The following is a 144179-nucleotide window of genomic DNA, read 5'->3' as shown; positions in this document are numbered from 1 at the left end:
GAACACCTACATGAGAATGCTGTTCACTGACTACAGCGTAGTTCAACACCATAGTGCCCTCCAAGCTCATCGCTAAGCTAAGGACCCTGGGACTGAACACCTCCCTCTGCAACTGGATCCTGGACTTCCTGATGAGTAGGCAACGAGTAGACATGCTGGCGCCTCATTGGTGCATTTTCAGTCCCCTGCTGTACTTCCTGTTCACCCACGACCGTGTGGCCATGCACAACTCCAACACCATAATTAAGTTTGCCAACAAAACGACGGTGGTAGGCCTGATCATCGACCACGATGAGACAGCCTATAGGGAGGAGGTCAGATACCTAGCAGTGTGGTGCCAAAACAACAACCTCTCCCTCAAATTGGGAAGACTAAGGAGCTTATTGTGGTCTGCAGAAAATGGAGGGCCGAACACGCCCTCATTCACATCAACGGGGCTGTATTAGAGCGGACCAAGTGTTTCAAGGTCCTCTGTGTCCACATCACTAAGGACCTATCACAGTCCAAACACAGCAACACAGTTGTGAAGAGGGTACAACAATGCCTCTTCCCCCTCAGGAGGCTGAAAGGATTTGGCATGGGCCCTCAGATCCTCAAAAAAATCTACAGCTACACCATTGAGAGCATCTTGTCTGGCTGCATCACCGCTTGGTATGGCAACTGCTCGGCATCTGACCACAAGGCGCTACAGAGGGGAGTGCGTACGGCCCAGGCACCAGTGCTAAGCTACACTTCATCTCTTCTCCGGCCTGGGTCTGGCCACAATACTTTGTCCACATCACAAGATACGTTTTCTCTTGCCAAACATTGAGGGAAGTATCTCCTAGCTTGGCGTATCCAACCTTGGACCGAGGCAAACTCTATGTCCCCACATGCGTCCTCCATTGCCTGGAGAAACGGCATGCGGGCATAGGGTTGGCGATCATACACTTTCCAGCGCCAGGCTGAGAAGAATTCCTCTATGGGATTTAGAAAAGGTCAATATGGGGGTAGGTACAAAACTATAAATTGTGGATGGGTCGCAAACCAGTTTTGGACCAGAACAGCCCGGTGAAAACTAACATTGTCCCATAAAACCACAAATCTAGCAGGCTCCTGATCTGGATCAGGGACAAGCATTGTGTAAATTACATCCAGAAAAGTGAGCATATAGCCGGTGTTTTACGGACCCATTGTGATGGAGGACCCCGTAATTGCCCTCTGTCCTATTACATTTCTTACGCGGCGCCTGGTTTTGGTGAGGTTGAAGCCAACCTCATCCAAATAAATCAATTAATGGCGAATTGCATGGGCATCCAGCTCCAATACACTCTGTAACAGACAAAAGGATATACAGATGAGTAAATATGGTATGTCTGAAGTACTGGAAGTAGTGTTGCATACATACCTTTACAAAGTCATGTAGCATATTCTTGACTGTCAGAGTTTCTCTCAAATGGCACCTTGTAAAGTTGTTTCATCGTCACTCGGTGCCGTTGGGGGATGCGTTGTATGGTAGACAGGCTTACAGCATTGATGTAGTTAAATATGGTGTCATTATTCAAGATATGCTCTCTTATCTCACGAATCCTAATTGCATTGTTGGCCAAACCCATATGTATAATTGCAGTCTCTTGTACATCTGTAAACAAGCGTTCTCGTCCTCCAATATGTCTTTGCCTTTCCACTCTGTACATAGTTCAAACACAGTATGTGTTCAGCATAGGAACTGTAAACAATGTACAAAAAATGTAGTACAGCATGATAACCAACCTCATTCATTCAAAGCAGTGCAGTAAATGGATGGCTTAGAGTTACAAATGTTTATGCAATACTATGCAGTCATACGTATTTTACAGTACATTACTGTAATGCTAAAATAGTCATTAGATAGTTGCATACCTGTTCTCATTTCTGAAGGTTCAAATTATGGACGCCATTGTAAATCGACTCAAGTTGGGCTGGTCTCTCAGTCCAGCCTCTCTCATGGTCAAGCCGTGGTTTATCACATGATCAACAAGTGTTGCCCTAATCTCATCAGAGATGGCTCTCCTTCCTTCTCTTCTTTGCCCTCTTCTTCCTCTTCCTCTCCCTCCTACTCCTCTTGCTCTCTGTCCATTGTTGGCGTCCATTGTTCAAAACAGGTAATCTGACCTTTAACCTATTTATAGGCCTATACTACAGTAAAGCAGTGATTGGTTAGTGATCAGTTAAGCTATTAGTGTTTGCACATGTGAGGAGTGTGTGTGACCTGGTGAATAAGTGTAGCATTTTGATTGGTTGTGTTTGGAAAAGGAAAGCCACTTCCTGTTAGATTTGTGTGTTTTAGGTAGAGAATTTTGTGTAGTGTTTTGAAAAAAAGTGTTTCATGCAATTGACAACTGAGTCAAAGGCTGAGACATAGCTTATGGTTTTGGATATTTGGTGTGTCCTTTTGCACTTTGAGTGAGAGGTTTCAAAAATCGTGTGACATGAAAAGATTTTGTGTGTAAGCAGTTGGAAAAAACTGTAATGTGGATGCTACAATGATTACAGATCATCCTGAATGAATCGTGAATAAAGATTACAGTGGCATAAATATCATGCCCCACAAAAATGCTAACCTCCCCTGTTATTGTTATGGTGTCTTGGAGGTATGATATTTGTGCGTCTCTAACTTTCTCACTCATCACTCAACGGTATAATTTCAAAATGTCTCACCTGTCTGTACCTTAACCTCATAGTCATTATACCATTTCAAATCCAAAGTACAGAGCCAAAATAACAAACAATATGTCACTGTCCAAATACTTTTGGAGCTCACTGTATATTCTCTAATCCACCCTCTTGCTGTCTCTCTCTTCTTGTGCTCCCTTCCTCAATATCTCCTTCTTTATCATTCTCTTTGCCTCCCTTTGTCTCTTTCTCTGTACCTCCTCTTTATCCCCCTCCTCTTCTCTCTCTCCCCCTCCCCCTTCTTTCACCCCCTACACCTTCTCTCCCTCTCTCACCCTCCTTCTCTCTCTCTTTCTCTCTCTCTCCCTCTATTTTCTATCTTTCTCTTTCTCCCTCCTATCTCCCACCTCTCTCTCTCCCCTCTCCCTCCTCTGTCCAACCTCTGTCTGTTGACTCTCTCTCTCTCCTCCCTCCTCTCTCTCCCCTCCTTCGCCATCTCCTTTTCTCTCTCCCCCTCCCTCACTCTCCCCCTTCTCTATCTCTCTCACCGCCCTTCTTTCTACCTCCATTTGACACAATGGTCTTGCAGAGGGAGAGAGAGAGATGAGAGGAGGGGAGAGAGAATAGGGGTAACAGAGAGATGCAGAGAGGAGGAATTAGAGAATAGAAACAGAGCAGGAGAGACAGAGAGAGACATGTCTGTCTGTCTGTCTGTGAGTCTCATCTTTTCATATTTTCCCATTAACTGGAATGTATTGGCATAACCGTCAATTGATTGACACTCATCTTTTCCCATTGAATGGAAATCTATAGAGATAAACATCAACCCTGTGACACATTTTTTCCCATTGAATGCAATGCATTGACATAAGTATCAGTTGGATGACACTCATATTTTTCCATTGACAGCAATGTATTGACATAAGCATCAATTGGTTGACACATCTTTTCCTATTGAATGCAATGTATTGACATAAGCTTTTTTACAATTTTTTTACAATTGAGAAAGAGCAATGTGGTGTGCAATAGAGATTGCGTGATCTGTGGATCTGTTCGGGCAGTATGCAAATTGGAGTGGGTCCAGGGTGTCTAGGATGATGGTGTTGATGTTAGCCATGACTAGCATTTCAAAGCATTTCATAGCTACAGATGTGGGTGCTACGGGGCAATAGTCATTTAGACAGGTTACATTGGTGTTCTTGGGCACAAGGTCTATGGTGGTCTGCTTGAAACATGTACATATTACAGACTGAGTCAGGGAGAGGTTGAAAATGTCAGTGAAGATACTTACCAGCTGGTACATCTGGCCCTGCGGCCTTGTGAATGTTAACCTGTTTAAAGGTCTTACTCACATCGGCTATTGAGAACGTGATCATACAGTCGTCTAGAACAGCTGGGGCTCTCACTCATGTTTCAGTGTTGCTTGCCACAAAGCGAGCATAGAAGGAATTTAGCTCATCTGGTAGGCTTGCGTCACTGGGCAGCTTGCGGCTGGGTTACCCTATGCAATCCATGATAGTTGGCAAGCCCTGCCACATCCAACAAGCGTCAGAGCCGGGTGTAGTAGGATTCGGTTTTAGTCCTATACTGAAGCTTTGCCTGTTTGACGGTTCATATAAGTGTCACATAAGTGTCAACCTTGTGATGTTCTTCTTTTCCCATTGAATGCAATGTATTGACAAAAGCGTAAACCCCTGTGACACTCATCTTTTCCTATACATTGCATTCAATTGACATACAGTACCAGTCAAAAGTTAGGACACACCTACTCATTCAAGGGTTTTCCTTTTTTCCTTTTTTTTTTCTTTTTACTATTTTCTATTTTAGATTCTTCAAAGTAACCACCCTTTGCCTTGATGACAGCTTTGCACACTCTTGGCATTCTCTCAACCAGCATCAAGCATTTTATGCCACTCACATTAACATCTGATAACAATGTGTATGTGACCAATAAAATTTGATTTGATTTAATTTGATTGATGAGGTAGCCCCATCCAGGCTGTGTAAGGGCTATTTGACCAAGAAGGATAGTAATGGAGTGCTGCATCAGATGAACTGGCCTCCACAATCACCCAACCTCAACCCAATTGAGATGTTTGGGATGAGTTGGACCGCAGAGTGAAGGAAAAGCAGCCAACTCAGCATATGTGGGAAAGCCTTCAAGACTGTTAGAAAAGCATTCCAGGTGAAGCTGTTGAGAGTTTGCAAAGCTGTCATGAAGGCAAAGGGGGACTACTTTGAAGAATCTAAAATCTACAATATATTTTGATTTGTTTAACACTTTTCTGGTTACTACATGATTCCATATGTGTAATTTCATAGTTTTGATGTCTTCACTATTATTCTACAATTTAGAAAATAGTACAAAATAAAGAAAAACCCTGGGATGAGTAGATGTGTCCAAACTTTTGACTGGTACTGTACGCTTCAATTGGTTTACACATTTTCTGACTAAATGCAATGTATTGACATACAGTGTTAACCTTGTGACATTCATCTTTTACCATTGATGTCACGCCTTGGTCGTAGTATATTATGTTTGTCTTCATTTATTTGGTCAGGCCAGGGTGTGACATGGGTTTTTGTGGTGTGTTTTTGTCTTAGGGTTTTGTGGGGTGTCTAGCATAGTCTATGGCTGCCTGAGGCGGTTCTCAATCAGAGTCAGGTGATTCTCGTTGTCTCTGATTGGGAACCATATTTAGGTAGCCTGGGTTTCACTGTGTGTTTGTGGGTGATTGTTCCTGTCTCTGTGTTTGTTGTCACCAGATAGGCTCAGTCACTTTGGTTTTTCTTTTTTCCTTGTTTTGTAAGAGAAGAGAACGAGCGCCATTCTCCTTGCGGAGATGGTGCTAAATCCATCAACACGGTCGGTCCCTGGGATTGGGCTGGCCAACACGATTCGGTTTGCTTGGAAGGAAAAGGAGTTGGAGCCTTTAGGATGGGAAACTTTTGGAAGGATAATATTGATGGGGATTCTAAAGCTGACGGTGAAGGACGTGTTTTGTTTCCAAGGCAACTCGTTGGAGGGAGCATACGACGTGGCACTATATACAGAGGAGAAACACGATGACATCCTGAGAAGGGCAAGAGCAGTGGGAGGTGAGAGGCCGATGAGCCACTATGAAATAACAAGCCTGGCGAAGAACAACTTTAGGGTTGTAACTGTCAACATTTACAACCCATACGTTAAGGACGAAGAGGTGAGGGCCTTTCTGGGGAGATACATGGATAACGTCTCCTCAGCAAGGCACCTCAAAGACTCCCTTGGGTTTTGGAATGGGGGAGAGGCTTCCAGGCCCTCCTCAGGGAGGACCCAAAGGGACATGGTGGCTACCTCCATCCTCCTGCTATGTTCTCCCTAGGGGCTGACAGGGGACGTTGTTTTATGCACGTCAGCCCCCATTTTGCAGGCGCTGTATGGCCTACGGCCACATATTCGCCTCGTGCAGCACAAGAAAATGCCGATTTTGTGGATCTGAGGAACACGAGGCGAGGATTGTGACAAGCCTAAGGCGTGCCACGGGTGTGGCTCGTCTGCACACCTGTGGCGTGGGTGCCCGGCTCGTCAGAGGTCATATGCGTCTGCGGCTGGTGGGGAGCAGGAGCGGGGGATGGGGGAAGAAGAGAGCGGAAGCGGAAGGAAGCACGCCTCATGACCAGAGTACAGGTCCAGAGGGGAAGGCCGCAAGGAAGGAGGAGGAGCAAGAAGCGGCGGATGGAAGAGAGAAGGAAACGGAAGGCACGGGAGTAGGAGAACCAGGAAAAGCGGCGGAAGAAGGCAACCGAGTGGAGGAGCATGAGAGAGAAGAAAGCGAGGGAGGAGTGTTGGAGAAGAAGACGGTGGAAGAGCAAGTGGACTGGGGGGAAAGTGCCCTGGTGGAAGAGATGAGGGGTATGGTGGAGGAGCTGGCGGGGGGGGAGGGTGGTATCTCTCCTCTGCCGCCATCACCAAAGAAGAGAATGAAGAGGAGGGTGCGATTGGCCGACAGTGAGAGGGAGGGGATGGCCAAGAGAGTGATGGGGGTGGGAGAAACCTCTGGGTTGCTGCTGGTTTCCCCAGGCCCTCAACTTCTGTTGGGTGGGGACACACATAACAAGACTCAAGACTGGGTACAGGAGGAGGTGGGGAGTTTTTTGTTTGGGGACTCAGCCTCCCGATTTTTTTTCCAAACCAGCTGCAGCACTGGGGAGGGGAGGAGTGTGGGGATAGACCCAGGGTGCAGGGCACCCCGGAGCCAAACACTATTCCTGCATCCTGGGTTGATGAGATGGAGGAAGAGGGGGGGATGTCGGGAGTACAGATGGTGTTCTCACCGGTAGATATGGAGCAGGGGAGCATCGGGTGAGTCTCCTGTTTTTGTTTTTTTTCTGTCTGGGTTTAGAATTTGAGTGTATTACATGATTTTATTTTATTTTTTCATGGCATCTAATTTTACTTTTGTTAGTTTAAATGTAAGGGGTTTAAGGGATTTTGTTAAGAGGAGGGCGGTTTTTAGTTATTTGGAGGTTGTGGGGTTTGATTTTTGTTTTTTACAGGAGGTTCACCTGAGGGATGGAGGGGATGTTAGTAAGTTTAAGAGGGAGTGGGACAAGGGGGAGTCGGTTTGGGGTATTGGGGGGGTGCACTCATCGGGGTAGGGATTTTGTGTGGGCACAGGGAGGTAAAAGTGGAGGATTCTTTTGTGGTAATGCAGGGGAGGGTTATAGGGGTGGATGTCACAATAAGGGATTGTAAATTTAGATTAGTGGTGGTGTATGGGCCACAGGTGGTGGCAGACAGGAGGGAGATGGTGGACTGTCTGACGCCCCTGTGTGTCACAAATAGGAAATTAGTGATAGGGGGATTTTAATACAGATTTAGGAATAGGGGGATAGCAGTGCAGGCGCCATTACCAGGCTAATGGCTTGCCATGGTCTGGTTGATGGTGGTCTGCACACTACTCCGAAAATGGCCGGTCCTACATGGCGCAACTCCAGGGGGGTTGAGCGGAGGCTCGACTATATTTTTGTACCCAGGTCTTTGGGTAAGTTGTCTGGGCGGCTGTTGCCTGTTTTCTTTTCGGATCACGACGGGGTGCTCCTGCAGGTGGGGTCGCCAGTCTGCCTCTTTGGTAGGGGTACTGGAAGTTAGATCGGGATGTGCTGGAGGAGCAGGCTTTTGTTGACGGGTTTTATGGTTTCTTTTGGAGGCTTGAAGGCCTCCGGTCCATGTGCGAGGGGGTGTTAGAGTGGTGGGAATTAGTTAAGGTGAGGATTAGGGCTTTTATAATAGGGTATTGCAAGAGGAAAAAAAGGGAGGAGAGGAGGGAGGTGGATCGTATCCAAAAGTTAATTGAACTCGAGTACGAGGCAGGCAACCTCGGCGGGTCGTTTGACTGGGAGAGATCCGCAACCCTAAAGGCGCAGCTCAGGGAGTTGCAGGAGCGGAAGGCTCGAGCTTTCCTGGAGCGTGCGCATAGTGGCTTTCTAGAACACAATGAGACTTGTTCTGCTATGTTCTTTAAGTCGGTTAGGGCCAGACAGAGTAGGAAGGTAATGCATGGCGTTAGGGAAGAAAATGGTAGTATAGTTAGAGAACCAGAGGATATGGTCAGGGTGACAACTGATCATTTCCAAGGTTTATTTAAGGAAAGGGAAATAGATGTAGAGCAGGGAAATGTGTTTTTAGAACACTTGTCCAGGCGGTTGCCGGAGGACATTAGAGAAGTGATGGAGGCCCAGATTTCACTAGAAGAGGTTGAGAGCGCTCTTAGGAGGATGGGAAAAGGGAAGGTGCCTGGGATGGATGGGCTGCCGGCTGAGTTTTATCTCAAGTTTTGGGGTATACTTGGACCAGTGGTCCTCGAAGTCTTGAAGGCCATCCTTGAGACGGGGGTCCCGGGGGGATCAATGGCTGTTGGTGTGCTGTCACTTTTATATAAGAAGGGGGAAGTAACAGACCTTGGCAACTGGCGGCCGTTGACCATGCTGTGTGTAGATTACAAGCTACTTGCAAAGGTTTTAGCAGACCGGTTGCGCACAGCCCTTCCCTACGTCGTCCATGAGGATCAGACGTGCGGGGTAGAGGGCCGCTCTATTAGATGGAACCTACAGTTAATCAGGGACTCCATCGCTTGGGTTGAAGATAGAGGACTGCCTTTAATGGTAGCAGCGCTAGATCAGGCGAAAGCCTTTGACCGCGTGAATAGATCCTTTTTATTCAGAGTGTTAGGTCGATTAGGATTTGGGGAGAAGTTCATAGGATGGATTCGTACATTATATGTCGGAGCGGGGTGCCGAGTTAGTGTAAATAGTCACTTGGGTGACGTTTTTGACCTCTCGTCTGGGTTCAGGCAGGGGTGCCCACTCTCGGCTCTCCTCTTCGTTCTGTACATGGAGCCTCTGGGGGCTGCCATTAGGGCAGACACAGGGGTGGAAGGCTTGTTGATCCCTGGAAGTGGTGGGCTGCGTGTTAAGATGACGCAGTACGCCGACGACACTTCCTTGCTGCTGTGCAAGGACTCGTGCCTGACAAGGTCCCTTGCCATCTTTGGGGATTTCACCCGAGCGTCGGGAGCGGTTCTGAACCATGCAAAGTCTTCCGTCAAGTTTTTCGGTAGATGGCGCGGTAGAACGGATGTGCCTGGGGGGGTTATCTCTCTGTGAGGGGGCCCTGAGGATTCTCGGGGTCCATTTTGAGACCTCCGGCTCAGCGACGCTAAACTGGAACATGCGTATCGCAGTGGTACAGAGGAAGCTAGCAATGTGGAAGGCTAGGTATTTGTCTTTTATGGGCAAAGTCCTGGTCCTAAAGGTGGATGTGTTGCCGTCTCTTTTGTATTTGGCGTACATCTACCCATTGCCGGCTTGTCTGAGGAGGCCTCTAGTGAGGCTTGTGTTTCAGTTCATGTGGAGTGGCAGGTGCGAGTGGGTCGCCAGGGCACGCATGCTCTGTCCCATCGGGGAGGGAGGTAGGGGGGTACCACATTTCCCCCTCAAGCTGGACGCAATTTTTGTTTCTTACTTGTTAACGGAGCTTGCTCATCCAGTGATACACCTGTCCGGTTACCTCCTGCGGGTGTTCTTCTCGTATCAGGCGAGAAGCGTAATGGTGTGGTCTAACACGGGTCCTCGGGCGGAACAGCTGCCGTGGCACTTTGGTCATGCGGCCAAGTGGCTGCATGCACACCCTGAGGTTGAAGTTGCCCGAGTAGGTTTAGATCACAGGCACCTGTACGAGGAGGTCAGAAAGGCAGGGAGTCCGGCGCCTGTAGTGGGCATCTCGGAAGTGGTCTGGGAGGGAGTGCAGGCGCGGGGTCTGGACAACAGGCTCAAGGACCTGAATTGGTTGAGCCTCCATAAGTGCTTGCCGGTACGTTCCATCTTGTACCGGTATAGTTTGGTGCAATCCCCCACCTGTCCAAGATCCTCTTGTGGCAGGGAGGAGACTGTGCGCCATGTCTTTTGGGACTGTGCCTTTGCCGGAGTAGTATGGGCTAGGGCACGGGTGTTGTTAGGTTTGGTAAGGGGGATTTTGTATTGACGTGGGCCAGGTTAGAGAGAGGTGTAGGGAGAGCGAGAGGGACGGATAGGGACAGGTTTCTGCTCTGGCTTCTCATGAGTCTCTTTAAACGGGGGCTGTGGGAAGCCAGGCAGAACATGGTGAAGACAGGGAGAGATTGGGGGTGGAAGGGATAGTGAGGAGGGTGGAAGGAGATTTGAGGGGGAGGATGAAGAGGGAGGAGAGGAAGTGGGGGCAGCATGCTGCTCGGGAGAGGTGGAAGGGGGGGTTTAGGGCTGGGTGTCATTTAGATTTGTAAGGGGATAGATTAGGGACGGGGAGATAGGGAAAGGTAGTTTGTAGGGTGACGGGGAGGGACGATGCTCCCCTGAGGTTTTGTTTGGGGTTTTTGTTTTGTTTAGTTAAATTATAATACCATTGTTGGAGTATGTATGAAAATTATGAGTTGTAAAGAATGAATGGTATTGAAGGTAATAAATTATTTTTTTATTAAAAAAAAAAAAAAAGATAGGCTGTATAGGTTTTCGAGTTACGTTTGTTGTTTTGTATTTGTTCGTTTGTTCTTCTTTATTAAAGAACATGAGTAACCACCACGCTGCATTTTGGTCCGCTCCTCTTTCAACAGACGAACACCGTTACAGAATCACCCACCACACCAGGACCAAGCAGCATGGTGACAGGCAGCGACAGCAGAAGCAACAAAGAGAGGAACGGACATGGGAGGATGAATTGTTCGGAGAAGGACCCTGGGATCAGCCTAGAGAATATCGCCGCCCCAAAGAAGAACTGGAGGCGGCGAGAGCTGAGAGGCGCTGGTATGAGGAGAAGCAACAGCGGCAGCAGGAGCAACAATATCGGGACTACACTACTTGGGAGGAAATAGACAGGTGGGCGGGCGACCCAGGGAGAGTGCCGGAGCCCGCCTGGGATTCGCTGGAGCAGTGCGAAGAGGGTTATAGGAGAATGGAGTTGGAGAGACAAGCACAGCGGCGCGGAAGGAAGCCCGAGAGTCAGCCCCAAAAATGTATTGGGGGGGGGGGGCTCAGGCAGAGTGTGGCAGAGTCAGGAGTCAGACCTGAGCCAACTCTCCCTGTTTATCGTGAGGAGCCAGGGAGGAGACCAGAACCAGAGCCAGTGTTAGAGGTGAGCGAAGCAGAGACTGTGAATGAGTTAATGGGGAAATTGGAGGAGAGAGTAATGAGGGAGTTGCTAGTTTGGTGCTTTAGGTACGATATTCGTCCGACGGAGCGTGTCGGGGATTTGATGGCACCTGGGTCAGCGCTCCATACTCGTCCTGAGGTGCGTGTTAGTCGGCTGGTGAAGATTGTGCCAGCCTCACGCACCAGGCCTCCTGTGCACCTTCCTAGCATTGCACGTCCTGTGCCAGTCCTGCTCTCAGGCTCTCCAGTACGCCTTCACGGTCCGGTCCATCCTGTGCCACCTTCACACACCAGTCCTCCGGTGGCAGCTCCCCGCACCAGGCTTCCTGTGCGTGTCCTCGGCCCAGTACCACCAGTTCCAGCACCACGCACCAGGCCTTCAGTGCGCCTCGCCTGTTCAGAGCAGCCAGAGCCTTTCTCCTCTCCAGTGCTGTCGGAGTCTCCCGCCTGTTTAGCGCTGCCGGAGCCTCCCGCCTGTTCAGCGCAGCCAGAGCTTTCCTCCTCTCCTGCGCTGCCGGAGTCTCCCGCCTGTTCAGCGCAGCCAGAGCCTTCCTCCTCCACAGCGCTGCTGGAGTCTCCCGCCTGTTTAGCGCAGCCAGAGCCTTCCTCCTCTCCTGCGCTGCCGGAGTCTCCCGCATGTTCAGCGCTGCCAGAGCCTTCCTCCTCTACAGCGCTGCTGGAGTCTCCTGCCTGTTCAGCGCAGCCAGAGCTTCCAGCCTGCATGGAGCAGCCTGAGCTGCCAGCCTGCATGGAGCAGCCTGAGCTGCCAGCCTGCATGGAGCAGCCTGAGCTGCCAGCCTGCATGGAGCAGCCTGAGCTGCCAGTCTACATGGAGCAGCCTGAGCTGCCAGCCTGCATGGAGCAGCCTGAGCTGCCAGTCTGCATGGAGCAGCCTGAGCTGCCAGCCTGCATGGAGCAGCCAGAGCTGCCAGTCTGCATGGAGCAGCCTGAGCTGCCAGCCTGCATGGAGCAGCCAGAGCTGCCAGTCTGCATGGAGCAGCCTGAGCTGCCAGCCTGCATGGAGCAGCCTGAGCTGCCAGCCTGCATGGAGCAGCCAGAGCTGCCAGCCTGCATGGAGCAGCCAGAGCTGCCAGCCTGCATGGAGCAGCCAGAGCTGCCAGTCTGCATGGAGCAGCCAGAGCTGCCAGTCTGCATGGAGCAGCCAGAGCTGCCAGTCTGCATGGAGCAGCCAGAGCTGTCAGTCTGCATGGAGCAGCCAGAGCTGTCAGTCTGCATGGAGCAGCCAGAGCTGTCAGTCTGCATGGAGCAGCGAGAGCTGTCAGTCTACATGGAGCAGCCAGATCCGTCAGTCTGCCAGGATCCGCCAGACTCTTCCAGATCTGCCAGTCAGCCAGACTCTTCCAGATCTGCCAGCCAGCCAGACTCTTCCAGATCTGCCAGTCAACCAGACTCTTCCAGATCTGCCAGTCAGCCAGACTCTTCCAGATCTGCCAGTCAGCCAGACTCTTCCAGATCTGCCAGTCAGCCAGACTCTTCCAGATCTGCCAGTCAGCCAGACTCTTCCAGATCTGCCAGTCAACCAGACTCATCTAGATCCGCCAGTCAGCCAGTATCTGCCGGATCCAACTACCTGCCTGAGCTTCCCCTCAGTGCCGGGCTTCCCCTCAGTGCCGGGCTTCCCCTCAGTGCCGGGTTTCCCCTCAGTGCCGGGCTTCCCCTCAGTCCCGAGCTGCCCCTCAGTCCCGAGCTGCCCCTCAGTCCCGAGCTGCCCCTCAGTCCCGAGCTGCCCCTCAGTCCAGTGGGGTTCTGGGTGAGGACTACTAGGCCATGGTCGGCGGCGAGGGTAGACTATCCTAGGACGCGAGGGGGAGGAACTAAGACATTGATAGAGTGGGGTCCACGTCCCACGCCGGAGCTGCAACCATGGACAGACGCCTACCCGGACCCTCCCTATTGTTTTGACGTGCGTCTGGGAGTCCGCACCTTAGGGGGTTCTGTCACGCCTTTGTCGTAGTATATTACGTTTGTCTTCATTTATTTGGTCAGGCCAGGGTATGACATGGGTTTTTGTGGTGTGTTTTTGTCTTAGGGTTTTGTGGGGTGTCTAGCATAGTCTATGGCTGCCTGAGGCGGTTCTCAATCAGAGTCAGGTGATTCTCGTTGTCTCTGATTGGGAACCATATTTAGGTAGCCTGGGTTTCACTGTGTGTTTGTGGGTGATTGTTCCTGTCTCTGTGTTAGTTGTCACAAGATAGGCTGTATAGGTTTTCGAGTTACGTTTGTTGTTTTGTATTTGTTCGTTTGTTCTTCTTTATTAAAGAACATTAGTAACCACCACGCTGCATTTTGGTCCGCTCCTCTTTCAACAGACGAACGCCGTTACAATTGAATGCAATTTATTGACTTAAGCATCAATTGGTTGACACTCATATTTTCTCATTGACTACAAATGCATTGACAGAAGCATCAGCCTTGTGACACTCTTCTTTTCCCATTGAATGCAATGTATTGACATAAGCTTCAATTGGTTTTAAAAGATTTTCGGATTAAATGCAATATATTGACATACAGTGTCAACCCTGTGACATTCATATTTTACCATTGAATGCAATGTATTAATATAAGCATCAATCGGTAGACATCATCTTTTCCCACTGACTGTGATGCACTGACAAAAGCGTCAAATGGAGCCTGGCCAACTAACATAAGCTTCAAGTGGTTGAAACCTAACCTTTGCAAAAATGAAGTTTTTCTATGATATCATGTTGGCAGCCATGGCTCAAAGACTACCTGTAATCACAAGCACAATAAAGAGAAGAGAGAGAAGGGGGCAAAGACCACTGATATACAGCAGTCCTAAACCACCCCTACTCTGGGTGCAGTGTGTGTGTTTGCTAGGTTTCATACAGAAGCTGAACAAACTGCAACGCTTGCAGGATTGTGCAGATGACATACAATTTATGGTTCAAAGGTCACAAGCTAGCCCAAAAGGAATTGTAAGCACTTTTTATGAAGCTATCTAGCTAGTTCGTCTTGTACATTTTCAGTTGAACCTTTACAGGGTGAGGACAGGGTACTTTTCATTAAATATATATATTGATTTTCAGACAATGTACACTGTAAACCCCATTTGCATTTGTTTTTAAAATACTTCTAGTAAGTTGAGCTCGGTCAATGAAAAGTCATTATTATTTCAAATGTTTATGTGGTACTGACTCAACTTAATGAGAAGTCACATCAACTAAGATTTTGTAAAGTTATGATAACAAATGAACTATTTTTCCCAGCATGCTCCAGCATGCAGACAAAACAGGCTTTTCGGGAATATTTTCTAATACAATCATGGGATAACACAGGTTGGAAAGTGAATGGCTCCTGAAAAGAGAAGACTAATCTGTTTGCTGTAGGCTACCAAAAGTGTTTGATCAACTTCCAAATATTGTTTAACAAAGTAACACGGTTTTACAAAGCAGTGAGTGGCCTGCACATCATTGGGGGAGTCAGTGAAACTGGAAAGCATTTTTAGGACTATAATGTCCACCTCATATTGTAGCCTAAAATACATGTCTCCACACACCTAGGCCCAGGCTAATGATGGATTCAAGACAATGTCGTTTTTATTGATATCATATTCTCAGTTTGTCATTGTCAAAGTAGCCTGTCATTTTATCATTTGTACAGAATTAAGAAAGATTCTGCCAGTCTCACGTCAAGTTAAATGACATAGAATTGCATGAAATACGTTTATTAAAGGCCACATTTTACCCAGACCCTAGGCTATTGAAGATGCTCCCTATGTGTGTAACTCATGTTAGTCCCTCTACTCTACTGCTCTATGCCACTACACAAATGCAATGCGATATGCATGCAATACCTCTATAACATTTTCCCTGCTTCTCTACACTGTCTCCTACATGCTGCCCATATAAGAGCTTTGATAGAGAATGTGTGATCAACAAACAGTACCAGAGTAGATATGGATATTTTTTTTATACTGAGTTGGTCCCCGTTAAGATAACCTTGATATTTAAAAAAAGGTCACTGTTCATCTCCCCGTTATTCATGAGCTGATCTGCTATCTGTATAGCAAATTTGGTCATTTTACTTTTGTTAGACTGCCTTTACAAAGTTAGAATGATTGCACAACGCTAAACTCGGAGTGCTTCCTGTGCAATTTCCGTGTTGAGATAGCCTACTGCTGAAATGCGCTGGCAATCAAAGATCGTTACTCTATCATTAGTAAATATCAGTTTAATTTGCTCTGAATTATTATACATTTTTCTCCCCAATTGCGATCTTGTCTCATCGCTGCAACTCCCCAAACTGGCTACTTAACACCCACCGTTTGGGGCAACACCATAGAACTGAGGAGCAAGGTCAGCCTGCAGGCGCCTGGCGCGACATTAGGAGACACAATGGTTTTTAACGCTTTAAATGGGCACTTCGATTTTAGCACCAGTTAACTAGCTACCTAGCTATTTAAACCAACCCCCTTTGCGAACATGCCTTCTGCGATGTTGGTTACAAGGCGGGACTTATTTAAATTAGGTAAGAGAACTGTATTACTATTGAATATTTAATAGTCCCCCATTAGTTTATGTAAGAGTAAGGAACAAATCTACAGCAGAACCAGCAATACAAACATAATTGCAAACAAACACACACAACCGCATACATGTTTTATCAAATCCTTTATTATAGTCAAGTATATACAAAGACATGAAATGGAAAAGTATATCAAAGCTAGTGTCAATATTATAGTTGGTAGATTTTATGATAGATTTATCAAAATATCTCTACAGGATGTAACATGTCATGAGTGTTTATTTATTGTCAGTTAGACTAGTTGCAGTAAATTAGATGTCATACATTCAAAAGAAATAAAAAATTGACAACATTACAATTTTCATAAATGAGCAGCTCTGGCATCAAAATATTTAGCATATTACTTAGTACACGAATCATGATGACATTGTTATTGCTAAATTGCTAGTTAATAAATTATATCAGTCAAGATCATCTTGGATTCAGGTTGGCATCTCGGAGAGACTCAATGATGGCATATTGCACGTTCAACGTATCGGTTTGATGGATATTCTGTGGACCAAATAAATATATTTTTAGTGTGTGTGTGTGTGTGTGTGTGTGTGTGTGTGTGCATGTGTGTGTGTGCATGTGTGTGCGTGCGTGTGTCTGTGTGTGTGTGTGTGTCTGTGTGTGTGTGTCTGTAGCCTACCGTGTAGTCCTCGGCATAATAGCAGTGTCTTAGGTTCAAATGTCTGATGAAGTTCCTGCTGATTTGGTTTGGGTTACCGTGTGGTAGAGAGACACACACCGGACACACCTAGATGGCACCAGAGAGCAACAATCACTCAAACAAAGTTTCAGCTCAAGTGGCCAACAACCCTCTAGGACTAGAGACTAAGGATGAGGACACCCTGGAGGCAGTGACAATTGTTACTAAGTGGAATATCGTGGTTAAACAACACAAAATAACACAAAATATGATTTAAAACCCAGTGATTGAAAGCAACTGACGACTTATAACATATTTATCACTGACCACGGGCCCGTTGTTATAGTGATGGTTGTCATTGCAGTGACCCACCAGATCCTGCTCATTCAGACCACGCTCCTGGCAGATCGGACAGACAAACGTCCTCACTGCAGCACTGAGAGAGAAGTAGGGGGAGACAGATAGACAAGAATACGAATAAATGTAGTACTGTAGTTGTATATCTTGAAGACAAGGGTAAATATTCACTCTAAAGTAAACCAGTAGCTTTCTTACTTTGCTAACTGGCCTTGCAGGTTCATGCAAGTCATTAAGAAGTGACACACAATCATGTAAGATTTTTAATGATGAGTCAGCAGCAGAGGCGGCTGGCGGGACCAGCTATAGGAGGATGGGCTCATTGTAATGGCTGAAATGGAATTCATGGAGCGGTATCAAACACAAACATATGGAAACCACATGGTTGACTCCGTTCCATTGATTCCATTCCAGCCATTACAATGAGCCCATCCTCCTATAGCTCCTCCCACCAGCCTCCTCTGCTCTGCAGTAGTCTACAATGAGAAGCAAATGTATAAGAATCATACTTTAATCACTATAAGACAAGCACACTAATGAAAACACACATACCACTGGTGACTTATCCATCATAAGTGAAGGAGAGGGAAGGTGGATTGCAAAAATTCAGACGTGCAATAATGACTGTGAATCAGCCAGTACAGGGGTAGCTAATGTAGAGGGCATAGAGGTGGGTCTTTAAGTTGGGGAGGGTGTGTGCTGAGGAAGGGCCAATGGCTGTGGTCCTGGGGCACAGAAAGTCCTGGGGTGGGGTTAGGTGTGGTGATAGGTGCCGGTGCAGGGGCGGCAGCCACAGGGGTAAGAGAGGGGGCAGATGTTCGAGCCATAGTCATGCATGCACCATTGGTAGGGGCAGGAGGGGTGATGGTAGGCGTGGTGATTGGTGTTTGTGAAGTACGAACAGCAAGAGGAGTAACAGATGTGTGGGTCATAGACGTATATAAATCTTTGACTGGGGCAGGGGGAGTGATGGAGGAGGAAGGTTTGGGGAAGAATCTTGGGGTGGGAAGGGGACGGGCTGTAGTGACTCTGTAACTGAGCTTTGATTGACCATGCTCCTTCCTGTTGCATGAGTAGCTATTTTCAGTAGTCTGATTCGGCCCAAAAAAATGTGGAGGTATGCAATCAGTCAACCTTTAGGTCCTTATTGAAACTGTCAGTGCATTCATTGTAACCCTCGGTATATGACGCTTAGCTCACAGGAGGTTGGTGGCACCTTCATTGGGGAGGATGGGATTGTGGTAATGGCTGGAGCAGAATCAGTAGAATGATGTCAAATACATCAAACACATGGTTTCCATGCGTTTGATGTATTTGATGCCATTCTACTGGTGTCCATGTGTTTGATACCATTCCATTGGTTCCGTTCCAGCAATTATTATGAGCCTTCCTCTCCTCAGCAGCCTCCTGTGGTTTAGAAATGTAATGTACTCCCAGGGTCTCTACATGGTTTTGCTGTATTTGGCTCTGTGTGTTTGACTGTGTATAGACCAGTCCCTCACTCACCTCTGGATATCACCTGTCACAGGTCTAGTTGCTGGGGTGTAAATCCTCGTCAAGCCAGAGAGAGGTTGATCCAACCTGATGACTGTGGTCCTCGTCTGGACTGTGACACCAGTGGAACCAACAGGCATTATGTCATCAGCCTGTGCCTGAACTCTGCACAAAGGGCAGTGGGGTAACCACTTTAAAGAGCGCGAGAGACATAGTCGGCAGAACCTGCAACACACGCACACACATACAGCACACACACTTCATTCAATTAAATGCATAAGCAACATGCTTAACTGTGGTAATGGTCCACTGATAAAGTGGGCACATTCTTCAGTCATGAAGTATACACTTACAGAATCAAACCTGCAAGAACCTATTTCCCAACACTGCAGCTATGTCATAAATCCAGACAACATTGATCATAACATTGAAAGAAAAAGGTTAAAGTACTCTCATCCACATTTAGATAGGCTACCTTCTCTCAGAAGAGAAATTACCATATAAGTATAATATTTGGGAATATCAGGGGATTTTTTTGTGGTGTGAGGGGAAATTCCCCTCATGTAAAGACACGCTATCAAGTGTTATTGTTATTTACCAGCAGTGGACGGGGTGGAGGAAGTAAAGAACCTTTTTTATTACTTAGAGTCATTGGTAAAATCATATCATATGATCTTTGACAAGACATCCAAAAACTAAACTGTAGTCTACTTCACAAACAATTTGATGTCAATCTCATCTCAGTAGTTTATCATATTACTCAAGTGATGTTGAAAGCACTGTGAATGAGAAACATCAATGTACACATATACTGTTGCCTTTGCGCTGTGCTGATGGTCTTGATTGACAGAAATAGAGAATTCATAGAACACTTATTTGAGGGAGTTCAGACACTGAGTTAATTACATTAGGGAGAATGACCTATTTGGGATTAGAGACCGTTATAGCCATCAGCTCCGGGAAGTGAACCTAATTTACATTCACTCAATTTAAATAGAAAGACCAGGCTACACGTTAAGTTACAGATTAGGCTGGAAGCTGTGTTGTAACACTAGATAATATGCCAATAAAAAGAGGTTACTCACACATGAGAGCAGGCAGCAGGGTGATGTGGGTCCATCAGGGGGCTCATACAGATGGGACACTCATCCTCAGATGGGGTATGTAGGCCTGCTGCAGAGTGGGCCATACTTTGGCTGGGACAGATTCTCTCTCCAGGACAGAGTACACTACAGTCTCCCCTGGGGCCGGTGTGATGTGTGTGAAGCAGCGACTGTACTGCCTTGCTAAAAAAAATAGCTGGCTACCTACCTACCTACCTACCTACCTACCTACCTACCTACCTACCTACCTACCTCAGAGCACAGCCTCTCACCTACAGACCCAGCCCATAGGAGGGAAACTCCAATCACACAGCTGACCGAGTTCTTTAGTCCCAGCCCAGGGACTTTCTGGACTGTCTTTACTGAAAGCAAACTCACTTTCCGGGAGAGGGGTGTGTGGGTGTGTGTGTGTGTGTGTGTGTGTGTGTGTGTGTGTGTGTGTGTGTGTGTGTGTGTGTGTGTGTGTGTGTGTGTGTGTGTGTGTGTGTGTGTGTGTGTGTGTGTGTGTGTGTGTGTGTGTGCGTGTGGGTGTGTGTGCGTGTGTGTGACAACCAGGTTCTCAGGATAAGGCATAACAATGAAGACTTGAACTGGGTACTCGGGATCCAGGAAGGCACACCACACAGTAGTACAAAAAATATAACAGCTTTTATTAAAAAAGGGCAATGTGCAGTTGCTACATCCATTTTGTTGACTTAAATATTAATGATATGTACCAAAGGATTCTTCGAGAATATAACTGATAATTGCCTCATGAGCTTAGTTCAACTGTAGTACCGCATCTGAAACCAAAATATAAGCTTGTTTTAAATATAAACAGACACTGTGTAGCCTCAAAATGGTTAAAAAAAAATCCTTTTCATATCATGGATGGCCAGTCATTGCATCCATAGCACTGTCTATGAATTTGAGAATGGTTACATTTCTCCCTCAGATGTTTATCAGTAACAGTGGTGGGGACCACGTTTTGTTATTGTTTCAACTGCTGATTGGCAGTTGAAACAATGAATATTAAATGAATATTAAAATAGAATATTAAAATCGTACACAAGCTGACAAAACACAAACAGTACCTTGCTTGCTGTCTTTAAGGGCTCCTGAGTGTCGCAGCGGTCTAAGGCACTGCATCTCAGTGCTAGAGGCGTCACTACAGACCCTGGTTTGATTCCAGGCTGTATCACAACCGGCCGTGATTGGGAGTCCCATAGGGAGGCGCACAATTGGCCCAGCGTCGTCCGGGTTTGCCCGGGGTAGGCCATCATTGTAAATAAGAATTTGTTCTTAACTGACTTACCTAGTTAAATAAAGGTAAACTAAAAAATATAAATAAAAATGTCCAGACAGCCAAACACAAATTGTACTCATAGCAGGATACTTACAGCTAACACATTAACAGAAACTGGACAGAATAGGAGAATAGTGCTGTAACGGATAGCTCACGTTTTACAGGCTTCTGACCAATTCTGCAGTTTTGTGTGGTTTTTTTTGTACATAATGTTTCCGCCATTGTTTCCTATGACCAAAAAGAGCTTCTGGACATCAGAACAGCGATCACTAACCTCAAATTGGATGGACATTTCTACTTCAACGAGTCGGCGGTGCAGGACATACTGCTCACCCCGGACCAGGACCTAATCTCAGAGACTTGGAAAAGTAAGAGAGGCTGACATGTGGGCACCCAGACGAAATAACATTGGCGAATAAATCATCTGCCTTTACCCTCCATTCTATTGCTAAATATACAATCACTTGAGAACAAACTGGACAGGCGCCAGTCGAGACTAACCTATCAATGGGACCTGAAGAACAGTAATATCCTATGCTTCTCAGAGTCGTGGCTGAACAAGGACATGAGTGTACAAAACATTAAGAACAAGCTCTTTCCCTGACATAGACTGACCAGGTGAATACTGATGAAAGCTTTGATCCCTTGTTGATGTCACTTGTTTAAATCCACTTCAATCAGTGTAGAGGAAGGAGATGAGACAGGTTAAACAAGGGTTTTTAATCCTTGAGACAATTGAGACATGCATTGTGTATGTGTGCCATTCCGAGGGCGAATGTTCAAGACAAAAGATTGAAGTGCCTTTGTAGAGGGTATGGTAGTAGGATTCCAGGCACACCGGTTTGAGTGTGTTAAGAACTGCAATGTTGCTGGGTTTTTCATGCTCAACAGTTTCCTGTGTGTATCAACAACGGACACAATTGTGGGAAGCATTGGAGTCAACATGGGCCAGCATCCCTGTAGAATGCTTTTGATACCCTGTAGAGTCCACGACTCAATGAACTGAGGCTGTTCTGAGGGCAAAAAGGGGGGTTGCAACTCAATATTAAGAAGGTGTTCCTAATGTTTTGTACACTCAGTGTACATCTAGTTTATTTTTTCTATGCATCGGCAGGATTGAACAGCAGACCTGGGTAAGCTCAAGGGGGAGATGTTTGTCTCTTTCTTAACAACGGCTGGTGCGCAATCTCTAATATTAAGGAAGTCTCAAGGTTCTGCTCGCCTGAGTTAGAATACCTCATGATAAGCTGCAGACCAGTGCTCCCGCTGAGCTGTGCAGTAGCACCGAGTCTACCACGTAGCTCCCCAGGGACAGCAGCACAGAGCGCTGAAGAAATATCAGCCCAAGAATGAGATTGAACTTGAAGTTTTCCCTGTTAGTAGCACTATCAACGTCTCTCTTTACTGTGGCAATTGTGATCAAGTCAACGCAGTATTAGCCACTTTCAATGCAACATACCAAAACAAAACAAACTATGCAAGATAGGATTCTATGGTGCACCACTCAGCTCTTACTCTACACCAGGCCTGGGCAATTACTTTCCATGGAGGGCCACATTAGACTATATTTTTGCCACAGAATCATATTACAGGATTATACATTGTGTGTATGACTGTGTTGACAGATATATCTACTGTAAATCACATCGAGATAGGCTACTTATTTCACTTTTTTAACATGCACAGAAATAAACCACATCCATGTTCTCCTTTTGGTATGTATTTTCATTATTAAACATGCAATGAACTACACAGAGGGAAAAGTACACTGTGCATTCAGCACCACGGACAGAACTCTTGTTAACGGGTAAGCACAAAAACACAAGAAAGATAGAGAGCTCAACATTACATTTAAACTACTCAATCAGAGTTAGGAGTGAAAGTCTCTGATGGCTATTGACTAGAGTAGTGAAGTCAGGTATAGTTAGTAAGAGACGATCTGTGCCTTGTTATATTTCATCACTGAAAATGTCTGTTCACATACATAGGTTGACCCAAACAGTACAAACATCTTCTGAGCATGACTCCTAATCTTTATAAAGTTTTGTTAATCGAGAGATGCATAGAACCTCGTCAGTGACATTGTTTTGAATAGTTCTCCAATCACTACATCAGACTGAAGATTGATAAGCTCAAGTTGCAGGTCAGTTGGAGCGTTATCCACATTGAAGGTGAAAGGGGAGGAAAGCAACAGTATGTCATTTTCCAACACTTTGAAATCCTCAAAACGACGAACAAAACTCAACGCTCAAAGCAGCAGCAATGTATACTTCTCCCCCGGTCATCTGATAGGGAACAGACTAGTAGTGTCGGAAGGTCATCTGATAGGGAACAGACTAGTAGTGTCGGAAGGTCATCTGATAGGGAACAGACTAGTAGTGTCGGAAGGTCATATGATAGGGAACAGATTAGTAGTGTCGGAAGGTCATATGATAGGGAACAGACTAATAGTGTCGGCAGGTCATATGATAGGGAACAGACTAGTAGTGTCGGAAGGTCATATGATAGGGAACAGACTAGTAGTGTCGGAAGGTCATATGATAGGGAACAGACTAGTAGTGTCGGAAGGTCATCTGATAGGGAACAGACTAATAGTGTCGGAAGGTCATCTGATAGGGAACAGACTAGTAGTGTCGGAAGGTCATCTGATAGGGAACAGACTAGTAGTGTCGGAAGGTCATATGATAGGGAACAGACTAGTAGTGTCGGAAGGTCATATGATGAAGGTCATATGATAGGGAACAGACTATAGTGTCGGAAGGTCATCTGATAGGGAACAGACTAGTAGTGTCGGAAGGTCATCTGATAGGGAACAGACTAGTAGTGTCGGAAGGTCATATGATAGGGAACAGACTAGTAGTGTCGGAAGGTCATCTGATAGGAACAGAACGGAAGTCACTAGGGAACAGACTAGTAGTGTCGGAAGGTCATATGATAGGGAACAGACTAGTAGTGTCGGAAGGTCATATGATAGGGAACAGACTAATAGTGTCGGAAGGTCATCTGATAGGGAACAGACTAGTAGTGTCGGAAGGTCATCTGATAGGGAACAGACTAGTAGTGTCGGAAGGTCATATGATAGGGAACAGACTAATAGTGTCGGAAGGCCATCTGATAGGGAACAGACTAGTAGTGTCGGAAGGTCATCTGATAGGGAACAGACTAGTAGTGTCGGAAGGTCATATGATAGGGAACAGACTAGTAGTGTCGGAAGGTCATATGATAGGGAACAGACTAGTAGTGTCGGAAGGTCATCTGATAGGGAACAGACTAGTAGTGTCGGAAGGTCATCTGATAGGGAACAGACTAGTAGTGTCGGAAGGTCATCTGATAGGGAACAGACTAGTAGTGTCGGAAGGTGGGTGAAATTGTTAGCGAGATTGTTGGCTTCTACAGGAGGACCAATTTTCCCTTGAAGGATTTGACAAGGCTGTACATCTGATGTGAAAAAAGGCCCCTCCCTTGTAGTCTGGAATTCAGTTCATTCATGAGGGCCATGATGTCCACGGTGAAGGAAAAATCAACCAACCATTTATCTTGCAGCTGAGGGTAATCAACATATTTTCCTTTCATTTGCAAAAACTCAGCAATCTCAGACTTCAGGTCCCAAACCCTTCTAAGCACCTTCCCAAAACTCAGCCATCTCACGTTTGTGTGGTAGGGGAGATCTGCATGGCCCGACTCTGTCTCTTCCAACAGTGAGACAAACCGCCTGTGATTTAAAGATTTTGTTCTTATGAAGTTTACCACTTTAGGGACTGTATCCACCACATGGCTCATTTCCAGAACACATTTCCAGAGCACCTCCTAATGAATAAATCGACGCAGGAAAATAATTTTCTGATCTGGGTTCAGCTCAGCTACTTGATCTAGTATCCTTATCAAAAGGCCAACGTTTTTTTACTGTCAAGTTTGGGCACCCATCAGTGGTCACACTGGGTAACTTTTCAAAACTCAGTCCCAGCTTTGCCACACACTAATTAACCTCCTCCAATAAATATTTCCCTGTGGTGGTGCTCTTCATTGACTGCACTGAAGCAAGCGCCTCTGTAATTACAAAGTCTGGGTTTATGCCTCGTAAGAATATCAACAACTGCACTGTGTCACGTGCATCACTGATCTCATCCAGGGCCAAGGAGAAATAGGTACAATCTTTTACCTTGTCTTTCAACTGTTGTTCCACATTCTCTCCGATGTCTTCAACACGCCGTGTCACTGTTCATCTTGACAGGGAAACATTTTCAAACAGCTCTTTCTTGTTGGGGCAAAGTATTGCTGCAGAGTCAATTAAACATTCTTTAAAGCGAATGGCTTGCTATGTTTAGCAATTTTGTGGGACAGTACATAGCTAGCTCTCGCAATTCCGCTGTTTGGTGAATGCAGTTTTGTGAAAAGTCCTTGCTGCTTTTGCATCTGAGAAAGCAACTCTTTCGATGCACCTGTCCTCTGCTCAGAAGACATATTCCTATATTTCTCTGCATGCTTCGTCTGGAAGTGTCGGGACAAGTTGTAGTCTTTTCAAGACAGCGATGCTCTCGTTGCACACCAAGCACACAGCTTTCCCTGATACCTCAATAAATACATATTTCAATGTCCACTCTTGCTAGAACACCCTACATTCATTGTATACTTTGCTTTTCTTTGAAATCGTTGAAAATGTCATTTTTGTGCAATTTCTACCTAAATACTATTTGTAACTGTGACGTGTGTGTCAGCCTGTCAGTCACTGTCTGTCCTCGTGCAGTTGTTATTTATGCGTACCTTCAAAGTAAATGTCCGGCCTTTGCCGAGGCCTGCTCTACACAGACCTGTGCGGCATAGTCAATCAGAAATGCAGTAGGCCTATATGCAGTGGTGGAAAAAATACTCAATTGTCATATTTGAGTAAAAGTATAGATACCTTAATAGAAAGTTACTCGTGTAAAAGTGAAAGTGAGCCAGTAAAATACTGAGTAAAAGTCTTAAAATGATTTGGTTTTAAATATACTTAAGTCTCAAAAGTAAATGGAATTGCTAATTGAAAGTATAAATAATTTAAAATTCCTTATATTAATCAAATAAAATCAAAGTGTATGTCACATGCACCTAATAAAACAGGTGCAGCCCTTACGGTGTAATGCTTACTTACAAATCCTTAACCAACAATGCAGTTAAGAAAAATAGAGTTAAGAAAATGTTGACTAAATAAACTCAAGTTTAAAAAAGTAACACAATAAAATAACAATAACGAGGCTCCAGTACATACAGGGATATAGGTACAGAGTCAATGTGCTGGGGTACAGGTTAGTTGAGGTGATTTAGGTCATATGTACATGTAGGCAGGGGTAAAGGGGCAAAGGAGACGGTAACATTTTCTTGTATTTAAAATGTATGGATAGCCAGGGTCACACTCCAACACTCAGACAGTCCGACAGAGGCAGTAGAGATGACCACGTGATTTCTTGATAAGTGCATAAATTTGACCATTTTCTTGTCCTGCTAAGCATTTAAAATGTAATGAGTACTTTTGGATGTCAGGGAAAATGTATGGAGTAAATAGTAAAATATTTTCTTTAGGAATGTAGTGAAGTAAAAGTAAAAGTTGTCGAAAATATGAATAGTAAATGCTATAGTGGCCAGACGGAAGACACTCCTGGAGGAAACCTGGCACCATCCCTACGGTGAAGCATGGTGGTGGTAGCATCATGCTGTGGGGATGTTTTTCAGCGGCAGGGACTGGGAGGCGAGTCAGGATCGAGAGAAAGATGAACGGAGTAAAGGACAGAGAGAGATCCTTGATGAAAACCTTCTCTAGAGCGCTTAGGACCTGAGACTCAGGAAAAGGTTCACCTTCCAACAGGACAACGACCCTAAGCACACAGCCTAAACAACGCAGGAGTAGCTTTGGGACAAGTCTCTGAATGTCCTTGAGTGGCCCAGCCAGAGCCCGAACTTGAACCCGATCGAACTTCTCTGGAGAGACCGGAAAATAGCTGTGCAGCTACACTCCCCATCCAACCTGACAAAGCTTGAGAGGATCTGCAGAGAAGAATGGGAGAAACTCCCCAAATACAGGTGTCTTGAAGACTTGAGGCTGTAATCGCTGCCAAAGGTGCTTCAACAAAGTACTGAGTAAAGGGTCTGAATACTTATGTAAATGTAATCGTTTTTTAAATTTTTTATAAATATGCAACAAATTCTAAAAACCTGTTTTTGCTTTGTCATTTTGGGGTATTGTGTGTAAATGTAATCAATTCTAAATTCAGGCTATAACTTGAAAAAGGCTATAACTTGAAAAAGGCTATAACTTGAAAAAGTCAAGGGGTCTGAATACATTCCGAATGCGCTATACATATCTAGCCACTTTGCCACAGGGAGAATCTCAATTGTATACTCCTCACGTCCTTTCTCCATGCCTCCTCAAAACCCATAGGATGAGAAAGCCAGAGGTGCCTCCCCTCTGACCTTTTCCTCCAGTGGGTTTTGAGAAGGAGGGGGGAGCAGATAACCTAACATAGCAGGCATAAAATAAACACCTGAAACTAGATCCCCTACATAATGGTCTCGATGAGAAGAAACCAAACTGTTGGGGGAATTCAACCAATCCAATAAATGTGGAGGAGGACTTAAGATGTAGTGTCTTAAGGTCCAAAAGCAGCATTTGGGTCACAAGCGCTCTTTCCATTTCCCCTGAAAACCGGAACATCTGGTTGTTGGGGACTCAGCAGAGGCTAGGCAGCAGGTAGCCTAGAGGTTAGAGAGGCGAGTCAGCAACTGGAGGGTTGCCAGTTTGAATCCCAGGTCCGAGGGGACAAATCTGTCGGGAAGTGAGCTGGCAACAGGAGTGAGTTCACAAAAATTGTCTGAAAGGGACGAAGTGTGAAAACACCCAAAGAGATTAAGGGGGCTTTCACACCAAATTGGTTTGGTGTGGTTTTTACAAACTTTGTTCAATTTACCCCCGGGTTCGTTTGGACTGGTGTGAACTAGAGGTCGACCGATTAATCGGAATGGCCGATTAATTAGGGCCGATTTCAAGTTTTCATAACAATCGGAAAATTCAGTATTTTTGGATGCCGATTTTGCCGATTTTTTTACAACTTTATTTATCGAGGCAAGTCAGTTAAGAACACATTCTTATTTTCAATGACGGCCTAGGAACGGTGGGTTAACTGCCTTGTTCTGGGGCAGAACGACAGATTTTTACATTGTCAGCTCAGGGATTCAATCTTGCAACCTTATAGTTAACTAGTCCAACGCTCTAACCACCTGCCTCACGAGGAGCCTGCCTGTTATGTGAATACAGTAAGAAGCCAAGGTAAGTTGCTAACTAGCATTAAATTTATCTTATAAAAAACAATCAATCAATTATCATCACTAGTTAACTAAACATGGTTGATGATATTACTAGTTTATCTAGCGTGTCCTGCATTGCATATAAATGATGCGGTGTGCATTCGCATAAAAGCACTGTCGTTGCTCAAACGTTTACCTAACCATAAACATCAACGCCTTTCTTAAAATCAATACACAGAAGTATATATTTTTAAACCTGCATATTTAGCTAAAAGAAAGGTTAGCAGGCAATATTAACTAGGTGAAATTGTGTCACTTCTCTTGCGTTCATTGCACGCAGAGTCAGAGTATATGCAACAGTTTGGCTTGCCTGGCTCCTTTCGAACTAATTTACCAGAATTGTACGTAATTATAACATAATATTGAAGGTTGTGCAATGTAACAGCAATATTTAGACTTAGGGATGTCATCCGTTAGATAAAATACAGAACAGTTCCGTATTTCAGTGAAAGAATAAACGTTTTGTTTTCGAAATGATAGTTTCTGGATTCAACCATATTAATGACCTAAGGCTCATATTTCTGTGTGTTATTATGTCATAATAATATAATAATATGTCACAAGCATTGCGCTGTTTATGACTTCAAGCCTATCAACTCCCGAGATTAGGCTGGTGTAACCAATGTGAAATGGCTAGCTAGTTAGCGGGGTGCGTGCTAATAACGTTTCAAACATCACTCGCTCTGAGACTTGGAGTGGTTGTACCCTTGCTCTGCATGGGTAACGCTGCTTTGAGGGTGGCTGTTGTCGATGTGTTCCTGGTTCGAGCCCAGGTAGGAGCGAGAAGAGGGACGGAAGCTATACACTGGCAACACTAAAGTGCCTATAAGAACATCCAATAGTCAAAGGTATATGAAATTCAAATCGTCCAGAGAGAAATAGTCCTATAATAACTACAACCTAAAACGTCTTACCTGGGAATATTGAAGACTCATGTTAAAAGGAACCACCAGCTTTCATATGTTCTCATGTTCTGAGCAAGGAACTTAAACGTTAGCTTTCTTACATGGCACATATTGCACTTTTACTTTCTTCTCCAACACTTTGTTTTTGCATTATTTAAACCAAATTGAACATGTTTCATTATTTATTTGAGGCTAAATTGATTTTATTGATGTATTATATTAAGTTAAAATAAGTGTTCATTCAGTATTGTTGTAATTGTCATTATTACAAATAAATATAAAAAATCGTACGATAAGTCGGTATCGGCTTTTTTTGGTCCTCCAATAATCGGTATCGGCGTTGAAAAACCATATTCGGTCGACCTCTAGTGTGATCTGCACTCGGGAGCGCACTAAACAACTCACTGTGATTTGCTCAAAAAGGGTGGTCAAAAAGGGTGGTCTCGGGCTGATTCCATTTGTACCATGGTGCGGTTTGCTGCAGGTGAGTATGCAGTCCGAACCAAACCATAACTTGATATCTCTGAAACATTATGTGTATAGCAGTACAATTATGAACACATCTGATGTAGATTAGGGGAGATGGGGACTATTCGGGCAGGGATATATCAATGCTGTGTCATTGGGATATACATTGAGTGTACAAAACATTAGGAACACCTTCATATTATTGAATTGCACCCCATTTTGCCCCCAGAACAGCCTCAATTTGTTGGGGCATGGACTCAACAAGGCGTCGAAAATGTTCCACAGGGATTCTGGCCCATGTTGACTCCAATGCTTCCCACAGTTGTGTCTTGTTGGCTGGATGTCCTTTGGGTGGTGGACCATTCTTGATACACACAGGAAACTGTTGAGCGTGAAAAAACCAGCAGCGTTGCAGTTCTTGACCTACTCAAATCGGTACGCCTGGCACCTACTACCATACCCCGTTTAAAGGCACTTCAATTGTTTGTCTTGCCCATCCACCCTCTGAATGGTACACATTCACAATCCATGTCTCAATTGTCTCAAGGCTTAAAAATCCTTCTTTGACCTGTCTCCCCCCTTCATCTATACTAATTAACGGGGATTTAACAAGCGACATCAATAAGGGATTATAGCTTTCACCTGAATTCACCTGGTCAGTCTATGTTCCTAACATTTTGTTTACTCAGTGTACACACTACAGAATAGAGAGCAATAGTAATGGCTTCTTTTTGGAGGCACCAACTCCGCCATGGTTTGTTGAACAAAGTCTATGGGAAAGTGAATAGAGTTTTTGCAGGGGTTTATATCTTATACGTTTTGTTCTCACCTTCATCAGCTTATGCCACTTTTTGTGAATTTTGAAGCGTTTATGTAATGCACATCAACGCACATGTTAACTGACTAACATTATCTCATAGAACAAAACACATAAGATCTCATGAGCCTATTCGGAGTTTATTCCAAAACCCTATTCTTTCCCATTAATTTTGCTCATAGGAATGACTGAAGGAACCAGAGGTAAATCATTTCAGTTTTTTAGGACTACAAGTTGGTGAGCTCCATATACCCTATTCACATTTGTCCATGTATTTTTTGGCCAATGAATGTTTCCTATTAGATGACAAGCTAAAAAAAAAACGAGTAAAGAGTCATTCCTCTTTTATTTTATTTGAATCTGAAATCAAACAACATAAACTGTTTCGCTTTTTGTTTTTACTGTCTAAAGGAAATATGAAATCATGAAAAACAGAGTAATAATTTGATTATTCAAACGTTGCGTTTTTAATGATCGGTTCTGGTTCACATAACATGATAAATGGGTGTTTATGATGTTTTTGATCTTACAAATGATGTAATCGAATAAACATTTTGTAATCGAATAAACAGCTAAATGTTATTTATTGATTTGTTTGTTTCTCGTTCCATTGATTGATGATTCACAGTTACCGTAGTTAGTCATGTGCCCAGTCCAAAGTGGCCTAGGTCAGTGAGTAAGCCACTTTTACAACCTTAAGCACTTTAACCTGTAGTCTATATAATTGTGGATAGGCTCAATAACATGCAACTGATCCCCACAAGCTTCAGTGCCTAGGATCTCAGACAACATAACCACTCGATTTTTACAGGAAGGCATGATTGTTATTCGATATTACATTATAGAGGAATTGAATCATGTGCTGGTGGAAATCGCGCGTCATGACCAATGATCTTCACAGCAGTCATGACCCATTGAGAACTGTTTCTAGTTTTGCCTGTGTCAGGATCTGGGCACTTCTGATAAGCCTATAAACTACATCAATAATTAGGTATGATATAAAAACGGAGCTCTGTCCACGGATCTATGAGCATGATGTGTACTTTGAAACGCTCCAATGCGCTATCGAGCGTTTAAGACTTGACTCCTTCGGTCTGCTGTACTGCGTCACCTTCAGTGACTGTCCCAGAGAAAAGTGCTTCACAGTTCGACAACCAAGTTGGCTATTAGGCTATTAGCATATGGTTTACAATGTTTGTTCATCAAAATATGTAGGCTACTACGCCGTTACAATCCGTGCTTGATTGTAAATTAGGAGGTGCATTGCATTTGCGTAGTGGCAGAGGTGGAAAAAGTACCCAATTGTCATAGTTGAGTAAAAGTAAAGATACCTTAATAGAAAATGACTCAAGTAAAAGTGAAAGTCACCCAGTAAAATACTACTTGAGTAAAAGTATTTGGTATCAAATCCACTTAAGTATCAAAAGTAAAAGTAAAAATATGTTCTAATTACTTATATTAGACAAACCAAATGGCACAGTATTCTTTTTCTTTTTTTAAAATGTAAGGATAGTCAAGGGCACCCTCCAACACATAATTTTCAAATGAACAGCAACTGTGCATGGGTAAGATCACTGGGGAAGCCCCCCCCCCCATATTACAACATACCGTATGTATTGTGATAACTGTGTTGCTTGCTCTATAACCTGAAAATGTATATGCCTTGCGACCATGATATATAGGCCTAAAGGCCAAGACGATAAGAAGACACAGTGGCAGAATAAATTCAACCACAACTTTGTGGCAACCTCTGTCCAGTGAAGTCCACAAAGCATATTGCATGTACAGTAATAGAAAGTTACATGACCAACAGCATGGTCAAGCAAGTTAATGTTTCCGACATTTTCGGACCACTAAACAACTATTGATTTAGAACCACACAGAGTTACCGCAAGTCGCAAAGAAAACAGGAGCTGCCACTATTCTATTCCACTATTCTAGCACCATTTCAACTTCAACATTTCAGCATCATCAAATCACCTCTGCTTAGTCTAATACAGTGTCAAATAAAAGATACCAACAACAATTTAGTCCAATCAATGTAAGCTAAATATGTGGCTGTCTGTGGTTCTGATTTCTGTGTGTGTGTGTGTGTGTGTGTGTGTGTGTGTGTGTGTGCATGTGCGTTCGTTCAAGTAAAAAAACATGTTTACTCCCCTTACTTGTAGAGAAACGCCAATGCCATCCTCCTCTTTTTCATGTTGACGAAACGGTCTATCACTCTGTCATACAGTGCACACTTATATTTTTTGTTGTTCTAGGCTACCTGGCTAAAATGCTTGCTCACTAGCCTTACTTCCATTCATGAGCAACGTTAGCTAGTTAACATTAGCTTTCTACATCTAGCTACGTATTGAACTTCCATCCTCTCAGGCCACAGCAACAACAATGCATGAATTAATGGTTGGATCAGAATTGCCTTGATAATCATTGGCCAGTAGGAAGAATGAAGTAAAACCACAAGTCCAAATCCCTATCTCCATCCATGGCTAATTTAGGAAAGGGAGAACTTTAGCTAGCTGGCGACCGGAGGTCAACAACACAATGAGATGCAACAATTCAAGTTTTACTGTCAATTGCGTGTGCTCTCAATGGGATTTCTTAGGAGTGATGCAAAATCCAAGTTGTCTTCCCTTGTCGCCAGGACCATTCAAAGTTGAGCTCGCTCAGTTTAGCTCAATGCTGAATGGCAAAATTGTTATGCTTTTTTGTCTAAGGGAGGCCAGATGCTCGCTGGCTTCCCTCGCCTTCAATGCTACGTGCGGCAACAATGTCATACTCGTTTGGACCAGACAGCATCAGATAGATGACCTACACACAGAGAGACAGCGGGGCGCTGTTTCGCTTGCTTGGATGCTTTCTCTTGTGAGTTACATTGAGCCTCTTGCGAATTGAAGGAAAATTATGAAACACAGAGAGACGAAAGATACACTATTTTATGTTTTTTTATTGGTCAATGCTTTTGGGAAGCCTGGCTTCCCTTGGCAGCCATGAATACACACCACTGCAAATAAAGCATTTGTGTTTAGTGAGTCCGCCAGATCAGAGGCCGTAGGGATGACCAGGGATGTTCTCTAGATAAGTGTGTGAACTGGCCCCTTTTCCTGTAATTTTAAGCATGTAACAAGTACTTTTGGGTGTCAGGGAAAATATTTGGATAAAAAGTATATTATTTTCTTTGTGAATGTAGTGGAGTAAAAGTTAAAGTTGTCAAAAATATAAATAGTAAAGTACAGATACCAAAACAAATTGTACTTAAAAGTATTTTTGACTGAAGTACTTTATACCACTGCGTAGTGGCATAGAGCAGAAGAGTAGAGGCAGTTATAGAAGTTACACACATGGGGAACATTTTTAGTAGCCTTGTGTCTGGATAAAATGCGGCCTTTTATAAAAATGCATTTCATGCAATTCTATGTAATTTTACATGACTGGAGACTGGCAGAATCTATTTTAATACCACACATATGACAGGCTACTTTGACACTGACAAGATGAGAATGTGGACAGGTTTCCCTCAAGAATTTCCCTGTATTTAGCACCATCCATCTTTCCTTCAATTATGACCAGTTTCCCAGTCCCTGCCGATTAAAAACATCCCCACAGCATGATGCTGCCACCACCATGCTTCACTGTGGGGATGGTGTTCTCGGGGTGATGAGAGGTGTTGGGTTTGCGCCAGACATAGCGTTTTCCTTGATGGCCAAAAATATCAATTTTAGACTCATCTGACCAGACTACCTTCTTCCATATGTTTGGGGAGTCTCCCACATGCCTCTTGGCAAACACCAAACATGCTTATTTTTTTCTTTAAGCAATGGCTTTTTTCTGGCCACTCTTCCGTAAAGCCAAGCTCTGTGGAGTGTATGGCTTAAAGTGGTCCTATGGACAGATACTCCAATCTCCGCTGTGGAGCTTTGCAGCTCCTTTAGGGTTATCTTTGGTCTCTTTGTTGCCTCTCTGATTAATGCCCTCCTTGCCTGGTTCGTGAGTTTTGGTGGGCAGCCCTCTATTGGCAGGTTTGTTGTGGTGCCATATTCTTTAATTTTTTTATAATGGATTTAATGATGCTGCGTGGGATGTTCAAAGTTTCAGATATTTTTTTATAACCCAACCCTGATCTGTACTTCTCCACAACTTTGTCCCTGACCGGTTTGGAGAGCTCCTTGGTATTCATAGTGCTGCTTGCTTTGTTATGCCCCTTTCTTAGTGGTGTTGCAGACTTTGGGGCCTTTCAGAACAGGTGTATACTGAGATCATGTGACAGATCACGTGACACTTTTGCACACAGGTGGACTTTATGTGGTTGCACCAGATCTTATTTAGGGGCTTGATAGCAAAGGGGGTGAATACATATGCATGTACCACTTTTCCGTTTTTTATTTTTTAGAATTTTTTTGAAACAAATAATTTTTTACATGAAATCCTAATAAAAATCTATTTAAATTATAGGTTGTAATGCAACAAAATAGAAAAAATGCAAAGGGGGGTGAATGCTTTTGCAAGGCACTGTAGGTGTGTGGAGACATATTGTAGTCTACAATATGAGGACATTTTTGTCCTAAAAATGCTTTCCAGTTTCACGGACTCACCCAATAATGCGCAGCTTAGTCACTGATGATGGCTGATGCCCTTGTGCCAAAAGCCTTTCTCTCTCTTGTTTTACTTTGTAAAACCTTGTTACTTTGTAAAACAATATTTGGAATTTGATCAAATATTTTTGGTAGCCTACAGCAGACAGATTAGAGCAGGGGTACTCAAGTACTATTTGAGAAGGTCTGGTCACACAAATTTCCAAGGTGGCAAAGGTCCGGCGTAGTAACAAACCCCCACCTCCCAACCCTAAACTGTTCACACCCCTCTTGTTGGCAGAGAGAAAATGTTACAGTTTTAAAGCTAATTTCCCACAATTCTACACATTCTTCCATGTCTTATGTGGTTTATATGATACCGGGAGTTATTTTATTTTTGGGGCCTGCGGTCCATAGAACTCTGTTCTGGGTCCGGATCCAGTCTGCGGTCCGCCAGTTGAGTATGGAGGGACTAGAGTCTTCTCTTTTCAGCAGGACCCATTTGCTTTCCAACCTGTGTTTTCCCATGATTGTATTTGAAATATTAATGAATTAACGGAGGCAACTTGAATGAACTTTGAACGCTTTTATTCAAAAATGTTCCATTACAAAAAGTAACAATTATTTTTCATGCCAAGAGAGGTACCAGATCTGGCCAGGTAGGATCCGGCTCAAATTAATCACTGGTTATAATGCAGGGGCGCAGAGCAGCTGGCAATATAGCCGCATGAGGGACGTCAGATAATTAACTTTCCAGCGATTTCACAAGTTGCTATTTTTGCAGTAGCCTAGCCTTGATTGTCAGGGAAATGTTTAGTAGAAATATAGGCTACTTTGACTGGACAATTAGCCTAGGATATGAAAAAGCTACTATTGAATAGGCCAAAATCCTATCTATTTAGTGATATTAATAATTGAGGACAGGGTTTATAGAGTATTCCATGGTGTTCAGCTCTAAACCAGTGGTGTTGGTCAATAGGTAATGCGTCCATCTGGCGTGCTTGAGGCTTGATTTAAATACAACATTGATTTAGGGCCTATGCGCACCATAGACTATGTCTATGCTATGTCATTGTTGGATGGTCTAAATAATGTAAAGCTATTGTGTGACAATGTATTTTTGTGGTACATTTCCCACCTATAGCTACTTTAACAAAAGTACATGAAACAAATTCATAGATCCAATGATTTATCGTCTGTAAACTATAGAACGTGGTGCCGCTACATCGTTTGATGCGTATTCACAGGATTCGTGGGCTTCCCCACTGATAAATGGTAATCCCTTAACTCGGAACAGCCTAAGCTCATATATTTAGGCCTATAATAAGCTCCAATATGTCCGCTCATGATGACATTTAAGATGCTTATATGTTGAGGCGTTGCCTGAACAAAACGTGTGTGCTATACTGTAGGCTTGCTTATAAACTATTTGTTTATCATCTCAGGCACTGGCCTCTAATTGGCACTGAGCTGTTTTACCTGTATTCGGACAGGTTCAGGATCCCGGACAGCGTTGATAAAGGACGCAGGTGCTGATGAGAGACAACGGGCGAGATGAGAGGCAATGGGCGGGACTCATAGCCTCTATTATTGAGACGGGCCTTGCTTGACGCTGGGTGTGCTATTGTTTCGGAGAGCTTGTTCCCTCTGCAGGTCTCGACAAGGAAGTATTGTCAGCAGACCCCCACATGGCGTTTATACATTGGCTGGTTACCTGCATTAAAAGGCAACGTTTCGAAACGGAGGTGCGCAACTCCAGGGAGGAGATAAGCACTACTCCGAGCCCAGGACGAGATGGAAGGCTATAGGATACAAAGCACTCCAGCTCTGCTGTTGAGATATGGTCATTTCCAAACCCTTATATATTTTTTTAACCTTTATTTAACTTGGCAAGTCAGTTAAGAACAAATTCTTATTTACAATTATTTACAAACCCTAACCCAGACGACACTGGGCCAATTGTGTGCCGCCCTATGGGGACTCCCAATCACGGCTGGTTGTGATACAGCCTGGAATCGAACCAGGGTCTGTAGTGACACCTCTAGCACTGAGATGCAGTGTCTTAGACCGCTCGGGAGCCCACTAACACAGCGTGAGGTATTTTGTCAATGTCATCCTGTTTACATTTATACCCGACTTTTCACTGTTCCTCCAGCCTCTGCATTGTCGACTAGCCTACTGTTGAGGATGTTGACCTACGAACAGGCTGCCTCTCCAACACCCAGACACAGCTCTTTACCTCGAATCTCAGAATGCCACTACTACCCGCGACAGCAGCCTTTCAGATAACACACTCTAGCCCTGCTAAAAGGGACGATTTTCCAATTAGGCCTGTCTCAAACTCTGGCGTGAGTGAACTTAAGTGGCCTTTAAGTCCAGCGGGACAGATGCACACTGTCAATAGGCCTATGGATGCAATTAGGCCTACAGCTTGACCGACACTACTGGTAGGATATAGAGACGGACACCATGGAATACTGCAGAAATACATCCTCAATTATAGGCTATATGCTACCGTAGGTCTATTAATTTGTAGCTTAATCGAATCGTAGGCTATTGTCCAGATAGAAATATAGGCTACGATACATTTTCCCCACAATACTGCAAAAATACCCTAAGAAGTCATTTATCCAATCGCTGGAGATTTAGGAAGCGTGGAATTCTAGAAAACAGCTGCTGGTTGTCAGTGAAAGAGCAGCACAGAGAGATGTAGAGGAAAGTCTGTTTAAGTTGAAGTTATCCCCTTGTAGGCGTAGGATACTTTTTATCTGTCTTGTTTGGCGAGCCAACATGTGCCCCTGCAATGGCATAGTAGCCTACATACAGTGCATTCGTAAAGTATTCAGACCCCTTGACCTTTTCCACATTTTGTTATATTGCAGCATTATTCTAAAATGTATTAAAAAAAATTTTTACTCTCATCAATCTACACACAATACCCCATAATAACAAAGCTAAAACAGGTTTAGACATTTTTGAAAATGTATTAAAAATGTTTAAAAAAAAAAAATTATATTTGCATAAGTATTCAGACCCTTTACTCAATACTTCGTTGAAGCACCTTTGGCAGCGATTACAGCCTTGAGTCGTCTTTGGTATGACGCTATGAGCTTGGCACACCTGTATTTGGGGAGTTTCTGCCATTTTTATCTGCAGATCCTCTCAAACTCTGTCAGGTTCGATGGGGAGCATTGCTGCACAACTTTGTTCAGGTCTCTTCAGAGATGTTCGATCGGGTTCAAGTCCGGGCTCTGGATGGGAAATTCAAGGATATTCAGAGACTTGTCCTGAAGCAATTCCTGCATTGTCTTGGCTGTGTGCTTAGGGTCATTGACCTATTGGAATGTGAACCTTCACCCCAGTCTGAGGTCCTGAGCTCTCTGGATCATATATTCCATAAGGATCGCTCTGTACTTTGCTCCGTTCATCTTTCCCTCGATCCTGACTAGTCTCCCAGTCCCTGCTGCTGAAAAACATCCCCACAGCATGATGCTGCTACCCCCATGCTTCACTGTAGTGATGGTGCCAGGTTTCATATAGATGTGACAATTGGCATTCAGCCCAAAGAGTTCAATCTTGGTTTCACCAGACCAGAGAATCTTGTTAATCATGGTCAGAGTTTTTAGGTGCCTTATGGCAAACTCCAAGCGGGTTGTCATATGCCTTTTACTGAGGAGTGGCTTCCGTCTGTCCACTCTACCATAAAGGCCTGATTGGTGGAGTGCTGCAGAGATGGGTTGTACTTTTGGAAGGTTCTCCCATATCCACAGAGGAACTCTGGAGCTCTTTCAGAGTGACCATCGGGTTCTTGGTCACCTCCCAGACCAACGCCCTTCTCCCCCGATTGCTCCGTTTGGCCGGGCAGCCAGCTCTAGGAAGAGTCTTGGGAGTTCTAAACTTTTTCCATTTAAGAATGATGGTTGGCCATTGTGTTCTTGGGGAGCTTCAATACTGCTGAAATGTTTTAGTACCCATCCCCAGATCTGTGCCTCGACACAATCCTGTCATGGAGCTCTATGGACAATTTCTTCAAACTCATGGCTTGATTTTTGCTCTGACATGCACTGTCAACTGTGGGACCTTATATAGACAGGTGTGTGCCTTTCCAAATCATGTCCAATCAACTGAATTTACCACAGGTGGACTCCAAATCAAGTTGTAGAAACATCTCAAGGATGATCGATGGAAACAAGATGCACCTGAGCTCAATTTCGAGTGTGATAGCAAAGGGTCCGAATACTTATGTAAATAAGGTATCCGTGATTTATTTTTAGTATATTTGTAAAATTGTCTAAAAACCTGTTTTCACTTTGTAATTATGGGGTATTGTGTGTAGATTGATGAGGATTTTTTTTTATTTAATCAATTTTAGAGTAAGGCTGCAAGATTACAAAATGTGGAAAATGTCAAGTGGTCTGAATACTTCCTGAATGCACTGTAATTTGAAAAATAAACATTGTAAACCATAGCCTAGCATACCTCATTCGCAATTTGGTTTTTGATGTGTGAGGCACTTTCCCCCGGGACTGTCTGGAGGTGACAGTCCAGGAGAGACTGACAGATCAGGGCCTAGTTTCCCAGTTGAGATGTATTTTCTACATTGTAGAATAATAGTGAAGACAATCAAAACTATGAAATAACACATATGGAATTATGGAGTAACCAAAAAAGTGTTAAACAAATCAAAATATATATTATAATATATATTATATTTGAGATTCTTCAAAGTAGTCACCCTTTACCTTGAAGACAGCTTGAAGGCAAAATCCCTTGAATGAGTAGGTGTGCCCAAACTTTTGACTGGTAATGTAATTTAAAGGGGAAATCGGCAGTTACTACATCCATTTTTGGACTGATAAATGAATGATATGTACTCATTGATTCTTGAAGAATATAACTTATAAAGGCATCATGAGCTTAGTTCAACTGTCAAGCCCCATCAGAACCCAAAATGTAAGCTTGTTTTACTCCAACGTTTGTAAACAAGAACAAGCTTGTGTGCGCAGCGCTGACGTCACACACAGAGCCCAACAAAAACCAGTAGGAGATTCAACCAAAAACAAATGAAGAAAACTGTGATTGAGTGAATATTCATCAGTTTACTAACTCCTGTTACATTCACCCCTCCTGAATTTCACCAAAATACTAAAAAAATATATACGTTTAACCTTTAACAGCACAAATAGTTAATGAGACAAATGACCCTTGACTAGACTAGCTTCTCTAAAGATCTCATCTTCAGTTTAGTTAAGGAGTTTAAAAGGTTGATCAGGCCTCTAACCCTTCTAGTGCAATGTGGTGCAGCCTACACCACAGGACACTTGGTCTTTCAACTTGACATATACCTATTTTGTCTCATAAAACTAATCAATGCATGTTTGATAGAGAGACCTCAACATATTATATCCCTGGATTACCTTAGAACTTAAGCAACATGTCCTTAGGCCTGAGCTTTCCCTGACGACAACCCACAGCTCCATCTAAAAGGTCTGGACTCAATAAGGCAATTCACTGATCTAACCCCCTGATCTAACCCCCCTTCCGAGTTCTTGTTCTAACTGGACCCTGGGCAGCTACTGAGTCCAGTATGGGTAAGGGGGTCTAGACACTGTCATGACCAGTTGTCTGAGCTGTAAACAGGGAAAAAGTCAACATTGTCCAGGTCAATGACGGTGTCTGTCTCAGGCACAGGTGGAGAAGGATCTGTTTCAAGAGATGTGACTGACTCAGGGGCAATACTTGTCCTATCGAACAGAATATTCCCTTTCCAGGTTACTGACATCATCCATTTCCGAACTTCCACAGGTAAGATCACTTTCTCTTTCAGATCCATCATCCCGAGGCTCCTTGACAGGTAAGAAGTTGCCATCTAGCAGTAGATACCTTCTCGACCCCTGTGTACATCACAGGCTCCCACTTGTCTGCTAGTTTCTTCTTACCCCTTTTTCCCTTTGTTTGCCAGTAACACTCAATCTCCTTTGTGGAGCGAGACCCCTTTTACCATCTTGTTGTATTGTCTTGTCTGGTGTTGCTGTTCTTTGCAAATGTGTTGTGCAACTCCTGCTGCTTCGGGTCAAGGTCGAGAGGAGTCTTGGAGTAAGTACTGAATTCTACCACAACAAGATCTTGGAGGACTGCCTTAAACATGACGTCAACTGGAAGCCTGGGGACACGGCCGAACATAGGGCAAAAGGTTGCGTACCCTGTGGTCTTGTGGATGGTTGCATTGTATACCAAAGTCGGTGTTTGGACCTGCTGAGGCCATTCTCGCTTGGTCCTCAGTGGTAATGCTCTGAGCATGTTCCCTAACGTTCTATTGAAGATTTCAATCCCCACCGGCTAGGTACAATGTCGTCAAGGTTCTCATTAGCAGCTTTGAGAATTTCCTTGTAGATAATGCTCTCCCATCAGGGGGCTTTGGCTTTGTAGCAGGCAGGCTCACAATCTTGAGGGGGCGGTGCTGCTTTAGTAGGTCTCTGACCACATTCATCTTTCTGATTTGGCTGCATATAGACTACTTACAGTAGGCCCATAAAACAGATAAGGACTTCTCCTTAGTGTATGGGTCGCTCAGGTGGGTGTCTAGGGTATAGGGTTGTTGACCATTCCATCAGGATAGGACAGTTGATAAATAAACATGAATAATTTATTTTAAAACGTATATCTCTTATCTGCACAAAATTGAAAGCTCTCTCTCACAACCCCTGCTCACAAACACACACGGGCTCTGGGATTTGCAACCCCTATTCTATTTCACTCAATTAACTCCACACTTTTCCAAACACAAAAACACACACCCCACCTTCCATGACAATACATCCGCACATACCCACATAGTGTGCCTTCTATGTCTTCTGTGTTTTATCTCTACCATGTTGATTGAGTACTTTTTTTGTTCCAGTTCCTTATATTTGAAGCTGTACTATTCCACTAATTATCCTTTCTTCTAACGCCGTTTTATCAATTTATGAAATACTATAAATGGAAAGTAAAACTAATTATTTTCCAACATTCCCTATCTAGAATGGTATAGTGTAGTTTATTTCTTTAACAATTTTTGTATTTTATTTATTTTCTATATATTGTTTAATAACAATCCCTACCATGGCTAGTATTGGGTGTAGCATTATTCGACTCCTCTATGGGAACTTTGTAATATTTAGAATAGCCATGGGGTAGTGTTTGTGTCTCTGAACATTTGGTTATCGATATACAGTTTATCGACTACGAGAGCTACACGTTTAACTTTGAATCTATTTTCCTTGAAGATTGGGTACAGAACTTTGCTTTGTTCTGCAATTTCCCTTTGGGAACTGAACATTCATGCCCAATTTCGTGCCAGCGAGTCTTTTACCCAGCACATTTGGCAAAGATTGGGCAGTCATATCTCTGTCCTCTGTTGGATTTTGTTTGACAGCTTCGCATGGGATCTGAAACGCTGTAAGGAGGAACTCCCCAACTACACCCTCAGGAACATCTCCTTCGTTCTCCTGGAAACCAGTAAGTACCAGATTCTCTCTCATGGATCTAGTCTGTATGTCAAGTAAGGCTTCTCTCCTTTTTAAGTTCATTAACATTGGTTTCAATCTTATTGACTGTCCCTTTTAGGTTGTTTGTTTCTTTCTCCAATGTTGCAGTTTTTTCGCCACTCATCTCAAGGCTTGCCTTCAACTCCTTTATGTCCTTACTGACTAATTCAAGTACGCCCAGTTTGTCATTTAGCGATTTTAACAGATAGGTTTCCACCGTTACCATTCCCAGTAGTGAAAAGATTAAATTGTTTGTGTCTGTCGAAGAGTCTCGTTTTCTTTTCGGGATCACTCTCCGTCATGTTTGGGTGTTGCTTGTTTTAGTAATATTTGTTGATACATGTCTCTTGTCTTAAGATTTGTTTTGTGTTGTTATCCAGATTGAAGTTTATTACCCACCAGTTTGTGAAGTGCTAATAACTTACCGATATTGAGTATTACGTTTTTATCTTGAGGTGATCTACACTGCTGTGTTCAGTCCTGTGTTCAGTGGGACACGTTCTTAAGTACCCGTAGAGCCATATCTATTTCCTGCACCACCTTTGAGCCCTCGTCTGTCCACCACGGCACCAACCACAGTCTGCCTCCCTCCGAACACACTGCAACAGTCACATCTGCAGCTGATATAATTACAGACGTTACTGCCTCAGTGCACTCATCCACAGACCCCTCCATTGATAACATTTGTCCCGCCCGCTCACTTCCAGTAAGCTTTCTCAAAGCACAACCTCATGTACTTTGCCCTAATTCACTTCCATTTCTCCTCCTGTCTTCAGCTCACTTCGCTTACACTTTCTACCATTCGTCTTTAACAAACCATCTCCCTTTTTTCTGCAATTTTTAACTGACTCAAGCTTGTATGTTCCTTCCGCTCTCTCTTAGACCTCCTCTGCCTTCCTTTCCCCCCCCTTCATCCTCCATATTCCAAGTATACATCTCCTTATCATAATACTGCACTTCTCCTGACATATCTTGTTCTTGCTTTCTCAAGAGATGCCATTTAACTGGCTGTCACAATCTCCATACAATCAGCACAAACCCTTCCGGATGTAGTGCTCAACAGTGCATCCCACTTATAATGCAGCTGCTTTGTATTGATGTGACACTTTTCAATTTCAAACAAGCGTGCCCCCCAGGGGCTCTCTCCCGTCCCATGCAGTGTCGACCCCTAATCACACTCGCTTTCTAATGTCAAATATTATTACCAAGGAAGTGAGTTTGTGTTTATACAGGACCTCCCACCCGACCGACCGTCAACCAATCATGTCAATGCGGAACGATATGTACCCCTCCGCATTGTTACAACATTTCGGAGGCGCACAGCGAAGCTACGCTATTGGATCACTCCCTCTATATGGAGTCTCGGATCACATTTTCAGATCAAGTTTAAATTGGCTTAGTCGTTAAGGTTGTAAATGTTGTGGAAGTGACATTCTTAAAAACATAATATTTGAATAATCAAATAATTATCTAGTTTATCGTTATTTCCTTTAGAAAATAAAAACAAACCGGTTTATTTCAGATTCAAATCAAATAAACGAGGAACGACTCTTTACTCGTTTTGTATCTTGTCATCTAATATGACATATTAATTGGGCAAAAAGTACACGGACCTGTAACAAATAATCAAACTTTATTTTGATTCGAACTTTGGCTCAAACTGTGTGAAAACCGACCAACAGCTGGAGGCGTAGCAAGCCACACGACTGAGCTGCCACTGTCTGGTCTCCCTACACATGCTGCATTTAAAAGAACTGGGTACTCGGGAAAAAATACCATGTCAAATCATGACGTCAGTGATCTTCTGGTCGGAGATCTAGACAGAGGCCCGAGCTCCCGAGTTTGATGACTGTTCAAATCGATATTTCCCAGTCGGAGCTATTCTTTTCCCCCGAGTTCCCAGTTATTGTGAACGCTCCGAAGTCGGAGATTTCCTAGTTCCCCGTTGTTTTGAACGCGGCATTAACATGACCACCACTGTGCACAGCAAGCAACTGTAGAATTCAACATGGCTGCCTTTCACGGTCAGTAAGGGAGTTATTTTCAAGTCAGAAGCGGATAGTTAGTGAAACGCTATCTAAATCCAGAGAGAAATACATTTTCGTAGCCCGGGCCTCTCAAGCAGACCGCGATGGCTCAGTGCGTACAGTCGGTGCAGGAATTCATCCAGGACTCGTTTGTCCCGATGGTGGCGGTCCTGTGCAGCGAAGATGCGGAGAAAGTGACTCGTAAAAACAACCTGAATTTCTCGGAGCTGCTAAGGCCCTTCTGCCGGTTAACATCCGAAGGTAAGGGCTTTGACACACAACAACTAAACGTTTTTAGACCGACCCATTACACAGAGACATCTTAAACAAAGCTATGTTTGCGGCATTGTGTGTACAATTGTTAACTAGTTAGCTTTAGCATGATGTTGTCGTCCTAGCCAACTAAGCTAACGTTAGCCAATTGCATTTACCGCCGTCACTTAGCTGTGTCAAGTCAAGTGACACGAAGGACTAACCACCAGTAGCAGACGTGGTGTTGGAACAGGGGCCTTGTCTTGTTTCTTTAATGTGTCACACGATAGGGCCCACTGACACCCAAGATGTCTGCCAGTGTGCGGCTGCAACCGCCTTGGGTGCCTTTGTAACGTTTGTTAGTTAGAATTGCTTTCGTTTCAACGCAGCGGGGAAGAGGCCCACTTCCATTAGGGCCGGGGATGGGAGGGACGACTTGGGAGTTAACTAAGCTTCGCTTGTCATGCTAATTTAGCTAGCTAAATTGCTTAGACACCCTTCCTTGAAGTTGCAGCTATCTGCTTGCTAACTATATTAGCTTATATTAGCTGAGCAACGCCCAACAACATTTGACTTAACGTAGCTAGTAAACTGGCTAAGCAAGATGGATTCTGAGACAGAAATAGACATTCAGTTGAACTTGGATTAAGCAGCCACTAGCCAGAGTGTCTTTGGCTAGAGTAGATGACGGTTGTATTCGTAATTCGGTTTAATGCTGGTTTACCACTGGCATTTAAAACGCTAGATTACTCATGGTCAGACTGACAATCCAATGGCTTGATTCCACACTCATTATGTAATCTAGCTAGCTAGCTACCAACCCATATCCATCCCATAGGTACCATATAATATCTTTGCAAAGGGCAAGGCCTACCAATCACATCTAGTGTTTGTTTTTGCTTTGGCTCAAGTGAAATTGGAAAACTGCTGTGTTTTAAAAACAAGAAGGCTCTAGGTTTTGATTATTATCAGGCTGTGATAAACTCATAGCCATAAGTGTCATTGCCCTATCATAACCCTAGTTGTCTAATAATGAGTCCTCTCATAGACACAAGGCCCCAAGAGAAGAAGAGGAGCAGGAAACAAGGAGTGGCAATCTCACAAAACTCCAGAGAATAAGCGCTTGGTGTGTGTTTAACTTCCAGCACATTTAATCACATTTCTGGAGGAATGTGTCCAGATTGTTGATGGGGCTGAATTGGAGGACATCACTGTGAAGAAGTGCCAGAGTGTTTTCCTTAGAGCCTCAAAGTGGAGGCCGGTAGGAATATCCTTGTCTCATCGTGCACTAGCGACTCCTGTGGCGGGCCGGGCGCAGTGCACGCTGACAAGGTCGCTAGGGGCACGGTGTTTCCTCCGACACATTGGTGTCGGCTGGCTTCCGGGTTGGATGCGCACTGTGTTAAGAAGCAGTGCGGCTTGGTTGGGTTGTGTTTTGGAGGATGCAAGGCTTTCGACCTTCGTCTCTCCCGAGCCCGTACGGGAGTTGTAGCGATGAGACAAGATAGTAACTACTAACAATTGGATACCACGAAAAAGGGGGTAAAAATAAAATAAAAAATAAATAATAATATGCAAATTAGCATCAACATCATGCCAAACTACAAATTGCTGCGTGTCATCTCTAGCTGACACCTTGGCTAACGGCTATTTTGTCAAACAGTGGCAACTCGTCATTCAGTGCAGGTGGGGCAGAACCCCACTTGTTTTGAGCCCCACCTTTCTAGCCCCCAAAAAATAAATCATATTTTTTGCCATTAAGGGTCACACATCAGTTTGCAAACAATGTAAAACATATATTTTTTTGTGCAAAAATTGAGTTAATAAAGCCATATACAAACTTGGTCTCTTTTTTTGCTTAAGGCAGCTCCAAAATGCAGGTGTTTCAGCCTAGCCCAGTGCTTTCTGTAGTGGTGGGGTCGCCAGCGGAAGATACGGAGCCTAGGGGTTGGTACTTTCTCTAGTTGCACCGTGATTGGCTCAGTCTTCTGTCACTCATGGGGATACTATGTCACTGCCAAATCTAAAAGTAGCGCCCGAATATTCAAGCCCCTTGGGTGCTGCCATGGAGTTACATCAGAAGTGCCTTCAAGAAGGTGCACGGTCATTTGCCACATATAACGTGATTTGACGTAATTTTATATCTGTCATCCTTTAAAATCTTAGCTATCCGCTAGCTAGCAGTCATCATGAATCAAGTCAACAATCTACTGGCAAATCTTTTTAAATCCTTTTCATATGAATAGAAATAATAAATAAAACATCTGTGCTCATTGGCCATTGGACATAAAAATGACACAAGTTGGAAAATCAAATCAAAGTTGTTTTGTCACGTGCGTCGAATACAACAGGTGTAGTCCTTAGTGAAATGCTTACTTACAGGTCCTTAACCAACAGTGCAATTTTTAAGTAAAAAATGGGTGTTAGGTTAACAATATATAGGTAAAGAAATAAAAACAACAGTAAAAAGACAGTGAAAAATAACAGTAGCGAGGCTATATACAGGCACTGGTTAGTCAGGCTAGTTTAGGTAGTATGTACATGTAGGTATAGTTAAAGTGACTGCATATATGGTCAATCGAGAGTAGCTGTAGAGTAAAAGAGGGGTTGGTGGGTGGTGGGACACAATGCAGATAGTCCGGGTAGCCAAAGTGTCGGGGCACTGCTTAGTTGGGCTAATTGAGGTAGTATATACATGAATGTATGGTTAAAATGACTATGCATATATGATAAACAGAGAGCAGCAGCTTAAAAGAGCGGTTGGGGTGGGGGGGGCAGTGCAAATCGTCCGGTAGCCGTTTGATTACTTGTTAAGGAGTCTTACGGCTTGGGGGTAAAAGCAGTTGAGAAGCCTTTTGGTCCTAGACTTGGTGTTCCGGTACCGCTTGCCATGTGGTAGTAGAGAGAACAGGCTATGACCGGGGTGGCTGGGGTCTTTGACCATTTTTAGGGCGTTCCTCTGACACCGCCTGGTGTAGAGGTCCTGGATGGCAGGCAGTTTAGCCTCAGTGATGTCCTGGGCCGTACGCACTACCCTCTGTAGTGCCTTGCAGTCGGAGGCCGAGCAGTTGCCATACCAGGCAGTGATGCAACCAGTCAGGCAGGATGCTCTCTATGTTGCAGCTGTAGAACCTTTTGAGGATCTGAGGACTGGTTTGGCGCTTTGCCTGTTTGATGTTTTGTATGAGGGCTTAGTAGGATTTCCTATAAACCTTTGGGTTTGAGTCCCGCACCTTGAAAGTGGCAGCTCTACCCTTTAGCTCAGTGTGAATGTTGCCTGTAATCCATGGCTTCTGGTTGGGGTATGTATATAGTCACTGTGGGGAACGACGTTCTCGATGCACTTATTGATAAAGCTAGTGACTGATGTGGTGTACTTCTCAATGCCATCGGAAGTATCCCAGAACATGTTCCAGTCTGTGGTAGCAAAACAGTCATGTAGTTTAGCATCTGCTTCATCTGACCACTATAGACCCAGTCACTGGTGCTTTCTGCTTTAATGTTTGCTTGTAAGCAAGAATCAGGAGGATGGAATTGTGGTCAGATTTACCAAATGCAGTGCGAGGGAAAGCCTTGTATGTGTGTGTGGAGTACAGGTGATCAGGAATTTTTTTTCCCTCTGGTTGCGCATTTAACATGTTGATAGAAATGAGGTAAAACTGATTTAAGTTTCCCTGCATTAAAATCCCTGGCCACTAGGAGCGCCACGTCTGGGTGTGCGGTTTCCTGTTTGCTTATTTCCTCATACAGCTGACAGTGAATTCTGGCTGTAAATAAACAGCCACGAAAAGTATGGATAAACGCTCTTGGCAAATAGAATAAACTGTAGACCACACTAAGATACTCTTCTTCAGGCGAGCAATATCTAGAGACTTCCTTAGATTTCGTGCAGACCCCCCCATCTTACTGGAGTGAGTGTGCTGTTCTATCCTACTGGTGCAGCGAATATCCCGCTATCTGAATATCCATGTCATCGATCAGCCACTATTCAGTGAAACATAAGATGTTACAGTTTCTGATGTCCCGTTGGTAGGATATTCGCGATCGTACCTCATCTAATTTATTGCCCAGTGATTGCATGTTGCAAGTAATATTGACGGTAATGGCAGCTTTGCCGCTTGCTGTCTGTGGTTCCTTACGAGGCACCCCACTCTGTGTTCTCTGTACCTGTTTGTCTTTATCTTGGAAATGACGGGCATGTTGGCCTTGTCGGGTGTTCGGAGTAAATCCTGTGGGGCCTGCTTGTTGGAAAAGAAATATAATAATAATAATCTTAGTCTAATCTGAGGTGAGTGATCGCTGTCCTGATATCCAGAAGCTATTTTTTTTGCCGTAAAATACGGTTTCAGAAACATTATGTATAAAACAAGTTACAAATAACGCAACAAACCCACATAGTAGCACAATTGGTTAGGTGCCTGTAAAACTGCTGCCATTTCTTCCGGCGCCATTCTACTACTAAAAATGAGTGGTTTGGAAGGAATCAGTGGCTAACTGCTATGCAATTGCAAAGCAAACACTAGCCTTCTATTCATTAGAGTGGATGTGTGGTCCAAGTCTGGATTTAAGGGTCTCTCTCTTCTAAGCTTAAAAGGATTAACATTCAACATTGGCCATGGTGTCAATCAATTTTGCCGCGCTCAAAACAAATGAGAACTGATTTGAGTGAGTTCAAGACAACTGGAAACTTGGGGGGACTAATGTTTTGAACCGTCATCCAACTTGGAATTGCAAGTCGGGAACTCGGGCCTCTATCTAGAGCTCGGACCTGAAGCTTACTGACGTCATCATGATTTTACTTTGTTTTTTTCCGAGTTCCCAGTTGTCTTGAAAGCACCATAAATTCAGAGTATGCCAGAATTTGATGACAACGTTTGCCACGAAGGACCCTCGTGCCACATTCCACAACGTGAGTCCAAAAATGTCTTGTATGCTCCTGCATAAAATATGTATAATGCGAAGGAGATATGTATACTGTAGCTAAGAAAGTAATACTAACTGTATGTTGTGTAGTAAGTTGTTAGTATCCCATGTGCCTCACCCTAATAATTTGGTCCCGATTCCCTTCCTAATTTCACCTACAGTCGTGGCCAAAAGTTTTGAGAATGACACAAATATTAAGTTTCACAGTCTGCTGCCTCAGTTTGTATGATGGCAGTTTGCATATACTCCAGAATGTTATGAAGAGTGGTCAGATAAATTGCAATTATTTCCAAAGTCCCACGTTGCCATGCAAATTAACTGAATTCCCAAAAAACATTTCTGTTGCATTTCAGCCCTGCCACAAAATGACCAGCTGACATCATGTCAGTCATTCTCTCATTAACACAGGTGTGAGTGTTGACGAGGACAAGCCTGGAGAGGACTCTGACATGCTGATTGAGTTTGAATAACAGACTGGAAGTTTCAAAAGGAGGGCGGTGCTTGGAATCATTGTTCTTCCTCTGTCAAACATGGTTACCTGCAAGGAAACACGTGCCATCATCATTGCTTTGCACAAAAAGGGCTTCACAGGCAAGGATATTGCTGCCATTAAGATTGCACCTAAATCAACCATTTATCGTCTCTTCAAGAACTTCAAGGAGAGCGGTTCAATTGTTGTGAAGAAGGCTTCAGGACGCTGAAGAAAGTCCAGCAAGGGCCATGACCGTCTCCTAAAGTTGATTCAGCTGCGGGATCGGGGCACCACCAGTACAGAGCTTGTTCAGGAATGGCAGCAGGCAGGTGTGAGTGCATCTGCACGCACAGTGTGGCGAAGACTTTTGGAGGATGGCCTGGTGTCAAGAAGGGCAGCAAAGAAGCTACTTCTCTCCAGGAAAAACATCAGGGACAGACTGTTAAACTGCAAAAGGTACAGGGATTGGACTGCTGAGGACTGGGGCAAAGTCATTTTCTCTGATGAACCTTTCCGATTGTTTGTAGCATCCCGAAAAAAGCTTGTCCGGAGAAGACAAGGTGAGCGCTACCATCAGTCCTGTGTCATGCCAACAATAAAGCATCCTGAGACCATTCATGTGTGGGGATGCTTCTCAGCCAAGACCGTGGGCTCACTCACAATTTTGCCTAAGAACACAGCCATGAATAAAGAATGGTACCAACACATCTTCCGAGAGCAACTTCTCCCAACCATCCAGGAACAGTTTGGTGGCGAGCAATGCCTTTTCTAGCATGATGGAGCACCTTGCCATAAGGCAAAAGTGATAACTAAGTGGCTCGGGGAACAAAACATCGGTATTTTGGGTCCATGGCCAGGAAACTCCCCAGACTTGAATCCCATTGAGAACTTTTGGTCAATCCTCTAGAGGCGGGTGGACAAACAAAAACCCACAGATTCTGACAAACTCCAAGCATTGATTATGCAACAATGGGCTGCCATCAGTCAGGATGTGGCCCAGAAGTTAATTTGACAGCATGCCAGGGTGGATTGCAGAGGTCTTGAAAAAGAAGGGTCAACACTGCAAATATTGACTCTTTGCATCAACTTCATGTAATTGTCAATAAAAGCCTTTGACACTTATGACATGCTTGTAAGTATACTTCAGTATTCCATAGTAACATATGACAAAAATATCTGAAGACACTGAGGCAACAAACTTTGTGGAAATTAATATTTGTGTCATTCTCAACTTTTGGCCGTGACTGTACTGTTCTGACTTGGTGGTGCACATGTAGCCTGTTTTAGAGCTTTCGTTGTCTGCTTATATGCCCCCTTTATTTATCCTATGGTTCTGACTTAATGTACAGGGAGGATACTGTAAGAACGGCACATGTTTGGAATTCTGTCACTGTACATTTCAAAAGTGCTGAACAAATAGTTATATTCACTACGTCCATCCTAGCTCGCCCGTTAAGGTCTTAGACGAAATTTCGGATTGACTCTTATCCGCTCGTCGTCCTCTTATGCCGTAGTTTATACATCTCAAATGCCAGTAGAAACTAGAGGTCGCCCGATTAATCGGAATGGCGGAGTAATTAGGGACGATTTCAAGTTTTCATAACAATCGGTATCCGGCGTTTTTGGGCACCAATTATGGCCGACTTATATTGCAATCCACGAGGAGACTGTGTGGCAGGCTGACCACCTGTTACGCGAGTGCAGGCAGCAAGAAGCCGTGCTAAGTTGCTAGCTAGCATTAAACTTATCTTTAGAATACAAACAATTGATCTTAACATAATCACTAACTAGTTAACTACACATGGTTGATGATATTACTAGTTTAACTAGCTTGTCTTGCGTTGCATATAATCAATGCGGTGCCTGAAAAAGAGTCAGGGAATGTGCAGCAGTTTGGGTCGCCTGGCTCGTTGCGAACTGTGTGAAGACCATTTCTTCCTAACAAAGACCGTAATTAATTTGCCAGAATTGTACATAATTATGACATAACATTGAAGGTGTAACAGCAATATTTAGACTTAGGGTTGCCACCTGTTTCGTTATTTATTTGAGACTAAATTTGTTGTATGTATTATATTAAGGTAAAATAAGTGTTCATTCAGTATTGTTGTAATTGTCTTTTGCATATGTTTCTTATCGGTATCGGCTTTTTTTTGGTCTTCCAATAATCGTTATTGGTGTTGAAAAATCATCATCTGACCTCTAGAAACCACATTTGTTTAAGCAAGTCAGCAATATCAGCAATGTATTTTTTTTAAAGCCATTAAATGAGGCTGAATGAACTTTTTCACTTCCAGAAAGGCTCTGCTGATAGCCAGGTGTAGCAGTGGTAAGGTGTTGGAACTCTACTGTTGGGACAGCTTTATGTAGGCCCTAACAGTGTGTGGGTGCTGTTTGTCACCGTTATAGTGCAATTAATGTGTTGGTTCGTGTTGTGGTATGGGTTTACTGGCATGCATCTAAAACATTTTTTATTTAGTTTGCCCCACCAAGATTTACATGATAAAATCGCCACTGGTGTCAACTTAAAACACAGCCCTTATTTAAAGTGTTTCTGAAATCCCCTATGTAGTATAACAATTAGAACCATTTCCGTGTTTGACCCCTAGGTTGTATGGGTATTATGACTCATACTGTGGTACTCTATCTGCGCCGGCTGTCGGTTAAACTCCTTTTCAGCTACATTTCCCACTAAGCTACTTTTCAGTTTAGTTTCAATTCGCTAGTCCATTGTGCTCTCTCCTGCTAGAATGAATTATATGTATCTTCTAGCAATCCATTGATTGGATAGGTGCCTGTCAGTCACAAAGTGACCGATGACAGGGAAACACAGCAGAGAGGAAGAGTGAGGTTACACTTCTGCCAACTATCTGTCCAAAAATAAGCCCAATGCGTTTCTATGGGCTTATTTTAGTCTGTGTGTTCACAAATCCACCAATTTGTGTAGGCGTTTGTAATGATGATAAATGAAAGGCTTTCCTAAAAACCTTCTCAATGAAATGTTAACTACTAAGTAGCCCATGGCAGAATTACCTGGCAGAATGATATGATTGATGAAAATAATCTAGTGGGTATTTGCTTTGCAAACTCTACAATCACATGTGAGCTACAAAAATACTGCTTGACAGCTTCTTGCTAAGTGCACACTTGAATTAAAGGGTAACTACACGTAATAGATCTACATTACATTTGTCCCCCCAGACCTCAAAAGTGGTTTGATGTGATTTAAGCATTGTTTTGGACTTAGAACATCAATTTCTTTTTAATTAAATTTTCTATTAAAAAGTGTGATTTTGAGAGGGAAAACCTTTAAAAAAAAAAAAACGAAACCTTTCATTTATTTTTTAAGACAATGTCTTGAATGTCTATTTACTTCCTTTTTCTGTTTTAATAAAAGGCATCATTTGAAACATAAACGTTGTAGCAATTCATATTTTGCAGTAAATAAGACTAACTGATGAAAGAGGGGGGAAAAAACAACTGATATTTTGGTGTTCAAGTGTGGGTGGGGTTAAATGTGGAATACCTGGTCAAGTGCACAGCCAACACTTCATGTCCTTTCAAAGAGGTCACCCTTCTAACGCCATTCTATGAATCTATTAATTAATTTATTAATTGCTGCCCAAACCTTGCCACAGTGCCAAAGGTAAGATTTCTTAATTTCTGCATAATATTTAGTGTGTGTTGACTAATGAATGAACTCCTTTTACTGTAAATGTTTAGCTCACTGATAAATCTTAGCTAACAATTGTTAATCTTATTAAATTATGCTATACAGTGAAAACAACTATCTATTGCTAGACTAGAGATATGCCCTAGCTATAGTTAGTCATTGGTTGCACATCTAACTAGCTGGAATGAAGCAAGGGTATGAATAGTAGACATACAAGTGTATTCGTTCACTGTTCACAACAGGTTTTCAGCTACCCAGACCTGTCTGAGCAGCCTGATGGGGTGCCGTCGGTATGTCCAGTTTACACCTGTGCTAATCTGTGTGTGTATCGCAATGGAATTAAACATCCAACCAATGCATCAAGTGTTGTGCTGTAGGTCCACCACACACCCGAAGGGTTGTGGAGTCCTGTCCAGAAACAACCCCTAGACCTAGACACTTGTTGAGATCTGAGACAATTGGACAAGTGTAAACAAAATTCCACCAAGCCTGTCAGAGGGTAAGGTGGCACGCTCAGTGTCACCACCCATCAATCCCTCTCAGATCTTACAAGATTCTCGACTCTGGGCAGTAGGGGTTGTTTCTGGACAGGCCAAGGGTATTATGGTAGCTCAGTCAGTCTGGCACTGTCAAAAAACATGAATAGTTGTCATACTTGCTTCGTCTGTCCTTGGGAGAATCTCAATTGCAATTCCTTGTTTCATTGCATCCTCTCTCCTCGTCTCCTCCTCAAAACCCATTGAATGAGAAGTTCCCTCCCCTCTCACCTTCTTATCCAATGGGTTTTGAGAAGGAGAGAGGATGTGAGGAATGAAGGAAATGCAATTGAGATTCTCTCCCCTTGTTTCCACCATTCATCACCTCCTTCTCATAGCACATGGGAGAGGGAAGGTTCCTCCCCTTAGGCTCCAATGCACTTTCAAGTAGAGGCAAGTTGTGGAGGGACATGGACAAAGGAAGCAAGAATGTGATGTCTAGTTTTCTCACACACACGCACTGCTTGAAGAGTTTACTGATTTTTTGGATTTATTTAACTAGGCAAGTCAGTTAAGATCAAATTCTTATTTACAATGATGGCCAAACCCGGACGACTCTGGGTCAATTTTGCGCCGCCCTATGGGACTCCAAGTCAAGGCCGGATGTGATACAGCCTGGATTCGAACCAGGCACTAGTGATGCCTCTTGTACTGAGATGCAGTGCCTTAGGCTGCTGCGCCAAATTATAATTTAATTATTGGTTATTGTCAATTATTTTTTTTGGACAGAACCCATTGTATCATATGAACTATAGAAATGCTGTTTTTCTTTAGGATTCTTCTGGGAGGATTAGCATGGCTGTAAATGATAGAGAAGTTGACTAGTTGAAGCACAACTAGACTTGGCAACTAGGCATGACAAAAACAGTGTCCATGGAACATTTTGGAGTTTTGGCCTCATTGTGCCTATCGAGACTCTTATTCCGGTAACTACACATGTGAAGCTGCAAGAAAATCCTATTTAAATGTATGTCATACCTTTTTGAAATGTTCACTGTGATGTTACATGTTTTCCTATTTATGGATAGAAATACCTATTACAGATAGAATAAAGGCATTAGAATGAACCAGAGGCTGCCACAAGTAGAGCTCCTTCTGCAATAAACATCACACCGGTTGCAAGCCTCCCTGGACCACGCTGGGCTGGGGGCACTGGCTGGCTACTTTCTATTTGCTGGCTGCTCTGTTCTTGTGGAAAACACTACTACCATAAGTTACATGGCCATTTGCTACTACAACCTCACATGAACAAAGCTTTATTTAGCCAAATATCATATGCGAATGCCAATAAGTTTTTTTTGGGGGGGGGGGGGCATATGTGAGACTCGGTGCATGCTCAGTTGTCCGGTTGTACTCACCCTTGATAATGTTAGCGGTAGTCAAAAGTATGTAGCCATAGTCCCTAGATCTTGTTTAACACTTAATTTGATCTCTGTCCATAGGTTAGTTTATGTAAGGGACTCTTATGTTTCATATATAGGCCTAAACATCTTCACTGACATTAACCAAACTAACCACACTCCCTTCCTTTTTTTGTCTAGTGTTTCCAGATGTCTGAAATATATGCAATTATTTACAATATGAGTGAAATTGTTTTCCTTCCAAAAATGGGTAATTATGTTAAAAGGCAGCTTTTGTGTTGGAAAGGGTGTACCCCAACAACAGAATGGTGGTGCGTATACTGGTCATTAACAATATTCATGCATTTAGACCGCTGATTGGCCAGCTCATCCTTCTCTGGAGTATGACGTCATACTTCAAGGAAATGGCAAGCATTTTGAAATGTCTGTTTTGAGATACAAGTTTTAGGTGGGGCACTTTAAGTGTTTTGTTTGGGGGGGAGGGGTTCTCCAAATTATGCATTGGCCACATACGAGTATAAGACTAGTCAATAACTTTATTTGGGTTTGAGTTAACAGAATATTAACTTTTTTTAAGTGAGATTTTAACTGGACAGTTACTTTAAAATCTGACTGACTATATACAGTGGCAAGAGGAATTATGTGAACCTCTTGGAATTACAGTGAGGGGAAGAAAGTATTTGATCCCCTGCTGATTTTGTATGTTTGCCCACTGACAAAGAAATGATCAGTCTATAATTTTAATGGTAGGTATATTTGAACAGTGAGAGAGAATAAGAACAAAAAAATCCAGAAAAACACGTCAAAAATGTTATAAATTAATTTGCATTTTAATGAGGGAAATAAGTATTGCCTGATTCCTCGAACAAAAGATATCTCAGAAGACCGAATATTAAGAATTGTTTACTTGCATAAAGATTGGTATGTGTTACAAAATTATCCCAGAAAAGCCTTGATGTTCATCAGTCCATGGTAAGACAAAATTGTCAAAAATTGAGAAAGTGCTCAATGAGGATAAGAAGAATCCTAGAGTGTCAGCTGAAGACACACAAATCTCTGGAACACGCACACCTCTGTTGACGAGTCTACGATACGTAAACAAGAATGGTGTTCATGGGAGGACATGGAAGAAGCCACTGCTCTCCAAAAAAAAACATTGCTACACGTCTGAAGTTTGCAAAAGTGCACCTGAATGTTTCACAGTGCTACTGGCAAAATATTCTGTGGACCGATGATACTACAGTTATGTTGATGGGAAGGAACACACAACACTGTGGAGGGAAAAAGGCACAGCACACCAACATCAAAACCTCATTGTAACTCTGAAGCATGGCGGAGGGAGCATCATGGTTTGGGGCTGCTTTACTGCCTCGGGGCCTGGACCGCTTGCTATCAGCAACAGAAAAATGAATTCCCAAGTTTACCAAGACAGCCTTACATTCTCCTGCAAATATCTGTCCGCCAATTGAAGCTCAACAGAAGTTGGGTGATGCAACAGGACAACGACCCAAAACACAGAAGTTAATCAACAACCGAATGACTCCAACAGAAGAAAATACGCCTTCTGGAGTGGCCCAGTCAGATTCTTGTCCTCAACCCGATTGAGATGCTGTGATCAAGAGAGCAGTTCACACCAGACCTAAGAATATTGCTGAACTGAAAGTTTTGTAAAGAGGAATGGTCCAAAATTCCTCCTGACCATTGTGCAGGTCTGATCCAAAACTACAGAAAACATTTGGTTGAGGCTATTGCTGCCAAAGGAAGGTCAACCAGTTATTGATTCCAAGGGTTCACACACTTTTCCCACCCTGCACTGTGAATGTTTACATGGTGTGTTCAATAAAGACATGAAAACATATAATTGTTTATTAGTTTTTGCAGACTGTTTGTCTATTGTTGTGACCTAGATGAAGATCGGATCAAATTTATGCAGAAATTCAGGTATTTCCAAAGGGTTCACATGCTTTCTCTTGCCACTGTATGCGTTTCAGCATGTTCGATGGGATCAGTTTTAAACAATACGTTATTTTGAGATGCAAGATCACAGACTATATTGACTGTATAGAATCAATCTCAAACACACACTTTCTGTTTCTTAGGTCACATGAGGGACCCCAGCAACCAGCTGCAGGTGGTGAAGAACCTTCGCATCAGTGTCAACAACGTGGTGACACGCCCTACTGTCCCTTCCTCCGGCGTCCCTGGCCATGCCCACCGACGGCTGCTCAGCGAGGTGGTGTTGACATGCCAACCGGCTGAGGGTGGTGTTGCCAATGTCATTACTGCTGGTGACTATGATCTCAATATTAGTGGTGAGTATATCGAGAAGCGGGTACGAGGGTGGGTTTAGAAGCAAGAGAGAGGGCAAGAGATGGACTGAGCAACATGGAATGGCAAAAAAAAGAGGTGATGGAGAGAGTGAAAGTGAGAGAAGACATGGGGTACATTCGATTAGTTGCAGTGGTTTCAGAAAGTATTCGCAGCCCTTGACTTTTTCCACTTTTTGTTACAAGTTGGGATTTAATTGCCTTTTTGGTCAACGATCTACACAAATACTCTAATGTCAAGGTGGAAGAAAAATTATAACATTTGTAAAAAATAAAATCTTCATTACATAACTATTCAACACCCCTGAGTACACGTTAGAATCCCCTTTGGCAATGATAACAAACAAGTCTTTCTGGGTCTCTAAGAGCTTTTCACACCTGGATTGTGAAACATTTATTATTTTCTAAATTCATCAAGCTCTGTCAAATTGGTTGTTGACCACTCCTGGACAATCATTTTCAGGTTTTGTCATAGATTTTCAAGTAGATTCAAGTCAACTGTAACTCAAACTAAGGAACACTCACGGTCTTCTTGGTCAGCAACTCCAGTGTAGATTTGGCCTTGTGTTTTAGGTTATTGTCCTGCTGAAAATTGAATTCATCTCACAGTTTCTGGTGGAAAGCAGACTGAACCAGGTTTTCCTCTAGAATATATGCATGTGCTTAGCTTATTCCGTCTTTTTTTTAATCCTGAAAAACGACCTAGTCCTTAACAATTACAAGCATACCTGTAACATGATGCAGCCACCACTATGCTTGAAAATATGGAGAGTGGTACTCTGTATTATGTTGTATTGGATTTGCCCCAAACATAACACTTTGTATTCGGGTACAGGCTTCCTCCGTTTCACTGTCAATTAGGTTAGTGTTGTGGAGTAACTACAATGTTATTGATCCATCCTCAGTTTTCTCCTTTCAAATCCATTAAACTCTGTAAATGTTTTAAAGTCACTATTGCCCTCATGGTGAAATCCCTGAGTGGTTGTTTTCCTTCCACTCCAGCAACTGAGTTAGGAAGGACGCCTGGGTCTTTGTCGTGACTGGGTATATTTTAATTTTAATTAAAAAATAAATAAATTAGGGGGTGGATCAGCTTTAATATTGTGGACAGAAGATTGCTTCTGTCAATGTAATTGTTTGCATTACCAATCCCCCATATGAAATGCTTACTTATAAGCCCTTAACCAGCAGTGCAGTTCAAGAAGGGTTAAGAAAATATTTACCAAGTAGACTGAAATATATAAAAACTAACACTAAGAATAACAATGAGGTTATATACAGGGGGCACCAGTACTGAGTCAGTGTGCGGGGGTACAGGTTAGTTGAGGTAATTTGTACATGTAGGTGGGGGTGAAGTGACTATGCATAGATGATAAACAGAGAGTAGCAGCATTGTACAAAATGGGTGGGAGTCAATGTAAGTTGTCCGGTGTCGATTTTATAAGTTGTTCAGCAGTTTTATGGCTTGGGGTAGAAGCTGTTGAGGAGCCTCTTGGTCCTAGACCTAGCGCTCTGGTACCGCTTGCCGTGTGGTAGCAGAGAAAACAGTGTATAACTTGTGTGACTGGAGTCTGACTATTTTATGGGCTTTCCTCTGACACCGCCTATTATATAGGTCCTGGATGGCAGGAAGCTGGGCCCCAGTGATATACCCGGCCGTTCGCACTACTCTCTGTAGTGCCTTATGGTCAGATGCCGAGCAGCTGCCATACCAGGCTGTGATGTAACCGGTCACGATGCTCTCGATTGTGCAGCTGTAGAAACCTTTGTGGATCTGAGGACCCATGCCAAATCTTTTCAGTCTCCTGAGGGGGAAAAAGTTTTGTCGTGCTCTCTTCATGACTGTCTTGGTATGTTTGGACTAGAGGTCAACCGATTTATGATTTTTCAATACCGATTTATTAGAGGACCGAAAAAGCCGATGCCGATTTAATCGGCCGATTTAATAAAATAAAAAATGTATTTGTAATGACAATTACAACAACACTTAATGAACACTTATTTTAACTTAATATAATACATCAATAAAATCAATTTAGCCTCAAGTAGATAATGAAACATGTTCAATTTGGTTTAAATAATGCAAAAACAAAGTGTTTGGAGAGGAATGTAAATGTGCAATATGTGCTATGTAAGAAAGCTAACGTTTCAATTCCTTGCTCAGAACATGAGAACATATGAAAGCTGGTGGTTCCTTTTAACATGAGTCTTCAATATTCCCAGGTAAGAAGTTTTAGGTTGAAGTTATTATAGGACTAATTCCCTCTATACCATTTATTTAATTAACCTTTGACTATTGGATGTTCTTATAGGCACTTTAGTATTGCCAGTGTAACAGTATAGCTTCCGTCCCTCTCCTCGCTCCTCCCTGGGCTCGAACCAGCAACACAATGACAACAGCCACCACATCGAAGCGTTACCCATGCAGAGCAAGGGAAACAACCACCCCACAAGGCTCAGAGAGAGTGAAGTTTGAAATGCTGTTAGCGCGTACTAACTAGCCAGCCATTTCACTTCGGTCACACCAGCCTCATCTCGGGAGTTGATAGGTTTGAAGTGATAAACAGCGCAATGCTTGACGCACAATAAAGAGCTGCTGGCAAAACGCACGAAAGTGCTGTTTGAATGAATGTTTACGCGCCTGCTTCTGCCTACCACCGCTCAGTCAGATACGTAGATACTTGTATGCTTGTATGCTCAGTCAGATTATATGCAACACAGGAAAAGCTAGATAATATCTAGTAATATCATCAACCATGTGTAGTTAACTAGTGATTATGATTGTTTTTTATAAGATAAGTTTAATGCTAGCAACCAACTTACCTTTCCTTACTGCATTTGCGTAACAGGCAGTCTCCTTGTGGAGTGCAACGAGAGAGGCAGGTCGTTATTGCGTTGGACTAGTTAACTGTAAGGTTGCAAGGATGGATCCCCCGAGCTGACAAGGTGAAAATCTGTCTTTCTGCCCCTGAACGAGGCAGTTAACCCCCTAGGCCATCATCGTTCTTAACTGATAACTGATAAAGAAAAAAAATCGGCGCCCTAATTAATCGGCCATTCCAATTAATTGGTCTACCTCTAGTTTGGACCATGATAGTTTGTTGGTGATGTGGACACCAAGGAACTTGAAACTCTCGACCCGCTCCACTACAGCCCCGTCGATGAGATTAGGGGCCTGTTCGGCCCGACTTTTCCTGTAGTCCGCGATCAGCTCCTTCGTCTTGCTCACATTGAGGGAGAGGTTGTTGTCCTGGCACCACACTGCCAGTTCTCTGACCACTTCCCTGTAGGCCGTCTAATCGTTGTCGGTGATCCGGCCTACCACAGTTGTGTCGTCAGCAATCTTAATGATGATGTTGGAGTTGTTTGGCCACTCAGTCATGGGTGAACAGGGAATACAGGAGGACACTAAGTACACACCCCTGAGGGGCCCCAGTGTTAAGGATCAGCATGGCAGACATGTTGCCTACTCTAACCACCTGGGGGCGGCCCGTCAGGAAGTCCAGGATCCAGTTGCAGAGGGAGGTGTTTAGTCCCAGGTTCCTTAGCTTAGTGATGAGCTTTGTGGACACTGGTATTGAACGCTGAGCTGTAGTCAATGAACAGCATTCTCACATAGGTGTTCCTTTTGTCCAGGTGAGAAAGGGCAGTGTGGAGTGCAATAGAGATTGCATCATCTGTGGATCTGTTGGTGTGGTATGCGAATTGGAGTGGGTCTAGGGTGTCCGGGAGGATGCTGTTGATGTGAGTCATGACCAGCCTTTCAAAGCACTTCATGGCTACCGACGTGGTAATCATTTAGGGAGGTTACCTTCGCTTCCGTGTACACATCTATGGTGGTCTGCTTGAAACATGTTGGTATTACAGACTCGGCCAGGGAGAGGTTGAAAATGTCAGTGAAGACACTTGCCAGTTGGTCCGCGCATGCTTTGAGTACACGTCCTGGTAATCCGTCTGGCCCAGCGGCTTTGAATGTTGACCTGTTGAAAGGTTTTGTTCACATCGGCTGCCGAGAGGGTTATCACACACTCATCCAGAACAGCTGGTGCTCTCGTGCATACTTCATTGTTCCTTGCCTCGAAGCAAGCATAAAAGGCATTTCGCTCGTCTGGTAGGCTAACGTTACTGGGAAGCTCACGTCTGGGTTTGCCTTTGTAGTCCGTAATAGTTTTCAAGCCCTGCCACATCCAACGAGCGTCACAGCATGTGTCTAAATCCTGTATTGACCCTTTGCTTGTTTGATGGTTCTTCTGAGGGCATAGCGGGATATCTTATAAGCGCCTGGATTAGTCTCCCCCTCCTTGAAAGCGGAAGCTCTAGCCTTTAGCTCGATGCAGATGTTGCCTGTAATCAATGGCTTCCGGTTGGGATATGTATGTACAGTCACTGTGGAGACGATGTCATCGATGCACTTATTGATGAAGCCGATTACTGAGGTGGTGTATTCCTCAATGCCTTTGGATGAATCTCAGAACATATTCCAGTCTGTGCTAGCAAAACAGTCCTGTAGTGTAGCAGCTGCGTCATCTGACCACTTCCTTATTGAATGAGTCATTGGTACTTCCTGCTTTAGTTTTTGCTTGTAAGCAGGAATCAGGAGGATTTTATTGTGGTCAGATTTTCCAAATGGAGGGCAGGGGAGAGCTTTGTATGCATTTCTGTGTGTGGAGTAAAGGTGGTCCAGGATTTTTTTTCTCTGGTTGCACATGTGACATGCTGGTAAAAATGTGCTAAAACTGATTTAAGTTTGCCTGCATTAAAGTCACCGGCCGCTAGGAGCGCCACTTCTGGGTGAGCGTTTTCTTTGCTTATGGCCTTATAAGAGTTGGTTGAGAGTGTTCTTAGTGCCAGCATCCGTTCTGCGGTGTTAAATAGACTGCTATGAATAATATAGATGAGACCTCTCTTGGTAGATAGTGTGGTCTACAGCTTATCATAAGGTTCTCTACCTCAGGCGAGCAATACCTTGAGACTTCTTTAATATTAGACATCGCGCACCAGCTGTTATTGACAAATAGACACACCACCCCTTGTCTTACCAGATGTAGCGTCTCTGTTCTGCTGGTGCATGGAAAATCCCGCTAGCTCTGTATTGTCCATATCGTCGTTCAGCCACGTCTCTGTGAAATATAAGATGTTATCGTTTTTTATTTCCCATTGGTAATGTCATCTTAATCGTAGGTTATACATTTTATCATCCAATGATTGCACGTTAGCAAGAAGATCGATCTGCGGCCCCTTTTCCCTCGTCTTTTCTTCACACAATAGGCGGGGATCTGGGCCTGTTCAGGATATCCTTCTATGAAGGCTATTCCATGTGAGAAATTGCCAAGAACCTGAAGATCTCGTACAACGCTGTGTACTACTCCCTTCACAGAACAGCGTGTACTGGCTCTAACCAGAATAGAAAGAGTGGGAGGCACCGGTGCACAACTGAGCAAGAGGACAAGTATATTAGAGTGTCTAGTTTGAGAATCAGACACCTCAAGTCCTCAACTGGCAGCTTCATTAAATAATACCTGCAAAACACCAGTCTCAACGTCAACAGTGAAGAGGCGACTCCAGGATGCTGGCACTCCTCTTTCTATTCTGGTTGCGCTGTTCTGTGAAGGGAGTAGTATACACCGTTGTACGAGATCTTCAGTTTCTTGACAATTTCTCTCATGGAATAGCCTTCATTTCTCAAAAGAAGAATAGACTGACCAGTTTCAAAAGAAACACATTTTCTTCTGGCAATTTTGAGCCTGTAATCAAATCCACAAATGCTGATGCTCCAGATACTCAACTAGTCTGAAGAAGGCCAGTTTCATTGCTTCTTTAATCAGAACTACAGTTTTCAGCTGTGCTAACATAATTGCCAAAGGGTTTTCTAATTAGCCTTTTAAAATGATAAACTTGGATTAGCTAACAACGTGCCATTGGAACACAGGAGTGATGGTTGCTGATAATGGGCCTATGTAGATATTCCATAAAAAATCAGCCGACATTAACAATGTCTACACTGTATTTCTGATCAATTTTATGTTATTTTAATGGACAACAATTGCTTTTCAAAAACAAGGACATTTCAAAGTGACCTCAAACTTTAACGGTGTTTGTATACACACCACTCTTTTCCCCATTTTTTTTTCATATACCTTTATTATTCCCTTAATCACTACCACCCCTCCCCCAATTGGAGTAAACTAATAAACAATAACACTTAGCTTCTACTTCCAGCTTATACATACTATACACTTACAGACACAATCTATTTTACAATAGTTATATTTTGTTTTTAGGCCTGGCCTTCCTCTATTTCTGATGTCCATGCAGTTTGATTTCTATTTGCCATGCATTTGTAACTGCTATTTCACAAAAGTTCTGAACCTATATACATTTTACAGACCCCGTATGTTTTACGTTTTATCTTGTTATTATTAGTCCAACCCCACTCCATTCAACCCCTCCAATCTATCTCATCTCTTAACTTCTCGTAATTTTTCAACTCTGCTGTTATGCGTCACGGATGTACTGAACCTTTTTATTCTCATAGTTTCTACAGATTGCAATTTTTTATTTTTTTGCTGAAACAATTAGTATTTTATTTATCTATGACTTTTTAATCACCCAGTATTGCTATCTGCAGCGTAAGCTCTAGGTACATGTTGCAATTCTTCAGCCATTCCTGGAACTATGACCAAAAATGAGCTACTTATGGACAGTACCATAAATGATGTTATGACTGCAGAGCTGTGAAGATTATATCCCATATGTGTGTGTGTGTCAATTCATAAACCATGTGCCATGGAATCGGTACATCAATCTCTTTCCAACTATTTTGCAACTTATATGGCACAGCTGTCAATTTATTTTTGGTCCTTAAATGAAACTGGGAAATATTTTTATTTACGATAATTTCTTTAACCAATTTTGGTCACTTTTTCCCCCTTCCACTTGCCTTTTCCATTTTTGTGGCAATGGTGCAATTAGTTCATTAATTTTGGGTAGAGCAGACATTTCCATATGTCTGTGTTAGCTGCATGTGTGACAACTCCACCAGGCCTATTGATATCATTTACAAAGATTATACCTTTTATCAATTAAGTTTTTTAAAATTTGAGTTTAACCACAATATTTGTTATTATTTCTGTCTTTCTGGTGGATACAACTGAAATTACAACCAACTTTATAAGGCTTGTTTAAAAAATATATATATTTTGGAGATTTTGTTTTCAAATAACTGAAAGTGAGCGGTTGTAATCTGAATAAAGGGAGAAAGGCCATTCTTGAACATGGGGCGAGACATTACTAATTTACTTGGATTTAAGTATAACTTTTGTATAACTGATGCCTTTAGTGAGAGGTCTAATTAATTAATATTGAATCATTTCAGCCCTCCGAATTATATAAATAGACCCTTTAAATGTTTTTCTGGCTTGCCATTCCATGTCAAATTGAATATGTTTTTGCTCATATAATTTTAAAAGCTGGTTTGCTAGGTGTAGGCAAAACCATAAGCAAATAGGTAAACTGTGATATGACTAAAGACTTAGTCAGGGTGATTTTTCCACAAATAGACAGGTATTTTCCATTTCCGTGGTAGCAAGATCTTAAATCATTTTGGTGACTTTCTAAAAAAATGTATTGGTGAGATTTCTTTCTTTCGGGATATGAATATGTCCACATCCCCGTCAGACCATTTTATTGGTAAACTAGTTGCATTTTATTGTGATTCAATACATAATATATTACACTTATCATAATTTGGTTTTAATCCAGAGGTTAGAAAAAGTATCTTGATCCTCTGAGGCTGTGGAGGAATTCTAATTGTGGATTTAAAATAATTATCCAAAGTGTAATTCATAACTTACCATGCTCAAAGGGATATTAAATGTCTCATTTTATTTTACCCATCTACCAATAGGTGTCCTTCTTTGACTGGCATTGGAAAACTGCCCTGGTTTTTGGTTGAATCAGTTTTTTTTATTTAACTAGGCAAGTCCGTTTAGAACAAATTCTTATTTTCAATGACTCATTCTGCCCCTGAACACAGCAGTTAACTCACTGTTCCACGGTAGGCCGTCATTGTAAATAAGAATTTGTTCTTAACTGACTTGCCTAGTTAAATAAAGGTGTAAAAAACATTTGAGGTACAGAGATGCGGTAGTCCTTAAAAAATCATGTTGAACACTATTGCAACAAAGCACTTTTTTTTTTTTACTCCTGAACTTATTTAGGCTTGCCATAACAAAGGGGTTGAATACTTATTGATTTGACATTTCAGCTTTTTAATGAATTTGAAAAACATAATTCCACTATGACATTATGGGGTATTTTGTGTAGGCCAGAGACCCACAATTCCCAATTTTAAGCCATTTTAAATTGAGGTTGTAACACAACAAAACATGAAAAAAAGCCAAGGGGTGTGAATACTTTCTGAAGGCACTGTATGTCTATTTTGTTTTTGTAGCCCTGGTTGTCCTGAAATGAAAATGGTTAAATATAAGGGCTGTACATGCAGATAAATGGAAGTCCGATAAATGAAAAGCCGATTTTTGGACTGATACGGTTAAGTGTTTATAAAATATTTTCCTCAACATTTTGATGGTTGTGTTTTGGCTAGGCTACTTTGAAACAAGGTAAGACGTGCTTCAAAAGCATCCAGTTTTTAAAGAACTAAGTTTATGTTTAAATAAATAGTTTCATTTTGCTGACTGCCTTCGCTCAGATTCAGGGTGGGTGATGTGCGGTGAGCAACATGCATGGTCCTTCACTCTGGTCTTGTGACCATTTTAATCTAAACGAACCATGGCCCGAGTATGTCGACAGAATTAAACCTATAGACGTTAATGTTAATTATCCTTCATTATAAACTGGGTGGTTCGAGCCCTGAATGCTGATTTTTGACAGCCGTGGCATATCAGACCGTTTACCACGGGTATGACAAGACATTTTATATTTTATGCTCTAACTATGTTGGTAACCAATTTAATAGCAGTAAGGCACCTTGGGGGGTTGTGGTATATTGCCAATATATCATAGCTAACGGCTCTGTCCAGGCTTTCCGCGATGCATCGTGCCTAAGAACAGCCTTCGACCATGCTATATTGGCCATATACATCACCCCCTCGTGCCTTCATTATATTTTGTCAAGCATGACTGGCGTTCAGCTATATTTGAGTGATTTAAGGCTCATTGAAGTTTGGCTACATTTTCTGGCACCTCCGTTATGTCAGCATCTTTTTCGACACGAGGCTGTAGCTAATTTGCATGTCACCTACACTTTGACATGTAGACGATTTTATTTATGTAGGCCTACATGGAAAATGTACTTGAATAATATTCAAATATTGACCTCTGCTCCAATTCTTATTGGAGTATTGGTTTGAAAAAAGATATATATAATATTTTCTTATCCCGGGCAAAAGGAGAGGCGTGAACTTCTTATGGGCAGGTGGGATGGTAGCGTCCCACCTGGCCAACATCCGGTGAAATTACAGAGCGCGAAATTCAAAAATACCAAATTCAAATATTTAACATTCTTGAAAATGTGTTATACATCAAAATAAAGCTCAACTTCTTGTTAATCCAGCCGCTGTCAGATTTCAAAAAGGCTTTGCGGCGAAAGCAAACCATGCGATTATCTGAGGACAGCGCCCTGCATACAAACACATAAATCATATTTCAACCAGGCAGGTGCGCCACAAAAGTCAGAAATAGCGCTATAATTCATGCCTTATCTTTGAAGATCTTCTGTTGGCAGTCCAATGTCCCAGAAACATCACAAATGTTCATTTTGTTCAATAATGTCCTTCTTTATGGCCCAAAAATATTTTTGGGACATTTTTATTTGGCACGTTTGATTCAGAAATACACCGGTTTCAACTCGCCCAACATGCCTAAAAAGTATCTAATAAGTTACCTGTGAACTTCCAAACATTTCAAACAACGTTCCTAATCGAACCTCAGGTACCCTAAAATGTAAATAATGGATAAAATTAAAGACTGAATAAACTGTTTCTAATCCCGGATGAAAACAACGAAGCGCGCTCCAGTTCACGCGAATCAAAACTGTATAGTCCACCAGTTGTGACACTTACAATAAATAGGACTACTTCTTAATTTCTCAAAAGAAAAACATCAAACAATTTCTTAAGACTGTTGACATCTTGTGGTGGCCATAGGAACTGCAACCAGGTTCCTAATAATAAGGGTATCCCATAGAACATTTTCCCATGGAAAATCCTATGACCTCCATTTTTTTCCCCCCCCTGGATGGTTTGTCCTCGGGATTTCGCCTGCCATATTAGTTCTGTAATACTCAGACATTATTTTAACAGTTTTAGAAACGTTAGAGTTTTCTATTCTATATGCATATCCTAGCTTCTGGGCCTCAGTAGTAGGCAGTTTACTTTGGGCACGCTTTTCATCCGGAGATGAAAATACTGCCCCCTATCCAAGAGAGGTTCATGTTGAGCCCTGAGCTTGTGTGTTCTATGCAAGGCAAGTATTCCTCTCGAGGCGCATTCAAGTTGTGTGCCAAACATTTGTTTTTGTTTTTACCCCTTTTTCTTCACAATTTCTTGGTATCCAATTGGTAGTTAGTCTTGTCTTAGCGCTGAAATTCCCGTACGGACTCGGGAGAGGCGATGGTCGAGAGTGGTGCGTCCTCCGAAACACAACCCAACCAAGCCGCACTGCTTCTTGACACAATGCCCTCTTAACCCGGAAGCCAGCCACACCAATGTGTCGGATGAAACACTGTGCACCTGGTGACCGTGTCAGCGTGCACTGCACCCGGCCCGCCACATGAGTCGCTAGTGTGCGATGGGACATCCCTGCCGGCCAACCCCTCCCCTAACACGCACGACGCTGGGCAAATTGTGCACCGCCCCATGGGTCTCCCGGTCGCGGCCGGCTGTAACAGAGCCTGGACTCGAACCCAGAATCTCTAGTAGCACAGCTAGCACTGCGATGCAGCGGGAAGCCCTTGTAAACATGCATTCTGACAAGCGGTCAATGCACAACAATTCTTGCAATCATGGGGAAAACAGCAGTTTTTATGGCCTTTGTTAAAAAACTATCATTTTTTTCTGTAAAATGTGTATTTAGACTCCGTATATGCCTTAAAATAATTTTGTTTTGCATTATTTAAGCTCTACTCTACAGCCGGTAGAGTTTCCCAAAATATGCACCTGATGCCAGCCATTTCATGTGACGGAGATGAACATCTCCATTAGAAACTTAGAGGGAAAATTTTAATATGTAACAACTAGGATGGGTTGTTAATGTGACTAGGATTGTGCCTTTGGCTTCTGGACAACCAAAGAAAGTTGATATGAAAACCAGTAGGACAGAAATGCTGTGAAACGTTTATTTTCATTAGCTTAGCTGTTCGCTGCTTCGTGCTGCTCCACTCTCTCCCACTGCTTCCTGCAGCCTCCGTCTGTGAGTTGCCTAGCAGCAAGTCTCCGCTCTGGCTTGCTCACTCTGAGTAGAGACAGGCATTAGTTGATGTAAGTACGCTACTTTCTAGCTCTAAACTCACTGTACATTATTTTAGGCAAAATAATGATTCCCTGTCCACCAAGACACTGTTCCTGTTTTATGACTGACACAATTTGTTAAATTCTGACACCAATTTAATTCCGCAAAACTATGCAAATGAACCTATAGACTGATAAGCATGACCAGTCAAATTTATTTTCAGATGCTAACTGGAGTCGAGCATGGTTTTTGTCTGCCAAATTAGTGTGACAGTCAGGCAACCTCCATAGTGCAGTCAAAGTAAAACTGAGAAGTTTGGCTTGGGCAGCCACAAGCCATAGCTGACTCCATTGAGTTCACAGTACCACCAAAGCTGTTATCTATGGTACAACCTCAGTCCCTTCTAAATTCCTATCGTGTCAAATCAGCCATTATGTCCATTATGTGTGAGATGGGACTGTCGAACCTGATTTAAACATCATTGAGCAAGCAAACGCTGAGACGAGGGCACAGAGGAGAGATGAGTGCCGCGAGCACACAGGCCAGTCAAGAGTGAAGAAATGGTCTCGAGAGAGCAGAGGATGTCCCGCGAACCAACAGGCCAGACGTGAGAGCTTGCAAGTGTGATTTTGGGCAAGCAGAACCTCATTGCTGCAGATCACCTTTGGGTTTCAACAAATTATTATTTTTTAATCGATTGAAATCCAATCTAGTGGGGGTGGGCTTAGAGGTGGGTGTGTGTCTAGAAACCTTCGATTGGTCACTTACACTGGAGTGATGGATAAATGAACATGCTTACCCTTGGCCAGTCCAGTGTTGTGTGATTGCATGACATCAAACAGATACATGTGCTTCAGAGCCGGCTGTTTAGCTTGCTAGCCAGCTTGAACAGTAAGCACAGAGCGACTTGGAAACCGCTTCAACTTGAAACATGAGCACAGTTATTGGGAAATAAATACATAGCTATACTATACCTTGAGTTGAGTGGAATCTACTTGCTAAAGTTAGCCAGCAACGTTTGTTTGTAAGACAAAGCAGACGGTCTTTTCTAGCTAAGTAACACCATAGTCCACCACTAGCTAATGTTTTTTCTTCACCTTTCCAGGAAGTGTCTGGTGTGTGTTTGCTTGATATGAGGGCGTTAACCCCAATGTATCAAATCATAGGTGAAGGATGGACATAATGTGGCTGTGATCTAACAAGTTCACTCATCATACACTAGGTCCTGGCCATAATTAAATATAGCTAAATCTAACTGTCTGTGCGCTTGCGAGACCCATCCTCTGCTTGCTGGACCACATTCTGTGCTCTCGACTGGTCTGTGCACTAGTGGCACTCGTTTTCTGCTCGCAGGAGCCCGCTCTCCACTCAGTCTTTGCTTGCTCAATGATGGACTTTAGAGGCTGATTTGACGCCATAAGTTCCTGGGCGAAGACCGATATGAGAAGAATGAACTCTGGCCACAGGTTTAGTAATAGTAAAACTAAGACAGAACAGAGGCCTGGAATCATGAGCTGTAGGAATGTAGTGTTGGTTGATGAGGAGGAATGAGAAGTCCTGTAGTTCCACAGACTGTCCTGTAGAGGACAACAAACACTAAGGAGAGAACATGGGGGAGTGGGATGACGAGTTATTTAGTAATTTTTTGTTGTTGTTGACAATAACAGCAAGTGTGTGTGTGTGTGTATGTGTATATGTATGTGTATATATATATATATATATATATATATATATATATATATATATATATATATATATATATATATATATATATATATATATATATATATATATATATATATATATATATATATATATATATATATATATATATATACACATACATATACACATACACACACACACATATACACATACACACACACACACACTTGCTGTTATTGTCAACAACAACAAAAAATTACTGGATGACGAGTTATTTAGTAATTTTTTGTTGTTGTTGACAATAACAGCAAGTGTGTGTGTATGTGTATATGTATGTGTATATATATATATATTTATTTATTTATTTATTTATTTATTTATTTATTTATTTATTTATTTATTTATTTATTTATTTATTTATTTATTTATTTATTTATTTATTTATTTATTTATTTGTTTTTTACCTTTATTTGTTTTTTACCTTTATTTAACTAGGCAAGTCAGTTAAGAACATTCTTATTTTTAATGATGGCCTAGGAACAGTAGGTTAACTGCCTTGTTCAGAGGCAGAACGACAGATTTCTGTCTTGTGAGCTCGGGTATTCCATTTTGCAACTTTTCGGTTACTAGTCCAATGCTCTAACCACTAGGCTACTTGCTGCCCCAAGTATAGTGCGGCATGGGAGGTGATTTCCATGTTGATTTATTTTGTTCATTTCCTCATTGCTGACCTTCTTCCCTCATTTTATTTTCTCTTTTACTCACCTGGATGACCCTTGGGTAAGAGCCTTCCTACAATCTCTGCCCTCTAACCTATGACTTTACAGGTCACACCTTTTTGACAATGGAATATAAATATCCATAAAAGCTTTTATTTACCTGAAATTCAGCTCTGAAATGCTCTTTGCAGGACTTTCTTTCTCACTGGATCTGATATGAATGTAGCCTAGAGAAATAATATATTTTGTGTTAAATTTCGGGAATGTATAAAACAAAAAAAAACAGGCTCATGGAGATTCTGGTTCCATTTGTCAAAGAATGAGCTTTGGGCAATGTTGTTGCAACGTTGTTGTGGTGACATTACCACAGAGCGTGTCCCTCTTATGGTCCACTTCCTCAAACCTCTCCAATCCCCTCTATTGCTCCCATACTATTAGTGGACTTTGCTTGGGTCAAACAGCCTCCTCTAACCCTAACCTAAAGTTAAGTCAATCCAACCATGGCCCTCCTATGTCTCCCTTTGACCTATGAATGGAGCAAACACATTACATGTTCTGTCGTCAATGTTTTGTTGAATGCTAAACTGAAAGCTTAAGCTTGTGATTTGGGCTAACCTTTTCTCCACGCTATCTATAGGGGCCCCTTTGTAGGTTTAAAGTGTGAGCCATGGTGGTAAGATTGACCCTAGTCTCAGTCTCCTATAATGCTGCTCTTCCCTGGTTTTACCCACATTTGTCATAACTACAATCTACTATGTGAGATAGTGTATATCTATGATGTTGGTACTCTAGATCTATGAGTGGTGAACATCAGTGGGTGCTCCTGTACAGGTAATGGGATGTTGCTAACGCTAGTCCCTGACTCTCTCCCCCTGTCAGATCGCTCTCTTAAAGCTAGCGTCCCCTGGTACAGTGACTGGAGGGACACACTAACGGAACTCAGCACCTCCAAGCACTACACAGGTACCTGTACTCTCACCTCACCTCACCTGGCCCACAGGTGTATGGGGGGAGGGCCCTCCCTCTTCTCTCCGTTTACAGCTATCCCTCCCTCCGTTCCTCCCTCCCTCCCTCCTAACTGTGTAGCAGACTGTCCTTTTCTCCTCTCTAGTCTCTCCGTAGCAGACCCGTGTAGTGAACTCTACCATCTCTCCTTATTCTCTCTGCTCTCTCACAAGGTAGTAGCTTCAGATGTCTATATCAGGGATGTGATTTTTTTTTCTTCTTCTGATCAATCAGCAATTCCTGCCTTACTTACATTTTCTTCAATGTATAAGCAAAAATCAAACATTTCCTGATTTTACTACGTTGCCCTGATCACATCCCTGCATATGTTTGTGTACTTTTCCATATAAGTATGTGTACTCTCTACTGGTTGTCTCAGAAATGGTCTTGTTATGCGGGTTCAGGAAGTTCGAGCTCATTAGAGCTCATTCAGGAAGTTAGAGCTCATTTTGATATAATCTTGGTAATGGAACCATCTTTCCCTGCATCCTACACCAAAAGGAAGAACATTGGACACATAAAATAGTCTCTTCATATACACTGCTCAAAAAAATAAAGGGAACACTAAAATAACACATCCTAGATCTGAATGAATGAAATATTCTTATTAAATACTTTTTTCTTTACATAATTTGTGTGTGATTTTGTTGTCAGCACATTCCACTATCAATGGGAATCAAATTTATCAACCCATGGAGGTCTGGATTTGGAGTCACACTCAAAATTAAAGTGGAAAACCACACTACAGGCTGATCCAACTTTGATGTAATGTCCTTAAAACAAGTCAAAATGAGGCTCAGTAGTGTGTGTGTGGCCTCCACGTGCCTGTATGACCTCTCTACAACGCCTGGGCATGCTCCTGATGAGGTGGCGGATGGTCTCCTGAGGGATCTCCTCCCAGACCTGGACTAAAGAATCCGCCTGGACAGTCTGTGGTGCAACGTGGCGTTGGTGGATGGAGCGAGACATGATGTCCCAGATGTGCTCAATTGGATTCAGGTCTGGGGAACGGGCGGGCCAGTCCATAGCATCAATGCCTTCCTCTTGCAGGAACTGCTGACACACTCCAGCCACATGAGGTCTAGCATTGTCTTGCATTAGGAGGAACCCAGGGCCAACCGCACCAGCATATGGTCTCACAAGGGGTCTGAGGATCTCATCTCGGTACCTAATGGCAGTCAGGCTACCTCTGGCAAGCACATGGAGGGCTGTGCGGCCCCCCAAAGAAATGCCACCCCACACCATGACTGACCCACCGCCAAACCGGTCATGCTGGAGGATGTTGCAGGCAGCAGAACGTTCTCCACGGCGTCTCCAGACTCTCATGTCTGTCATGTGCTCAGTGTGAACCTGCTTTCATCTGTGAAGAGCACAGGGCGCCAGTGGTGTTCTCTGGCAAATGCCAAACGTCCTGCACGGTGTTGGACTGTAAGCACAACCCCCACCTGTGGATGTCGGGCCCTCATCCTCATGGAGTCTGTTTCTGACCGTTTGAGCAGACACATGCACATTTGTGGCCTGCTGGAGGTCATTTTGCAGGGCTCTGGCGGTGCTCCTCCTGCTCCTCATTGCACAAAGGCGGAGGTAGCGGTCCTGCTGCTGGGTTGTTGCCCTCCTACGGCCTCCTCCACGTCTCCTGATGTACTGGCCTGTCTCCTGGTAGCGCCTCCATGCTCTGGACACTACGCTGACAGACACAGCAAACCTTCTTGCCACAGCTCGCATTGATGTGCCATCCTGGATGAGCTGTACCCACTTGTGTGGGTTGTAGACTCCGTCTCATGCTACCACTAGAGTGAAAGCACTGCCAGCATTCAAAAGTGACCAAAACATCAGCCAGGAAGCATAGGAACTGAGAAGTGGTCTGTGGTCACCACCTGCAGAACCACTCCTTTATTGGGGGTGTCTTGCTAATTGCCTATAATTTCCACCTGTTGTCTATTCCATCTGCACAACAGCATGTGAAGTTTATTGTCAATCAGTGTTGCTTCCTAAGTGGACAGTTTGATTTCACAGAAGTGTGATTGATTTGGAGTTACATTGTGTTGTTTAAGTGTTCCCTTTATTTTTTTGAGCAGTGTATAAAGGATGGGTGTAAAGTGGGATGATTTAGTCAGTGTTCTTCTGTCTCCCATTTATATATAATTGGCCTAGGCCTAAATCCCAGGATATTAGATAGGGTGTCTTGTAAGATATCTGCATTCCAGAGTCCTGAGACTTGAGGAGCCAGTGGAAATGGAAACTATTCTATCTTAGGCTGTTTGAAGTCAGGGTGGGGAATTGTTTATGTCCTGAACACTTCCTGTACTCTCACTTCTGTGGTCTCAGTCAATTACATTTTATTTATACAGGTCCCAAAGTGCCTTACAGTCATACATACGCCCCCTAATTGGCTATGGCCTATTGCTTTCTGAGCCGCATCTCTGGGCACTCGGACTCCCCCCTCCCCCGGCATTAACTCTCACTCCAAGTTAAAGGGGTTTCTCTCAAACAGTCAATTAAACATTGATACCGGGAATTGGAATTGATTCAAAACAGAAAGCTTTAAACTGAATCTTGACTGCCGTGTGCTTCTCAGTTACAGAGATCACTCACTGAACTAACTGAAGTGAGCTCTCTGTTGCTCACTCCTGACTCACTCACGAAAGGTTTCCCTTGAAGCCCGTGGCTTTATTTAGGAGCAAACAGACCTGGGTTCAAATACTATTTGAAGTAATTTCAAATACTTTGTTGCCTGGAGTGCCAGGTAGGCAGTGTTTGCACTTTTGGGACTTTTCTATTGGTCCTGTTGTGCCAGGCAAGCTCAATCAAGCACAGGTTAAATATAGGAAATTATTTCAAATAGTCGGTCTGTAAGTAGCATAGAACTCCTGATCTGTTTGGGTTTCTCTCAATCAGTAGGTTACTAACTGGTGGTCCTCGTGATGGAAGACACATAGCATGCCTGTTTGTACACAAGCATAGCACAAGTGTTAAAAAACAGACCATTTGTTTGATGAAATCCAATGTTGGTGTATTTGGTCGTTCTGGGTACACTTGTCACAATTTGTAGATAGTGACATTCTTTTGACTTGATGTCATCTTTTGTCTTTACATTTTTCAAAGTCCGAGCACTGGTTGCTTTAGAGATTTTTTTGAATGATTTCCCTGCCATAAAATGACCACTGTAAATGTATTACCGCCTAATCATCTGTAAAATGGACCAGGGGGTCACCTGTTGATCCTCATAATGCTGTTGTGCCTGTGTCCAAACACACAGCCTGCTGTCTTTGTGTTGTGATGAATATGGAAAGAGGGAGTACTAGTCTGTGTCACGAAGGAGCTGTTCAGAGAACTCACACCAGAGATGGCAGAATTACCCAGGTTGTGTTCATTAGGGCCACCATTATTAAAGCACATGAGAGCTTCTTATTGGACAAGTTCAGACATTACCAGAGTCAGTATGCAGACTACACTCCGCAGTCATTCTTTGTTCTCACACACACACACACACACACACACACACACACACAGGTGTTACTTTACGTAGTTGTCTACATTTGGCCATGGTAACATTATATACTCCTGCTGATTTTTGTTATTCGGACAATAATTGGTGAATCTCTTGATGACAAATGTAGTCTACAACAAGCAGCATGATGCTCTCTGCATCTCAATGGGTTTAGGATAAAAGAAGAATCCGGTAGTGGTACAAACCCTACTCCCATCTGGCTAATCAGTAATTCATCAAATTTTTCTCAGAGTATCATTTGTTGCAGCTCCGCGATCAGACCCTTCAGCTGTGTGTGTGTGTGTGAGTGAGGGTTGGGCGAAGTCGACCTTTGTCCTATCGTGATTATGTACCCATCAAACATTTCTTTACATAGTATTTCCTCCTATTGGCCAGCCGCCCCAAACTCAACTTAACTATTGGTCTAACTATTGGTCTAAAGATAATGATTTTTAAAGCCTGGGCAGAGGTTAAGTGCAAATTTTTTCAAATATTCCTTTCTGGTGGAGGAGCTTCAGCATGGAACTAGTGTGTGTCTGTCTGTGTGGCGCGCACATGATGGAGCAGTGTCTGTTCCTCAGTCTGTCTTACCATAGTGAGTCAGGTTATACATCATGGGCTGGATGGAAGCAGTGTACCGCATTCAGAACTGCATAATTACTATTATTCTATGAGGCAAATAAAGCAAGTAAAGAATATTCTAGATCTCATAAAGCTGCGATTGAGAATAGCCTATGCTTTAGGCTATAGATTGTCAGTCTCGTTAAAGCTGCAACTTTAGGAGAATGCCTTAAGCTAGAATATTTGGGAAATAAGTTACTGTTCGTAACTAACTTTTATGATAGGCCTAGTAGGAGGATAAGTTATTAGTCATTTTCCAGTCCTGCATGGATCATTTCTTTCTTAATAAACTTAAACTTGTGCAAGACTCTGTTTCTTTACTCTGCGGTGCCAGTGAAGTTAAAGTAGGCTAAGCCATCGTCTGTCGCGTCCTCATCGACGATGGCTGTCAATCATTGATAGACTATGCTATCGTAATATCGCTCAACCCTAGTGCGTGTGTGTCACCTGTGATGGCCTCTCCTGGCTGGTTGACCCTGGTGTGTGTAGACCCCCCCCCCTCCCCCGGGTGTCGGCTACAGGTGCTCTATGCAGCTCCACTCTCAGGGTGGTGTTGTGTGGAGGTGAGACCTGGTTAGAGTAATGTTCTCTCTCTCATCTTGTTGTCCTATCTCTCCAGCCACGACTCCCTGGTTTGAGGCGTACAGAGAGAGCTTCCTCCAGTCCATGCCTGCCTCCGACCATGAGTTCCTCAACCACTACCTCGCCTGTATCCTTCTCACTGCTTCAACGTAGTAGAATGAACACTATGATGATGAGAGACCAGTTCTCTCTCTTCACTCACTCACTCCTCCTTTTTCTCAGTGTTCTTTACCTCCTCTGTTTTCACCATCCTCTCCCTACCCTCTCCTGTTCTCCGTCTGCGTGGTTGCCTCCCCCTTTACTTCTCGCTCTTTTTGGTTGTGGTTCTTTGACGGCCGTCCCTGCAGGTCTGTTGGTGGTGTCGTCCAGTGAGGCTGTACCAGTGGAGAAGTTCCTCAAGCTGTCTCAGGAGCAGCACAGGATCCAGCACAGCGGCGAGTACACCAACCCCAAGTGGTTCATCCCCAACACACTCAAGTACTACGTCCTACTGCACGACATGAGCCAGGGAGACGAACAGAGGTGAGGTAGTAGTGACGCAGACATGCAAGTACGCACACACCATCTGACAGCCAGGTCTATGACCTCGGCTCTCCTTCTCTTTAATCCATTGACCTAGGCTAACCCTGTGTGCGCGTGCAGTAATCAGGAAGGTGTTGACGCCGCTCCTCATCAGCAGTTATGGATTCCCTTAATTCTCTCTCTCTCTCTCCCCCTCTCACAGGGCTGACTCTGTGTATGAGGATATGAAGCAGAGGTATGGTGCTCAGGGTTGTTACCTGTTGAAGGTCAACTCTCGTACGGCGGCAGCGGGAGCAGACGAACAGATCCCAGACCCATGGAGCCAGTACCTTCACAAGAGTAGCCTGCAAAGCCAGGTACAGTTGGGGCCCAGACTAAGTGTTCCAAGTATCTACTTGCTAATGTACAGTAGCATACAACCGACAGTACCATTGTCGGGTTCATTAGGACACATTGTTTTGCAACGGGAAAAGAAAATGAACGTTGATTATTGGACAAGTTCAGCTTAGCACCTTCCTGTTTTACTGTTTCTGAATATTTTCTTCCATTGCATGCCTATTAAACATGACTCATCTTTTTGTGTTTGCTCATGGCTGTTCCAGGATCAGTATGAGGATCCAGCCCCTGTAGTGGTGAACAACACGGCTGTAGAGAACAACGTAGGAGGAACATCCGAGGTGGATGGACATGACTCGGAAGAGAAAGGTGAGCGTAGCCACTTAGCAGTACTCGGGAGCTGAAGATTTCCATGTCGTCGGCCACTCCTCAATCCGACTGCGTCTACGCGTACTCGTGGCTCAGCTGAAAAGAGCTCGGTGCTCAGCAACTCCAAGGTGGTTGGGAAAAATATATTTCAAACGTGTAAAATACACATTTGTATAGTTGAAGCCTCTTTTACACCTGTTGTGTATCTGATTCCTTCCTCTCACTCTACTGAAAGATTGACGGCATAAATAAAGACACCACTCTAGTTCAGTTGACTTATTTAATTCAGATATACTCTATGCTCTTTACTAATCAATCTGAAGCCTGCCTGGGTTGACAGCATGGTGTTGATGATTTGTTTGATAATTGAGTTTCCCAACATTCTTGACGCACATCCATCATGTTGCTTAATGTACTTGACCATGTTTTGTTGTTGTTTCCCCCGACGGAATCACCAACAGTCTGGCCACATGCCTTCACATTGTTGACAATGACATTGTGTGTCGTTCATCAGATGGAGTCTTGGTCAACAGTCTGGACAACACCCATCCCCTCCAGCTGGATACACCCAGTGACACGCCCGGTAGCCTCGACGCTCTCAGGGCCGTCGCCGTGGAAACCAAGCCACCGCCCCTCGCCACGGGAGTGGCAGCGGCCACCAGCCATGGGGCGTGCCTCACGCTGAACGACCACGACCGCATCAGACTGTTCATCCAGGAGTTTACCTTCAGGGGACTACTGCCTCACATAGAGAAGAACATCAGACAGCTCAATGACCAGGTAGAGAGACGCATGCACAATGACCATGAGACGGCTCAGTGACCGCGTAAATGTGTGATCCGGTAATATAATATTGCCACTGTGTTGTTCTTATATTGACACGTTTATTGCTAATTGTCCCGTGACTGCTGCCACATCAACTTCCTGTCAGATATTGATTCATCAGTCCTTCCGCTATTGCATTATTTATTTTATTTTGCAAAATCGCCAATTCCCTGCATGTTATGCGAGGAATTTCAAATTTGATCAATAACCGCATAAAACACTTCAATATTACAGCATAAAACTGTCAAGTTACTGACAAAACCATCGCAGATTGCTATGCAAAAATCAAGCTTTTTTGCCTGCAAATATCACTCCCAAAAAAAGCTGTGAAATCTTGGAGGGAGGGATTGATGGACATGATCAATGATATGACCGTTGGCCTCCTAATGATCTGAACTCATTCCTTCTCTCTCACTCCACCTCTCCCGCTCTTCATCCCTCCCTCTGTAGCTGGTCTCCAGGAAAGGCTTGAGTCGCTCTCTTTTCTCTGCCACTAAGAAGTGGTTTGGAGGAGGGAAAGTTCCAGAGAAGAGTATCGCTGAACTGAAGAACACTTCTGGCCTCCTGTAAGTACATCCCCTTCCTCTTCATCACCATCATATCACCATTAGCGAGGAGATTGTCCAGTTAGCTTTGGTCTTAGCACTTACTATCACACTGCTTACTGACTAGTGTTTGTAAAGGAAGGCAGAGTTCTCTCATTATTAACAGATCACGCTTTAGATCACACTGTCTGGTACATACGGTATGCGCACAATCACACATTTACTGTGTTCAACCATCCACGTGTCTGATCAGAGGTGCCGAAGGACAGGATGGAGAGAGTTCGAACTCATCAGAAATTAGCTCTAGGCTTTCACCCAAAGCAGTGTACAGTTTGCATATTGTTCTGGATGGGGGTTTACCATCAGCCTATGGGCCCTGGTCAAAAGTAGCACACTAAATAGAGAACACTAGGCTGCCATTTGGTGAGGCAACTTCAGAATGGTTCTGGATGGCAGTTTGCTAACACCTCCGCCTCAGTATCTCCTGAGCTGTCTGACCTTTGCTCTCTTTCCTGTGTGATGTCATTAGCTATCCCCCAGAAGCCCCTGAGCTGCAGATCAGGAAGATGGCTGACCTTTGTTTCCTGGTTCAGCTCTATGACCTGGCGTACAGCTGCTACCACACGGCCAAGAAGGATTTCCTCTCTGACCAGGCCATGCTCTATGCCGCTGGGGCACTGGTGAGAACACGCACGTACACTGATGGAAAGACAACACACTCTCTCAGAGAGAATGCACATATCGCGTGAACACACGCATGCATACACGTGCTCATACACAGACATTGCATGCGCACACACACAAAATACATGGTCTTGAGGGTTTGTGAACTGTCTCGCGGAAAGGACACAGCAGAAGGTAAGGTTGAGATGCCAGAAGGTTAAGTAAGTGCTTGGCGGCAGCAGCAGCACATCAGCAGTACTAAGACTGAGCACACGCACATCAATCCACCCTGCACCTCTGAATGACGTCAGCAAAACATGTTTTTGTTGTACTCTTGGAGACCTGAGCAGTACGTATCTACCACAGCAGACTAGAAAAAATAAATGTGGAGGTTTTCCTGTAGAATGTTCAGAGGAGTCATGGAACATATAGAACAAAGTCTGTCATTTGTGTAATTGAAGGCACAGAGACAGACCTAGAGGTGGCGTCACCGGTGCACATCTGAAGAAAGCATCGCGGCAACATCGTAATCTTACTTTCCCTAGACAGATAACCAACACTGAATGATATTGGAAAATGGCCACACACACACACCGTATTGATCTCCCTGCCCGCTGCTGCCCGTCCTAGCATCCTGCGGTTTTAAGGATGCTGCCACGCCTCATGGCTTTCTGGGTCACCGGAATATTAATGGCAGACAGGTGTGTGTGTAGCCAGAATATTAATGGCAGGCCGATGGTCTTGAACCGTGACCGCCCCTCACGTGTCTGATACCTAGCCTCAACACACCCACCATTTCTAATGCTCAACACTGATGGTTGTATGGATATATTTGAAATTATTATCTTCTCTTCTTTTGCTGCCCCTCTCTCACACTCTGCTCTCTTTCTCCTCTCTCTCATTCATCTCTTTCCCCTTATCTCCCCTCTCTCTCTCTGCATCCATCCCTCACTCATCTCTCTGTCTGTAGGAGATGGCAGCAGTGTCTGCATTTCTTCAAGTTGGAGCTCCAAGGCCGTATCCAGCACACTACATGGACACGGCAATACAGACCTACAGAGATGTGTCCAAGTACGACACACACAAACACACACACACACAAACACACACTTTCATGTGTTGTCACAAAATTGCACATTGACTAACAATGCCCAGTAAGCTAAAATAATCAACCTCCTGGCTGAAAAGCCGCACGCAAGCCACATAACTACAATAGGCTCTCTCACCCCTGTGGTGGTGTGTGTAAGAATGTTTTATGAAAGTCTTTTCCCCCATACAGGAACATGGTTCTAGCTGAACGTTGTGCTCTGCTCAGTGCTGAGGTACTGAAGAGTCAGGCCAAGTACTCTGATGCTGCTACCCTCCTCATCAAGATGACCAGTGAGGTGAGAGGAAGACTCCACTAGAGCAAGACCGATATATCAGGTCACCGATATTATCGGCTGATATTGGCCTTCTAACGCTATATCGTTATTCGCCGAATATTCCACCGATAATCAGTAAATGGGATGGGAAAAAGTCTCATGCTTATCTGAACACTTGCGGCCATTCTCATGTAATTATTGTCACAATGTAAGAAGGCAACATTTGAAGCATTTTTCTTAGACAATTGCTCAGTTGGATGGCAATTTATGACAATTCATTGTGGAATAATGATTTAATTTCCTCGCTGTAAAACAGTATCGATAAGTGTTTGTCCCCCCCAAAGAATCGGTATTGGACCCAAATGAACGTTGATCGGGCTCGAGACGCTACTTCTGATTTACCATTGTATTTATCATTGTATCAGGTTCTTTGTTTTTACACTGTCGATTAACCTCTGGATCTGTGTAATTCTGTAGCAGTCAAATCACGGTTACATGTAGCTTCTATTTATATGTGTGAAACTTACTGCCGTCTTGAACAGGCTTCTCTTGCAAACCAGATTTGATCTAAGTTAGACTAACCTGTAATTAAAAGTTCAATTAAAATGTGTGGCATGTCCAAGGTATTAGCTAACCTGTATAATCCGGTCTATCTCCCTCCCAGGACTCTGACCTGCGTTCTGCCCTCCTATTGGAGCAGGCAGCCCACTGTTTCATTAACATGCGGAACCCCATGGTCAGGAAGTTTGCCTTCCACATGATCCTGGCAGGACACCGCTTCAGCAAGGCAGGGCAGGTGAGTGGGACTGAAACAGGCTAAAGTTAGGCTTTGTTCTGTAGACATGCAACTGAAGAGGGGGAAACAGGGAGGTACCATGTACTTGGGTATATACATTCCTGGTAAAGAGGAATTGTGGGTGTGTAAACACCAATCAGGCCATTTTAAAAGCAGAATGTGACCAATTCGGCCTTTTAAAAACAGAATGTGGTGAGGTGAGACAGGAGTGATTCTACTGGTGGGTCAGACATGTGATATGGTTTCTGTCCTTCTGAAGCCCCGTTTGAGCGGGAGGCCTGCCGTCTTCAAAGTTCTAGAATTGTTAGAGCATTCCATTTCAGAACTCTTGATGGAGTGTGTTGATTGTTTTCTCCCCCTCCTCTCTCTCTCTGTCATCTTCCCCTCCGCTTTCTTTGGTCTTCCTCTTGCCTTCTGCTGTTTCTCTATCCCTTTCTGTATCTTCCCCTCTCTCTCCCTCCCTGTAGAAGCGCCATGCGTTGCGGTGTTACTGCCAGGCCATGCAGGTGTATAAGGGTAAAGGCTGGTCCCTGGCTGAGGACCATATCAACTTCACTATTGGCCGCCAGTCCTTCACCCTGCGCCAACCAGAGAACGCTGTCACAGCTTTCAGACACATCCTCACCAATGACAGCCAGCAGACCTCCACACAGCAGGGAGCCTTCCTCCGGGAATACCTCTATGTCTACAAGGTAACACACAATGTTAATAAAATCATTTCACAACCTTAAAACAACCTTTCCACAATGTTAGCACATTATGACAACCCCACAGCAGGGAGTCAAGAAAACAAGATCACAACACAGCCTAAACAACCTCAATATTACCTTAATACAGTCTACCACAGGGAGGCTCAGGAAGCCTTCCTTAGAGTACCTCTATACCCCTGAACAAGGCCATGTGTGATAGACTCTGGAATGACACAGGCTGTCCTAGTGTTGCATCGTGTACAGGTACAATATTCATATAAATTCATACACTGTGTACAAAACATTAAGGACACCTATTTCCATGACGTAGACTGACCCAGGTGACTCCATTATCTATTATTGATGTCACTTCAATCAATGTAGATAGGTTAAAAACATTTTTTTAAACCTTGTGACAATTGAGACATGGGTTGTGGATGTGTGCCATTCAGAGGGTGAATGGGCAAGACACACAAGAGTTACGTGCCTTTGAATTGGGTATGGTAGTAGGTGCCAAGTGTACCAGTTTGTGTAAAGAACTGCAATGCTGCTGGGTTTTTCCCATGTGTATCAAGCATGGTTCACCACCCAAAGGACATCCAGCCAACTTGACACAACTGTGGGCAGCATTGGAGTCAACATGGGCCAGCATCCCTGTGGAACGCTTTCAACACCTTGTAGAGTCCATGCCCTGATGAATTCAGGCTGTTCTGAGGGCAAAAGGAGCGGGTGCAACTCAATATTAGGAAGGTGTCCTTAATGTTTTGTACACTCTGTTTATTCAGTTTATTTAACATGGGCTTTCACTCAAAAATGTACTAAAGTAAGAAATACATAGAAAAATTGTCATATTGATCACACAGGATTTTCAGGTAGCCTATACCCCCAACTCCCCATTCCACCCAGCCCAACATGTCTCTGTCCAACCACCTGCACCCCATCCATATCTTTACCCCCCCCTCGACCCTTTACTCAGTACTTTGTTGAAGGACCTTTGGTAGCGATTATAGCCTTGAGTCTTCTTGGGTATGATGATACAAGCTTGGCACACCTGTATTTGGGGAGTGTCTTCCATTATTCTCTGCAGATCCTCTCAAGCCCTGTCAGGTTGGATGGGGAGTGTAGCTGCACAGCTATTTTCAGGTCTCTCCAGAGATGTTCAATCGGGTTCAAGTCTAGGCTCTGGCTGGGCAACTCTAGAACATTCAGAGACTTGTCCAGAAACCACTCCTGCATTGTCTTGGCTGTTTGCTTAGGGTCATTGTCCTGTTGGAAGGTGAACCTTCACCCCAGTCTGAGGTCCTGAGTGCTCTGGAGAATTTTTTTATCAAGGATCTCGCTGTACTTTGTTCCGTTCATCTTTCCCTCGATCCTGACTAGTCTCCCAGTCCCTGCCGCTGAAAAACATCCCCACAGCATGATGCCTCCACCACCATGCTTCACCGTAGGGATTGGGCCAGGTTTCTTCCAGACGTGACACTTGGCATTCAGCCCAAAGAGTTCAATCTTGGTTTCATCAGACCAGAGAATCTTGTTTCTCATGGTCTGAGTCCTTTGGAGCCTTTTGGCAAACTCCAAGTGGGCTGTCATGTGCCTTTTACTGAGTGGCTTCCGTCTGTCCAGTCTACCATAAATGCCTGATTTGTGGAGTGCTGCAGAGATTGTTGTCCTTCTGTAAGGTTCTCCCATATCCACAGAGGAACTCTGGAGCCCTGTCAAGAGTGACCATTGGGTTCTTGGTCACCTCCCTGACCCAGGCCCTTTTCCCCCGATTGCTCAGTTTGGCTGGGCGGCCAGCTTTAGGAAGAGTCTTGGTAGTTCCAAACTTCTTCCATTTAAGAATGATGGAGGCCACTGTGTTTTTGAGGACCTTCAATGCTGCAGAAATGTTTTGGTACCATTCTCCAGATCTGTGCCTTGACACAACCTTGTCTCGGAGCTCTACAGACAATTCCTTCAACCTCATGGCTTGGTTTTTGCTCAACTGTGGGACCTTATAAAGACAGATGTGTGCCTTTCCAAATCATGTCCAATCAATTGAATTTATTACAGGTGGACTCCAAGTTGTAGAAACATCTCAAGGATGATCAACGGAAACAGGATGCACCTGAGCTCAATTTCGAGTCTCCTAGCAAAGGGTCTGAATACTTATGTAAACAAGGTTTTTCTGGGTTTTTTTTACTACCTGTTTTCACTGTCATTATGTGGTATTGTGTGTAGATGGATGAGGGCAAACATTTTTTTTTAGAATAAGGCTGTAACGTAATAAAATTTGGAGAAAGTCCAGAGTGCTGTGTGTGTGTGCAGTGTCTATCTGTTGGACTTCATAGATTGTTTATTTGTTGGTGTTGGACTTTAGCTGAGATTATTCTTTACAGAGCCAAGTATACAGTAGACTAGCACCATTCATTCTCGCTGTAGATAATTAAAATGTTAGAACTTGTAACTGTAACCACTGGCGAGTTGGGAAACGTGAGTTGATTGCCATCTAAGAGCCAACATATTTTTTGCAACAGTGCTGCCTGCCAGCAGTCAGATTCAAGGAGCTCAAATCACATTGTATTAGTCACATGCACCGAATACAACAGTTATTCCTTACAGTGAAATGCTTACGTACGAGCCCCTAACCAACAATGCAGATAGCAATGCTATCATTAAGCAACATAGCAGACTTAATGTTTACATTCATGCACTTCTAAATTAATTTTGTAACTTTGTCCCAGAAGCATTTAACTGCAGGGCACTCCAACATAATTACCAAGGAATGTGTCTGCCTGATTTTATGGTACACAGTGAACAGTTGGGAGTTGGGGCCAATTTCATTGTTAAACGTTTCCTTGGTGTTTAATGCAGCCAAGTCACTTGCAATATATTTCCAGCCTCCAAACAGTGGTGAATGGAAAGAGACATCTGTCACACAAAACACCTAAAACTGTCACGACATTTGGCAATTGTCATTATTTATGCATCCATTGCTGTCTGCACGTGTCTTGGTTTTGGCAAAATTTCAATGTTCTCATCGAATCATATTTTGGAGAGTAGGCTATACCAACTTTTTTTCTACCCGTTCGCAAATTTTTCATGCATCTGAAATGCAGAAGTGATAAAAGAAAAAGTGGTGTAATAGCCTAGATTTGACTTGACATTTTGCTTTAATTATTGTGTTGGGCTCATGTTTTACCGGTACGGCATACCCCCAATATTACTGGATTGTACCGCCTTACTTTCACCCCTAATATTAGAGCTGTTTTCCTAAAGAAGTCACATCCACTTCATATTTTGTTTCCTTGCCGCAATACTGTTGTCGTCCTGGTACTGTGTGTGGGTGTACACTAAGTGTATTGCAATAGTGAAATTGCACGGTTCTTTTGAGTCTGATAGCCGTGTTAAGTTGTCAATACGAAAATGTGAATCCTCTAATCTGGCATTTCTTGATTTGTATACTAGACTAATATTTAGAAGTAACATTAACTTGAATAATAATAATGAAATGCCACACAATAGTGTAGTTGTGGAGAAAAGCCACGTGTTTCTTTTGAGTCGTCGTTCCCTCCCACCGTGTACGTTGGCCTGGCCAATTTCTGTAACCTCATTCCAAGACCGTGTTAAGTGTCTCCTTGCTCTCTACCTTTTCTTCCAGAATGTTACGGGGGCATGTGAGGTGGCGCTACCCCAGCTGCCCCTACCCTGCATCAACAGCTCTGCCACCAGGGTCTACTTCGGCCATGAACGCCGCCTGGCAGAGGGTAAGACTGAGACAAACACAAGCACTGCTCTGCTCACCAATCATACATTTCATGCTACAAAAAAATTGCAGTGAGACCGAGTGCATTGTGTGTGAATTTAAATGTGCGTTTTGAGACTGAAACGAGACGTATGTCTAGTGTTTGCGCACTGCTGCTGAGCGACTATCTTCGTCATTAGAGTGAAACTTTGAGTCCCAAATGGCTCCCTATATAGTGCACATCTTTTGACCAAGTAGGGAATAGGGTGCCGTTTCAGACATTGCCAAAGTGTGGCTGCCTGGGCTGAAGAAAGTTCCTTCCTGCCGTCCACTGATTACAGCTGCTTCATTTAAACAGGCCCTCCAAACAAAACATAATTTAATTTCAAATCAAAAACACATTTTCAGCACAAAAGGAGGTATTGTCCTGTGGGGTTTGAGACGTGGCATACAGTTACATACGTGTGTGTGTGTGTCATAAGTGGGTGTTGGTGTTGAGGACTGAAGGTCACATAAACATGAAGTTAGATGAGTCATTTATCCCCTGACACTGTCTGTGACAACAGAGCCACCAGAGATAGTGTGACATTTATGGAAGGTTTGTAGGAGTGTGTATGTTTGTATCCCTTTTGCACCAACCAACTCATAGACATTTTTATTTTATTATTTTGCCCAAAATGTCCTTGTTCAGTTGTATTATTTCACTATACATCATATGCTTTACTGCACAGTGCTGGTTTGATCCATAATGACCTGATTGATTGATCAATTAATTGGTTGTGATCGATTGATCTTAGGGATGTGAGTCTTTCACTTTCAAGACGATTTGATACGCATCTAGATACATGGGCTCCAATATGATACAGGAACGATATGTTTTAGTTTGAAATTATTTGGTGCGATTCTGAGCTGAGCCATGAGGGAAACTGGGCATCTACCACACTACTATCAGTTAGGGGGGTGGGGCAATGTTTGCTCTTTGTCCCCTCCCCACTTTTGATCTGAAATCACAATCAGCCATGAATTAGTCATTTTTGTAGATTTAAAGTGTAATTTATCAATATTTATATTTTTAAATTAGCTATGACATATCTGAAGTTCTGCTATATATTTATCAAATATATGTACTTTCACCGTCTCATAATCTTAATAGTTTTGATGGACTCTGAGCTCTTCTGCTGTCCATGTTGTGGAATTATTAACTTTATACTGTAAATCTAAAAATAAAGATATATATATATATTTTTTTACATAAAACAATTGCTGATGGTGAACCTGAACAATCAAAATAAAATTGAATTTGAGCCCCAAATTTTGGGGGGAAATGTGAGCCTACCTATAGCCAGATAAGTTTTCTCTGGCAGTAGCATAGGCTACTTTCATTCCGGTAAACCACAATTTTCAACGGAGCAGTTGATAAATGTAAGCTAGTAAATTTACATTGGTTGTCACTCAACTTATAAAGCAGCTTTGCGCAAGCCAGTTTACAAACGTATCAGATCAGGAATAGGCCTTACTCATTGTTCTGCACGCAAATCTGAAATTTGAGACAAACATTTTTGTGATTTGGCGATTTTGGAACGTTTTATTCTATTTCCTGACCAATGCATGCTACATTTGGATCGGTTTGTGGTCCAACTGACCAATGCACTCATATCTTAAACATTTGAACCAGGGACTGATGCATATCGGCAAATCATTACTTCCCTAATTGATTGTGATATTGATTTATTAATCAGGTGAGAAGCAGGCAGCCACCCACGTGTCCTTGGACCAGGAGTTTGACCGGGACCTAGCTGCCATGTGGCAGGACCTCGAGGAACAGGTGGTTGCCGCCGCAAAACGTGGGGTCGTTCCGGCAACGTTTCAATCCACCCAGTGCTGCCTGAACAGTCAGACGGACAACCTCCGCTTCCCGCTTGCTGTTGTGGAGGGTAACTACACTAGCACTCCTGTCTCTCATCCCTTCTCCTTTTAGCACAGCTTTCTTTTCTTATCCCACTCCCTCATCTCTCTTTCTTCTATTCAACTATGACTGATAGCTTGATACTTAGCCCACTCACACAACCCTTCACCTACAACCACATGCACGTTATAAATAGTATTGAATTCACTATCCTCACACACAGTGCCTTTCGGAAAGTAATCAGACACCTTGACTTTTAACACATTTTTTCCCTCGTCAATTTACACACAATACCCCATAATGACAAAGCAAAAACAGTTTTCTGTAATTTTTGCAAATGTACACTATCGTTCAAAAGTTTGGTATCATTTAGAAATGTTCTTGTTTTTTGAAAGAAAAGCACATTTTTTGGTCCATTAAATTGATCAGAAATACAGTGTAGACAATGTTGTAAATGACTTGTAGCTGGAAACGGCTGATTTTTTAATGTAATATCTACAGAGGCCCATTATCAGCAACCATCACTCCTGTGTTCCAATGGCACGTTGTGTTAGCTAATCCAAGTTTATCATTTTAAAAAGCTAATTGATCGTTAGAAAACCCTTTTACAATTAGGTTAGCACAGCTGAGAACTGTTGTTCTGTTTAAAGGAACAATAGAACTGGCCTTCTTTAGACTAGTTGAGTATCTGGAGCATCAGCATTTGTGGGTTCGATTACAGGCTCAAGATGGCCAGAAACGAAGACCTTTCTTCTGAAACTCGTCAGTCTATTCTTGTTCTGAGAAATTAAGGGAGGCCTGGTACACATCTGAGCAAGAAGACAAGTATATTGGATGTCTAGTTTGAGAAACAAATGCCTCAAGTCCTCAACTGGCAGCTTCATTAAATAGTACCCGCAAAACACAAGTCTCAAAGTCAGCTGTGAATATGCAACTCCAGCACTCCGGTCTCAAACCGCTCGCTCTCTCTCTCTCTCTCTCCCTCTAGAACCCATCATAGTTGAGGTGGTGTTCCGGAACCCTCTAAAGGTTCCACTGGTTCTCTCTGACCTCTCGCTGCTCTGGAAGTTTACACTCAAAGACTTCAATCGACCACAGGAAGACTCGGTCGGAGATGCTGTGCCCATCAGCAACGAGAAGGAGGCCAGCGTTCCCAGGGTAAGAGTGTGTGTTACCTTTGGTCTTTGAGGCTACAGTGCTGTAAAAGCAGGGTCGTATTCATAAGTACACATTGTAGCAAAAACAAAAATACCTTTTTCTTTTTGAATAAGTCCTCACAATTTATTTGTTTTTCTTTCGTTTGGTGCCTGTTGAATATGACCCAATTATTCTTCAATCAGCTCGTCATATCTGCAAATGTCATCAGCCGGCTCATTTAACCTCTACTTTTTACAATCCCTCTTGCTGCAGACTTCACAGAAAGATGATGTCATTGCCACAGAAGTCATCCCAGAGTTCTACCTGAGCCCTGAGGAGACTAAATTGGTAAGCTGCCCTTTTATGATTCTCTAGTTCTCTCTTCTTGCTGTGTTTCCTCTCTCGCCCTAATTTTCGGACTTTTCTCGATGTCCGACCCACAGTCTCTTCTTCTTAAAATATCAATTTCTTCTCTGTCTGATTCCTCTCTGTCTCCTCCCTCAGGCTCGTCTGAAGCTGCTGCCCCACCAGACAGGTCAGCTCAACATCCTGGGTCTAGTCTATAATCTGGCCTCCACCTCCTCTACTGGAGACACTATCAACAGCACCGCAGCCTCACAGACCGAAGGTAACATACACATGGTCATGCAGTCACACACGCACAGTGAAACCAGTACTATAATTAAGCAATAAGGCCCGAGGGTGTGTGGTATATTGCCAATATACCATGGCTAAGAGCTGTACTTAGCACAGCTTACACGGTGTGCCTGGATACAGACCTTAGCTGTGGTATATTGGCCGTATACCAGAAACCCCCGAGGTGCCTTATTGCTATTATAAACTGGTTACAAACATGACTAGACCAGTAAATAGTAATTTTCTGTCATTTGCGGGGAATAGGATCCTATATACCACGGCTTTCAACCAATCAGCATTCAGGGCTTGAACCACCTGGTTTATAATCCTGTTTTGGTCCCTCTCACCTGACGGTTGCGATCCTCTCAACAGCTCCCTCAGCGGCAGAGGGGACATCAGTTCGTGGTCGACAGGACCTAGAGATCCAGGGACCGCGGTTGAACCAGACCAAAGAGGAGAAGACCTCAGTCAGCCACGGTCCTGACCGACGTCTTGACCCCACCATCACCCCTCCCATGCCCCTGCTAGAGGTATTCACTCAATTCCAAATCAACCCTTAGCCCCTTGATCTCTAGGTCCCTACTCACTGGACATTTCTGTAGATCTGAGAGGATTGGATTGGTGGAAGAAATTCTTAGATTCACAGGAATGGCTAGGGGGTAAATGTTTGATTCAGGTCTCGTCCTTTATCCTCTGCTGTCTGCCCTCCTCTTTCCCTGTATGACTGATGGTTTCATACCAGCGTTGTGAATTGGTCTATGGTAGATTTCATCTACCATTTCTCCCATCTACTTTTTCAATTTCTGCAACGTATTACCATTTAGATTGAACTGGGCAGTATATGAGTAATTATGGGATGGATTCAGACTAGTCTATATTCAAATGACTGGCAGCCAAGGCCCTCCCTATCACTGCTTTATATATCTGCCAATCTCCTGAGAAGGGCTGTTATACTAACTGGTCACACACTAACTAACCTCTCTCTGTCCCCATTTCTCTATCACTATCCCACCCCTCTTCCTCACTCTCCCATTCCCCCCCCCCAGGTATTCTTCCTCCAGTTCCCTACTGCCCTGCTATGTGGTGAGATCAGGAAGGCTTACGTGGAGTTCTGTAACATGAGTCGCGTTACCCTGTGTGGCCTGCGGGTGGCGTCCACGCACCCAGACTTCTTTACCTTTGGAAGCTCCTCCTTAGCCACACCTCTCACCCCCCTCAGCCCCACCTCTTTTGAAAATTGCTCTGCCTACAAGACCCTGGCCACACCCCCTGGCGCCACGCCCGGGTCTGTTGCTGCGGTGACACTGGTTTCAGAGGGGGACTTTGGGTCAGGGACAGGGTTGAGGGGAGGAGGAGTGTCCGGTGCGGTTACGGGGGGTAAAGGGATAACGGAGATCCCTCTAGGAGAGGGGACACTAAAGCCTGGAGAATCTACCCAGCTGCCCATGTGGCTGAGAGGACCGGACCAGGAAGGAGTCCACGAGATCCACTTCCTGTTCTACTACGAGAGCGCCGAGAAGGGAGGCAAGATCAGGTAGGATATTCACTACACAAGCCAAGATCAGGTATGGGAGAGTTATTCAAGAACAAAGTATGAGCCTCCCGGGTGGCGCAGTGGTTAAGTGCGCTGTACTGCAGCGCCAGCTGTGCCACCAGAGACTCTGGGTTCGCGCCCAGGCTCTGTCGTAACCGGCCGCGACTGGGAGGTTCGTGGGGCGACGCACCATTGGCCTAGCGTCGTCCGGGTTAGGGAGAGAAGCCATTACTCATTGCACATTAGGCCTACACCAGCCATCCAGAAATGGGAGAGAGCTGCCTGTTAATCAGGTAGAAGAGAGAGCAGGTATGACCTTGGGGAAGCTGCCTGATGCAAGACATGAAACTAGAAACTATCTCATTATAAAAAAAAATGTATAAAAGATGGAATGGAGCTGATAGAATCCCCCCCCAAAAAAGCTGCCTACGTTTGAAGTCTTCACACAAGACTACACAAGACTACACAAGATAAGACCAGGTGGAGGAAGAGAAGACTGGTATTCACTCATTAGTCAATACACATCGCACAAGCCAAATAGTGTAACACGAAAGCCCTAAGGGGAGAAAGTAGCTTTTTATATTCAGGTAGGGGAGAGGCATAGGGAGAGTGGAAGATTGTTCACTAATACACAAACCAAGGAGTGGAACATGAAAGAGATTTCTCGTGTCTCTTCTCCAATTGTATTAAATTATAAAATATGATATAAGTTAAAAAAATAACATCTTTTTTTTTGTCTATTTCTATTTCAGTATTTCGCCATGTATATATATTTTTTCTTTGTACATATTTTGTATATTTTAAACCTCAATTACAACATTTCAACAACCCGCCTCACCCAATGTGGTATGGATCTGCTATTTTCTATGCTTTAGAACCGGAACCCCCAACAGAAGCTAGCCAGCTAACTAGCTAGTCAGTTAGCCACTGCTAGCGGTCATCAGCTAACCTTAGCCCGGTCAACTCCTGCCAGTCTGCACAGCGAGATTCAACCCAGAGCATACCGGACTGCTTTTTCTACACCAAATCTCCATGTCTCCGGATTCCTACTGCAAGCTCTGAACCTTTTCACCTGGATCATCGTGGCTACTCCTGGCTAACGTCTCTGTCCCGACGCAAGCACCAGTTAGCCTGGAACTAGCCTCGTACTAGAACCATCTCCCGGCTAGCTGAAGAGGTCCATCAGCCACTACTTGGGCTACCATACCTATTTTGCCAATTGGCCTGGACCCCCTTTACTGCCGACACAGAGCCCCGCTGATCCATCACGACTGGTCTACCGACGAAATCCTCCCGAGGGGGTTTCAACAGGTTCCTCCGTTGCCACGTCCTCTGAAGGGCCCATCTGCCAGCTGCGGCCCACTAGCTGTCTAGAGCATATAGGACTGTTAGCTGAAGAGATCCATCAGCCAATTCCTTGGGCTACAAAACCTATTTTGCCAATTGGGCTACAATGCCTATTTTGCCAATTGGCCTGGACCCTTTTACTGCCTATCCATCACGACTGGTCTGCCGACGTAACCATCCGCGGGGGCTACAACTGACTCTTCAGTTGCGATGTCCCCATAAGGCTCTTCTGCTAGCCCCGGCCCGCTAGCTGTCTGAATCGCCGTGTCTCCAGCTCGCCTAGCTACTCACTGGTCCCTATGATAACTCGGCTACGCATGCCTCGCCCTAATGTCAATATGCCTTGTCCATTGCTGTTTTGTTTAGTGATTGACTTATTTTACTGTAGAGCCTCCAGCCCTGGTCAATATGCCCTTTTGTTCCACCTCCCACACATTCGGTTACCCCACCTGGTTTAAATGGTGTCTCTAGAGACGACAACTTCTCTCATCGTCACTCAATGCCTAGGTTTACCTCCACTGTATTCACATCCTACCATACAATTGTCTGTACATTATGCCTTGAATCAATTCTTCTGCACCCAGAAACCTGCTCCTTTTACTCTGTTCTGAACGCACTAGACGACCAGTTCTTATAGCCTTTAGTCGTACCCTTATCCTACTCCTCCTCTGTTCTTCTGTTGATGTAGAGATTTATCCAGGCCCTGCAGCGCCTAGCTCCACTCCCATTCCCCAGGCGCTCTCATTTGTTGACTTCTGTAACCGTAAAAGCATTGGTTTCATGCATGTTAACATTAGAAGCCTCCTCCCTAAGTTTTGTTTTTCACTGCTTTAGCACACTCTGCCAACCCGGATGCCCTAGCAGTGTCTGAAGCCTGGCTTAGGAAGGCCACCAAAAATCTAGAAATTTCCATCCCTATCTACAACATTTCCCGACAAAATAGAACTGCCAAAGGGGGCGGAGTTGCAATCTACTGCAGAAAGAGCCTGCAGAGTTCTGTCTAACTATCCAGGTCTGTGCCCAAACAATTCAAGCTTCTACTTTTAATAATCCACCTTTCCAGAAACAAGTCTCTCACAATTGCCGCTTGTTATAGACCACCTTCAGCCCCCAGCTGTGCCCTGGACACCATATGTGAATTGATTGCCCCCCCCCATCTATCTTCAGAGCTCGTATTGTTAGGTGACCTAAACTGGGACATGCTTAACACCCTGGCTGTCCTACAATCTAAGCTAGATGCCCTCAATCTCACACAAATTACCAATGAGCCTACCAGGTACAACCCCAAATCCGTATACACGGGCACCCTCATAGATACCATCCTAAACAACCTGCCCTCTAAATACACCTCTGCTGTCTTCAACCAGGGTCTCATTGCCTGCGTCCGTAATGGGTCTGCGGTCAAACGACCACCCCCCATCACTCTCAAATGCTCCCTAAAACACTTCAACGAGCAGGCCTTTCTCATCGACCTGGCCCGGGTATCCTGGAAGGATATTGTCCTCATTCCGTCAGTAGAGAATGCCTGGTGATTCTTTAAAAGTGCTTTTCTCACCATCTTAAATAAGCATGCCCCTTTCAAAAAATGTAGAACCATGAACAGATATAGCCCTTGGTTCACTCATGACCTGACTGCCCTTGACCAGCACAAAAACATCCTGTGGCGTACCGCATTAGCATCAAATATCCCGTGCGATATGCAACTTTTCAGGGAAGTTAGGAACCAATATACACAGGCAGTTAGGAAAGCTAAGGCTAGCTTTTTCAAACAGAAATGTGCATCCTGTAGCACAAACTCCAAAAAGTTCTGGGACACTAAAGTCCATGGAGAACAAGAGCAGCTCCTCCCAGCTGCCCACTGTACTGATGTTAGGAAACACTGTCACTACTGATAAATACACAATAATTGAGAATTTCAGTAAGCATTTTTCTACGGCTGGCCATGCTTTCCACCTGGCTACACCTACCCCGGTCAACAGCCCTGCATCCCCTACAGCAACTTGCCCAAGCCTCCCCATTTCTCCTTCCCCCAAATCCAGATAGCTGATGTTCTGAAAGAGTTGCAAAATCTGGACCCCTACAAATCAGCTGGGCTAGACAATATGGACCCTCTCTTTCTAAAATGATCCAACACAATTGTTGCAACCCCTATTACTAGCCTGTTCAACCTCTTTTGTATTGTCTGAGATCCCCAAAGATTGGAAAGCTGCCGTGATCATCCCCCTCTTCAAAGGTGGTAACACTCCAGCCCCAAACTGTTACATAACTATATCTATTCTACCCTGCCTTTCTAAGATCTTTGAAAGCCAAGTTAAGAAACAGATCACCCACCATTTCCAATCCCCCACCGTACCTTCTCCACTATGCATTCTGGTTTCCGAGCTGGTCATGGGTGCACCTCAGCCACGCTCAAGGTCCTAAACGATATCATAACAACCGTTTCTATCGACCTGGCCAAAAGGCTTTCGACTCGGTCAATCACCGCATTCTTATTGGCAGACTCAACAGCCTTGGTTTTTCAAATGACTGCCTCGCCTGATTCACCAACTACTTCTCAGATAGGCCCTCCGATTTGACACACGGAACTCTATTGTCCGGACCTCTAGCAGTCTCTATGGGGGTGCCACAGGGTTCAGTTCTTGAGCCGACTATTTTCTCTGTATACATCAATGATGTCGCTCTTGCTCCTGGTGATTCTCTGAGCCACCTCTATGCTGTCGACACCATTCTGTGTACTTCTGGCCCTTCTTGGACACTGTGTTAATTAACCTCCAGACAAGCTACTATGCAATACAACACTCCTTCCGTGGCCTCCAACTCCTCTTAAATGCAGGTAAAACTAAATGCATGCTCTTCAACTGATCACTGCCCGCACCTGCCCGCCAGTCCAGCTTCACATACTCTGGACAGTTCTGACTCAGAATATGTGGACAACTACAAATACCTTGGTGTCTGGTTCGACTGTAAACTCTCCTTCCAGACTCGCATTAAGCATCTCCAATCCAAAATTAAATCTAGAATCGGCTTCCTATTTCGCACCAAAGCATCCTTCACTCATGCTGCCAAACACCCTCGTAAAACTGACTATCGTACCGATCCTTGACTTCGGCAACGTAATTTACAAAATAGCCTCCAACCCTCAGCAAATTGGATGCAGTCTATCACAGTGCCATCCGTTTGGTCTCCAAATCCCCACTGCGACCTGTATGCTCTTGTTGGTTGGCCCTCGCTTCATATTCGTCGCTGAGCCCACTGGTTCCAGGTCATCGATTAAGTGCGGCCTTATCTCAGCTCACTGGTCACCATAGCAGCACCCACCCATAGCACGCGTTCCTGCAGGCTTATTTCACTGGTCACCCTCAAAGCCAATTCCTCCTTTGTCTGTCTTTCCTTCCAGTTCTCTGCTGCCAATGCACGAATTGCAAAAATCACTGAAGCTGGGGACCCATATCTCCCTCACTAACTTTAAGCATCAGCTGTCAGAGCAGCTCACAGATCACTGCACCTGTACATAGCCCACCTGTACTGTACATAGTGCATCTGTAATTAGTCCATCCAACTCACACATCCCCATATTGTTTTTTGTTGTTGTTGCTCCTTTGCACCCCAGTATCTCTACTTGCACATTCATCTTCTGCACATCTATCACTCCAGTGTTTAATTGCTAAATTGTAATTACTTCACCACTACAGCCTGTTTATTGCCTTACCTCCCAAATTTGCACACACTGTACAGTGGGGAGAACAAGTATTTGATACAGGAGCGCTTCTTAAAGAAAAACTAACAGGTCTGTGAGAGCCGGAATTCTTACTAGTTGGTAGGTGATCAAATACTTATGCAATAAAATGCAAATTAATTACTTAAAAATCAAACAATGTGATTTTCTGGATTTTTGTTTTAGATTCCGTCTCTCACAGTTGAAGTGTACCTATGATAAAAATGACAGACCTCTACATGCTTTGTAAGTAGGAAAACCTGCAAAATCGGCAGTGTGTCAAATACTTGTTCTCCCCACTGTATATAGATGTTTTCTATTGTGTTATTGACTGTACGTTTGTTTATTCCACCTGTATCTCTGTCGCACTGCTTTGCTTTATCTTGGCCATGTTTCAGTTGTAAACTTGTTCTCAACTGGTTCAATAAAGGTGAAATAAAATAAAATATTTGCTCATTGGAGATCGAATGAGATCAAATTGGGGCACTTTTGAAAAGCCATATTCTACTTTAGAAAGTCATATATTTTTCTCTTAAAGGACCTTTCAGATCTTACAGAATGTGCCTGATCATCTGTTTAAATTAAATGGTTTACTTTTAACGTGGTTTCTGTAGTTTCAATTATGACGATTATGAGTTTGAAATGCATTACATGAACTCAATCTCTTTCCTCGTCTCTCGTTCCCTCCATCTAATTTCTGCTCTCCTTCTGTCACACTACTCACGTTCTCTGCTTTCATCTCAAACCCCTTCCCTTCTCTCTCCCCCTCCTTACCTCCCTCCCCCTCTCTCTCCTCCCCCCAGTCACAGGGTTTTGCGTCACACGGTATTTATTTGTGCGAGTCGTTCGCTGTCTGTTCGGGCCACAGCTTGTCGTAGTAACACACTACCTGAGGAGGAGGAGGAGGAGGAGGAGGAGAGGAACGGCAGCATGCTGGTCTTTGTTGATGTGGAGAACATCAACTCGGTGAGCTCCAGAAGCGTGCTATATATATACACACACACTCTAACACGTTCCATTGTAATACACACACATACTATTTCAGTCACACAGTCGCAGTTAAGCTGATGTTTGATGGAACATTGTTATTCAAAGTTCCGTTTTTGTGTTCTGTACAAGTATGCTGATGTGAAAATTTGAACGTTATGACAGACATTGCTGTTCATTGTGTTGACTTTAAATGCTGGTCGTTATGATACTTATTCGTCCTCTCTCTCTCTACAGAGCGAGGCTGGCGTGCGTGAGTTTCACATTGCACAGGTCTCTAGCAGCAGTAAACAGTGGAGACTACACAAGTGTATAAACCCAGCAGAAGACAAAGGTTTGTCCCTCTCTGCAGCCTCTCAGAAGGGACTACAAATAGTCTAACTCATTGACTGGATGACTAACATTTCGGTCTCAGATTTTGTTTTGTGCATTTCCATTCAAAGATGGTTGACTTAAGAAGTTTCAGTTTGTGGCGTTTTCACTCTCTTCTCTCAATTCTTTCACTCAGTGTCTTTCCGTCATTTCATTTGGAAGGATTTGATTTAGGTTTTTGTGTTGCTGAGGAGTCTATCACTAGTTAGCCATGTGGCAGCAGCCAGACTGGCTTAGGAACGTTTCACTTCATCCACTGGATTGGTTTGATGTGTTGTGTTGCATAGCTGTTAAGTTCATTACATAGATGCCTTTTGGTGGTTTGATCATTGAGGTTTACTTGTTTAGAGGGGCTACCTTGATTTGGCTATCTAGTTTTCCGGATTGACTGACCTTCATAATATGGTCTTTCGCCAAATAGGGCTATCTTCTGTATACCACTCCTACCTTGTCACAACTGATTGGCTCAAACGCATTAAGGAGGAAGGAAATTCCACAAAATAGAGAGGCATTCTTCTTAACAAACCAAATTAACCTTGTTCTGAACACCTCCAAAACAAAGGTAAGGGCAGAGAAAGCTTGTTGGACACTAAGAAAGCTTTGTTGTAGAGCATTTAACAAAACATCCGGGGAGGGGCCAGCAGAGTATAAGACTGTATCATCTGCATATAAATGGATGAGAGAGCTTCCTACTGCCTGAGCTATGTTGTTGATGTAAATTGAGAAGAGCGTGGGGCCTAGGATCGAGCCTTGGGGTACACCCTTGGTGACAGGCAGTGGCTGAGACAGCAGCTATTCGGACTTCATACACTGCACTCTTTGAGAGCGGTAGTTCGCAAACCAGGCCAAAGATCCCTCGGAGACACCAATACTCCTTAGCCGGCCCACAAGAATGGAATGGTCTACCGTATCAAAAGCTTTGGTCAAGTAAATAAAAATAGCAGCACAATCAAGGGCAATGGTGACATTGAGGACTTTTGAGGTTGCAGTGACACATACATAACCTGAGTGGAAACCAGATTGCACACCAGAGAATACTATAGACATCAAGAAAGCAAGTCAATTGATTATTGACAAGTTTTTCCAACACCTTTGGTAAACAGGGCAAAATAAAAATAGGACTGTAACAGTTAGGATCAGCTTGATCTCCCCCTTTTAATAAAGGATGAACTGTGGCTGCCTTCCAAGAGATGAGGAAATGTTGGACAGGCAAGGAGGCATGGCTGAGTCAAATAGGAATCCTTACTTAATGAAGTGATTTAAAAAGCTCAGCCATGTACTTCTTGTCAGTAACAACCACATCATCAACATTAAGGGACATGGGCAGCTGTGAGGACGAGGGCTTATTCTCCAGGTCTTTAATCGTTTTCCAGAAGTTCTTGGGGTTAGACCCACAGAGAGAACTGCTCCTTAAAGTAACTAACTTTGGCCTTCCTGATAGTCTAAGTGCACTTATTAATCATTTGCCTGAACGAGAGCCAGTCAGCCTGAGTGTATGCGTGTGCCGAGCCTTTCGCCAAATGCAATTCTTGAAGTGGAGTAACTGCCAGATCATTGTCGAGCCAGGGACTGAACCAGTTTTTAATTCTCATTTTCTTATTGGAGGCGTGTTTGTAAACAATATCACTGAATATATCAAAAGAAGGTTCTTCAACAGAAGGGATCAAGCTGATTCCATACATGTTTACAGAGGCCAGGTCATGAAGGAAGGCTTACTCATTAAAGTTTTTAGCAAGCGTCTATGACAAATCAAGACAGGTCGTTTCACTATAGCAGCCATTACGAACACAGGCTTTAAATCAGTGATCACTAACGTCATTACAGAAAACAGCAGACTGATACCTCTCTGGATAATTTGTGAGGATAACATCGAGGAGAGTAGCCTTTACTGAGTCATACCTTGTGGGATTGGTAATCTGAGGAAGATTTAGGGAGTCCCATTGCTTTAGCACTTGGTCAAGTGGTTTAGGCATGTCCCAGTTTAGATCACCTAGCAGGACAAATTCAGACTTAGTGTAAGGGGCCAAGAGGGTGCTTAGGGCATATAGGGTACAGGCCGGTGCTGATAGAGGACGATAACACCCAGCAACAGTCAACAAAGTGCTATTTGAAATTTTAATGCTTAAAACCAGCAAATCAAATTGTTTGGGGACAGACTTGGTGGAGACAACCGAGCACTGAAGGTGATCCTTGGTAAAGATTGCCACACCTTTGGAAGATCTGTCTTGCCGAAAAAGTTTATAACCAGAAAGGTTAACATCAGTATTCAAAACTCTTTTTTTAACCACGTCTCAGTATATCCAAAAACCTCTGTTTTGTTTGCGTTTTCTTCACTAATCCACAGGCTCAAACGCAGTCAAAACAGGCAGACAAAAAAATCCAAATTGCATCCGTAAAGTTCATAAACATGTCAAACGATGTTTATATTCAATCCTCAGGTTGTTTTTAGCCTAAATGATCTATAATATTTCAACAGGACAATAACGTTGTCAATATAAAAGGTAAACAAGAAATGCACTCTCTCGGTATTGCGCATGAAAAAGCTCTGTGACACTCATTCAGACTGGTCTTACTCCCTCATTTATCAGAATACAAGCCTGAAACCATTTCTAGACTGTTGACATCTAGTGGAAGGTATAGGAACTGCAATTTGAGTCCTAAAGTCAATGGATACTGTAATGGCATTGAATAGAACTACAAAACCAACAAAAATAACCTGAAAAAAATCCATTCAGGAAGTAGTTTTCGCCTGCCAAATCAGTTCTGTTATACACAGACACTATTTTAACAGTTTGAGACTTTAGTGTTTTCTATCCAAATCTACCAGTTATATGCATATCATATCTTCTTCTGGGCCCGAGTAGCAGGCTGTTTAATTTGGGCATGCTTTTCATCCAAAATTCCTAATGCTGCCTCCTACCCGAGAGAAGTTAACACGCCGCAACTGGATTTGACTTTTTTGAAAAAGAAAAACTTAGGTGTAACGATCATCAAACAGACGCTGTATGATTTATCGTAAATTATGATAGATAAATGGCAGTTTTTTCCTTACACTGTAGGTTTATGTACTATGACGTGAAGCAGTCAAATTAGCGCGGTATAACCGTTTTCAATCTTTAATCCCAGAAAATGGGCATTAACTCAAAAAGCGTTGAGGCCTCGACGCCATCTTGTTTCTGGGGTAAAAGTACATTTGGCCAAACATGTGCTCACCGGGTTTTGTCTTAGTCTTTTCCGTTTACGAGAAATGGCCATGTCCATTTGGGGACGTTTTGTCCATTTGCCATAAGTTAGCCAGAAGCCATCTGGTGGAAATTTCCAGTATAGCAGAACATTTTTCAAAAATGTAATATTTTATAACACGGAAACCAAATGTCCGAGACTTCATTTGATGACTTCCCGGAAGACTGGTCCCTGGGGGATGACCTGGGGCCGTCGGCCTATTTTAATAACACCTGCGGATGTTTAAGGGACCGTACATTTGCAATATGGAGATCCTCATCGATCATATGGGAAATGCCACTCGCGTCCCTTCCCTTATGTTGGTAATAAGCTTCTAGTATTAACGTGCAGAAAACCCGGGCTTTTACGAGAGCAGAAATCAGTAAAGCAGACGTGCACATTTCTAGATATCATCAATAGTAATACAATCGAGGCATGGCAGAAAACAGGGAGAGTTCTGCGGTGTTGATTTATGACATTTGAATGTGCATTAGATGGCAACAAGATCATATTATACAGCAATTTCATCAGTTAACATGAATACAATGCCGGCGAGAGGTGGTTAGAATAGGATGGGAGGCCAAAAGTCTGTATAACCAATAGAGAGTCAGAGTCCCAAGTGTGGGAACAAACATGGTTGGGTAAAGAAAGTTCGTAGTCAACAAAGCATGCAGGAGGCAAAATGCACAAGAAAACAAATATTACGATTCGGGGCTAGCCCTTGTAAGTTCAGAGTTACTCGCCCTGACAGTGCCTGTGTGCTGGAGGTGAGCAAAAGCTCGGGAGAGAGGGGGGAGTGTGGTGGGTGTACATGTACCAGACAACAACCAGGGCAGACTTTGAACAGATCACCAGGTGGAATCCAAGCAGCAGTGCAGCAGGCAACTGGAGTAGGTGCCACACCCACTTGGGAAAAGCTTTTATTTCTGGAGGTAGATTTCTTGTATTAAAAAAAATGCCAGCAGATGGTCTCTGAACAGCAGGAGGGGGCTTCCATGCCCCTGGATTTGGGTGGGGTAGCCTGCCATTTGTTGGGCTCATGCTTCGACACCTCTCACTTCACACCTCAGTGCTAATTGAAGTTGTATCTGGTCTGTCTCAGTTCCAGGTTGGATGGTGTCCTTGGTAGTATTAATCCTTCCAGGTACTTTTGTCCAAAATGAGGTTGTAGGTTTGGAGTTTTGATCTGGAGGGAAGGTTTTGCTGTGGGGGAGGTGCTTTGATAGTTGTTCTTAGAGGCTTTCTGAGTTACTGTAAGAATGCTGTTCAAGAGTGTTTGTTATAGTTCAGAGGGAGAAGGTATTTCCTTTCACCCTCTTGTTGTCATTCCAGACTGCAAACTCACCAGCAGAGAGAGAGGAAAGCTGTGCTTCAGAGCAACACGATGCAAACCCCTGCAAGGTAACATGATATGCATGCATGCACGAAATCACACACATACACTACCAGCAATATCAGTCAATATGGAGAATCTCTTTTCTCTCTCATGCCTGTTTTTAACTTATGTTTTTCAGTTACCTTGAAGGCAGCAGAGAAATACACATTTGCAGACCTGAGCCTTGGGAATGAACTGGTATGTAGAGGAAACACATTGTTATCTGTGAAGGCTGTCGTGTTAATGCTGTGAATGCATTATAAAAGAGGAAAAAACGATCAGCCTTTCCCTTCTCTAAGTCTGGTGTCTCCTCTCTTCAGATCATCACCTCTACCACTCCATGTGCAGATTTCTTCTTCCGGAGGTGTCAGCCCTTGGACTCTCTGAGACCTCCCGTTGCCATGGAGACACAGGGGAGACATTCCAGGAGTCAGGGGGTGGGGCATGGGGGCGGGGACAAGGATATAGCGGGCGTGGTCAGGAAGTGTAACGAGGTGGACCTCGACATCATCATCCTCTGGAAGGTAAAACCACAGAATTAAAGGGACTCTTACCATTACTAAACTCAGCAAAAAAATAAATGTCCCTTTTTCAGGACCCTGTCTTTCAAAGATAATTTGTAAAAATCCAAATAGCTTCACAGATCTTCATTGTAAAGGGTTTAAACACTGTTTCCCATGCTTGTTCAATGAACCATAAACAATTAATGAACATGCACCTGTGGAACATTAAGACACTAACAGCTTACAGACGGCAGGCAATTAAGGTCACAGTTATGAGAACGTAGGACACGAAAGAGGCCTTTCTACTGACTCTGAAAAACGCCAAAAGAAAGATGCCCAGGGTCCCTGCTCGTCTGCGTGAACGTGCCTTAGGCATGCTGCAATCCCTCCGTCAGTGCTCAGACTGTCCGCAATAGGCTGTGAGAGGCTGGACTGAGTGCTTGTAGGCCTGTTGTAAGGCAGGTCCTCACCAGACATCACCGGCAACAGTGTCGCCTATGGGCACAAACTGCAGTGTCTAATGGAGGCGAGTTTTAGACCACTCCAGCCGACTCTTGGCATTGCGCATGGCGATCTTAGTCTTGTGTGCGGCTGCTCAGACATGAAAACCCATTTCATGAAGCTCCCGACGAACAGTTATTATGCTGACGTTGCTTCCAGAGGAAGTTTGGAACTCTGTAGTGAGTGTTGCAACCGCGCTTCATCACTCGCCGCTCCTGTTCTGTGAGCTTGTTTGGCATTCGACTTTGTGGCTGAGCCGTTGTTTCTCCTAGACATTTCAACTTCACAATAACAGCACTTACAGTTGACCAGGGAAACTCTAGCAGGGCAGAAATTTGACGAACTGACTTGTTGGAAAGGTGGCGTCTTATGACTGTGCCACTTTGAAAGTCACTGAGTTCTTAAGTAAGGCCATTCTACTGCCAGTGTTTGTCTATGGAGATTGCATGGTTGTGTGCAACAGATGTGGCTGAAATAGCTGAATCCACTCATGTGAAGGGGTGTCCATATGTTTTTGTATTTAGACTCGCTACAGGCTGCCCGGCAAGAACAAGGCAGACGTGTCCATATACAGAGTTTAATTGGCTCATGGTCAGCACCACACATTAGAACACACAGGCTAGAAGTGAGCTTCATGTTACAATTAGGAATGGACTTGTGGTTCTGAAAGGTAAGAACCAGTATATATTGTTGTAGGATTATCTACTCAGGAAAGAATCGCATAGCATTAGGGATGCCCTGATATGAAAGTTTTGGCCGATACCAATATCCCGTATTTTCCTTGCGACCCCAAAAAATAACGATTCTGATACCGGCCTTTTAAGCATTCTGGTACTGTTAAATAGTTAACACACGGTAAAGGGTAAAGAGGCTCAGAGAGAATGCCACCGAGTACCTTTAAGTTTTAACCCCACGGTTTATGTCGGCAGTTTTGTTGAGCAGGCGTTTCAATGCCTTGACCGAGGGTATCACGTCTGCTGCAGACGCAGTTGATTATCTTATGTCTCGAGTCAGTTGTTCGAATGGCGCTAGGAGTGTGTTCATGTTTCCAAGTTTCAATGGCATGTTCTCAAATGCCATTGAAATAGAAGCAGAAGTATGAGAACCAGCACATTCTTGAGCATGCAATACGGCTTTCCTCAGTACGAAATCCTCGTCAACCCACTGTGCTGTCAGACTTAGCATGCTCATGGGGCTGACATTGCTGGTCCAAATGTCAGTCGTTAAGCCAACATCATCCACGACAGAGAACGGTTGATTGTCAAAGGCAATGCATTCAATTATCTTGGCGTTAATGGGTTTCGCCTTCGAGTTGTCTTGCTGAAATGTTATTACTCTTTCAAATGACTGCTCAACTTGAACTTGTTTAGTTGTTTGAAGTGTATTGTATTTTTAGTGCCGTCATTGTCATCTGCTTACGTTATATACGTATGCACATCAGCTTTGACATTGGTTTTGCACATCGCCTTTAAACTAGACATTGGGCCGATGTTGGCATTTTTAGTTAATATTGTCCAATTCCGATATGCTCACCGATTATATTGTGCATCTATACAGGGATATACTGGTAGCCTAGTGGTTAGGGGGCGGCAGGTAGCCTAGTGGTTAGAGCATTGGACTAGTAACCGAAAGGTTGCAAGATGGAATCCCTGAGCTGACAAGGTACAAATCTGTCGTTCTGCCCCTGAACAAGGCAGTTAACCCACTGTTTCTAGGCTGTCATTGAAAATACGTATTTGTTTTTAACTGACTTGCCTAGTTAAATAAAGGTCAAATAAATAAATAAAAAACATTCAAATAACAGCATACACATTAACAGCAGTATATGTATAAACATCTCACAGGAGAGAGAACTTACTCTGACATGATTTATGGCCCTTGCTCTCAGGACTGGTGGTGCTCATATCTGTTATTTTTCTGGTGTCATAGAGTCAAATCTGACTGCGCATGCAGGGCCGAGGACAGACTGAAACTTCTAGAATCTCGCACCATGGCTTAAAGATGCACTACTATGCAGAAGTCACGCCGCCATTTCCTAGTTGCTAAAATTCTAATAGTTTGCCTAATTCCAGTTTGTGTCAAAACAAGCAGGTATAGTGTAGAGTCATTGTACCATCGAAACCGCTGTGAAATATCTTTTCCATAACCAAAAATATAGTATTTTCAGCTTTTTGAAACTGGTGTACAAAACAGAAGGTAAAATGCAAAAACTAAACTTAAGAACGGGAAGCATAAAAATAGCGCGCATTGAACTTATCTACCGCTTTTTTAGACTTGCTTTGAATGAGAATGACATATCTATAACTCATTTCTATGTGAAATTGGTCAGGTTGCCCAAAAAGTCAAGTATTGCAGCTTTAACAGTTGCGCAAACTATGAAAGCGCAGAGGTAAAGTGCGCATTACAGGCTATAGGGATTAACCATCTCTAAACAAGAACATCTGTTGCACAACACTCATGCATTCAATTCAATACAGGCCCTTATAAACAACATGCACATTGAGTATCTGAAATGTACTTAAGCTCCAGCGGTACTATACAGCTACATTCACATGCGCAGACGTAGCCTTTTTTACGTGCTCCATTGTTTAATTATGCATTAGTAAAATGTACTCATTATGTTAAGTTAGAGGTATTTGCTGTTTTGGCTTCAGGCCAATGATGTTGCTAATGTTTGTTGTTGTAGAAAGGTCTATGATAGTTGCTAATTTGTTTGTTTGTTTACAGGCATTTGTTGTTGAGGACAACAAGCAGGTGATCCTAGAGGGACAGCTTCATGTGGCCCTACAGACCATCGACAAAGAGGCCTGCTCTTTGACACAGAAAGAGGTAAACGCATGTAAAAATTCAAATCACCATTTTGTTCTAACTGTGTAGTGTACACACAAGCTGAATAACTATACACACTCCTGGACTCCTTTGCATTGCGACTAAAGCACAAGCAAAACAAAGCGATCCGACTTCTTGGAGAACGCTACCTCTCTCTCATTCACTACCTAAAAGCCTCTATCTCCCTGCCAAGGTCCAACAGGGCGTCGAGTGTTTACTTGGCCACCTCCCAAACACCCTGTAAGCTGTAGGGCCAGGGTGACACTGGAAAGCTTGGTATGTCGGACTCAGGCCTGGTAGAGGTTTTTACAGGGTTAGTGTCTACTCTGACCTATGCTCCTCATGGGTTTATAGGCCAACATGAGTAAGGAAGGGTCTACTCTACACAGATGAGTGCTTAAGAGGCAGGCCCATGCTTTGCTATCTCAAGGCTGAGTGGAAGATTTTCTTTGAATTGAACAAACTTTATTGATCCTCAGAGGTAAAATTCAATTGGTCACCACTCAACAGCATAGGAGGCAATATACTGTACACAGATGCATCAACACATATACAATGCATTCGGAAAGTTCAGACCCCTTGACTTTTTCCACATTTTGTCCCGTTATAGCCTTATTCTAAAAATGGAATAAATAGTTTTTTTCCTACACAAAATGCACCATAAAGACAAAGCAAAAACGGGTTTTTAGATATTTTTGCAAAAACTGAAATATTACATAATTATTCAGAACCTTTACTCAGGACTTTGAAGCACCTTTGTTAGTGATTTACAGCCTCAAGTCTTCTTGGGTATGACTCTACAAGCTTGGCACGCCTGCATTTTGAGAGTTTGTTCCATTATTCTCTGCAGATCCTCTCAAGCAATGTCAGGTTGGAAGGGGAGCGTCACTGCACAGCTAATATCAGGTCTCTCCAGAGATGTTCGATCGGGTTCAAGTCCGGGCTCTGGCTGGGCCACTCAAGGACATTCAGAGATTTGTCCCGAAGCCACTCGTGCGTTGTCTTGGCTGTGTGCTTAGGGTTGTTGTCCTGTTGGAAGAGGTCCTGAACCTTCACCCCAGTCAGGTCCTGGGTGCTCTGGAGCAGGTTTTCATCAAGGATCTCCCTGTACTTTGCTCTGCTTGTCTTTCTCTCAATCCTGACTAGTCTCTCAGTCCCTGCTGCTTAAAAACATCCCCACAGCATGATGCTGCCACTACCATGCTTCACCGTAGGGATGGTGCCAGGTTTCCTCCGGACGTGATGCTTGGAATTCAGGGCACCTATGTTTCTCATGGTCTGAGAGTCCTTTAGGTGCTTTATGCCAAACTCCAAGCGGGCTGTCATTTGCCTTTTGCCTAGGAATGGCTTCCTTCTGGCCGCTCTAGCTTAAAGGCCTGATTGCTGGAGTGCTTCAGAGATTGTTGTCCTTCTGGAAGGTTCTCCCATCTCCACAGAGGAACTCTGCCAGCTTGACCATTGGGTTCTTGGTCACCTCCCTGACCAAGGCCCTTCTCCCCCGATTTCTCAGTTTGGCCGGGTGGCCAGCTCTAGGTAGAGTCCTGGTGGTTCCAAACTTCTTCCATTTAATAATGGAGGCCACAGTGTTCTTGGATCTTCAATGCTGCAGAAATGTTTTGGTTCCCTTCCCCAGATCTGAGTCTTGTCACAACCTTGTCTCGGAGCTCTATCGACAATTCCTTAAACCTCCATGGCTTGGTTTTTGCTCTGACATGTACTGTCAACTGTGGGACCTTATATAGACAGGTGTGTGCCTTTCCAAATCATGTCCAATCAATTGAATTTACCACAGGTGGACTCTAATCAAGTTGGAGAAACATCTCAAGGATGATCAATGGAAACAGGATGCACCGGAGCTCAATTTCGAATCTCATAGCAGTGTCTGAATACTTATGTAAATAAGGTATTTCGTTTTTTTTTTTTTAAAGTAATCCATTTGCAAAAATTTCTCGACCTGTTTTCACTTTGTCATTATGGGGTATTGTGTGTCAATTGATGAACAATTAATATAATACATTTTAGAATAAGACTGTAACATAACAAAATGTGAAAAAATTCAAGGGTTCTGAGTACTTTCCAAATGCACTGTACTTGCGCATGGATGGCTAGTCAAAGTACAGAAATATGATGTCTATAGAAACGTATTCAAATAGGTTTGTATTGACGTCATATCATTCTGATGTATACCTTTTTATATTGTTCTTGCTGTATGTGTCCTATGTTGGTGACTGTATTTAGTCTCTATGGATCAATAAAGTTGATCCACTTCAATTAAAATATGTTCTATGGAATGCATCACTCCTGTATAGCAAGCACTATGTTATGTTTCATACCACCTTTGTACTCAGCTGGAATGATATAGTTTTGAGATTGTTGGAAAGATAGTTGAATGTTTTATTAGTGACGCTCTCAATGCTGAGAGTGAACCAACCAACGCTTGCGCTCTTCAAAATGTTTCTCTCTCCAGCAGTAGTCAAGGATGAGCTTAGCAATGTCAAGTATATCCAACTAACTGCCACACATGTTCATGAACATACTCACTTACCATCTCACACACACATCTTGCATTTTGCCAGGGTGTTTAAGGAGTGTGTGTGTTGATGATGTCATGCTGTCTAACAGTGTATACGGAGGGAGGAATGCCCTTCAGGAGTGATTGGTGCAGAGATGAACAGTGGCTCCCTCCATCTCTGCTTAAACGACTAAGGAAGGTCAGATGACTTGTTTAGTAGGTGGAGAGAGGGATGGCTGATGGTTTGCTTTACTGAGAGTGAGAGCTGTCTCCAGAGAGTGGCCAGTGGAGGGCATTGAGGGACATAGAAGTCTTAGACTACATACAGACTAAGTAAAGTACCTCAGCTCCATACTCTACTGATGTGCTGTTATAGGCCTACTATACAGATGGATGTTTATACAGTACCAGTCAAAAGTTTGGACACACCTACTCATTCAAGGGTTTTTCTTTATTTTTAGACATAAAAACTATGAAATAACACACATGGAATCATGTAGTAACCAAAAAAAGTGTTAAACAAATCAAAGTATTTTTTCTTTGATATTCTTCAAAGAACCATTTGCCTCTGATAGCTTTGCACACTCTTAGCATTCAGCTTCATAAGGTAATCACGTGGAATGCATTTCAATTAACAGGTGTGCCTTGTTAAAAGTTAATTTGTGGAATTTCTTTCCTTAATGCATTTGAACAAATCAGTGGTGTTGTGACAAGGAAGGGGTGGTATACAGAAGATAGACCTATTTGGTAAAAGACCAAGTCCATTTTATGGCAAGAACAGCTCAAATAAGTAAAGAGAAACAACAGTCCATCATTACTATAAGACATGAAGGTCAGTCAATCCAGAAAATGTCAAGAACTTTGAAGGTTTCTTCAAGTCCAGTCGCAAAAACCATCAAGCGATATGATGAAACTGGCTCTCATGAGGACCGCCACAGGAAAGGAAGACCCAGAGATTACCTCTGCTGCAGAGGATAAGCTCATTACAGTTACCAGTCTCAGAAATTGTAGCCCAAATAAATTTGTCACAGAGTTCAAGTAACAGACACATCTCAACATCCAACTGTTCAGAGGAGACTGTGTGAATTGCTGCAAAGAAACTAAAGGACACCAATAAGAAGAGACTTGCTTGGGCAAAGACGCACGAGCAATGGACGTTAGGTCTGATGAGTGAGTCCAAATTTGAGATTTTTGGTTCAAGCGCCGTGTCTGTGAGACGCAGAGTAGGTGAACGGATGATCTCCGCATGTTTGGTTCCCACCGTGAAGCATGGAGGTGATGTGGGGGTGCTTTGCTGGTGACACTGTCAGTGATTTATTTAGAATTTGTTTTGATGTCTTCACTATTATTCTACAATCTAGAAAATAGTAAAAATAAAGAACAATTTAGCAGGTGTGTCCAAACTTTTGACTGGTATTGTAGGTGATATTTGGCTCCGGATCCAGATTTTTCTCATTGAAATGTTTTCAACTCTGACTCTCTCTCTCTCACACACACACACTTTAACACATGTCACAGGCCCAAAGTCACATTCAGCAAAGATTTAAAGCTGGTGTCTTTAAAAAAAAAAAAACTTGGTCTTCATGAAGACTTATATACTATACTTCCGGCGCCGACAGAGATGGCCGCCTCGCTTCGCGTTCCTAGGAAACTATGCAGTGTTTTGTTTTTTTACGTGTTATTTCTTACATTAGTACCCCAGCTCATCTTAGGTTTCATTACATACAGTCGAGAAGAACTACTGAATATAAGATCAGCGTCAACTCAAAATCAGTACGACCAAGAATATGTTTTTCGCGACGCGGATCCTGTGTTCTGCCTTTCAACCGGGACAACAGAATGGATCCTATTCGGCAACCCAAAAAAACGACTCCGAAAAAGAGGGAAACGAGGCGGTCTTCTGGTCAGACTCCGGAGACGGGCACATCGTGCACCACTCCCTAGCATTCTTCTCGCCAATGTCCAGTCTCTTGACAACAAGGTTGATGAAATCCGAGCAAGGGTAGCATTCCAGAGGGACATCAGAGACTAACGTACTTTGCTTCACGGAAACATGGCTCACTGGAGAGACGCTATCCGAGGCGGTGCAGCCAGCGGGTTTCTCCACGCATCGCGCCGACAGAAACGAACATCTTTCTGGTAAGAAGAGTGGCGGGGGCGTATGCCTTATGGCTAACGAGACATGGTGTGACGAAAGAAACATACAGGAACTCAAATCCTTCTGTTCACCTGATTTAGAATTCCTCACAATCAAATGTAGACCGCATTATCTACCAAGAGAATTCTCTTCGATTATAATCACAGCCGTATATATCCCCCCCCAAGCAGACACATCGATGGCTCTGAACGAACTTTATTTGACTCTTTGCAAACTGGAATCCATTTATCCGGAGGCTGCATTCATTGTAGCTGGGGATTTTAACAAGGCTAATCTGAAAACAAGACTCCCTAAATTTTATCAGCATATCGATTGCGCAACCAGGGGTGGAAAAACCTTGGATCATTGTTACTCTAACTTCCGCGACGCATATAAGGCCCTGCCCCGCCCTCCTTCCGGAAAAGCTGACCACGACTCCATTTTGTTGATCCCTGCCTACAGACAGAAACTAAAACAAGAGGCTCCCACGCTGAGGTCTGTCCAACGCTGGTCCGACCAAGCTGACTCCACACTCCAAGACTGCTTCCATCACGTGGACTGGGATATGTTTCGTATTGCGTCAGACAACAATATTGACGAATACGCTGATTCGGTGTGCGAGTTCATTAGAACGTGCGTTGAAGATGTCGTTCCCATAGCAACGATTAAAACATTCCCTGACCAGAAACCGTGGATTGATGGCAGCATTCGCATGAAACTGAAAGCGCGAACCACCGCTTTTAATCAGGGCAAGGTGACTGGTAACATGACCGAATACAAACAGTGCAGGTATTCCCTCCGCAAGGCTATCAAACAAGCTAAGCGTCAGTACAGAGACAAAGTAGAATCTCAATTCAACGGCTCAGACGCATGTGGCAGGGTCTACAGTCAATCACGGACTACAAGAAGAAATCCAGCCCAGTCACGGACCAGGATGTCTTGCTCCCAGGCAGACTAAATAACTTTTTTGCCCGCTTTGAGGACAATACAGTGCCACTGACACGGCCTGCAACGAAAACATGCGGACTCTCCTTCACTGCAGCCGAGGTGAGTAAGACATTTAAACGTGTTAACCCCCGCAAGGCTGCAGGCCCAGACGGCTTCCCCAGCCGCGCCCTCAGAGCATGCGCAGACCAGCTGGCCGGTGTGTTTACAGACATATTCAATCAATCCCTATACCAGTCTGCTGTTCCCACATGCTTCAAGAGGGCCACCATTGTTCCTGTTCCCAAGAAAGCTAAGGTAACTGAGCTAAACGACTACCGCCCCGTAGCACTCACTTCCGTCATCATGAAGTGCTTTGAGAGACTAGTCAAGGACCATATCACCTCCACCCTACCTGACACCCTAGACCCACTCCAATTTGCTTATCGCCCAAATAGGTCCACAGACGATGCAATCTCAACCACACTGCACACTGCCCTAACCCATCTGGACAAGAGGAATACCTATGTGAGAATGCTGTTCATCGACTACAGCTCGGCATTCAATACCATAGTACCCTCCAAGCTCGTCATCAAGCTCGAGGCCCTGGGTCTCAACCCCGCCCTGTGCAACTGGGTACTGGACTTCCTGACGGGCCGCCCCCAGGTGGTGAGGGTAGGCAACAACATCTCCACCCCGCTGATCCTCAACACTGGGGCCCCACAAGGGTGCGTTCTGAGCCCTCTCCTGTACTCCCTGTTCACCCACGACTGCGTGGCCACGCACGCCTCCAACTCAATCATCAAGTTTGCGGACGACACAACAGTGGTAGGCTTGATTACCAACAACGACGAGACGGCCTACAGGGAGGAGGTGAGGGCCCTCGGAGTGTGGTGTCAGGAAAATAACCTCACACTCAATGTCAACAAAACTAAGGAGATGATTGTGGACTTCAGGAAACAGCAGAGGGAACACCCCCTATCCACATCGATGGAACAGTAGTGGAGAGGGTAGCAAGTTTTAAGTTCCTCGGCATACACATCACAGACAAACTGAATTGGTCCACTCACACAGACAGCATCGTGAAGAAGGCGCAGCAGCGCCTCTTCAACCTCAGGAGGCTGAAGAAATTCGGCTTGTCACCAAAAGCACTCACAAACTTCTACAGATGCACAATCGAGAGCATCCTGGCGGGCTGTATCACCGCCTGGTACGGCAACTGCTCCGCCCACAACCGTAAGGCTCTCCAGAGGGTAGTGAGGTCTGCACAACGCATCACCGGGGGCAAACTACCTGCCCTCCAGGACACCTACACCACCCGATGTTATAGGAAGGCCATAAAGATCATCAAGGACATCAACCACCCGAGCCACTGCCTGTTCACCCCGCTATCATCCAGAAGGCGAGGTCAGTACAGGTGCATCAAAGCTGGGACCGAGAGACTGAAAAACAGCTTCTATCTCAAGGCCATCAGACTGTTAAACAGCCACCACTAACATTGAGTGGCTGCTGCCAACACACTGACACTGACACTGACTCAACTCCAGCCACTTTAATAATGGGAATTGATGGGAAATGATGTAAATATATCACTAGCCACTTTAAACAATGCTACCTTATATAATGTTACTTACCCTACAGTATTCATCTCATATGCATACGTACATACTGTACTCTATATCATCGACTGCATCCTTATGTAATACATGTATCACTAGCCACTTTAACTATGCCACTTGGTTTACATACTCATCTCATATGTATATACTGTACTTGATACCATCTACTGTATCTTGCCTATGCTCCTCTGTACCATCACTCATTCATATATCCTTATGTACATATTCTTTATCCCCTTACACTGTGTATAAGACAGTAGTTTTGGAATTGTTAGTTAGATTACTTGTTGGTTATTACTGCATTGTCAGAACTAGAAGCACAAGCATTTCGCTACACTCGCATTAACATCTGCTAACCATGTGTATGTGACAAATAAAATTTGATTAGATTTATATCGGAGGGTGATGAACCAAGCCATTAAGTGTGTGTGTGAGAGAAAGTGACACCATATCACACTTTACAAAATACATTAGTTAAGTTTTCTCTTCACTTTTACCATACACGATCACATGCACATCACAGCGGTACACTTCCGTCCCACACACAGTAGTGGGATTTAATGACAGAGTGGGTTTAAGTGTACATCTGTAAGGAACAGACTAAAACTGTACCCACTGCCCGATGCAAGCAGTCTCCATCTCTTGTCTGTCTTCCTCCTGTGGAAGTGGTGCTTGATTTGGTTTTAGCATGAGATCCTCACGCCTGTCTAAAAATAACTTTCCCCTTGCTCCCTCTTCCACCCACTCACCCGGCCTGACCACATCCACATTGCCAGACTTTAAAAAAAAAATGGTATTATTGTTCTTTAACTCTCCCCTCACACACACCTTCCTCCAAGACAAGCCGTTGCATAGCAACAGTGTCCACGGCTCGCTCATTCATAACGCTGGACAGAACTTCTCTCATCCCTTCTTCCTGTGGCTTTTTATAGCTCTGCACGTGATTTGCCAGGACCACCTTTTTCCCTCCCTCCCTCAGTCTCTCTTGCATCCTCGCTTTCTCATAGGAAATGAGGGTCTTTTTGAGATCTAACTGGAATTGCCTTTAGCAAAGGTTTGCTAACAGTTACTTAGTGATTGTTTCTACCTACCTTGGCTTGAATATCAGAATGCCATATAGGTGAATTGCATTTATAGGGCTCATAAATGTATAGATATAGAACATGTTCATGTTTCCAGTGCATGACTATATGGATGTCTTGACATCCTGTGTTAATGTTTTGATAAACACCCTCCCAGCCTCTAATCTCTGCCTCTAACACGGCACTCACACACACCAGCTGAAAACTGTTCCTATTATCAAAACGTAGAATTACAGTTCTATGAATGTCTCCAGGAAGTCATTTTGTCGGAGGCCATTAATAATATTTTGTAAAAGCAAATGTTCTGCGCAGAGCAGGCTGCACAATGGTGAACAAATGATACCACAACAATTAGTCTGTATGGCTACATGTTCAGGTCACTGCCAAAATAAAGGAGACACTTGAGTAAATTGAGGATACAAAGTGTATTGAAAACATGTGTTCCACACAGGTGTGGTTCCTGAGTTAATTAAGCAATTAACATGCCATAATGCTTAGGGTCATGTATAAAAAATATCCAGTTTCTCATTATTTTGCCTACCATGGCTAGAAGAAGAGATCTCAGTGACTTTGAAAGAGGGGTCTCAAAGGAGCAAAAGGGGTTTAAATGGGGGGTGTGTGTGTCACCAGATCTCAACCCAATTGAACAATTATGGAAGATTCTGTAGCGGTGCCTGAGAAGTATTTTTTACCACCATTTTCCACCACCACCATCATCAACAACACCAATTGATAGAATTTATTGTGGAAGAATGGTGTCACGTCCCTCCAATAGAGTTCCAGACTTGTAGAATCTATGTCAAGGTGCACTGAAGCTGTTCTGGTGACAGTTACCTTTATAAACAAGCAGTATGTTTGACATAATGGTCTCTGACTTTATTAAGAAAGTTTGAACCCTTTAGGGTTTTCTGTATTTCTGCAAACGTTTGACCGAAGAAAAAAAAATCTGATCTTCATCTAAGTACTAATAATCGATCAAATGCACCTGATGTTAAACAAAATAACAAACAATTCTACTTTTTCATTTCATTATTGATTAAATTGATCCAACATTCTATTTGTTGGAAAAGGTACGTGAACCTCTAGATTAATCTGCTCAAAGTGTATTAAAGTAGTCAAAAGTTAAGTATTTGGCCCCATATTCCCAGCACACAATGACTACATCAAGCTTGTGACTACAAACTTGTTTGATGCATTTGCAGTTTGTTTTGGTCATGTTATGAGTTGTTTTGCCCAATAGTAACTGAATGGTGAGTAAAAACGTTTTAAAGTGAGTAGATAAGATGTTTTTGAACACTTCTAAATGAATCCTGATAAATGGCACGATTATGAAAAACCATGAATGAATAATTGAGAAAGTTAGAGGCTACAACAACACTCGGTGTCGCCTCCTTTTTATCCGGTAAAATGCCAGATTTAACTTCACGCAAACATCTAGAATTGTTTTAAAATGGTCATACCATGTATCATTTAGCTATTTGATTTCGACTTTAGGTATACATTTGAATGTTTTTATTATTTGATAAAATGTTGAATTTGGCCTTTCTACTCTAGCCAATAGAAAAACAATTTGAATAACACATGGCAAAGATAGTCTAAAATTAAATAAAAAGGAATAAGAAAGCTCAGGATGTTTTTTTTTACACCTTTTAACCCCTTTATTTTGTTGTCACAAAACTACCTCCATACATCTATTCAATTGTATGGGTTACCTTCAGACGAGTCCCGTGACACTTGTAGGGGTCGCATAACAAAACGGAGACCACCATCGTGCACGGCAATAGCTGGATGAGAGTTGTGTAGCTAAATATTAGGCCACTCATTAGCTAAATATTAGCTCTATAAATATTTACCTGTCAAAGTGCAAGGATTTTTTTTTTTTCACAGATTATGAAATGGCAGATCTGTGCGTTCTTCCAGGCTATGCTCTGCAGCAGTTAGGCATGCAAAGCTCCTATTGATTTGGCCTAGATTTTTAGACACTAATATTATTCTACCTAGGCTACAACAACACAGTGCAATTAGGAATGTATTATTGTTATAAAGTGAGTACACACTTATTAGCTAGAGCTGCAGTGATGTAGGTACATTTTTAAATTATACTTTTTTAAATCACATTTATTAGGATCCTCAGCTACTCTTCCTGGGTTCCACACAAAACATGACATAAGACAGAACATTTAATAGACAACCGCCTAAGGATTAAAAAAAAAGTCACATGTAGCTTATGGAGTACGTGTGTGTCAGTGCTGTGTGGTAAGTTGACAATGTAAACAATTTGGAATTGAACACAATGCTTCTGAAAATAAAAATACTGGCATGTATAGTATTGATATTAACCCTCTGATTACAGTAAAGACAAGAACCGCTTAAATGTCACATGCGCCGAATACAACTGGTGTGTACTTTACCGTGAAATGCTTGCTTGCGAGACTTTACAATTTTTTAAAATTATAATAATAGTAACACGAGGAATAAAATACAAAAGAATGGCGCTATATAAGGGAGTACCATAAAGCCTCTGCCTGATTATGCAACCATTTGGTTCCGTTATGGGTCTATTCTCAATCATTTACAACATCCAGAAAAGTACATTAGTGTACTCATGGTGTATTTTGATCACACCATCTTTCTCTCACACTGACTGACCAAAATCTGTTTCTATTGGACAAATTCAGGTAGGTCCCGCCTCATTTAAAAAAATATATATAATAATAAATTTAAAAAACGTTTTGCAACAGAATCTGCGTAATGAATACGCTCTTGTTCTTTTGGTTTCTCTATTTTACATTCAGCAAGCAAGCTGTAGTAGTAAATAAAATGACCCAAATAAGTGTACAACAAGCTATTGTAGGCCTAGTCTACCTTTTTTCCTGGGACTCCAAGAGCTAAAGAGGAGTTATTATGAATAATATGAAATGACAAGCAGCCTAGGATGAACGTATCGCTCGAAAAAGGAGAACAGCTTTTCACCTACAGATAGTCCAGAAATGGACTGTTGTCCTCCCCATCTGGTAGCAATAACTCCAACACCCAATTTTAATGCTTTCGCTTTTTTCCGCATTGAGGAACTATCTCCTTTCAACTCCAAAATTCCATTAAATTCTTCTGGACTCTTCATCAGACAGAGACTGCAAAGAAAGCTAGCTCCCCATGTCATCTCTACAAGCCATATTTGATTCGCCAGATACTCTACACGTTCTGGATACACCAAGCACAAAGGGGACTGATCGAACAGCCAATGCAAGGTAAAAGCAAAATACCCACCCAGCCGGGTTCAGCCAGGAGAATGAGAGTTCAATATGTAAATTCCAAATTTTCCTCTGGGTAATAATTGCCTAACTTTCAACTGGAAAAACACACACTTTCATACAAAATGCAGGTGAAATGGTTTATAACATGGCTTTTCTTGATGGTTTGCGTTTTGAAAATGCAGATTTAGGAACTCTAACGCGACTGCCTATACTGGCGCTTAGGCCAGGTAGTCTGTGTGTGTGTTCACACAATTTATATTAACTGATAAATATAATTAAATAAACCACAACTTCATTATCACTGTGCCGTTTGCGAGCTCTCCAAACGTGTACGCTACAAGAACGGTATGCAGTATTAATACATTGTTTAAACCACAACCAAACATTCTAAATTAATGGGGAAATGGCAATGATTAATGGTAGCCTACATTTACTACTGGTGATAATGTTGATATATATAGTGGGAAATTCTTAAACATCAACAAACAAAACCATGAATGAGCACTTTAGTGGGAGAGTGCAGTATCTGTACTTTTATATTTTTGCCAACTTTTACTTCACTACATTCCTAAAGAAAATTGTGTACTTTTTATTCCATTTTCCCTGACACCCAAAAGAACTCTTTACATTTGGAAAGCTTAGCAGGACCAGAAAATAGTAATGTGATTATCAAGAGAACATCCTTGGTCATCCCTACTGCCTCTGATCTGGTGGACTCACTAAACACACGTGCTTCATTTAAGCAATAAGGCCCGAGGAGGTGTGGTATATTGCAAATGTACCACAGCTAAGGGCTGTTCTTATGCACAATGCGGAGTGCCTGGACACATCACAAACCCCAGAGGTGCCTTGTTGCTATTTTAAACCGTTTATCAATGTAATTAGAGCAGTACAAATAAGTATTTTGTTTTAGCACGGCTGTCAGCCAATTAGTATTCAGGGCTTGAACCACCCAGTTTATAATTGTAAATAATGTTGAGTGTGGAGTGTGTCCCTGGCTTTCTGTAAATAAATAAAAAAGCATAATGGTGCTATCTGGTTTGCTTATAAGTAATTTGAAATTATTTATACTTTCTTTTACTTTTGATACTTAAGTATTTTTCAAACCAAATACTTTTAGTTTTACTCAAGTAGTATTTTACTGGGTGACTTTCACTTATACTCAAGTCATTTTCTATTAAGGTATCTTTACTTTAACTAAAGTATGACAATTGGGTACTTTTTCTACCACTGGTTGCCACACCGTATTCTATATATATATATATTAATATTAGATGGTTAAGGATAATTTTTTGATATCAGTTTGAGTACTCAATTACTCATGCCAATTCCTACAATTGTTTTTATTTGTTTAATAAGTTTTGCTTTATCTGTTAGGACTAAGATGAAGATCTGATGACATTTTAGGTCAAATTTATGCAGAAATACAGAAAATCCTAAAGGGTACACAAACTTTCTCTTGCCACTAATGGTGTGTAAGTATATTCCTCTGTTCTGTAGTAAGACTTCCGAGATGTACAGTGCATTCGGAAAGTATTCAGACCTCTGGACCGTCTACACATTTTATTACATTTACAGCCTTATTTTAAAATGGATTAACTTGATTTTTCCCTCATGAATCTACACACAATACCCCATAATGACAAAGCAAAAAACAGGTTTTTGGACATTTTTGCATACATTTACCTAAGTATTCAGACCCTTTACTCAGTACTTTGCTGAAGGACCTTTGGCAGCAATTACAGCCTCGAGGCTTCTTGGGTATGATAATACAAGCTTGGCACACATGTATTTGAGGAGTTTCTCCCATTCTTCTCTGCAGATCCTCTAAAGCTCTGTCAAGTTGGAAGGAGTGTCGCTGCACAGCTATTTTCAGGTCTCTCCAGAGATGTTCGATCGGATTCAAGTCCGGGCTCTGGATGGGCCACTCAAGGACATTCAGAAACTTGTCCTGAAGCCACTCCTGCGTTGTCTTGCCTGTGTGCTTAGGGTTGTTGTCCTGTTGGAAGGAGAACCTTTGTCCCAGTCTGCGGTCCTGAGCGCACTGGAGCAGGTTTTCAATAAGGATCTCTGTACTTTGCTCTGTTCATCTTTCCCTCGATCCTGACTAGTCTCCCAGTCCCTGCCACTGAAAAACATCCCCACCGCATGATGTTGCCACCACCATGTTTCACAGTAGAAATGGTGCCAGGTTTCTTCCAGACGTAATGCTTGGCATTCAGGTCAAAGAGTTCAATCTTGGTTTCATCAGACAAGAGAATCTTGTTTCTCATGGGGAGAATTTTTTTTAGGTGCCTTTTGGCAACTCCAAGCTGGCTGTTGTGCGTTTTACTTAGTAGTGGCTTCTGTGTGGCCACTCTAGCATAAAGACCTGATTGGTGGAGTGCTGCAGAGATGGTTATCCTTCTGTAAGGTTTTTCAATCTCCGCAGAGGAACTCTGGCGCTCTGTCAGTGTCCATCAGGTTCTTGGTCACCTCCCTGACTTAGGCCCTTCTCCCCCGATTGCTCAGTTTGGCTGGGCGGCCAGCTCTAGGAGGAGCCTTGGTGGTTCCAGACTTCTTCCATTTAAGAATGGAGGCCACAGTGTTCTTGGCGACCTTCAATGCTGCATACATTTTTTGGTACCCTTCCCCGGATCTGTGCCTCAACACAACCCTGTCTCGACGCTCTACAGACAATTCCTTCGACCTCATGGCTTGGTTTTTGCTCTAACATTCACTGTCAACTGTGGGACCTTAAATTGACAGGTGTGTGCCTTTCCAAATCATGTCCAATCAATTGAATTTACCACTGGTGGACTCCAATCAAGTTGTAGAAACATCAAGGATGATCAATGGAAACAGGATGCACCGTATATAATTTGAGTCTCATAACAAAGGGTCTGAATACTTATGTAAATAATGTTTTTTTGTTTTTAACACATTTGCGCACATTTCTAACCTGTTTTCGCTTTGTCACTATGGGGTATTGTGTGTAGATTGAGGACAATATTTTAATCAATTTTAGAATAAGGCTGTAACGTAACAAAAATGTGGAAAAAGTAAAGGGGTCTGAATACTTTTCGAATACACTTCGTATCGGCAGTGTGTTTGAGGTAATGGTGTTGATGTTTACTCTTCCTGCGTCCTGATCTGATTTGTGTTCCTCTGTCCTGTTGTAGGAGGCTCAGGAGATGGTGCTGCTGAAGTTTAAACCGGAGCTGCCGCCTCCAATGACACGGCCCTCTATGGAACAACTCTCCCACCTCATCAAGACCAACCTGCAGTACCCAGAGAGCTACAGCCACCCCTTCAATCAGAAGAGGTAGCACACACACGTAACATGACCAGCTAGCTAAACAATATAATTATCAAACCAAAAAATTGCATCTTGAGAGTAATTTAAAAATAGCCAGCGACATGTGCTCACAGTCTTCAGCTATGTAATGGTACAAGCATTGACTGCAGCAGTGCGCCGTGTTGTTATGCGACTGAAAGGTTCTATGCGGTGAAGAAAGGGAGACATGATTAATGGTGTAAAATATATATATATATTTATGTCTCTTTTGGCTCTCCTCCCCCCCCACACCCCACCCCACCCCCCTGTAGTCTGTGTATGGTTCCAGTCACTTTGACTCTGTCTAACTGCTCCCTGGCTCAAGTTGATGTCATCATTGACCTACGCCACAAAACTACAAGGTAAACATAACACAAACTCACTGTGTACTGTTAAATCTGCCATCTGTTCCTCATGTCCCTGACCAAATTTTTAACTGATAAACTGCATTCTATTTATCCTCCTGGTTTGAATGAGCTTTCTATTTTCTTCTCCCTCTGCCGTAAATCCCCCTTTCTCTCTCACTTTTTTCCCATCCCTCTCCTCCCTCCATCAGCCCTGAGTCTCTCGAGGTGCATGGTTCGTTTACATGGCTGGGCCAGACACAATTCAAAATGCAGTTGGGGGCACAAGAAGTGATGCGAGTGCAGCTGCGAGCCTGCTTCCTGCATGCGGGCGTCTATAATCTGGGAACGCCACGGGTCTTTGCCAAACTGGCGGACCAGGGAGCCATGTGTGAGACCAGCCAGCAGACGGCCACGCCAGCACTCATCATCATCATCAACAGCACCTGAACATTGTCCCGCCCCATCATCAATAGCCAATTAACCATCTGTCAATCATCACTAGCAAGGCTCCAGAGTCCCCCATTGGTTGGCAACAACAGGGTTGAGAGAAGCACCCAGCAAGAAATATCTTCCACATCCCATCTTTCCACCCAGTTTCAAATCACCCACTACTCCCCGCCCTAAAAAGTTGACACATTTTTCCAATTATGTAAAAACAAAATAGAATGTTCTAATTAAATTGTGCATCAGTTCAGCTTGTAACCACTTTGATGGTCTGACTTAACTATTGTATGTCCCAGCAACAAAGCAAAACATCATGGCTTTACATGTGGAAGAAGGAACTATTTTCTCTCTCTGCATATGAGTCTATCATCTCAGTGGAGGCGCGTGAAAGGGAAGGACACAGAACAGACAAAGACATTCTAAGCAAAGACAATGACCTGTCTCCTATGGTAACGGTGGCATCTGTCTGCCGCCAGAGATTTTTATTTTATTTTTTACTGTTGAAAAAAGAATCACAGGTTGTTGTTGAGATATCACAGTAGTGATTGCATTGTTTACTTCCTGGATTAACCTGGATGAGGAAGTAGAAAGAACTGCCCCACATGGACCAGACTGTCGGCACATCACAAACCCTTCAGAATATGAACCAGAGGTTGACCACTATACTATGATGAACGAATCCTTTGACTGACAGGCCCTGATGCTGCCTGCCCCACCTGTCTGTAGTCCATCTGGATTTACTGTGCTGTCAGTCCCCACGAGCACACATGTCATTTTCTACAAAACAAACTAATGAATCAATCAAATCAACATGTTCCCTGTACTTCTCCCTCATTGGACCTCCTCCACCTTGTGATCAAGCTGTTATTTAAATGTATTTACTCAACTGCTTTTCAGATGAAAATGTATTATATTTATAACAAATTTACTGTAAATAGAAATAAAACGTAACCAATGATATGGGCTGTGAGATACAGTAACTGTCTCTGTATGGTGAAATGTGTGGATGATGTGGGGATTTGTAATACTTTTCAGGGCATGTTTTATTTTGCATTCCAAATGGCACCCTGTTCCATATATATTACACTACTTTTGACCAGATCCCAATGTGTACTATAAAAGGAGTAGCGTGCCATTTGGGGAAAAATACTTAATGACTCTCTCTTTGATGCAGTGAATATAGTCCGATCCTCAATTAGCCCAACTCTGTAGATCTACTCTGTTTTAAGTGCATTAGTAGCGACGTCTTTGTCAAGCTGTCCTCTGTCGCTATATCTCCCTGATACACACTTACACTGATGTGCGTCTATCTCAGTATCAGTTTCTCAGTCAAATGGATTCTCTAATCGCCGAATACTAATTATTTAGATTGCGTCTGACAGATGCAATTTGAAAACTTTGTAAAGTATTACAAATGATATTGTTAAATGGTGTTTAAAATGTATGCCTAGCCAGGAGCTTTCACATTCAAGGATACACAGAGAAACTCAACCTAGTAGATCTGCTAACACATGTATATCTGGACAAAGCCTAAAACATGAGATATTCAATTCAGATGTTTTAGTCGTGAAGTTGCCATTCTTTAATAAAGCATTAATAATCTTGTTGGTACCTAATAAATTAACTTAAGTTGTAGTCCCCTGTGGTTCTCTACATTCTTAGGGAAAGAAGGGGTTCTACAGGCTTAACCTTGTAGTAGAATAACCCTTTACGGGGTTCTTCCTAGAACCATAAAGGCAATTCGTAATCCAATTCCAACCTTGCCTTGAGGCCACAGGTATGTGATGCTGCTGTCAGACACGTTTCCAAAGCTCAGATCGTGTAAAAAGAGACATTTATTTTCCAAAGGTCATTTCAAAGGCTGTATTCCATCAATGAGCGAAGTGCCCAGGAAAGGCTCCATAATGCTTTTAAATACCTGTGATAAACATAATAGAAAACCACAAAAACATTAGTTCATCAACCATACTCCATAATTCATGAAGCAATATTTATTCTTATATTCTATATTTATCTAAATGGAGCAAAATAATAAATATAGAATGAATAAAGTGGGAATCTGGCTCCAACAAACTCTTTCACCTGCAAGGAAAATGAAAGTGAGTCAGTCGGGTCTATCATTACTATCTTAACCCCATCTGTCCTGGACTAAACTTCTGTGGCCTTTGTCACAGGATCAGGGTGTTGTCCACTCAGACAAATGATGCAGTTATGGCTAATGGCTGGCTGTAGGAGTTGGCAAGAGCGCACAAACAGATCTGGGACCAGGCTAAGTAATGGTTCCTAACCCCCTCATTCTCCCTGTCCACTCTCACTTCCTACCTTTCTATAGTAACCAGATAGAGTAGCAACACCCCTGGCTCCTACTCCTCTCTCTCTGCCTCCCACCCCCTCTCAGGTGATTCTCATTCAGACAGGGAGGTCAGAGCGTCACCCTTGAGTTTCAGAGCTCAACTGGCTTGGCGCAGAGCTCTCTCCCTCTCACATATGAACTAATATAGGGGTAGATGGAGCAGGAGATGAGGGATGACTATACAGGCAAATGTACCATGAATGAGAGAAAGCAGTCACAACCCTCTGAAAGCAGACAAAAATGACCATGAAGACAAGACTCATGCTGTCAGATGTCCTTACTCAACCCCTCTCTCACTGTGTATGTCATGCATACACAGACCGGTAGAAATGCTTCCTCTGGCACCCCTCCCCTGGTCTCCTGCTCAGTATCGTACCGTTTCTATAAATGTAGAAGTTGTTCCAAATTTCAAATTTAGAAGGTTAAGGTTTTGGATAGGGTTAAAATATTTGTTTTAGGGACCCATTCTGAATGGTTAGAGTAAGGGTTACGGTTTGGGATAGGGATAAAAACCCACCAATGGGATTGAACACGCAACCACAGAGTTTGTAAACCCAAAAGACGGAACATCGCAAGACTTCCGGGAACGTTGGCGAAGCAGACCAGACCGAGGTCTAAAGGCACAACCTAAATTCGAGCCAATGTCTTAAGTCGTTGAACATGCTGTTATTCCAACCTCGTGAAAGGAGTGCTTTTTGATTTGATGGCCTGCACATGTGCAGTTCGGTGCGAGTTGACCGTTTGACCTGTTTCTGCGCATGAGCTTAGCTAGCCAAAGTCACCATGACATCGACTACACGCATGATTTGAGTATTTCTATCTTCACACTGTACGATCTTTGACGCAACCTTCTGAACCAGATTCATCGGATTACGCCCATCCGCCACCCCTGTCCACAACACCCTAGCAAAATGTACACATACATGATGGGAACAGTGATCACCTAGTGGCCAATTTTGAAGGTGTTTCTAGATGTCCTCAAGACCTCTATAGACAACCAATTTCGAAGTCACTCTTGAGCGATCTGCCTGAATAAATAACAGTGATGGTGATAGGCTAGTTTTAACATGATTGAAAAGCTGCATGATATGAAAGCCAAAACAGAATGGCAAGTACTATTGTTACATTGTACTTCTCTCACTCTCTCCTTCATTAGATGAAGAACCTGTTTTATGTTAATTTACACGTGTCAAATGGTGTCAACTTAATTGTATTGGATGCTCCTCTCTTCATGTTGGATTGCTTTGGTAGCACTCTCAGGTTTATAAGGGTGAGGGTCACGAAGCATACTGTGAATTCAGAACCCAAGAGAATTGAGGTAAAGAGAAGCTGTGTGTGCTACAGTAGATCTCGCTTTGTCGCTGTCTATGGTTCTGAAGCCACACTCTGCTGAGGTTGGTGGCAGGCACATTTGAAGTTGGACGTTTACATGCACCTTAGCCAAATACATTTAAACTCAGTCTAGATTCCACCAGGTGCATGCTTGGCTCCAGTAGTGGATTGTGGGTAATCTTGCTTTGGAAAATACCTCAATGGCTGCGTTTACACAGGCAGCCCAATTCTGATCTTTTGACCAATCACTTCAGATATTTTCACAAATATTTTTCAGAGCTGATCCGATTGGTCAAAAGACCAAAAAAAAAGTATAATTACATTTGGGCTACCTGTGTCAAAGCAGCCAAAATACTCCTTATATTGGTCTGATACGCACTTGGATAGATATGCCGATCAAAAATAGCCTTGCTGTTCCCCAGCATAATCTAGGGGCTTTACATCCAAGCTTCTAGACCTATTTTTTTTGCCTTTACCTCCCTTCTCACCTCATTTGCTCACATTGTATATAGACTTATTTTTCTACTGTATTATTGACTGTATGTTTGTTTTACTCCATGTGTAACTCTGTGTTGTACGTGTCGAACTGCTTTGCTTTATCTGGGCCAGGTCGCAATTGTAAATGAGAACTTGTTCTCAACTTGCCTACCTGGTTCAAGGTTAAATATAATTAAAAATACACCTGCGTGAACGGGCATCTCGTGCAGTCAGTGACCATTCCCGGGTCAGGCTAGGAGTTTTTTTTAAATGGACCGAGTGCGGAGAAGTCAGCAGCCCCTGCCCCACCGACATGCGCGTGAGCCGGAGGACTTTGGATTACACACCTCTCCTCTCCCGTTGCCCCCCTTCTCGCGCTGCGCCTGCTTGGACTCCCTTGCTGAATGAACAGGGAGAGGCCTCGGTGTCTGTCTCCCACGCAGTGGCCTGAGAGAAACGGCCCATTATTCACGCAGTGGCATTTAACTGTTGTGGAACAGTTCCAGTTCTAGGCTGCTAAGGAACACGCACTCTGAGTCACTTACAAATGAAGGTGTCACTTACTAATGAAATTCCATCTACACGTTGGCTGGCATCGTCGAGCCATGACGGGAAGAGTTCCCTCGATTCTCAGGGAGTTTTATAGACAGAGCAGAGTCCGAGAACCACCAAGAGGTAAAAGCTGGGAATTAAGGAGGCTGACTCACTTACCATGGGGCAGTCTCCAGACTCCCCAACACTCTGCGCGCTCAAATTGGCCACGGCTGGACCTGCTGCGTGGTAGATTTGTTCTCTCTGTACGCTGTCAGCTAAAGAATCGCGCACATTTTTCTATGAAACACCAGCTACACACACGTTGAGGTGCACTTCGTAAGTTTTAAAAAGCACCCATGATGACACGCCAGTGGTAATTGATTCGTGGTTAAAATTACCAGGGAAGCCATGCCAGGGGGAAAACGCCATATCACAACCTATGTGTTGTGATACATGTTGTTCCATATCCCTTGTGTGAGTTCATATGCTTTGAAGCGGTGACATAGACTGTAAGCCTAAAGCCGAGACAATAAGAAGACAGTGGCAGACTAAATTCAACCAGGTACATGACCTACAGCATGGCCAAGCAAGTTAACGTTTCAGACAACTAAACAACTATTGATTTAGAACCAAATAATAAAACAGGCGCAGCCTCCACTATTCCAGCAATATTTAAAATTCAACATTTCAACATCTAATCACCTATGTTTAGTCTAATCCAATGACAACTAAAATATGCCAACAAGTATTTAGTCCAAGGTATGCTAAATATGTGGCTTGTTAAGGGTTGCCTCAATCGAATCTGGTATCAGGATAAATATGACATTGAGTCACCGATTGAATACTATGTACTTTTTATTAGCTAAGCAATAAGTGGTAAATGCAATTTTCGTATATACAGTTCGCTGTAACACCACGCAGGGTAGAACAGAGAACTGACTTGTTCCTGACAAAGATGTTATAATATACTCTGACAGAAGTAGTTCCTGCTTCCGAGCCGGCCTGTCACAGAGTAGAGACTGGGGGTGGTTTAAACTCACCCAGCCTATCGTTGATTGTTGGCGCACGAGCTGGTCCCAGCCCCCTAGGCGCTTCAGCGATCTGCCGTTGTAGTTGTGTAGAATATCTATGCGCTCATACACTCGATACAGTTATCATACACCTGGCTCCTGTTATCTAACAAAATACTGTTTGTTCCCTACTACGTTCTGTATGTGTCCGTTTTTATGTTATTCTGTATTTTTCCATCATGAGAAAGGCCACTGGCCCTGAAACTGTTAACAATGTCTCAAGTCAGCTATGTTGCATAACACATACACCCACACAAGCCAACAGCAGATAGTATTCAATCAAATATTATATGGTAACGGGCTATAGTGCATAACACAGAACCTCACAGGCTGCGTGTGTGTACATGTTTCCTAAACGTATATGAATCTGTCATACAGTACAGCTGTTATATATAGTTGTCCTAGGCTCCCTGGCTAAAATGCTTTCTCGCTATCCTAACTTCATAGACAAAAGTGCAACAGGCCAGCTAGTTACTACATATAGCTAGCTACATGTTGAACTTCCATCCTCACAGGCCAGGGGCACAATTTATGAATATATGGTTGGATCAGAATCAATGTTATAATCATTGGCCAGTATGTAGAATTAAGTAAATCCACAAGTCAAAATCCCTATCTCCATCTATGGGTAATTTAGGAAAGGGACGAGTTTAGCTAGCTAGCCACCGGGGGACAACGACACAACGAGATGATGCAAAAATGTAAGTTTCTTTTGTCAGTTTAGTTTGGCTTCTGATGTGATATGATTTGTGTGAAACCATCCAAACTGGTTTCCCTTGACTGTATTTTGGTGTGCTAGGACCATTAACAGCTGAGCCAGATATACTTTTGAGGAGATTGGAAACTCCATTAAAATCGTATTAACGCCCACTGTGTACGTTGCAGTACATTGGCAATGGGCCTTGCGGTGCATTCTGAGTAAACTTAGACAATGAGCTCTCTCCTTCAGAGTCAATTGGGTGCTTGCACAAAAACCCAACATGAACACAAATTATGTGAACAAGAAGCTCAACATTACAAATCTGTTCCAAGCATAAAATATGATTAGCTTGTCATCTGTAATATCGTATAGCTCTGAAATTGTGACATTACGTACTTTCAAGGAACATTTCAAGGTTTCTCAATTCATATCCTGACTTTTAGAAGGGATTGCTTGATGATTAGCTTAGCAGCCACGTAACGCAGCATCACAAGGTGAAATCGATTGGTCGACAGTTTGCTGGGCAGAGCATATACTTTTCCCCCCATTAATTTCCCGCTGGGAATCTTATCCTTTTCTAATATCTCTGGCTGAGCTCGCTAGCTTGCCTTGCCTTCAATGCTATGGGTGGCAACAATGTCATACAATTTTTGACCAGACAGCATCAGAAAACTGGAATGCACATACAGTACTGAGACAGGGAGGTGCTCACTCGGATGCTTACTCCGGTGAGATTGCGAATTGCAAATCATTTATGAAACACAGAGACACAAAATATGCATTATTTTGTACGTAATTTTCTTGGTAACCCGCTTGTTGTTTACTTGAACAATATGCTCAGAAATGCATATGCATCAGTGTGATAAGATCTGCCCCTTGGCGCTCTGTTGGTAAAAGATGGCCGGGGGGGGGGGATTGGCCTACAGTATTCGCTGGAGGAACTAACCAAGACGGACATGCTATTATGTACATTCAAAGTAGCCTGCCACAGTGAAAGTTGAGTAAAATAAAATCGACATATCCCGTCTGTGTGTCATGCTAGTGGCCACTTTTTAACCTCCTGCCCTACTCCACATGTACCATACTGTAATGTATTCATAATGCTTGAGTGGATCCATGTAAAACTAACCACCTCCACAGGCTAAACTGTAGAGCGAGCTAGCTGGTGGACTAGAATTAGGGATTCCCAACCTTTTTCGGGGGCCTCGTACCTCTGCTTAGGAACCACTGAACTAGATTAATGTAAAACTGGACAGTCTCTTTCCTTTGGGGGTTCAAGTAGCAGCAGAACATGCCTGGGGTGGTAGAGACTGGGGGGCTATAGGGGAAGTGCATGCTGTAGTGTTCACTACTATACCCCCAGAGCACTCCGATTAACTGGAATTAGGAACACACATTGCTCCATGAATCAACAATGAGTTTGTCAATTAAAATGTATCTCGCCAGGGGCTAAATAACGCAATGCGCTGTTTTCTCTGTGGGTGCATGATGGGAGAGTGTCTATGCAAGTGTCTGTACAAATGTGCTGTTGTTTATTGATCTTGTTTGTCTGTGTGGTCACTCACAGTTGAGACATAATTGGGGTTCAATTATGAAACGTAAGATTGGAGGCTTAACTTTCAGATAGGTATGTTTGGCCACCAGTGACAGTGCATGTCATTCCTGTTCGTTATGTTTTGTACACTGCAAATAAAAATTGTCATTGAATATTTATGCGTATTACATATTATAATAACATTGCTGAATACATATAGTAATAGTGGTAACAGTATTTCCAACGTTAGGATTTGCATAGGGTCTTGATGAACTCATACATCTCTGTAAGCCTCATTGAAGCAACAAAACTGTCAGTGTTCAACAGTAACATTTAATGACAACAGAACAGATGAACAGGAATTACATTTATTCTCATGGGTGGCCAAAATCATCTGAAAGCCACGCCCCTACTATGCCACGCTGGGTCATATCTTAATAACCCAGCATCAACAACCCAAGCTGGCTCTCTTCTAAGAAAAAAACCCAGCTACATTAAGTGATCGAATGCCTACAATCCAGCTGGTGGGCCATCCAAACAACCCAGAATTTAAGGGTGTAGGCTAGATTGAAGATACTGTAGCTAGCTAGCGACCAACCCAACACCGAATAATTATAATGGTAAACAAATGTCATTACCGTCGTTACCTGTATAATATACAAATTCATAATTTAATATTCAGTTCGTATTTACCTGTGGGCTGCCACTCCAATTTTTTTTTAAATGGGTACATCAATACAAAGTACCACCCCCACACACAGACTCCATTTGCCCTGCCCTTTTATTAAATACAAAGAGTAGACATGCATGTCCTTAATTTCATATACAGGCATAGGATATTCTCTAATGGGACAGTTTCTACATGCATCCAATCCGGACCACAGAGATCTCCCTGCTACCGTATGAGTCCAGGGAGATACAGGATTTCACTCCCTGCATCAACCACTGTTTGAGGAGCATGCTCTCGCTGCCTGATTGGTGCTATTCCACCCAAACTCTGTATGCCAAGGGCTCTCCAACCTTGTTCCTACAGCTACCCGGTGCTTAATTTGAGAAACCAAGTGAAATCTGTTTGGGAACATCGATAGTAACATGTTTTCGAAACTAAACATATTTCACTAAACTGTTGACGGCCTGTCTGCGTACTCAATGAAGGAATAGAGGAGAACAAGGAGGAGATGGAAATGTTAGATTCTTCGAAGTAGCCACACTGCCATGACGACAGCTTTGCACACTCTTGGCATTCTCTCAACTAGCTTCATGAAGTAGTCACCTGGAATGCATTTCAATTAACAGGTGTGCCATGTTAATTTGTGGAATTTATTTTCTTAATGCTTTTGAGCCAATTAGTTGTATTGTGACAATGTATGGGTGGTATACAGAAGATAGCCCTATTTGGTAAAAGAACATGTCCATTTCATGGCAAGAATAGCTCAAAAAGGCAAAGAGAAACGACAGTACATAATTTTAAGACATAAAGATCAGTCAATCTGGAAAACTTAAAGAACTTAATTCAAGTGCAGTCGCAAAAACCATCAAGCGCTGTGATGAAACGGGCTCTTATGAGGACCACCAAAGGAAAGGAAGACCCAGAGTTACCTCTGCTGCAGAGGATAAGTTCATTCGAGTTACCAGCCTCAGAAATCGGCAATTAACTGCACCTCAGATTGCAGCCCAAATAAATGCTTCAGAGTTCGAGTAACAACATCAAATGATCAGAGAGACTGGTGAATTAAACAGAAATTGCAATCAACTGTGAATTGTTTTAAAAATAGCTATATTTTGGAGATTATTTCATTTTCAAATAACCAAAAGTGTGAGGTTGTAATTTGAATAAAGGGGAAAAGGCCATTCTTGAACACGGGGTGAGCCATTCTTCTAATGTGAAAGACAACCAGTTCAGATTTAAGTACAGCTTTTGTATGACTGAAGCTTTTAGTGAGAGGTCTAATGCTTTAATATTTAATCATATCTACCCTCCAAATTCATATTCATTATATAAATACACGTTTAATTTTGTCTGGCTTGCCTTTCCAAAGAACATTTGATTTTTTTTTTTCTCATAATTTCAAAAAGTAGTTAAGTGTACGCAAGGCCATACCTAAATAGGTAAACTGGAATATGACAAGTGTTCAATTAGGGTGATTTTTTTTTCACAAAACGACAGGTATTTTCCCTTTCCATGGTAGCAAGACCTTATCTATTTTTGCTTACTTTTTTTATACAAATGTATTGTACTGAGAATTTCATTATTTCGGGATATGAATACAGAGTATGTCGACTTCACCGTAATGTCAAAAATGTCACCAAAAAATGTCTGCAGCATTGAAACTCCAAGAACTCGGTGGCCTCCATCATTCTTAAATGGAAGAAGTTTGGAACCACTAAGACTCTTCCTAGAGCTGGCCACCTGGCCAAATTGAGCAATTGGGGGAGAAGGACCTTGGTCACGGAGGTGACTAAGAAACCAATGTTCACTCTGACAGAGCTCCAGAGTTCCCCTGTGCAGATGGGAGAACGTTCCAGATGGACAACCATCTCCGCAGCACCCCACCAATCAGGCCTTTATGGTAGAGTACCAGACGGAAACCAGTCCTCAGCAAAAGCCCACTTGAAGTTTGCCAAAAGGCATCTAAAGACTCTCAGACCATGAGAAAGCAGATTCTCTGGTCTGCTGAAACCAATATTGAACTCTCTGGCCTGAATTCCAAGCCCCACGTCTGGAGGAAACCTGGCATCATGCCTACGGTAAAGCATGGTGGTGGCAGCATCATGCTGTGAGGATGTTTTTCAGCGGCAGGGAGTGGGAGACTAGTCAGGATCGAGGGAAAGATGAATGGAGCAAAGTACAGAGAGATGCTTGATGCAAACCTGCTCCAGAGCGTTCAGGACCTCTTCCAACAGGACAATGAACCTTAGCACACAGCCAAGACAACGCATGAGTGGCTTTGGGACAAGTATTTTTTTATTTTATTTTTTTACCTTTATTTAACCAGGCAAGTCAGTTAAGAACAAATTCTTATTTTCAATGACGGCCTAGGAACAGTGGGTTAACTGCCTGTTCAGGGGCAGAACGACAGATTTGTACCTTGTCAGCTCGGGGGTTTGAACTCACAACCTTCCGGTTACTAGTCCAACGCTCTAACCACTAGCCTACCCTGCCGCCCCTTTGAATGTTGAGTGGCCCAGCCAGATCCCGGACTTGAACCCGATTGAACATCTCTGGAGAGACCTGAAAATAGCTGTGCAGAGATGCTCCCCATACAACCTGACAGAGCTTGAGAGGATCTGCAGAGAAGAATAGGAGAAACTCCCCAAATACAGGTGTTTCAAGTTTGTAGCGTTATACCCAAGAAGACTTGGAGCTGTAATCGCTGCCAAAGGTGCTTCAACAAAGTACTGAGTAAAGGGTCTGAATACTCTTAGCAAGCAAGTAGAAAACCTGCATAAGCTACTGGGGAACCCACGCCCACCTAATTTTAATTTTTATTCCACCCCAGTAGCCGGACGCCGCTCTGGTCTGGTGGAAGTTTTGCCGCCGTGTCGGCTCTCCACAGCCAACTGGCCGGTGCTAGGCAGGGTTCCATCCCCGACGGGTCTCCCACTTCCCTGGAGAACGGAGCTTATCTCGACCCAACCAACTAGCCATGGAGGTACATCACTCGCCGTGGAAGTCGAAGAAGGCGTCCTCTGGCAACGGGGGTCTCCATGGAATTGTTGAGCCCGGAACTGACACAGATCAGAAACAGCTTTGCCGCCCTGAATCCAGAGGTTCCGGCGCCTTTGTCTGTGGTGGTATCTCAATCAAGATCGGACCCGGAGGTACCTGTGTCTTCGTCCTCGGCTCTGTCTCCCTCTCCGGTGGCTTCTACCTCGGGTTCAGATCCCCCCAGCCTCACCAGACCGTGAGGTTGCCTGAGAGACCGGCCCATTCAACATCACCAGCTGTCATCATAGGCAGCTCTATGGTGAGAAACATCTCGGTCCCCAAGGCAAAAACCCGAAAAACCCTACCCCAAAAAACCCTAACCCCAAAAACCCTACCCAGGAGCACAAGTACAGGACATAACAAGGCTGTGTTCTACCACAGATGCCGGGAGCTGACACTGTCGTAGTCCATGTGGGGTCAAACGACATCAGGAGGGTTAGCTCAGAACATCTGAAAGTGGATTTTAAAGAACTGATTTTAGCATTAAGACTCAAAAAAACGGTCAATAATTTCAGGTCCAGTACCATCATTGGGCCATGGGTGTGAAAGATTCAGCAGACTGCTGGCATTACACATCTGGCTAAAAGACTACTGTAGCTCTGCTGGAGTCACTTTTATTGATAACATTGACACCTTCTGGAAACAGAAGATACTCTACAGGAATGACTCCATCCAAATCATCTTGGCTCCTGGACTCTGTCCACGTTAAAACAATGACTGGTAAATGATCCAAGACCAGCTCAGTTAATCCCTACCATTGTGACAATGAGTCGTCATAATGTTGCATCAAATGTACATTATTTTAGGGGCATTGGCAAACAATGTAATTTATGTATCCCTAATTGCACTGAAAAAATCTGACTCTGCAGCTATTGTAAGCAGTAATTATGAGCCTATAAACCAGAGTTACACTGTTAGCACTGAGGCAGTATGCAATAGTAGGAAGACCACTTAGTGCAGGGTGAGCTATATAATCAGCTCCAATGTAAATAACATGAGTAAGTCTACCTCTGATAAGCTTCCCAGTAAAGCATTAAAAACAATCAAGCAACCCAGAAAGGTGCTAAAAGAAACCAGGTCCATGATGTCAATAACTTGCTTGTGACAGAAGACATTCATATTCTGACTATCTCTGAAACTCACTTAGATAATATCTTTGATAATACAGTGGTAGCAATCCATGGTTATAACGTCTCCCGAAAAGATGCCAATGGAGGTGGTGTTGCGGTCTATATTCAGAACCACATTCCTGTAACGCTTAGAGACGATCTAATGTTAAATACTGTTGAAGAAATATGGCTACAGGTTCATCTGCCTCACCTAAAGCCCATTCTTGTGGAAAGCTGCTATAGACCACTAATTGCTAACATTCAGTATCTGGATAATATGTGTGAAATACAGACAGTGTGGTGAAGAAGGCGCAGCAGCACCTCTTCAACCTCAGGAGGCTGAAGAAATTTGGCTTGTCACCAAAAGCACTCACAAACTTTTACAGATGCACAATCGAGAGCATCCTGTCGGGCTGTATCACCGCCTGGTATGGCAACTGCTCCACCCACAACCATAAGGCTCTCCAGAGGGTAGTGAGGTCTGCACAACGCATCACTGGGGGCAAACTACCTGCCCCCCAGGACACCTACACCACCCGATGTCACAGGAAGGCCATAAAGGTCATCAAGGACAACAACCACCCGAGCCACTGCCTGTTCACCCCGCTATCATCCAGAAGGCAAGGTCAGTACAGGTGCATCAAAGCAGGGACTGAGAGACTGAAAAACAGCTTCTATCTCAAGGCCATCAGACTGTTTAACAGCCACCACTAACATTGAGTGGCTGCTGCCGACATGCTGACTCCAGCCACTTTAATAATGTAAAAATTGATGTAAAAATGTATCACTAGCCACTTTAAACAATGCCACTTAATGTTTACATACCCTACATTACTCATCTCGTATGTAAATACTGTACTCTATACAATCTACTGCATCTTGCCTATGCTGTTCTGTACCATCACTCATTCATATATTTTTATGTACACATTCTTCATCCTTTTACACTTGTGTGTGTATAAGGTAGTTGTTGTGGAATTGTTAGGTTAGATTACTCGGTTATTTCTGCATTGTCGGAACTAGAAGCACAACCATTTCGCTACACTCGCATTAACATCTGCTAACCATGTGTATGTGACACATAAAATTTGATGTGATTTGACCTTGACTACTGTTCAGTCGTGTGGTCAGGTGCCACAAAAAAGGACTTAGGAAAATTGCAATTGGCTCAGAACAGGGCAGCACGGCTGGCCCTTGGATGTACACAGAGAGCTAATATTAATAATATGCATGTCAATCTCTCGTGGCTGAAAGTGGAGGAGATTTACTTCATCACTACTTTTATTTATGAGGGGTATTGATTGACATGTTGAATGCACCGAGCTGTCTGTCTAAACTACTGGCACACAGCTCGGACACCCATGCATACACCACAAGACATGCCACAAAAGGTCTCTTCATAGTCCCCAAGTCCAGAACAGACTATGGGGGCACACAGTACCACATAGAGCCATGACTACATGGAACTCTATTCCACATCAAGTAACAGACGCAAGCAGCAAAATTTGAGTTAAAAAACAGATTAAAAAACACCTTATGGAACAGCGGGGACTGTGAAGCAACACAAACATTGGCACAGACACACACACACAATGACATACGCACTATACATACACGTTGATTTAGTACTGTAGATACAGTGGGGAGAACAAGTATTTGATACACTCCTGTTCTCCACTCATTACCTGTATTAACTGCACCTGTTTGAACTCGTTACCTGTATAAAAGACACCTGTCCACACACTCAATCAAACAGACTGCAACTTCTCCACAATGGCCAAGACCAGAGAGCTGTGTAAGGACATCAGGGATAAAATTGTAGACATGCACAAGGCTGGGATGGGCTACAGGACAATAGGCAAGCAGCTTGGTGAGAAGGCAACAACTGTTGGAGCAATTATTAGAAAATGGAAGAAGTTCAAGATGAAGGTCAATCACCCTCGGTCTGGGGCTCCATGCAAGCTCTCACCTCGTGGGGCATCAATGATCATGAGGAAGGTGAGGGATCAGCCCAGAACTACACGGCAGGATCTGGTCAATGACCTGAAGAGAGCTGGGACCACAGTCTCAAAGAAAACCATTAGTAACACACTACGCCGTCATGGATTAAAATCCTGCAGCGCACGTAAGGTCCCCCTGCTCAAGCCAGCACATGTCCAGGCCCGTCTGAAGTTTGCCAATGACCATCTGGATGATCCAGAGGAGGAATGGGAGAAGGCCATGTGGTCTGATGAGACAAAAATAGAACTTTTTGGTCTAAACTCCACTCGCCATGTTTGGAGGAAGAAGAAGGATGAGTACAACCCCAAGAACACCATCCCAACCGTGAAGCATTGAGGTGGAAACATCATTCTTTGGGGATGCTTTTCTGCAAAGGGGACAGGACGACTGCACCATATTGAGGGGAGGATGGATGGGGCCATGTATCGCGAGATCTTGGCCAACAACCTCCTTCCCTCAGTAAGAGCATTGAAGATGGGTCGTGGCTGGGTCTTCCAGCATGACAACGACCCGAAACACACAGCCAGGGCAACTAAGGAGTGGTTCCGTAAGAAGCATCTCAAGGTCCTGGAGTGGCCTAGCCAGTCTCCAGACCTGAACCGAATAGAACATTTTTGGAGGGAGCTGAAAGTTCGTATTGCCCAGCAACAGCCCCGAAACCTGAAGGATCTGGAGAAGGTCTGTATGGAGCTATGAATGCCAGGCTTGGTTTTTCCCAGATTTTTCATAGTGTTCTATTGTTTCCAGTACTTGTCTTATATTATCTCCAATGTATCGTTCATGTAAAAAACCTGTCTGATTTAGTATGAATAATATCCGACAATACCTTTTTAATTCTATGCATTTGGCAAAAAAAATTGGACTGGATCTTTGTAACGATCCTCTGAGTACATCAAAAAATGGTTTGGTATACCATCCAGCCCAGGAGTTTTTTTCAGACTTAAAGGCTTTAATTACATCAAGAAGTTCCTCCGCTGTAATTTGGCCATCACATGACTCTTTCTATACAGCTGTTAATTTTACATTATTAATAGAAAAAAACTTACAATTATCTTTGGTTAGTGGAGATGGAGGAAACAAAAACATATGTTTTAAAGTACTTTGCTTCCTCTTAAAATATTGTTTGGTAAATTATTTTTCGTAAAATGTTTATGGTGAGAGAAATTATCAGCTTTTGTTCTCCATATTCTATCCAGTTCGCTTTATTTTTTATAATATATTTTTCATTAATAATATATTACACTTGATAGAGACCTCACTACAGACCCTGGTTCGATTCCAGGCTGTATCACAACCGTCTGTGATTGGGAGTCCCATAGGGCGGTGCACAATTGGCCCAGTGTCATCTGGGTTAGGATTAGGCCGGGATAAGCCGTCAATGTAAATAAGAATTTGTTCTTAACTGACTTGCCTAGTTAAATAAAGGTAAAAATATGTATTTAAAAAAATCTTCCTTTAATAAATTCCCCCAATTCTTTTTGTTTTTCCTCTAACTTATTCTGTAACTATATGATACAGTTTTTATTGCTATCTATCTGTACTGTTAGTCCCTCTATTTCCTTTGGTAATATGATCTCTTGACCTAAATTGCTTTTGTTTTAAAGAAGAGTATTGAATTGCATGGCCTCTAAAGGCACATTTTAAAAGTGTACCATACAATAATGGGATATGCTGTACCTTATGTTGGAAAAAGTATTTTGTAAATTCTTCTGTCCTGGTTAAAAACAAGTTGTCATCCAATAGGCTTTGATGAAATGTCCAATATCCTCGCCCACGTGAAAATTCTGTAAGAATTTATGGCAATTATTTGATGGTCCGACCACATTCTATCAACATGTTTTGTAACTTTTGGTGCCAGCGAGAATGACAAGTAGTCAAGATGACTAGCTTGACTGAGCCTCCGCTATGTACAGTTGAAGTAGGAAGTTTACATACACTTAGGTTGAAGTCATTAAAACTTGTTTTTCAACCACTCCACAAATTTCTTGTTAACAAACTATAGTTGTGGCAAGTCGGTTAGCACATCTACTTTGCTTGACACAAGTCATTTTTCCAACAATTGTTTACAGACAGATTATTTCACTTATAATTCACTGTATCACAATTCCAGTGGGTCTGAAGTTTACATACACTAAGTTGAATGTGCCTTTGAACAGCTTGGAAAATTCCAGAAAATCATGTCATGGCTGTAGAAGATTCTGATAGGCTAATTGATATCATTTGAGTCAATTGGAGGTGTACCTGTGGATGTATTTCAAGGCCTACCTTCAAACTCATTGCCTCTTTGCTTGACATCATGGGAAAATCAAAAGAAATAAGCCAAGACTTATGAAAAGAAATTGTAGACCTCCACAAGTCTGGTTCATCCTTGGGAGCAATTTTCAAATGCCTGAAGGTACCACGTTCATCTGTACAAATAATAGTGCACAAGTATAAACACCATTGGACCACGCAGCCAGCTCAGGAAGGAGACGCATTCTGTCTCCTAGAGATGAACATACTTTGGTGCGAAAGTTGCAAATCAATCGCAGAACAACATCAAAGGACCTCGTGAAGATGCTTGAGGAAACGGGTACAAAAGTATCTATATCCACAGTAAAATGAGTCCTATATCGACATAACCTGAAAGGCCGCTCAGCAAGGAAGAAGCCACTGCTCCAAAACCACCATTAAAAAAACAGACTACTGTTTGCAACCTCACATGGGGATAAAGATCGTACTTTGGCCATAATGACCATCGTTATGTGTGGAGGAAAAAGTGGGAAGCTTGTAAGCTGAAGAACACCATCCCAACCGTGAAGAACGGGGGGTGGCAACATCATGTTGTGGCGGTGCTTTGCTGCAGGAGGGACTGGTGCACTTCACAAAATAGATGGCATCATGAGGATGGAAAAGGATGTGGATATATTGCAGCAACATCTCAAGACATCAGTCAGGAAGTTAAAGCTTGGTCACAAATGGGTCTTCCAAATGGACAATGACCCCAAGCATACTTCCAAAGTTGTGGCAAAATGGCTTAAGGACAGCAAAGTCAAGGTATTGGAGTGGTCATCACAAAGCCCTGACCTCAATCCTATAGAACATTTGTGGGCAGAACTGAGAAGTGTGTGTGTGAGCAAGGAGGCCTACACCCTGACTCAGTTACACCAGCTCTGTCAGGAGGAATGGGCCAAAATTCACCCAACTTATTGTGGGAAGCTTGTGGAAGGCTCCCTGAAACGTTTGACCCAAGTGAAACAATTTAAAGGCAATGTTACCAAATACTAATTGAGTGTATGTAAACTTCTGATCCACTGGGAATGTGATGAAAGAAATCAAATCTGAAATAAATCATTCTCTGTCCTATTATTCTGACATTTCACAATCTTAAAATAAAGTGATGATCCTAACTGACCTTAGACAGGGAATTTTTACTAGGTTTAAATGTCAAGAATTGTGAAAAACTGAGTTTAAATGTATTTGGCTAAGGTGTATATAAACTTAAGACTTCAACTGTATATCTCAGGATATTTAAGCCTCCATATATCCACTAGTTCCAATTTATCCATGATATTTGTGATTTCCTTAAGTGCTTGAAGGTGATAGTTTAATGTGATTTCCTTTACGATCCATTTAGGTTTTTAAAACTGTATTATACAAAGGGTGGGTCTAATCCTGAATGTTTAAAACCGCATTCCAGCCGATGTCTATTCCACATGCTACCACTGGCTAAATCTATGACGTTAAAATGCCTATTTACTCTGTTCCATCTGACTGCGCAATCCACTGTTTCATCAGCCCAGTCAAGCAATTTATAAACTATAGACATTATCTTACATTTCTTTAAGACCAAAATGTCATTTTTAACGGCAGAGATTTGTTTAAACCTTGCTGCCAGGACACTTCCCGAAAATCGGTCTTCTCATGAAAACGTCTGTAGCGTCTGATCGGTTTCGGCTAGACACAATGGTGTTCTCCGTTTTGCTCTACAACCCCCACAAGTGTCACGGGACTTATCTGAAGGTAACCCAAGTTAAACCATTTAAAGGCAATGCTACCAAATACTAATTGAGTGCATGTAAACTTTTGACCCACTGGGATTGTGATGAAAGAAATAAAAAGCTGAAATAAATCATTCTCTCTACTATTATTCTGACATTTCACATTCTTAAAATAAAGTGGGGAAATAAAGTGGGGAAAATCCTAACTGACCTAAGACAGGGCATTTTTACTAGGATTAAATGTCAGGAATTGTGAAAAACTGAGTTTAAATGTATTTGGCTAAGGTGTATGTAAACTTCCGGCTTAAACTGTACGTCTGCTGTTTGATAAAGCTGCCTTTACTTGTTCTTTCTTGGGTAACGGAGTTACTTTTGCTTCCCTCCAGGCCTGAGGACAAAGACTTTCCTCTCGGCTCAGATGAAAGATATGACAGATAGGAGTGGCTATAGAGTCAGCCACCATCCTCAGTAGTTTTCCATCTAAGTTGTCAATGCCAGGCGGTTTGTCATTATTATAACAATAATTGTTCTACCTCTCCCACACTAACTTTACAGAATTTGAACTTGCAATGCTTTTCTTTCATTTTTATATTTATTTTTATGCATGAATACGATGTCTCTCTGTTGGCATTTCTTGCCTACGTTTGCCCACTTTGCCAATGAAGTAAACATTAAAATAATTGGAAACATTAAATGATTGTGATTAATAAGCCATCTGATTTGATGAAAGATGGAGTAGAATTTGTCTTTCTGCCCATAATTTCATTTAAAGTACTGAAGTTATTCCCATCATTCTTCATATCATTGATCTTGGCTTCATAATACAGTTTCTTCTTATTGAGTTTAGTCACAATTTCTCAATTTGCTCTAAGTCAGCCAGTCAGATGTGCAGCCATACTAATTAGCCACTCCTTTTGCCCCATCTCTTTCAACCATACTGTTTTTCAATTCCTTATCAATCCGTGGAGCAGTTCTAACAGTCAGTTTCTTAACAGGTGCATGTTCATCAATAATTGCAAGAAGCAATTTCATTAATACATCAAGTGCAGCGTCTGGATGCTCCTCATTAATAATTTATACAGGCAGACAAATTCTGATATTTTTCCACTAATTGGTATTTTGACCAATCACACCAGAGCATTTTCAGAGCTGATCTGTTGGCTAAAAAAATATATGAATGAAAAAAATATCAGAATTGGGCTGCCTGTCTAAATGCAGCTTATGATGTGCAAAAAGCCTGTAAAATGTATGATTTCACAATTTTTTAAATTTATTTATTTTATTTCACCTTTATTTAACCAGGTAGGCAAGTTGAGAACAAGTTCTCATTTACAATTGCGACCTGGCCAAGATAAAGCAAAACAGTTCGACACATACAACAACAGAGTTACACATGGAGTAAAACAAACAGTCAATAATACAGTATAAACAAGTCTATATACGATGTGAGCAAATGAGGTGAGATAAGGGAGGTAAAGGCAAAAAAAGGCCATGGTGGCAAAGTAAATATAATATAGCAAGTAAAACACTGGAATGGTAGATTTGCAGTGGAAGAATGTGCAAAGTAGAAATAAAAATAAATAATATAATAATAAATCAATTGCAGCAAAATGCAATATGCATAATTCTCATTTTGAAATGTTCTGAGTAGGCTCTTATCTTCATGCATTTGATGTCTCATCATCTCCAACTGCCACCATGGAGACTTTAAATTGAGTCATGGGTAACTACATACTTGGAGTTTGTCTGGAAGAGGGTGTGTCAACAGAAGTGAGTGAATGGAAAGCGAAACAGCTAATTGGGCAGATTTGTTTCCACTCAATAATGTTTTGGGTGGTTGCTGGTTTCAAGCTTCTTTCAAACTTCTAGTTGCTGTGTTTTCAAAGTTCTTCGTAGATGTATACTAGCTTTTTATTGCTGTCTAAATTGTATGTGGCTATAATCTACCACGCTAACGTTAGCCAACTGTTAAAGTACGTTCGCTATCGTCACAGAGAGTCCTGTTTGTGGTGAGAAACTGTTCTCTAATGTTATCAACTAATCTAGCTAGCTAGCTTACAAAACTATTTGTCATTTATATTTGTGTTTGGCAGCATATCATATGAATAATGATGTTACAGATAGCTACACATAGGCCTTCTCATTTCTTGTCTACTGCTAGCAAAGCATCCAGGACTTCCTGGAACTCTGAATTATTTTTAAAGGGAGCATGATTATCCACAATAGTATTGAAGACATCTTCAAAAAAGTCTCAACGCTAGATAGGGATAGCTGAAAAACAATCAAGGTCACTAAAATAAAGATCATGTAAAAAAAGCCTGTTCACTGAAGTTTTTAAAAGTTGCTCTTTGTGATTACATCAGGCTTAGA

The 144179-nt window shown here is 43.1% G+C and overlaps 2 protein-coding genes across 4 annotated transcripts; one reads left to right on the top strand and one right to left on the bottom strand.

The window, feature by feature from the left end:
• Positions 1-15930: 15930 nt before the first annotated feature.
• LOC112247148 (E3 ubiquitin-protein ligase RNF138-like) lies at positions 15931-19829 on the bottom strand. Of its 2 annotated transcripts, none has more exons than XM_024416833.2 (5): positions 19429-19829; positions 18356-18568; positions 16865-16928; positions 16493-16600; positions 15931-16353 (listed from the first exon to the last, which is right to left on the bottom strand). In XM_024416833.2, the coding sequence occupies exons 1-5, from the start codon at positions 19530-19532 to the stop codon at positions 16273-16275; spliced, it is 570 nt and encodes a 189-aa protein (XP_024272601.1). In that variant the 5' UTR covers positions 19533-19829; the 3' UTR covers positions 15931-16272. The 2 variants fall into 2 exon arrangements, with proteins under 2 accessions (XP_024272601.1, XP_024271945.1); XM_024416177.2 differs by having other exon boundaries at positions 16820-16928; positions 19429-19825.
• A 24307-nt stretch (positions 19830-44136) lies between these two features.
• On the top strand, positions 44137-123968 carry LOC112250025 (trafficking protein particle complex subunit 8-like). Of its 2 annotated transcripts, XM_024419839.2 has the most exons (30): positions 44137-44644; positions 57700-57912; positions 72660-72743; positions 77516-77605; positions 77826-78000; positions 78203-78356; positions 78603-78705; positions 79220-79485; positions 79981-80096; positions 80605-80755; positions 81709-81809; positions 82018-82123; positions 82767-82898; positions 83366-83590; positions 87228-87333; positions 89051-89245; positions 90206-90375; positions 90628-90702; positions 90859-90982; positions 91363-91520; positions 92037-92524; positions 98390-98552; positions 98811-98907; positions 103500-103568; positions 103682-103740; positions 103863-104066; positions 107274-107375; positions 122065-122207; positions 122492-122581; positions 122776-123968. In XM_024419839.2, exons 1-30 carry the CDS (start codon positions 44488-44490, stop codon positions 123011-123013), a joined length of 4554 nt encoding a protein of 1517 aa, XP_024275607.1. In that variant the 5' UTR covers positions 44137-44487; the 3' UTR covers positions 123014-123968. The 2 variants fall into 2 exon arrangements, with proteins under 2 accessions (XP_024275607.1, XP_024275616.1); XM_024419848.2 differs by lacking the exon at positions 72660-72743.
• The last annotated feature ends 20211 nt before the right edge of the window (positions 123969-144179 follow it).

The sequence above is a fragment of the Oncorhynchus tshawytscha genome, linkage group LG01 (genome assembly GCF_018296145.1).
Source record: "Oncorhynchus tshawytscha isolate Ot180627B linkage group LG01, Otsh_v2.0, whole genome shotgun sequence".
Classification (NCBI taxonomy): domain Eukaryota; kingdom Metazoa; phylum Chordata; class Actinopteri; order Salmoniformes; family Salmonidae; genus Oncorhynchus; species Oncorhynchus tshawytscha.
The sequence above is the reverse complement of the archived record's forward strand: the minus strand, read 5'-3'. Positions and strand labels throughout refer to the sequence as shown.

Coding starts and splice junctions, on each gene's coding strand:
- LOC112250025 (XM_024419839.2), top strand. CDS start 44,488: ATGGCTCAGTGCGTACAGTCGGTGCAGGAATTCATCCAGGACTCGTTT. Junction 81,810..82,017: donor ACCTACAGAGATGTGTCCAA/GTACGACACACA, acceptor TCCCCCATACAG/GAACATGGTTCTAGCTGAAC. Junction 82,899..83,365: donor GCTTCAGCAAGGCAGGGCAG/GTGAGTGGGACT, acceptor CCCTCCCTGTAG/AAGCGCCATGCGTTGCGGTG.
- LOC112247148 (XM_024416177.2), bottom strand. CDS start 19,532: ATGGCCCACTCTGCAGCAGGCCTACATACCCCATCTGAGGATGAGTGT. Junction 16,601..16,819: donor ACTATAACAACGGGCCCGTG/GTCAGTGATAAA, acceptor GGTGCCATCTAG/GTGTGTCCGGTGTGTGTCTC. Junction 16,354..16,492: donor ATTATGCCGAGGACTACACG/GTAGGCTACAGA, acceptor TTTGGTCCACAG/AATATCCATCAAACCGATAC.